Genomic DNA, 144,179 nt, shown 5'->3' on the forward strand with positions numbered 1-144,179 from the left:
AGGAAGAAAACTCTAACATACCACAAGAATAGATAAAACTTGGAGCGCATTGTGCTAAGTGAAATAAGCTGCTCCCGGAAAGACCATGAAGTCCCACTTCCATAACATTTTAAAGGTGGTGAGATTCATAGGTACATACAAGAGAATACAGGGCTTCCAGGGGCTCAGAGAGGAAACATGGGCAACTGGGTGGATATAGTTTTAGTTTTCCAAGATGAGAAAGTTCAGTGGAACACACACCTGTAATCCCACCACCAAGGAGACGGAGGAAGAGGGATTTTTCAAGTTCAAGGTCAACCTGGGTTACATAGACATCACCTCCAAAAAGATAGTTAGAATGGAAAAAAAAAAAAAGCATTCTGGGGAACTGGTGCACAACAATACAAATATGCCCGACAATATTACAGACTTAAAATCGGTTTAGATGGTAAGTGTTAGCTGTTTATTACCGCAAGTAAAAGTACAGTAGAAAGAAACCAGACTCTGTTTCAGATAAGATGGTGTGGACCCATTCTTCCCTGAACCTCCCACGCTTACAACAACCATGAACAAGATGTGATCACAGGAGGACTCTGATGGTAGTGACAGGAGACAAGCTATTTGAGATCCCAGGACTGGAGGAACAACACAGTGACAGAGTACCTCACTGTCTTCCTGCCTGACAGAAGGCGGCCAGGCTCAGCATGGCCTGGCCTGGGCTGGCAGCAGTCAGCAGTCCCAGGAGACCCAGACAGCAGCACCAGGGAAGCTGAGTGGCACTTGCCAGTGGGACCCCGCCACAGCAAACAGGCCAGCTTAGGGACCATGGTCTTCTCCACTGAGCTGAGAAACCTCCACCCTTCCCAGAGAGAGCAGGGACCTGCCGCAAGAACCGGAGTCTGGATGCACTTTCTGTCACCCCCAAGCAAGGGAATCCTGTTCAGCATACACACATCCAGGAAGCCTTTAACTGCCAAGAGGCCTAACCTCAACCCTCAGCTCCTGGACACTTGATGGTCAAGCGAGGGAAGTCCACTCTGCTCTCTCCGGCAGCATCAGCAGGACAGGTCGGGAGCCACCACTCTACCACTTACACGCTAAAATGGCTCTGAAGAAGATCCAGATATTTTTAAAAAATCAGCTCTGTGTGCTCTTATAGGCCTGTTGCCCCAGCACTTGGAAGGTAGAAACAGGAGAATGAAGAGTTCAAGGCTGTCTTTGGCTATGTGGCAAGTTCAAAGTCATCCTGGGTTACATAAGACCCTGTTTCAAAATCCATTTAAAAATTTTTAATAAACAAAAAAAAAAAATCGTACCTCACCCTTCAAAAATTACAAATTGAGTGAGAAAAGACAGTCAAGTGATGCCAACGACAAGTCATCTATTGTCTAAAAAGTGCTATAACATTAATAATAGCCTTTTATGTCATTGGCACTAGGAACGGAGTAACTTCAGGCCCTTGTACATGCTAGACAAGTACTCTGAGCTATCTTTACTGCCCATTTAATTTTATGTTGCCTTTAGAGACAGGGTCTAACTCTATAGCCCAGGCTGTCCTCAAACATACAATCCTCTGTCTCCTAGTGATGAGACTCACAATGCCTACACAAATTATCTTGAAACAAAAATCAGAAAATGCCAGCAAATAAGTAAGACTTATATGATTAAGTACTGACTGGAAAGTATGAGAATTTAATAATCCATCACAACCACCGTAAAAAACAAACAAACAAAACAAAACAAAAAAACTAACTAATAAAAGTACAACCACAGAAAGATTATTTGTGGCCAGGACGCAGTGGCACATGCCTGTAATCCCAGCACTCAGGGAGGCAGAGACAGTTGGATCTTTGTGGTCGGCCTAGTCTACAAAGCAGTTTCAGGACAGGCAAGGCTACACAGAGAAACCCTGTCTTGAAGAAACAAAAAACAAAACAAAAACAGAAGATTATTTGAGTAGACGGAGGATCATCTGTGTAGACAGAGAATCATTTGTGTAGACAGAGGATCATTTGTGTAGATAGTAAGGAAAGCTAACAGAGCACAGGGACAGGGAAGGTAATGACACATCAACAGATTGAGCTGGGTGTGGTGGGAACAGGCCTGCAATCACAGTACTTGGGAAGCTGAGGCAGGGGGGTCACAAGGTAGTGGCCAGCCTGGGCTGCATAATGAGATCCTATGTCAACAGCCACAGAGTTTAAACTACAAAGATAAAATAAACAAAGAACAAAATGAACAGTCTGAAGAAACTTTATATATAGCTCAAAAAGACTATATGTATAAATTTTGTGTATGTATATGTGTCTCTGTGTCCATGGGTAAACACAGGCCAGAAGTGAGTGTGAATTCTACAGAAGCTACAGGCAGTTGTGAGCTGCCCGGAGTAGGTGTGGGATCCAAACTTGAGCGCTCTGGAAGGCAGCAAGTACTCTCAAGCACGGATCCATTGACTCAGCGCCGACAGTATTCTTATAACAGTGCATCAGCAGCGAAACACACACCCAGATGTGTGTGTGAGAGAGGGAAGAAATCTGAATAAGACTGACAGTCAGATCACATCCATGTTAACATTTGGATGTGATATTTTGCAAACTGTTACCATGGGGGAAAATGGGATCAAGGGCTTATAGGATCTGCGTTTCTTTATGTTAATTATCACAGCTACCTGTCTACAACTATCTCAATAAAAGTTTCAGGTTTAGCATGCTCCAGGCCTGTGTGGGATGCTGGGAGTACTGGATCCAGAAGAGGTTTGCTCATGTTCTACTGGAGGCTCTCCTCAGACACCACGCTGAGAACGGGCGATCCTAGCTGCCTGGCCAATATTTGGTTTGTCCCACATACAGAAGGCAAATATTTAGTTTTAATTTTAAATAACATTGGGGAATAATTTACACATGATTAAAGGAGCTCATGGTAAGTGACTACCCAAGAGCTTCGAGAAACGTTGGCCTCATGTAGCTGTAACCACAGTAAAGATGCTGAACTCTCTCGTTATCCCTACAGGATCCCCTGTGCCCCTCCCAATGTCCCTGCTTACTCTTTCACTCCCGCTCACTTCTGACACTGTGTTAGCATTTTTCTATAACGGAATTGAAACAATGCAATAAAGACACTCTGTGCCTGGCTTTTCCCCCTCATCACATTTTTAGTAATTTTGGATGTTGTCACCTGTAGCAGCATTACATTCCTTCACTGATGAATAACAGCCCACTGTCCACCTGTGTTACAAATTTGTTCATTCCCCGTTGGGCGACTGGCAAGTAAAACTGTTATGAGCATTCATATGCAAGTGTTATTGTAGACCCGTATTTTCGATTTCCTTGAGAAAATGCTCGGGAGTGCAGCTGATGGATTATATACACCAAGGATGTGTTTGACAAGTGTCTCAGAGCTATTTCCATGTAGCTCTATCATTTTACACTCCAACAGTCCTCCCTCTCCTTCTCCCTTCCCCTATTCCGACAAGCATGTAATCACATCTCATAGGGTTTGTGTGTTGGTTAACGATGCTGGGAATGGCCTCATATACTTTTGCCCATTATACTTACCACAAAACAACAAGCATCCTTGGGTCAGTGAGATTTCTCCATGGGTCAAGATGCTTGCTGCCAAACCTGACAGCCTGAGTTTGACCCTTGGAACACACATGATAGAAAGAGAGAACCCACTCCTGTAAGTTGTACTCTAAACTCCACATACATGTGGATACACACACACACACACACACACACACACACACACGGATACATAAATTTTTAAAAGAATTCTTTTGGACCTTAAATCATGACTGTTTGTAAATATACAGATCATAAACAGCAGGCAAATGAGTATGAAGATGTTGTAGCTTAACTTTCCCCTTCTCGCTGTGTTTCAGGTTCTATCCAAGAACTCCACCCAACTCAGACCTCTGGGAAGAATTTTGCTCTGATTATATGTAAATGTTGTGATGGTAGTAACAAAATTACTATAATAAAAAAATTACGCACATAGGCATACATATGTATGCATACATTTATTCGTATAATGATTTATTTTCTGAGACAGGATTTCAGTCTTTAGCCCTGGCTGGCCTACAATTCATGATGTGAATCAGGCTGTCTTTAAACTCATGGAAAGCTGCTTGCCTCTGTATGCTGGGGTTTAAAGAGGGTGCCACCACAGCTGGCTTCTGGAATAGTTAAAAGTACTGCCAGACCAGGGTTCATGAGATCCTGCTTCATATATATTATATATTTCAAATAATACATAAACATACATATTATATTATATAATATTATGTTATAATATTATATATATTATATTATATTATATTATATTATATTATATTATATTATATTATATTATATTATATTATATTATATTATATTATATTATATTATATTATATTATATTATATTATATTATATTATATTATATTATATTATATTATATTATATTATATTATATTATATTATATTATTATATTATAATGTTATCCTTTTATTGTGTAGAAAGCTAGTTTTAAAAACCGTTTAGTGACGTGTTGCTGCCCTCTGCTGGAATATCCGTGCATGTGCTCTTGGGGATCTGCTAAGCATCCAAAGCCTGACGTTTTAGTACGGACTAGTGCAGTAATAGTTTTTGTTCTTGGACCTAGAGCTTCAAGGAGTAGCTCAGCCTTTCTACAAGTGGGTTTTTTTTTTTTTCCTGAGGTGTTTAAACTACGTTTTCATAAAAAAACGGGATTGTGTGTCGAGAAGGTACCCGAGTTAGTGGCAGAGTGAGGTACCACAAAAATCAGCAAATGTTATACATGCCACTAGAACCTATTGTGGTCAGGCAGCCGACAGTACCTGATCTAGCTTCCTCTGCCTTTACCTCTGTGTTCCACCAGCTTTCAAGCCTGTGGGTTTCCGTTAGCACACTTGACAGGCTGGAGTGATGGCTTGGCAGTTAGGAGCTCTTAGCTGCTCGCGCAGAGAGCCCACGCTCCGTTCCCCAGCACACACACTGGGTGGCTCACAAAGCTCCTGTAAACTCCAGCTCCAGAGTGTCCTGGCCCCGGCTGGCCTCCACAGGGACCCACACTCACACAGACATATTTTTTTTAAAAATTCAAATACAATATTGTATATGTAATTTATTTGTCTTAACTTTGAAAACTGTAAACTAGAGACTTAGATAACATGGGCAGCAAAGGTTTTCACACGCACAGGCACATGCACACGCATACGCACACACGCATGCGCTCAGGAAGGCTCGCAGGCACGCACGCGGGTACGCACGCTCGTATGCGTAGGAGAATTGTCTGGGCTGTCTAGCAAGTTCCACACCATCCTGAAACGGGGACTGAAAAGAAAACTACCAATGGCAGTGGCTGTGGGGATGGTTGAGGTGAGGGATGGGTGCTCTTGTTTTGCTGTGCTGGAAAAGAAATCCAGGGCCTTAGCACACACAGGGAAGCATTCGTACTTCTGAACAGTGTTCTCTTTCAGCCCTGAAAGTAGTTTTAACTTTTTAAAAAATATCTAACAGCCTCACTTTATAGTTTGTTTGTTTATTTATTTATGTAGTTCATCCATCTATCCATCCATCCATCTATCTATCTATCTATCTATCTATCTATCTATCTATCTATCTATCTATCTATCTATCTATCGTGTTTTGAGACAGGGTTTCTCTGTGTAGCTCTGGCTGTCCTGGAAGTTGGTCTGTAGACCAAGCTGGCCTAGAACTCAAAGAGATCCAAGTGCTGGGATTCTCTACCACCTGGCGGTTTACTTTAATTTAGTGCTTTCAGAAAATTCTAAATTGTGGAAAGGAATATAGTGAGGGCAGGGGAGATCAGCAATAGCCAAGCTTCCTTTAGTAATTTCTCCCCTTTGCTTGGGATTAACCTCGGGATCTTGTAAATGCCAAGTGAGAGTTAGTTCTGTCTCCAGGCCACCACCATTATTATTATTATTATTATTATTATTATTATTATATCCCCTTATCTTTTCCCTTTGAAAATTTCTAGTTGTGGTGTGGCTCAGCCCTAGCACACACCTTTAATCCAAGTGCTTTCTGCTTGAATACTGTAAAAACGGGGTTAAATAAAATCAACCATAGGTTAAGAGGGGGAGCAAGCAACCAGTTGACAGGAAGTGAACATAGAAAAAAAACATAGAGTAAGAGGAAGTCAGGAGGAGAGATGGAGAGTCGGATGGAGAGTCACACAGGAAGTAGAGGGGAGGAACCTTCAGTCTGAGGTTTTTGAGATGGTGTGGAGAAGGTAAGCTCCTTTTGGGATGTAGGATGAGGAGGAAGGTCAGCTGGGTGCTTTGTGTGCCTCTGAGCTGGCAGGTTTTCACTCCAGCATCTGGCTCCAGAGTCTTTATTGGTAAAATCAAACGATTGAGATTTTGTTAAAAACAACACACCTCCAAATACCATAGCAACGGAGATTAAGTTGCAACATGAATTTTGAAAAGGCAAAAACATTCAGTGTCTGCCGATAGAAGAGTGAATTTTTTTTGCCTTTTTTTCTTTTTTTTCAACTTGATACAAGTGAGAAAATGTCTCTGTCAGAGCACACTGTAGGCAAACCGGTAGGGCATTTTCTTAATTAGTGATGGATTGAGGAGGGCCCAGCCCATTGTGGGTGGTGCCATCCTTGAGCTGAAGTCCTGATTTCTGCAAGAAATCAGGCTCAGGGCTAAAGAGATGGCTCAATGGTTAAGAGCACTGGCTTCTCTTCCAGATGGACCTGCGTTCAATTCCCAGCACCTATTATGGCAGCTCACAACTGTTTGTAACTCCAGTTCTAGGGGATCCAACACCCTCACCCACACATACATTCAGGCAAAACACTAATACACATACAATTAAAAAAATAAAAAGTTATTTAAGAAAGAAAGCAGGCTGAGCAAGCCAATAAGCAGCACCCCTTCATGGCCTCTGCATCAGCTCCTGCCTCCAGATTTCTGCCCTGTTTGAGTTCCTGCGCTGACTTCCTTTAATGATGGCCTGTGAGGACTGTGATGTGGATGTGTAAGCCAAGTAAACCCTGTCCTTCCCAACTTGCTTTTGGTCATGGTGTTTTATAACCAGCAATAGTGACCTCGACTAATGCACTTTGTATGTAATTCTACATGGATCTGGCAGGTGTAGCCAACCAACTGATTGGTAAACTTACTCAAAACACTGAGGCTTATTTTGAACTTTTAAAAGTGATTCCATTGTGGGGTTTTCAAGCATTGAGCCTTGTAGATAAAAAAAACATCTGTTGTAATGTTGGCACAGGGCTTGGTATATCTGACTCTAAAGGATCTCTAACATATTTTTGAAATAGTATTATATCTGGTACAATAAATTTTGGAACACAACTTTACAATCTTCAGGGTCTTGCATTGTTTATTGCACTCAGAAGAAACTTACATTACTGTGGCCGTACGGTCTATGACACCAAGCCCATTACGACAGCGAAGAACTAATTTGCACTGATGTGTGACCTTTCCTGTGAACAAACTTTTTTTTTAATTCTCTCATATATTACATTCACACTGCAGTTTCCTTCCTCTTTCCTCTCCCCAAGTCTTTCCACCCCACCTCCTTCTCTCCCCGATCTAACTCCCCTCTCTCCTTCTCCTCAGAAAAGAATAGGCATCTCAGGGACATCAAGCAAATGTGGAATAACAATCTACAGTAAGACCACAGGCATATCACATCGACACTGGAGAAGGCAACACAGTGGAGGAAAAGAATCCCACAAGCAGGGAAAAGACTCAGAGGCAGCCCCCATTCCCACTGTTAGGATTCCCACACGAACACCAAGCTACTCAGCCATAACATATATGCAGGGGACCTAGATCTGTGACCCCCATTGAGTCCTGCACAGTTGATTCCGTGCCGTGGGGAACATCTTTTTATTGTATATAGGGCACTGATAGACCAAAGAAACATTCTACTGAAGTCTAGCCTGATGAACCATTGAGTTTGTTGGGGTTACTGATGGGAACGTGAGTGACTCAAAGACAGCTGCACCATGGAAAAGCCTACCCTGTGTGGGAAAGGAGTGAGGAAAGCTGTTTCCATGGAATTCCCTGCTGGCCTGCAGAGGCAGCTCCTTGGAAGTTTCCTCTCTCTGAGCAATTGCTTAGTGCTTATATAGCCTCAGGGAGGGCTGATGAGTCTTGTAAGATTTCTGAACTTCCTTAGTCTTGGGAGCTTTCTCTCAACAGGAGGTGGTGCTTCTGCTTGGTACATCAAGCTTGAAGAAAGGTAGAGCATGCTACAGAGTCTAACCTGCACCCTTACCAGGAAGATGAATGGTATTTTGTATTTTTTTTCAGCTTTTGCTAAGTAAGGCAAAACTGATTCTTCAAGCATTATTATCATGTATTGCATCCCCAGAGAAAGTCAGATTCTCCAGAGAATTAATTAGTCACCAAATGGCACTAACCACAAATAAAATTCCTCTAGATAAGTAACTAAAAACCTCATTTTCCTCAATTAGAGAAATGTCTGGGTCATGTTTCTATAATTTATGTAAACTGAAACTATAGACCTAACAGCCATCTGACTTAAACTTGGCTAGCTCCCCAAGGACTTCTTAAAAGGAAATTTATCATAATTGTCTATATTTTCAGAACTTTGGGGAATACTAAAACTTCAGGTGATCTATCTAGCTACATGGTTCTTTTCTTTTTTTAAACCTCTTAAAAAAAGTACAGGACTTTGATATTACACCGAGTGAAAAATAAACTGCTAATATAGCTTTTTTTTCACTTGGGCTATTTTGGAAGCAGGCTTTGAGAACCAGGTAGCTTGGCTGGGGATGTAGAGACCCTGGGTTTGGTTCCCAGCACTGTATAACCTGGACAGGGTGACGCATGCCTGTAATCCCAGCAATCAATGCAAAGAAGAGGCGGGAACATCAGAAGTTTAAGGTCATTCTTGGATATATCGCAACTTTGAGGCTCTATCTCAGAAAAAACAAGCCAGCTACAATTTTTTTTAAAAGTTGAAATGGATGTATTTTGGCAAAAAATCTAGAATGTTTTATATTGTTAATTCACTGGATTTTATGTTCCATAGTATGTGTAGAGGAATTTTAATTCAGAACATGGCTGCTCTAGCAAGAGATCACATCCAAAACCTTCTAGGTCTGTGTGATCCAGCTGGAATACAGACATGCCTTTAATTCTAGGAGACAGAGGCAAACAGACCTCTGAGTTCAAGGCCAGCCTGGTACAGACTGAGTTTCAGGTAAAGAAAAGCATAGGTCCATACATGGTGGTACATGCCTTTAATCCCAGCACTCAGGAGGCAGGGACATACATCTCTAAATTCTAGTCAGTGCTGTTCAGGCAGTTTGGTTGAGTCAGTGAGAGGAGAAAGCAGCACAGAGGTAGAGAGACAGAGGAGAGAAAGAGAGAGAGCTAGCGCGATCGAGCGGTTGTTTTTGTTTTTTTATCGGGACAGTTGTACAGAGACAGGTTGCGGAGAGAGAACAAGCTAGACACATTACCAAAGTTAGTATGAGGCCAAGTAGAGCAATTCAGTCAGAAGTGGGGAGAAACAAATTTGAATCAGTACGCTTGGAGAGGAGTTTGAACCAGAACAACTGAATTAAACCAGCCAGCCAGAGCTCAGAAAGAGCTAGAAAGGGTGAGTTTATTCAGCAGTAAATCTCAGAGGCTTAAAACATTCTATGCCTAGATTAGATTGTACAGATGCTAAAAGCTTCCAGGACTGGAACTAGGTTGGCAGAAGGGGTCAGTAAGCCTCGGAGATGACAATTACACCAGCCAAATAAAAGTTACTTTTACAAGTATGTTCTTATTTGGATGTTTTTTGAAACAGGCTCTCACTCTGTAGCTCAAGCTTGCCAGGAACTCACAGTCATTCTCATCTTAGCTGCCTGAGAGCTGACATTATAGGCATAAACTACCATACTTGATTTATAGACATTTTAAAATATTTATTCATTTATTATGTATATAGCATTCTGCCTACATGCCGGAAGAGGGTACCAGATCTCATTATAGATGGCTATGAACTACCATGTGGTTCCTGGGTCTTGAACTCAGAACCTCTGGAAGAGCAGCCAGCCAGCAGAAGCGCTCTTCATCTCTGAACCATCTCTCCTGCCCTTTTTGTTTGCTTGTTTGTTTTGAGGCAGGGTTTCTCTATGTATCCCTGGCTGTCCTAGAAATTGCTATGTAGACCAGGATGGCCTCTGCCTCCTGAGTGTTAGGATTAAAGCTATGTACCACCACAACCAGTTTATAGACTTTTAAAAATAAGATTAATTAAATCTAGTACAAATCATCTCTGTGTGAAAACCAAGAAAAGCCAAACACACCAGTAATAGTACACATGTGTAACCCTAGCATTTCAAAAGCTGAGGCAGGACAATTGCCAACCTGAGCCACATAGGAACAAACAAACAACAACAACACCAGCACGCCCCCAAAAAAACAATCCAACCACTTCAGCAAAAACAGAAATAAATCAACGTAGGAAACACAGCTGGCATTCTTGCAGAGGGTGTAGCTCGCTCACGTGACCTAAGCTCCGGCTGTCTTCCGTGTTGTGTTTGCGTTTTGTTACTGCCATCAGTGAATAGGACAGAGCAGGGGGGTTGTTTCATTTTATTTTGGGAGGATGTAGGAAAATTTTATACTTATCTCTGTGTAATCAACACAAAGTTAAGCAGTAGTGAAGTCAAATATCTTCCTGCATCATCTACCTAAAAAGGTGTTTTATCTACTTATTAGTGGAACCTGTATCTTTTTTTTTTAAGTTTTATTGGTTTAATTTGTACACCACATCTACTTAGACATCTACTCACTCACATGCATTTACACAGTTGTCCCTGGTAGTTTCAGAGTTACGCAATCATCTCTACAATGTTCGTTACTTACTGGCGAAAGCTGACCGAAGAAGTGCAGGCTAGCCATGAGCTCACGGATCTTGTTGCAAAATGCTGAGTACAGGCAAATACCGCTGGGTTCACCTTATATTAGTTTTAGAACATTTTCATGATTCTCCCTCAGCCCCACTCCTTTAATAGCCAGTCTAACTCCTGTATATTTGTTTTTGTTTTTTATCTTCTCTACGGCTTTCCCTCTTGGGGAAGTTTATGTCATGTGACTCTTTGTGACTAGCTTGTTTCACTTAGCATACTGTTCCACACTCTTCCTTTCCTTCTTTCTTTCTTCCTTCCTTTCTTGTTTTTTTTTGTTTTTCTTTTTTTTTCTCTTTCTTTTTGGATTTTCAAGACAGGGTTTCTCTGTGGAGTTCTGGCTGGCCTCAAACTCAGCAACAAGGACCAGCAGCAGCAGGAAAAATTCTCCAGAGCTTTTCTCTTTAGGAGTGAAGCTAAGTGAGGCAAAGTGTTTCTGTCTGTCTATCTATCTACCTATCTTTTCTCTCTCTTCTCTCCCCTCTTTTCCCTTTTTTCTCCCCACCCCCTTCTCCCAATTGTACCATACCGGAATGTTTTTCAGCTGGCAAAAACCAGCACAAGGCACAAGGCAGTTTCCTGTTGACAAGGATCACAAACTGTTTATCAGCTGACAAAGATCATGCCTCTCTCAGAAGGCTGCTCTGAGCTATGGAGAAAACATTCCCACATGCCACATTCGAGACTACAACAAAAACATCCACACAACAACAACCAAAGCTTCCCCTACAGCCTATCCTACCTCATAGGATTACTGTGAAAATTAAATTGCTTATAATATGCAAAGCACTTAGAAAATGCCAGGCAAATTATAGCCTTTATATTAGTTTTATAGTATTGCTTAACAATTACCATAAAACTAATGGGTAGGGATAAAACCTGTGCCTTAACTCCTGGTTCCTCTAGTTAGAAGCCTGGGCCTGGCTTGGCTGGCTGGTGCGCTGAAGGGTCTGGGCTACAGCCAGGTAAGGTTTTACTTCTGCTCCTTCAAGTTTGCATTAGTACAACTCATGGTGACCTGTTTATTGAAAGCCAGTGACTAGCCGTGTGTGAAGGTGCCTACATGTAATCTCGGCATCCAGGGGGTAAGGCTGGAGAACCCAGAGCTCTGAGTGAGCTTAAGCTACACATGGAGATCCTATCTCAAAACAAATAAAACAACAACAACCCCCAAAACAAACAAAAACAGTAAAAAAACAAAACAAAACAAAACAAAACAAAACAAGCAAAGAATAAATACCACAAAAACAGCATCAAGAAAGAAATGATTTTTCTTGCCTTTGGTCTCAAAAAAATGTTTACTCTGTTGACATATATTTTCTCTCTCTCTCTCTCTCTCTCTCTCTCTCTGTGTGTGTGCTTTCCTCAAATGCTCAAATGCTCTCCACCTTTTTTTTTTTTTTTTTTTTTTTTTGAGATAGGGTCTCTGGTTGGCTTCACCAAGCAGGCTAGGCTATCCGACCTGATGACCAACCTATCTCTATTTCCAAAGCATTGTGATTATAAACTCAGGCCAATATGGTCTGCCTTTAAGACAACAACAACAGTAAGACCGCGGCTTCTGAGGGATTGAACTCCGGTCCTAATGCTTGCAATGCACTTGACTGACTGAGCTGTTTACCCAAGCCCTGAAATTCTTTATAAGATCTATAATTCGAGGTTTAGTGTATTGTACAATTAATTATACTCTCGTCAGCAATTCCAGAACATTTTTATCACCAAAACCAAACCCTGTATTTAGTAGCACAATTCCTTCTTCTCTCAAATCCTTGCAAACCACCAAATTTCCTCTGCTATGGTTCACCTCTTCCGTTTACCTCTTCCTGTTTTTGTTTTTTAGAGACAGGTTTCTGTTTACAGCCCTGGTGGTCCTGGAACTCACTCTATTGACCAGGCTGATCTTCAACTCAGAGATCTACCTGCCTCTGCCTCCTGAGTGCTGGGATTAAAAGGTATATGCCACTACACCTGCCTTTTCTGGCCTTTCATGTGAAAATCACACAATAGAAGGCTTTTGTGTCTGGATTTTTAAATTTAACATAACACTGTAATGTTTCACCCATGTTGTAACATGTGTTAGTATTAATAGGTTTTTGAGCTGTTTCCAATTCTATATTATCACAAGTACCACTATAATGGATATCCTCAAACATTAACATTTATAATACGAATAAGTACATTTTTAGCTTAGATTTCTAGAAGTAAAACCTTCTGGGTTTATGCAGCAGTAACCCTGTCACTGCTGGATTACAGCACTGATACTGTGTCGCAGCTGTTGTTTTTGTTGTTGTTGTTGGTGGTGATGTTGGTGTGTGTGTGCACTCTTGAGTCTCCGGTAGCTGCTGCTCTGGCAGTCTTGAAGTCCTGGCTTATGCTTCATCTCAGCGTGTGAAATACATGGTATCATGGTTACGCACCACCATACATGGCTCCTGACCTCCAGTGTACTGAGGTAGCATGGTATAGGGGGAAATGCATGGGCCTTTGGAGACAAATTAGCAAGGTTAGAATCTTGGTTCTGTTGCTTAAATGTAGGTAACAGTAGGAAGCTAAGCACTCTGCCTTAGTTTGCTCATCTGTAAGACAAAGGTACAGTTCTTCTGCACTGACCAGCAGACACGCGCAACACCCTTAGCATGGTGCCTCACAGCTTTCCTCCTCCACCACGACCATCTCTTCATCCTCTCTTGTTAAATGCTGGACCAGAGCCTTCTGTATTCATGCTTATTACTAGGTTGCTGGGTGAGCTTGAGCCGCCGTCATAGTTTTTCCTTTTTAAAACAAGAAGTGGCAGCTGGGGGTGGTGTTGTACTGCTAAGACCTCAACACAGGGGAGGCTGAGAAAGGAGTTCCATTAGTTCAAGGCCAGACTACAAACAAGTTCCATCACAGGCTACACAGAGACCTCAGTTTGTAGAGCACTTAGCTAATTCGAATGAAGCCCTGGGTGCCGTCCCACGCAATGGATAAACTGGGTCTGGTTCGATCCCTAGTACTGCAGAAACTAAAGTGGTAATGTAATAAATTCTTCATAAGAAAGAATATAGACTATTTGTCTGACATATATGTGTGTGTACATCGATATAATATATCGGGGGAGGAGAGAGACACAGGAATTCAGGAAAGACCATTTTACAGAAGGCAGGAAGAGAACTGGGAAGAGATGGAGAGAAGAAGCAGAGGATGGTAGTGAGGGGGAAATAGCAAAATATGATATTTATGTGCGGAAATATAATGAAACCTATTATTTTATACACTAGCTAGAAAAGTAATGAAGTGTAGCATTGAATTAGATACATAGTTATGTCTAAGATTATAAAGGAAGCTGTAGTCCCAATATTTAATTTTGCTTCTTTTTAAAAAAATTATTTTATTTTTTATTTTATTTTTGTTTGCAAATTTATATTTCCACAAGATAGCAAAATCACAATTCTCACCCCCATTTCTTCTTTTAGGATGCTTTCATTGCACACAGATTCCATATCATGAGAAAAGCACCCAGAGAAATTTATTTTTTATTTTAATCACAGGTCATTCACTTGTATCCCACCTATAGCCTGCTCTCTCATTCCCTCCCAATCCCACACTCCCTCATCTCCTCCCTGCCCCCTTCCAAGTCCACTAATAGGGGAGGACCTCCTTCCCTTCCGTCTGACCCTAGCTTATCAGATATCTTCTGCAATGTCCTTATCTGTGGCCTAGCAAGGCTGCTCCTCCCTCGAGGGGAAGGGGGAGATCAATGAGCCAGTCCTTGAGTTAATTTTGTTTCTTGAATTGCTGCTTTCCTATTACTGATGGGTAGAGGCAAGAGAGGACTTAATGCTTTTAACCTGTGCTAGCTCTGGCTTCAGAACTACATGCATGTGGGGTAGTCCCTCTCTCCTCACACACCTACAGACACACACACACACACACACACACACACACACAAATATAAACCTGTGTGTAAATATTCTTTGTACCTTGCTATGGCTTTTCTCTCATGGATGGGACTTAGCAAATTTCTGTTCCCTTCTGTTCCTTATCTAATCTTTGCGCCTCAGCCTAGCTACTCTATAGATGCTAAATAGATCCACATCACAGTAAATTGTAAATCTGACAAAAGTAACTATGTCTGCCTGCGTGCACCAGAGTCATGTCCTTGGTACCTATCAGTGCTTGGCCTCAATAAGCAACTGACAAATATTTCTAATATTGATGATTAGTAGCTTTATTCAGCAGAATTTAAAATTATTATTTATTTTAAGGTGGGTGTTGTGACACTAATGAGGTTAGAGGCAGGAGGATTTAGTAGTTCTAGGACAGCTTGGTGTACATGAAACCCTGTCACAAAACAAAGACAAAAGCCTCATATTATAGAGTATCCCAATTTTTAAACTATAAATTGTAACCGCAAATTCACTATTTTTTTTAAAAAATAAATGTTCACAAGATTGAAGGTCTCACTAGTCTTAGTTTTAAGAAGTCTTTCCTGTCAAACCTTCGTTGTCTATACATAGTCTTTTTCCAAGGAAAGCTGGCTTTGGCTGAGTGGATCATTAAACGAGAGCACCACTATGTAATTATTTCCTACACAATTTTTAATTTGGTAAAGATGAACACCTAGGAAAAGGAAAGCTACTGTATAAGGACTGCAAAGTTTGAGTTTTTGATCTTTTACGTCAGGTAAAGAATGCTCCTTTTCCTAATTTTATTTGTTTGTTTGTTTGCTTGTTTTTGTGGTGCTGCCTGAATGCAAATTCAAAGTCTCTACCATTGGACTTTATTCTCAGCCCTCTTATGTTTTATTTTATTTGAATCAATGTTCTTATTACATAGCCCAGGCTGACCTTGAATTTTTATGGATCATTTTGCCTCTGCCTCTGAGTACTGGGAATAGGTATATGCCACCAAGCTCATCCTCCCCAAAAAAGTTACTTTAAAATAATGTATGAGTAATGTATGAGTTTTTTTCTTCTTCTTTTTTTTTTTTTTTCGAGACAGGGTTTCTCTGCGTAGCCCTGGCTGTCCTGGACTCACTTTGTAGACCAGGCTGGCCTCAAACTCACAGAGACCCGCCTGCCTCTGCCTCCTGAGTGGTGTAAGCTTTTCACTATATCACACGCCCCACCTCCCAATGTCAAACAAAGGCATGCTTATCTGAGATTGTTGGCGGCTCTTGAAAAGCTCTTTAAGAGGCAATCACCTGACAGAGGACGGGGCTCTATTACAGTTTATCATCTTGGCCTAACAATTCCTTCCGCAATATTGAGGTGTTATGGAACAAAGACCTGGGGATCCTGCTGCTGCTGCTTAAGAGATCTTGAGTAAAATGTATCTCGTGTTTCTTCATAAAGTTCATTAAGGCAAAGCTGCTTGATAATTAGGTATCTGGCAGTGTGTAAATAGCTTGGGTGGAATGAGACCTGGCATTACATGTTGGTCTTTGTCACCTCAATCGTGTGTGTGTGTGTGTGTGTGTGTGTGTGTGTGTAATAGGGAAAAAAGCCAAGCAGCAATATCTAAAAGCCACCAGCCTTTCTCCCCTTCTCATTAGGTTGTAAATGATGTGGAAAAATCCCAAATATTGGGTGTTTGCTTATGTTATGCTACAAAGTGGACGACTGGGAAGGCAGAAGGCCTGGAGGTAACAGGAGAGTGTACACATCACCTGCATTAGGCTTAGCACTCGAGGCCATTTTCTCTCTGTTTGTCTTTTTCTTTCTTTCTGGTTTTTCGAGACAGGGTTTCTCTGACAGGTCCTGGTCGTCTTGTACACAGTTTGTAGACCAGGCTGACCTCAAGGAGATCCTCCTGCCTCTGGCTCCCCGAGTGCTGGGATGCCAGGCGTGGGCCACCCGCCAGGCATGGAGGCCAATTTCTTATCTCCTCTCACTGTCAATTTTATTATGTATTTCTAGGCTTTGTGTGTGACAGTGTTTTGCCTGCATGTATGTCAGGGCGCCACTGCCTGGTGCCCACGGAGGTCAGAAAAGGGCGTGGATTCCTTGAACGGACCGGCAGCTGGTCGAGTCGCCATGTGGATGCTGGGAGTGGAACCCCGGTCCTTCGGAAGGGCAGGTCAGAGCCGACTGCCGTGTGCGTCACAGAACCGAGGTCGGCCGGTTTCGGTCCACAGAATTCGAGGGCGAAAAGGCGCTTGCAAAAGGCCCAAGGCAACACCTGGCGTCTGGAAGGCGCCGCGCGGAAGGGGCAGGGCCCAGGAATTCCAAGAGCGGAACCTGCCTCAGGCCCTAGGCCCTCGGCCGCGGCGTCGACGCTCCGGCCGGGCGTGGCAGGCGCCCTTTTGGCGGGCTCAGCGTCGCGGGGCCCCGCCCCCGGCAGGTCCATCTGCATGCGCGGGGGCGGGCCCCGCCTTCCCATTGGTGGAGCCGGCCCGCCGAGGCCCCGCCTCCTCCCGGGCCCGACGCGAGCACGTTGGGCGGCCGGGGCCGGTTGAGGAGCCGCCCGAGTCGGGAGCGGCTCTCTCCGGCGAGAGGCTCGCTCGGGGCCGCGTGGAAGGCGTCCCCGGGGCTGCGGAGGCCCCCGCGGCGGCAGGGCCGGGCGGGCCGCGACGAGCTCGGCCGCGGGGCGCCCGCCGCCCCTCCCCCCGCGCCCGTCGACCTTGTGGGCGGAAGCCTGCCGGAGCCGCCGGCGCCCGCGCGATGGCGACTGCCGCGCAGCCCGAGGCCTCTTCGACGGACGCGAGCCGGCAGAGCCACCGCGGCGGCGGGGACGACGGGATGAAGCCTGCGTTTCCGGAGCGCGAGTCCTCCCCACAAGATGGCGGCGGCGGCGGCGTTGGCGGCGGCCTCTCCGCCGCGGAGCCCCAGGAGACCGCGGCCGCCGGGCCCGCCCGGAGCCACGGGCACGAGCCGCCCCCGCACACCTCCGAGGCGGCCGCCCTGCCCCCCGGCGCCGAGGAGCCGGAGAGGCCCGTTAGGCGGAGTTTTCAGATCCCCAGGAAGAGCAGAGAAAAGAAAGGTGGTGCCTCCCCTCCTCCCGACCCTCCTCTCTCTCTTCTCCCCCTCCACCCTGTCGCTAGGACCGCTCGGTCTCCTCCTCCCGCACCCACCCGAGACACGTACACACGCCCCCGAGTGCCAGCCGCCTCCCCCCCGCCGCCACGCGCCGCTCGGTGCCCGAGGACGGGGTGGAACCTCGCCCCGCTCTCCCCTCCCCCCGCGGAAATTGGAAGTAGCTCAGGTTTGAAGCGCGTCCGTGAGGCTGCAGCGCCCGGAGAGGGAAGATGGTGCCCGGGGCCCCTTCTTGCCAACCCCGAAGGCAGAGAAGCTGACGTGGCCTCCCAAAGATGCTTCTGAGAAGTCGGCTTGTGGAAATAGCCCGTGGCCGTGGATCCTGAGGCGCTCTCCAAGGCCACTGCGTTCAGAGGACAAGCGTTTCTCACTGTGGAAGCTCTTCCGCTGTGTGCGTCTACCTGGAATGTGCTCGATGCCAGCGTCTTCTCTTAGTTAGAGAATCTCCATCAGCATATGCGCCCCATGCACAGCTTTCCATCACACTTCATTTCCATATCGGGTTTTTTTTGTTTTTGTTTTTTGAAGCATTAGCTTAAATAGGTTTCTTCGGCTTAACTCCAAACTTAGTATGGCTTTTGTATTTAAAAGAATGGGAAGGTAGGTTCTTGGTGCGTTAATTTCCCAATGGGAAAAAAGTTCGACTATTGTGACCAAGAATCTCCAACTTGATCTTCAGATTTTTAAAGAGTCTATTCTTAGTTTCCTAACTCAATATAGGAACAGTTAGGTTGGTCGCTTACTTTTTGAAATCTTAGTGCCATATTATAATACATAGTACAGCATTGTTTTTTCTTAGAGTAGGTTTTGACTGTCCAGTAAATTGGAATTTTCTGGATTTGGTTTAAATTTCACCTTTTTGCCTTCGTGTTTTAGTTTTTAATGGCTTATTTCCCAAAGCTGCTTTTTTTTTTTTTTTTTTTTTTTTTTTTTTTTTTGTCATTTGAATCGCTTGAAGATTTAGAATCTTGATTGAAACAGTATGCATCTGGGTAACAACTGAAATTATGAAAGTACAAAGAACGTTTCTATTTGGATGACAAAACCAAGGAAATAGCATGAGAAACCACACAGAGAAGGATGAAGTTGACCTGTGCCCACTGAACTGAATTTTTCTTGAAGTACTCTTTGAGTGAGTTACTGTAATTCTTGAGGATGTAGAGCAAGATAGTGAATTCTCTTGATGTAGTTAAGGTGTGTATGGCTGAGGTACAAGAAAAGTTAAGATACTCATCCCCAGTCGCCAGTTGGTAGATGGGTTGGAAGTACTTTTAAAAAACGATCTGATTATGAGAATAGGGGATTTAATGTTTTCAACCTGTCTCAAGCTATTTTGTTCTGTTGTTTTTTTGGTTTGGTTCTTGAGACAGGGTTTCCCTGTGTAGCCCATAGATCATGCTCGCCCAGAGATCTGCCTGCCTCTGCCTCCTAAGTGATGGGATTATAGGCATGTACCAAGACTGCCCAGTTTATCAAGCTTTTTTGACTGTCTGTTTTAGATTTTAAATGACTATTTAAAAGCCACTAAAAGTGGCTGCGAACAAACCACTTTTAAAACACAACTTTTTTTTAAGGACCAGAAAGCTGACCTAGAATCCTTTAGGATTTGGTTTGAAATATGGTAAAGTGTCATGTGCTTTTTAAATTTCACAAGCCAAATCCCGAAGTTGTTCTAAAATGACTGCTCTTGAATATACTAAAAGTGGCATGGGGAATTAGGGAATATAAACGCAGATGCTTCCTCTGTGGAGTCCAATATATTCCTTGGAGGAAATGCTTGTTTTCCATTTTGCCTCGGGATGTGATTTTTACTTTCAACTGTAAGAGGTTGTAGTCAAGAAAGTATTGTAGATTTTTTTTGTTTACCTAAAATAATTCTTAACATCTAATGGTACACTGGCCAGCAGTTATTCAAATAGTATATAATATGGCTGTACAGAAACTTTAAAAGAATAGAGATAGGATTTCCTTAAATTGCTCATGCGTTGAAATGCTCCTGCCTCAGCCTCCCTATTAGCTGGAATTACAGGTGATAACATGATCTAGTTTGTAATATAGAGCTTTTAAGCAACTATTTTACCAACTCAGATTTTGTCCTGAGTTGGGCGTTTATCTTTGAATTTTAACTTTTTACTATAAAAACATACTGTATCACTGTAGAGCAATTAAAAGAGTGTTTCTGTCTTCCTTTGTTGCAATTCTGAGACAGGCTATTTTATGCAGTCCTGGCTACCCTGGAACACAGAGATCTACCAATCTGCCACACTAGTGCTAGGATTAAAAGTTAAAAGTTAGCATCACGGTGCCCAGCCTGTGGTTGTTTTTTTTTTTTTTTTTTTCCCCCATTTTTCTTAACATCACATAATAGTGAGGTAGGGAACAAGTGATTGGAAGGAAAAAACAAAAAACAAAACAACAACAAACCAAGCAAACAACCAAAACCAAAACACTATAGGTACTGTTAGTTTCCTACCAACATCATTGGAAGGTTTGAAAAATATGTTTAGCATTTGACTTTGTACTAATGGTCATCTGATTTACTAGAATAAGGATATTTTTGTAGCTAGGACTTGAATTTTTTAACATCAGAAGTTTTGTTCATGCATATTCTATTAGACTTGACTGCTTTCTGGTGAAATTTAAAGTTAGGATGTCAATTTTTAAGAACAATTCTTAAATACCATTCAGTATAGTTTGATTTTCAAAGTTCTGCTTGAGACAGGTCTTACTACATGCCCCATGGTGCCATCACAAGTCTCCTAAGTGCAGTGGTTTCACAGCTGTAGGAAATGCCTGGCTCCTCAAAGTTTTTCACTTGATAATAGCACAGTATCTAAATACTGCAGTTTTAGTGGTATCATACTACGGCAAGCAATATTGTACTTGGTAAGTTGTAGACATTGCCCTAAACTTTGTATATAATTTCAAGAATTCTTTATGGTAGGTGTTATGTCCATTTTACAGAAAAACTGAAGTCCTGTGAAGTAACTTGTCCCTTAATTAGTAAATTTGTATAGATTACTTGGAACTACTCAACTATAGCGCGGTTATTCTTAATAGTCTACATTTTATTTTTACTTATTTAGGGAGGTGGGCTTTATTTTGGCTCACAGTTTCGGGGTATAGTCCACCATGGTGAAAAGTCAAAACAGCAGAAGCCTGGCAGTTAATCACATGATCTACGTTTGCAGTCAGGAAGCAGAAGGAAATGAATGCCACTTTCCCCCTCCTGAGGCAGGAGCTACCTATGTATTCCAGGTTGGCCTCAGTTTTAAAATAGATAACTACTTAGATAACTACCTCCTTAGCCTCTTCAGTGATGGATTTATGGACTAACACTTGATAATTTAGAATTTAAAGTAGCTTTTGGCCAGTTGTGAAATTGGAATAGCTTAGCATACATTCACTCTTGGGAAGAATTTTGAGATGGAAAGATTATGTTCATGGTAAATACTGGGAGATTTTATGTTTTGTATTTTAATATTTTTTTTTTCAGAGAAAATACAGACTTCTTAAAAAATCGTGAGATCTCCCAAGAGTGGAAGGGAGTCCCAAGTGGATGAATACCCATATTTTACTTTTTGATAGTGCTTATTGGTTGGACTATTTTCTATAGTATAGAGAGCCACAAAATTGCATTGACCTATGGTTGGATTGCCATGTTTTATTCTACATCTAATATGTCATCAAAAATAAAATTAATAGTTGAATTTTACAGTTTTTCACTCCAAAGTTTTTGGCGTAATAGACTAGTGATACATTTTCTAAAAGATGTTTTAACCTTTAAAAAAACAAAAACAAAAACCAAACAAACATTTGTTTTTTCTTTTTTAAGACCCCGCTAGGAGGGATTTACTTCCTGCCTCCAACTCCCCATTCTCTGGGATTGGACATGCCTCTGCAGTTGTCTTTTTAAGTTATGGTTGTTTTAGTAGTTGGATATGGATGACTGGGTTTTGAAAACTGATTTTTCTCTGCATAGACATAAACCTGGGCAAGAAATTTTATATTTGTACTGGTTCATGTTGACTTTTATTATTTGTTACTGACACACTGTGTTCATTCAACACTGATATTGAGATAAAGCACATGCATGTTTTTGAGACAGGGTTTCTCTGTGTAGATCAGGCTGGCCTCTAACTTATAGAGATCTGCCTGCCTCTTCCTCCCCAAGTGCTGAGATTACAGGCCTGTGACACTGCACCCTGCTGATAAAAAACACATTCTTAAAACATTGTCAGGTAGTAATTTTTTAGATGGAAAAGCCATTTACAAATCAGTTGTAAACAAATAGAGTTATACTGTATTATGTTAATTAATACCAGTAGATCCCTCAGACTTAGAAATCACAGACCAACTTTGGTCACTAGCTGCTTTGCTAATTATTTCCTTTTCTCCCATGTTGTTCAGGCTGGCTTTGCACTTTTTTAATTTATATTTTTTTTATTAGCGAATATATAATAATGGGTAATGGGTTGATTCATTATGACATTTTCATACATGGACATGATGTCATAACCTCATTATTTTGTGCTCCTCTAAACACTTTAATTTTTAAAGATTATATATGTATGGGTGTTTTGTCCACATGTCTGCATCACAAGCCTGCCATCAGAGCCTCTGGAACTGGAGTTAGCACACAGTTGTGAGCTGCTTTGTGGCTGCTGGGAACTAAAGTAAACCAATGTCCTCTGGAAGAGCAGCCAGTGCTCTTAATCACTTGAGCCATCTCTTCAGCCCTTCCACTTAACCAATTTCAGCTAGTGCCCTTCCCAGCTTTTTTTTCCCTTTGGGGGTGGGATGGTTAGGGTTGAGGTTGTTTACAGCATGGGCACCCCCATCTATACCACAGAAAGAGAATCTTCCCACTGCATCAGCTGTTAATGGTATAATGTTCAGAGAGGGATGGAGGTCTGTCATCCCTTCTCAGTAGATCATGCATAGGTAGTTACACCTGTGGAGTTAGTAGCCATGTTTTGTCCATATACACTCCCTGTTACCAACTTGTACATTCTGTGTCCCTTCTTATCCAGTGTTGCTAGACCTTGGCGAGAGTGACACGTCCCATTTATGGTTAGCATTCAGCAGTCATTTATTCTGTTTTTAACAGCTACCCACTACAAAATGAAGCTTCTCTGACCAGAGCCGACAGCAGCTTCTGTAGGCTTGCCTTGAACTCTTGATGCTCCTTTTTCAGCCCCCTAGGTGCCTCAATTACAGATTTATGTTACCACATTGAGCTGGTATTTTTTGTGGTGGTCTTGTGGTTCTGGGATGGAACTCATGATTTCTTGCTTATCGGGCAAATCCTCTACAATTGAGAGATTGAAGTCCATCCATTGACTACTTCGGTTATAATTACTTTTAAATCAGAAAACGTATATTATTGCTTATGTGTTTTGATAGCAGTACTCTTTTTATTTTTAAGTTTAGCATATCAAGTATGTATAACAGGAAGGTTTGCACTGGCACATAGTAAATTGGTCAAGATAATGGAGGAAAATGTTCTTTTGATTAAAGAACAAAGTTGGCTATCTTTTTGACCAATTGCCACTTGCTTAAATGTTAATTCTGTGTGTGGGTGTGTGGGTGTGTGGGTGTGGGTGTGGGAGTAGGGATGAAACCCAGAGCTTCTATGCTTGGCAAGCCCTCAGCCATTGACATCTATCACTAGCCATCTTTGCTTTTTATTTTGACACAGTGTCTCACTTAAGATGTCTAAGCTTGTCATGCAGTCACTGTATATAGCTCATGGTGGCCTGGAATTTGGGATCATTGTATTTCAGCCTCCTGAGTAGTTTGTGATTCACAGGTTTGTGCTACCAGGCCTAGGTGTAAACTTAATTCTTGACTGTGGTTTTCGTATTTTATTATTTATTTATTTATTTTGAGATGGTATCTCCATATGGCTAAAAACTTAGTCCTTCTGCTTCACTCTGCTGTGCTATAATTACAGGTATGTGCTATATGTCTGATCTAAAAATCAGGGATGGGCTGATGCTCTATTTAGGAATCATGACACTTAAATTCTGGTTCTGATTTTTTTTTTTTAACTTGATTTTTGAGACAGGGTCTTGACCTCAAACTCAAAATGTAGCCCAGGTTGGACTTAAATTTGTCATCATTCTCCTTCAGCCTCTGGGATTACAGATAAACACCATTGTACCTGGCTCTAGTTCTGAGTTTTTAGTACCTCTCAGTTTCTTTTTCTGTATTATTTCTAAATGCCCTCCTTGTTGTTTGGTCTCACAAAATATATTTCTAATTAGTTTATCAATAGGGAAACTGTAATATGAAGTTCACTCACTTATCTTTCTGACATGCTTCTAATGGGATTTAAGCAAAATTATTTTTCATAATGTGTGTAATAAATTATTGCTTCTATTCTTAACTTTTGTTTCTGAGACCGTCTCAAGTAGCCTGGATTGGATTGGAACTCTTGATCTTCCTGCCTCTTCTGTAGTTCTAGGTTTATAAGCAGGTGTTACCATTCTTCAATTCCTTTTTACTTTTGTAATCAATGAGTATTAATAATGTCTTTTGGCCCCATTCTTTCTCCATGAAAATATGATTAGAAAAAACTATTTAAAGGACTTTGAAGAAGGGGCCGGAGAGATGGCCCAGCAGTTAATAGTATTTTCTGCTTTTCCAGATGACTGAGTTCAGGTGACTCAGTTAACTCAGTGACTCAGGTGAGTCCAGATGACTGGCAGGTTACAGCTGTAATTCCATATTTTCCTCTTCTGGTCTTCTTGGACACTAGATATGCTTATGGTAGGCAAACAATAATACCCAATACATTAAAATAAATGCAAAATACCCAAATACATTAAAAAAAAAGCCTAAAAGACAAGGGTAGAAAATATGTTAGAAGTCAAATTCTTTTATTTCCTGTGCCTACATGTCTCACGATTTTCTGGTGTGCAGAATAAGGACACAATTTGACTTAACATTAGAGCCCGAGAACTTGAATTTGAGTCCCATCTGCCTTATTTACTAATTTTCTAAGTTTTAGGCCAACATAACTGTTACCTGTCTCAGGTTACTTTGTTTTCTCACTTGTCTCAGTTTTGAGGAGGAGGCATATTGTACTGAAGTGTTTTTGATAACAGATTATTCATATAAAGGTATCAGTATCTAAAACAGTTGGAGACTTAACTACTGGTTAAGAGTCAGTAGTTGTCAGAATCCAGAATATAGTTTATTGGGTAGTGACTTAACTAAGTGAAATGATGGTTCATAGTGAGATAAAATAGGCCATCAGAGAATGTAAGGAGGATGAACTTTATAAATTTCTAAACTGCCATTAGCACACGGGCTTGCAATCTTTAAAAGTAGATAGTGTAATTTTGTTTTTTACAAATGATGGGAAAAATCAGAGAAATAATAATTGTGGTCTAACTAGTGCATCTATTTGAAATATGAAATGCTTAGTACATGGTTATTTATTGCTAGGCCTACGGTAATACAGGTATTTATATTTTTCTGTTTGTTAGATTCGTTTCCTCCTGCTAAAAGATGACTTAGTTACTGTTTACATGACTGTATATTGCTTTGGATGTAATTGGAAATGTTTAGTGCTTTACAAGGAGTTAAATTGTGTTTGACTTGTGTGTCTGTATAATTTATCTTTATATGTGTATGTGTCTGCAATAGTATGGTATATGCATCAGATCCTCTGGAGCTGGAGTTATGTTATAGACAGGTTTAGACTGCCTGACATGGGTGCTTGGAATTAAACTTATGTTCTCTTGCAAGAGCAGTTTTTGCTCTTAACAGCTAAGCTATCTCGCCAATATCCCAATGTTTGACTGATTTTTATTCAGTTATTAGATTGTTTGGAAGTAGTGTTGGCAGCTTAGGGAAAATAATTTCTGTGTAAACTTTAAAATTAAGTAGGAGTTAATGGTAATGTTGAAATATCCTGCATTCCTGTAAAACATTTATACAGATCTATTTCTCTTTTCTGTATTTGAATTTTGTTTGATAATGTTAATATTTGTATGATTTTTTTTTTTTTTTGTTATTTTCTTTTGAGACCTGATCTCCTTTCAGTTCATGTTACTGGCTGTCCTGGTATTTCTTACATAGCCCAGGATGGTTTTGAATTTGTATTAATCCAGCTTCAGCCTTTTGATTGCTGGGATTGTAGGTGTGTATCACCCTAGCAAGAACCTGCTCTACCTTATTTTTTATTTTGTTTTCTGTTCTTGGGACTGAACCCAAACTTTGTGCATGGTAGGGGAAGTGTTTTATCACAAAGTCTTAATTTAAAAATAAACATTTTGGTAGTTGGAGACTATATTCAACATAAAACTTTTTGTTGCTGCTGTGAGAACAGAAGCACAGCCAATGTTTATTCTGATTGTCTGACAATCTTACTGATTTTTGTAATTCTGTCTTGGTTTAGTTGTGACAGGCTCTACTTTTATTAGTAGCCTATGACACTAAATTTTATTAATACTCTGATATGGAAGTAAATTCATACAGTGTAAGTAGTAAATCACTTCTTTGTTCAAAAGCAGATATACACCCCACCCATCAACAGTGTTTGCTGGGATTGGAACTGTGATAGGTGGGCCAGGTGGGCCTGTTACTGTCCTAAGTCATTTTGTGAGGGTTTAGTAACTGAGGAGCGCACATTCATAATACATCTCCTTGTGAGGGTTTAGTGTCTGAGGAGCGTATACTATAATACATCTGGGCCTGTTACTGTCCTAAGTCATCTTGTGAGGGTTTAGTGTTTGAGGATAGGTACACTCATACATCTGGGGGAAAAGAGCTTCTTGTGATCCATGCTTCAACTTTTATTGATTTTTAACCTTTGAAAGCAAAACAAACAAAAAAACCAAAACCAAAAATCTCTTTATATGAACTTTTTTTTAAAAGTAATGGCTGTGTGTTTTTTAACAATTAGATTTACTTGAGACTAGTACTCCTATTTCTACCTACTGGCATATTAGAAAGATGAGATGAACAAGGCAGGTGTAGTTTCTTGTCTTGGAGTTGACAATTTATTATTGGAAAATATCTGAAAATTTGGCTACAGGATATTTTAGTGGTCTTATTTTTATTCTGAGTGCCCTTGTTTGTTTTTTCTTTTTTAGCTTCCTCGTAGTCAGTCTTTTTTTTCCCCCCTTAGTTCTCTTGTGTCCGAAGTGCATTCGGATTCCAGGCTAGCTTGCCCAGGAGCTTTCTGGAACAGTTTTGTCTTTGCCTCCTATTTTATTTATCAGCATCTATCTGGCTTTTTATGTGGTGTTCAGGGATCCAAACTCAGATTATCAGGCTTGCACAGCCAGCTGAGCATCTCATCAGCCACTTTTTTTCTTCAGTTCCATTATTGTAACTATTGACTTTATTCCTCAGAAAGGCTGCTTGCATATGACCAGTCTCAGAGTAGATACACATTGGCTTTTACAACTAGCACACATTGTTATGATAATTGGTAATCAAAACAACTTTTCATTTTTAGAGCTACTATTGTGATATGTTTACCTAGTTGGTTAAAAACTAGACATGTCACCAGGTGTTGGTGTGCACACCTTTAATCCCGTTACACAGGAGGCAGAGGCCAGCCTGGGCTACCCGGAAAAACCCTGTCTTGGACACCCCGCCCCCCACACCCATGGATATGTCATTTGACATTGTATCCTAATAAAAATGGATTGAAAGTATAGTAAAAATAGCATATTTATAGTTAGCTTTCAGGTGGATACATCAAAAGTATGTATAAAGTGGAGAGTAGTGGCACATGCTTATAATCTCAGTACTTGGGAAGCTGAAGCTAGAAGATAACACATTTGAGATCAGCCTAGGCTGCATAGTGAATCAGACTACTAAGGACTTTTTTGGTGATAATTTGTGTCAAAACAAATACACATACAACAGTTTTTTTCAGTGGAACCCAGGAGTTACTTTTAATATTTGTTGACCTTGAAATAATGTCTTGGAAAAAATCTGATGAAGACTATAACTTTCTGTGAACAGTTCTGTCTACAGTGAAAAATAAGCTGTTTTTTTTTTTTTTTAATTTGGGGAAAGTATATATATATGTATTTTTTAATTTGGGAAAAGTTAAGATATATAGGTTTGGTATTTGAAATTTATCTAATGAAAAATTTCATGTATACTTTAGGAATTAGGCCAAATAATTGTTGGCTTTTTTGGTTTGTTTTGAGATGGGCTCTAACTATGTAGCCTGGATGGCTTGAAATTAATCTGTAGACCAAACTTGCCTCAAACTCACAGAGATTGGCATACCTCTGCCTCTTGAATGGTGTGATTAAAGGCATGTTTCACCATGCTTGGTCATTAAACCAAATAGGTTAAATGATGTAGTGTTACAGAAATTTCAGTGTTGGGACTAGAGAGATGGCTCAGCAGTTAAGAGCACTGTCTATTCTTCCAGAGGTCCTGAGTTCAATTCCCAACAACTGTATGGTAGCTCACAACCATTTATAATGGGATCTGATGTCCTCTTCTGACACATGCAGGTAGCACATTCATATATGTAAAATAAATAAATCTTTAAAAAAAATCTTTAATTTTTTTTTTTTTTTATTTCAGTGTCAGAAAGTGGTCTCAGCTGGTAAAAGCTATCCACCTAAGCCTGAGTTTGATTCCTGGAGCTACAGTAGAAAGAGAAAACTGATCTGAAAGTTGTTCTCTGACCTCTATATCTTGGAATGAGTATACCCATGTCCATGTGTGCACACACAAGTTTAAGCCAGGTGTAGTGGTACATGCTTATATTTCCAGTATACTTAGGAGGCTAAAGAAAAGGATTTGTGGTAAGCCTTGGCTGCCCACTGAGAACTTGTGTCAGAGATGGAAAAGAAAATGAAATGGAATGTAGAATGATGAAGACACAAAGGATACAAATTTAATTGTGTCAACTTTGCACACAGCTGCTGCTCTATTCTGCTTAGTACCCTTTTTTTTTCCTGTGTACTGCCTTATAATGTATTTGGCATATAATGGTTATTAGGAGAACTGCAGTTTTCCATTTTACAGTAAGAGAACTGACTTTTACTGCAAAGCCAGTAAATGACAAATCTGGTATTTCAAACTATAACTCTTGCTGTTTCCTAGTATTGGACATTGAACCTAGTTTTTGCAACATGCTAGAAAAGTGTTCTACTTTTTTACTTTTTGTTTTAAAGACAAGTCTCACTAAGTTCAGGCCATCCTTCAGTTTGCTTTGTACTTAGCCATCAAGAAGCTAGGATAAGGAAGTACATACCTTTAAACTCAGCATTTGGAAGCCAGATGCAGATAGATTCTGAGTTCAAGGCCAACCTGGTCTACAGAGTGAGTTTCAGGAGAGCCAGGACTACACAGAGAAACCCTCTCTTGAGGGGATGGGAGACGGGGAGGAGACTTGTGCTGCCTGGCTTGGCTCAAAGCCCTACATCTTAACATTTGGTACTTAAATGTCCTGTTTTATATTGATAATAAAGCTGTTTGAGTACTGTGTCTTACTTTAACTTTATCACTAAAAGTAAACTGTTTTATAGGTACATTGTCTAAAGTTGAATTCTCTTTTTTCTTTTTTTGAGATAGCTTCTTGTCATGAAGTCCTGGCTGGCCTGGACCTTATTCTGTAGACCAGGCTGCCTCAAATGTTTGATTATTCTCTTACTTCTTTTTGCTTATCCTCTTACCTCTGCCTTTCAGGTTTAGGAATTATAGATATAAGCCACTGTGTTGGGTTTATGCTTTCATTTATAATAGCTGCTTGACTACCACAGTCTTAGACATACCTTTTCAGTGCAGTGTAAATAGGAATTGAGACAAATTGAATATGAGAGTGTAAGCAATTTAGATTGCTGTATGTACCATCCCTGAAGTTTTTGAAGTTGTGAGGCCAGATCCTCATTGCTAAGGGGACTAGTTATTGAGTTAAAAAATACTTGTGTGAATTCAAGTGCACACACATCTTGACATGAATATGCAAGTGGGGGCAGAGGACAACTTTTTTTTTCCTATGATCTAACTCTGTCACATCTCCAGCAAGCACCTTTACCTGTTGTGCTGTCTAGTTGGTCTTCAATGAGTTCTAACAACTCTCATGTCAAAAAATAGTCACTTTTGGTGCCTTATGTTCATTTGAAGTTAGACTCAAAAACCCACAAAACCAAAAACCTACACTTAAGACATTTATGATAGAGTAATTTTACAATGTGATTTTTTTTTTCTTTTAGCACTTTTCCAGCCGTTAACTCCAGGCTCTCGAGAATTTGAAGATGTTTTAAATATTCTCCATTCATCTTACCTTGAACCATCCTCAGTAACAAATTTTAAGTATAGACGAGCTTGCTTGATACGTAATGAACTTTTGGAAAAAGAGGTATGTAATTAGCTCCGGAAAGAAACCCTCTTTTTTTCCCCCCTTCCTAGAAATGCTAAGTTTTTAGAAAAGGCAACTTGAAGGGTGAAAATAATTGAAATGATTTTTTGTGGTGCGGGAATTAAACCCATGGCCAGACACGTGCTCAGCAAGTGCTTTGCCCTGACCTGCATCCCCACTCATGGGGATCTCTGTTATTGCTATACTATGTTTATGCTGTGTTAAATTGTGACTAATGTGTTAGTTATACAGAATCCTGAAATTAAGTCATCCACATGTGGACAGCTTACTATAGAGTATTTAATTGTAAGTTCACAATGAAGTGGTTTTTTTTTTTTTAATTCTTACTGAATATGTACAAAAGGCAGCAGTTGACAGTGAGTCCTAATTTCATATGCAAGTTAGATGTTCCTTGAATTTAATATAGGGGAAGGTAGCATGTATAATTATGAGGTAACAGAAATGGAATTTTAGAAAGTTTATTATTGTTTTCTAATGGATGGGAAATATTACGAAGTTTAGTTTTAAGCCAGTTCCTAGAGAAAAATAAAATATTGTAGTTTTGATGTGGTTTCATGCTATAGTAGTATTATTTGTTAATTGGTATGGAAATTTTATCTGAAGTTAAAGTATATGGTTGAGGGAACCTGAATACAAATACAAAAATGGTAGCTCTTCTATAGTTTTAGTAGATACTTATTTTACTCTAAAAATAAACCCAACAGTTTAGATTACTTGACTAGTGTGCAACATATTGTTAGGCATCATTCTGTTCTGAATAGAGGCTGGCCTTGAAGTCAAAGGTATGGATCTTCCTGCTTCAACCTCCACAATGCTGGCTTCAAGTCCCACTGTATCTGGCTTAAATACATTCAACCACCTAATATATTCAGTCCATCATGTTAAGTGGGCATTAAAAAAATGCAAAAAACTCCAATCTTTGAGGAGATTGGGGATATAATAAAATTTTAATAGGAAATTGGATAAAATTGTTAAGTACTAGATACCTTTTTTCTTACTTTTTTTAAAATAGAGATTTATTTATTTATTCACTATGTATACAGAATTCTACCTGCACATGTGCCTGCATGCCAGAAGAGGGCACCAGATCACATTATAAGTGGTTGTGAGCCACCATGCGGTTGCTGGGAATTGAACTCAGGACCTTGGGAAGAGCAGATAGTAGTCTTAACCTCTGAGCCATCTCTTCAGCTCTTCTTATTACTTTTTAAGACAGTTTGTCTGTGTAGCCCTGGCTGTTCTGGAACTCACTTTGTCCAGGCTGTCCTCAAACTCATAGAGTTCTGCTTGCCTCTGCTTCCCAAGGGCTGGGATTGAAGGCCTGTGCCACACCATACCCAGCTTAAGAACTGGATACTTTAAAAAAAAAAAAAAAGAACTGTATACTTTTGACTATTATGTATCAGAAGATAAAATGAGAAAAAATTAAATTGAAGATTGAATAGCAGAAGCATAGGAAGATTTTTATCTTGATAGGTTTGTGCTTTCTTAGAAAATTTCTTTAACCCTGAGCTTAGTGAAACAATCATGCTAAGTACTTACAGATTTACTTTTTTTTAGTTTACAGAAAAAAGAAGAGAACTGAAGTTTGATGGTCGTTTGGATAAGGAACTTTCAGAATCTTACGCATTTCTCATGGTTGATCGATACCAGGTGAGATAATTCTGTTCGCATTTTAAGTCATTAGTTTCACAATTATTCAGCAATACATTGCTAAGTATAAGGTAACTTTTTTCCCCTGTTTTTTCATGAGGGGCGGAGGGGAGTTAGAACGTTGAACTCAAGTTGTAAGTCCTTTTTTAAAACTCACTTATTTTGCATGATTTGAGTTTATTTATGGTTTCTTTACCTATTATCTGTGAGTAAAATAAGTCTCACTTCTTTATTAAGCTCAGTATTTATAAAGTCTGTTTGTTTAGTGAGGTATTCCAGAAGCAGAAAGACATGCATGGTATATACTTATAAGTGGGTATTAGGCATAAATACACTAAAATCTACAGGCCAAAAGAAGCTAAACAACAAGGAAGACCCTAGTGAAGATACTTAATTCTCATTCATAAGGGAAAACGGGATAGATACCAGAAGTGGTCGAAGAGAGGGAACAGGACTGAAGTCTACCACAGATGCCCTCTAAATGATTCCATCCAGAAGGGGATCAAAGCAGATGCAGAGACTCACAGCCAAACTTTGGACTGAGCGCAGAGAATTTTATGGAAGAAGGGGGATATAAAAGGACCCAGAGGGGACAGGAGCCACATGAAAGGACCAACAAAGCCAAAAAAAGTAGGGCCCAGGGGGGACTGTAGACACCAATGGATCAACCAAAGACCATGCAGGCAGGCCCTAGACCCCCTTCTCTGGTATAGCCCATACCTAGCTCAGTCTCCATGTGGCTTGCCTAGTAAGGGGAGAAGAGACACTCTCTGACATGAACTCAGTTGCCTGCTCCTTGATGACTTCTCTCTGGCAGAGGGCTAGGGGCGACCTAGCCAGCCCACAGAGGAAGAGGATTCAGGCAGTCCTGATGGGACCTGATAGGCTAGAGTCAGATAATAGGAGAGGAGGACTTCCCCTATCAGTGGACTAAGAGGGATAGGAGAGGAAGAGATGAGGGAGGGGACTAAAACTGGGATACAAAGTGAATAAATAGTAAATAATAATAATGAAAACATGTTGTAAGTCTTGATGCTAGGTACCTTTACCTACTAAGCATCTTACTAGTCTTTTTTTTAAAGCTTTATCTTTATTTTTAATAAAGTGTGTGGTGTGTGCACATTAGTTCAGGTATGTATTGGATCTCTTGGAGCTAGAATTCCAGGCTGTAGTGAGCTGCCTAACATGGATGCTGGGAAGTCAATATGCGTGCTTCTCTAGAAGAATAGTACCACTGAGCCATCTCTCCAGCCCTTGTCTGTTTTTTTGAGGCAAGGTCTTGCTGTGTATATCAGGTTGTCCTTCTCTGAACTAAGAGCCATCTTGCTGCCAGTCATCTGGAGTTACAGGCATTCACTGTACTGTAATGCTTTTACTAACAAATGAGCAGAAGAAGTAATTCAGAGGGGCAAAGTATATGTTTTGTAATTTCTTTTTTCAAATGTAATCATTGTTTCTCTGATCAGTTCTGTTTTCTTCCCCTGGAACATTAAACATTTTCTTTTATGAAAACAAGATTGTCCTATATAATGCTGATTCTTCGTTCTTGTAGTCATTTTTCTTTATTTAAAAATAGTGGTTAACGTTTTTTTAATATTTGTCTTGGGGCTAGGGAGGTGTTTCAGAGATAGAGAACATTTGTTGCTTTTCAAGGGAACCTGTGTTCAATTCCTAGAAACCATATTGGTCATCTCACAAGTGCCTGTTAACTCCAGCTCCAGAGAATCCATTTGTTCTTCTGGTGTTTGTGGGCACTGCCACACAAATATAAATCGCACCTAAAAATATTAAAAATCTTAAAAATATTTGTGTATAAATAAACACTTTGCTGGTCTTAATTCTCTGTTGTTTGTGAGTGTATCTGCCACAAATAGCATAAAGATGAATTTCTGATAGAAATATCTTAGAACTTTAAGCCAGTTTTACATTAATACTTAACTAGTAAGCTGAAATCTCTGAAATTTTTGTAATGTATAGTTTAGAAGATTATATTTTGAAATTTAACAAATTATTTTTCTTGTTATATGATTTCAAACTGATATGTTTTGTTTACATAGGTTCAAAGCATATGTGAAAAAGGATTGCAGGTGGGCCAATCCAAAATAACTATTCTTGGCAGTCCTTCCATGGGTAATGTTTTTGTTTGTTTTGTTTTTCATTTATACTTACTACTGTTAAGTTGACATTTAAAGTTCTTAATGTAGTCTGCCTCTAGTCAACTAATTAAATCTGTATTTGTTTTTCTTTTATTTTTAAACAAGGAGACTAGTATTAAGTTCTGAAGTGTATCACTGGTTTCATTTCTTTGTTTCTGATTTTGCACACTTCTTTTTGATCAAATGTAATTATTTTCCCCTGAGACAGGGTTTCTCTATGTAGTTGTAGTCTCCTGGCTGTCGTGTCCTGGTCTCACTTTGTAGACCAGGCTGGCCTCGAACTCAGCAGCAGTTTCCTCTGCCTCCCTGAGTGCGGGGATTAAAGGCATGTGCCACCAATCCTGGCTTATCCACTGTCTTAGAGTATTGCTTTTAAAAAATTGTCATACCTCCTATCTCTTTTATTATTGGTTAAATGTTTTTATTTTCTTTAAAAAATTTAAACCTAATTGTTTAAATTGAAATTTTATTTTTCTCTTTCTATTAGGTATCTATCTTTGTAGGTATGCAGATCTCTTACAGTCTAATCCTTTGGAAGCTGGGGCAGTAGGCGATGTTGTTATTTTTAAAATAATGAAGGTAATTTTAACTTTTATTTGTATATATTAAAGACAACATTTGACTTGGATTTTAGCTTTAAGAGCTCATACTTTAGGATTTTGAATTAAAAGTGTATGTGGTAGTATATGAAGATACTCTAGACTCTTAAGAGTTGCTATCTTAAAAGACTCTTAAATGAGTAGCAATTGGCTTGCTATCTTTGTTAGATTATGCAATTTATTAGTTTGTGTGTAGGGGGTTACACATGATATAGGATGCATGTGAGGATTAAGGGAAGACTTGAGGGAGTTAGTTCTTCCTTCCATCTTGTGGATCTTGAGATTCAAACTCAGGTAATCAAGTTTGGTGTTTACATGCTGAGCTATCTTACTGTTCCAGCTGTTTTCCAAAGAAGAGAGTGAAGGAAAAAAAAGAGAGAGAGTAACATGTTGGTAATGTAAGTAGGTGAACAGTTTAATGGCACGTGTATTTCCTCTTTATTATGGCATATATATATATGTTTATATATTTAAAATTAGGTTAAACAGACACTTAAAGTATTTTCTTTATTTTAGGGTAAAATAAAGAGTATTTATGATCCTCTGAGTGTAAAGAGCTTGGAACCTATGTTAAGTAAAAATACTTTGGATCCTACACCAAAGCATGAATGTCATGTGTCTAAAAATGCCAGTAGAATTACATCCCTTTTGGCTTACAGAGCCTATGAGCTTACTCAGGTATGTACTTGGATCCATTTTAATGTGAAAGATGTATTAATGTATATCAGTGTGTCTATAAGTGCTTGCACTTGGAGGCTTGGAGGCTGAAAGAAAAGGGTATCAGATCAGAGCTGGAGTTAGAGGGTACCCACCGGACTCATACAAGGGTACTGGATCCAAACTCTGGTCCTCATGGGCAACAAGCCAGTATTTTGCACCCTGTACCATCTCTGCTATCACCTCATTACATGTTGAAATGCCATTCATGGCTCTAGAAAAATCTTGTTGGTGAATAAAATACCACTTGTTTTTCAAAGTAAAGGTCAAGCCCCTTGACTGTCCTTATTCATATCACTTTGTTCTTCCGATAATGTAGACTATATTTTTAAGCCTTACTAAATATACAGAAACCTATACATAGTTTTGCTCTCTTTGTTTTCTAAAAAAAAAAAAAAAAAAAAGTCGTTTTTGTTTTTTCAGGACAGGGTTTCTCTGTAGCTTTGGCTCTCCTGGACTTGTTTTGTAGACCAGGCTGGCCTCAAACTCACAGTGATCTCCCTGCCTCTGCCTTCCTGAGTGCTGGGATCACTGGTGTGTTCCACCATGCCCAGCTCTAAAAAAATTTTTTTGAGGTAAGGCCTCAGTATGTATCTCAGTATTCTTTATGTAGGTCAGGCTGACTTTGAACTCTCAAAGATCTGCCTGCCTCTGCCTGCCTAATGCTAGTAATACTCAGCTTTTTGTTCATGATGTTTTTTCTGTTTTTTGAGATAAGGTCTCAGTATGTACTCTTGGCCTGTTTGAAGGAAAAAAAAAACTGGTCTACATTGAGAGAACTCTTTTGCCTCAGCCTCTTATGTGCTGGGATTAAAGGCCATCATACTAGGTTACTTTTTGATATAGGGTTTCAGGTAGGTCTGGCCTGGCCTTGTTTCAAAAATTGCTATGCATGGAGGCTGGCTTTGAGCTCCTTCCTGATATTCCTGTTTCTACTGTTTGGCTTTGTTGTTGTTAATATTAGGTCTTATTATAAAGCCTAGGCAGACCTCAAATTCATGATCCTCTTGTCTCAACCTTCTGAGTCTTGGGAAAATCATGTCTAAGAAAGACCATTTTTCTTGCTCTCAGCATTCTTTTGTTGCTTATAGTTTTATCTAGGATTGAGACCTTGTAAAAGTTCCCCTTAATAAGCATGTAAAAGATGTATAAATCTAATGGATTGTATGTGAAAGTAGTGATGTTAACCTACTTTAATATATATTAAAATAATATATTTTAGTCATTATTTCCTCTCCTCAATTCCTGCCAGAACTTTCCCTCCTTAACCACCCAATTGTTTTCTTTCTCAATAAGATGAAATAAATGAGTAAGGCAGAAAGTACCAAACCCAAACAAAATGCGTACAGAAGCATGGTGTCTGTTTTGTGTTGGACAATTGCTGCTGGGCATGGGACCTGCCCTGGAGTATGGCTGACACAGTACATAGTGTTGCTCCATTGGAGAAAGTTGATTTCTCCTTTTTTAGCAGGTATCATTTGCAAATAGTTTCTTTGTTAGATGTGGCAGTTTGTGTCTACTTCCCCTTCTTCATGCTGGGATTTTGTCTGGTTTAAACTTGTGTAGGTCTTATGCATACTGTCACAGTCTCTGTGAGTTCATCATACGTGTATCAGGCCTGTTGTGGTTAGGTGATGCTGTTTCCTTAGAGTCATCTACTGTCTCTGTCTCTTAGAATCTTTTCTCTTCCTCTCGAATAGATCCCTGAGCCTAGGGTTTGATCAAGACATCCTATTTAGGATTGAGTGCCACAAAGTCATTCTCTGCACATTTTCCAGTTGTGGGCCTCTGATAATTAATCTCTCACCTACTGCAAGACGCTTTTTTTGAGAGAGGGTTAAGTATATGCTGATCTATGGCTATAGCAGTATGTCATTAGGAGTCATCTTATTAATGTGTTCATTTAGCAGACAAATAGTAATGAGTTTTCCATTAGGTCCCATGACCTATTTAGTCCTAGATTCTTAGCAGGGATAGGGTTCCATTTTCATGGAGTGTATATTAAAGCCAATAGAAAAATACTTGTTTACTACCATAACATTTGTGCTACTGATGTACTAGCATATCTTGCAGGCAGGTTGCTGTTGTAGGTCACAGAGTTTATACCTGGGCAATACTAATGATTATTTTTCTTCTCTATCAGTGTGCATGAATGTTAGTCAGTAGAGATAAAGCTCTTAGTTGGGTACTACCTTAATTTCTACATTTCTGATGACATGATGTCTTCAGTCAGGTTGTAGAAGGTAACCAGTATCCTTGGCAATAGTCTGTGATGTTTGGATGGTCTGAAGATTTTACTTTGTAGCATAAGCTGTCTAGTGGTGGACATTGTTCTCTTCTATTACATGGTGAACCTAGAAATAAATGCTCTTCAAAAATTTTTTTGGGGCTGGACAGATGGCAAGTCAGTTAAGACTATTGGCTACTCTTCCAGAGGACCTGAATTTGTCAGCAGCACATGGCAGTTCACAAATGTCTTAATTTTAGTTCCAGGGGGTCAGGTGCCCTCTTCTGGCCTCTTCAGGTACCAGGCAGGCAAGTGGTGCTCAGACATATATATAGGTAAATGCTTTTAAACAATAACAAAAATTTTCTGCAGTATTTGTTGAAAAAAGTTTGATGGCTCTTTGTTAAAGTGTCTCAGTGGAGAATACCTATGCGTGGGGATTTTAACAAAAATTGCATTCGTGCAAGACATCAGAAGCTTCCTCAATTCACTATTTTTAGATAATAATTTTGTTGGTAGACTTGAAGTATAGTTAGTTAACTGGGTTCTCTAGAACTTGTAAACCAGAGCTTTAAATCTCAAATGTTTTTTGGAAGAAGTTTGATAGAAACAACATTTTTGAAGTCAGCAATCTCCCAGGGAAAAGGACTTGATTATAGACTCAGACATTCGTTTAAAATAAAAGTCAGTTTTCTGCCAGTCACAAATCCAGCATGATGTCTGTCATGAGCAGGAGAAGGGAAAAGACTTTTGCGTAAAAGATTATCTACTTGGACATTTATATTTGCAGTTTTATTTTGCATATCTCTTTTGTTCATTGTTTGCAGTAGAGTTCCAGTTTGTTCCTTCCTTCCTTCCTTCCTTCCTTCCTTCCTTCCTTCCTTCCTTCCTTCCTTCCTTCCTTCCTTCCTCTTTTCTGCACTAGTAGAAAATGATAATTGATATTGGTTGAAATTTAACCTTTAATATTTTACTTTTCTTTTTTTATCAAGTTGGCATTTCTGGGCTGACCAAGCTTAAGCTCCACTTTAAAGTATTTATATTAGGGAGTTAATTGCACAAGTTGTCAATGCTTCAAAAGTAAACTTCTGGGATACTTTGTTATCTGGTACAGAAAATACACCAAAAGCACACATTTTTATCTTGGCTAAGTGGACAAGCTCAAGGGAAAAAAAAAAAATTCTGCCAGAGCTGCTTAAATGGTGCTAAGTAATTTAATAAAATAAGTATATCTTCTCTATTTCTTGCCTATTTTAAAATGTTAATTTTGGGCTTTTCAATTTTTAGTATTATTTTTATGAATATGGCTTTGATGAACTAAGACGAAGACCAAGACATGTTTGTCCATATGCAGTTGTGTCTTTTATTTACAAAGATGATATACCAACTCCAAAGTTTGTGTCTTCACTGAGGTAAGACAGTTTTACACAGAGAAGCTACCATTACCCTCTTCAACTTTTTTTGATATTAACTAGGAGTTTTTATGTTAATGATAAGTAGGATAGACCATTACTGTGAAAATAGGAACTAAAATTTACTTTGATTTACTTGGTTTTGTGGGGCTTTTTTTTTTTTTCTGTTTAAGATTTAAATGTACTTTAATAAATAGCAGCTTTTAAAAGTAAAGTTTTAACTGGTTGTCTTACATGCCTGCACTCCCAGCACTTGGGACATAAAGGTCAGCCTTGGCTATTCAGTGAATTTGAAGCCATCTTCGCCATATGAGTTCCTCACTTCCCTGAACAAAATTTGTGTTTTTGTCTTAAAAATTGAGTTTCTATAAATCTCTATCCCAAACCAATGAAATATTTCATGGAATGCCTGGACTTTCCTAGTTTTAGGAGTAAGGTGATAATTTTCTTTTTGAATTCATAAACATACTTAAAAGTAACTTTTCATACTGCTGTTTTAAAAAACCATGTATCTTTAAACGTGTATTTTTCAGGATGACCTATTGGCTTTTAAAGTCAAGTGTGCTTGGTAAAGAGTGCTTTGGTTAGTTTATGTTTGTTTGTTTTTGTTTTTGGAGATAAAGTTTAGACTATAGCCCAGGCTGGCCTGGAGTTTTTATTATGAACAGCTCAGATTTCAGATTGAGAAGGTCATGCCTTAGCCTCCTCAGTGCTGGTGTGAGCCACTAAGCCCTACTGATACAGCACTTACTTTTTTTCACATTAAAAAAAAACCAATTCATATAATGCAGAGATGAGTGTTTCTCTGTCAGCTTCATGCTTATGAATGCTGACATACACATTTTCCTATAGCATTTTTTTCCTAAGTGATCTTTAAAGATATACACTTATAAGGCTCATATCCCTGAAACAATGACTATTACATTTTCTTTCTTTCCCTACCTCTCCATCGTTTTGTCTTTGTGTGTGTCTGTCTGTCGGTCTCTTTTGGTACAGAATCTCTCTGTAGCCATAGCTGTCTTGGAGCTTGCTATGCAGACCAGAGTGATCTCAAACTCACAAAGATCCACCTTCCTTTGCCTCCTGAGCATTGGGAATGCCTGGCTCCTTTCCTACTATTTTGAATCCTAGATTGACCCCAAATTGTTTGAAACATCGACAAAACATCCGTTTTCTACTGTGAGTGTGCCATGCGCACTCTCGCCTTGGGACCACACATTTACTCGCTCTTTCTTTCCCGTTACTGCATATCTGTGTCTTACATTTCCTCTAGCCTGTCCTATCCTTGGGTGTTCTCATTTTTTTAATTAAAAAAAAAAAAATTAAACTCTTGTACTTGATCTTTTTCTGTGTGGCTCTTGACACCATCATCATCTAATAAACTGTACTTGTTGATAATTACTTTTCTTCATCATTAGATTGTAAATCCTTTGAAAGAAGGGGGACAGTGTTCTGTTTATAGAATTCTGTTTTAGAATTCTGTTACCTAGAATTGTGTCTGGTAAATCATAACTTAAAAGTTAAATATTTATTAAATGTCTAATGGGTTAATTTACGTAGAGAGATTTTTTTTCCTAATCTTATTTCCAAGATATAGTTTACGGAGGTATTAATAGTCTCAATGTCTGTTTATGAATACTTTTGGAATATAAGTCAGCTCTCATAAATTTTGGCAAATACTGTAATCGACTAGTAAATAGTTCTTTAAGAATACGTTTTTCTTATTTGGGAGAATTTTGTTTTCTTCTGTAGTTCCAGTGTAAATAGCACTTACAGGTGGTGCTTTAGTTCAGTTTAAATTGTTTGCTGCATGTGTGAGGTGATGGGTTCCATTCCCAGCACTGGAGAATACAACAGCAACAACAAAACATAGATAGTATATCAGGGTCCTAAATGTTTATTTTCATGTTGTTTCCAATCAGTAATAATTTTCCTTTCTTTTTAAAAAATTATTTGTAGATCTAACAGCTTTAATGCAGATAGAAACATAGGTAAGAGTCTTATTTTTTTTTTACTTTGATAAGTTGAAAGTATAAACAGTGAAAGATTAAGTTAAGTGTTTCATTTTATTTTCATAATAAAAACATGAAACATAAAGCAGGTGAGGTCATGTTATAATGTAGCATCAGTACTTGGTCATTCAAGCATCTTCTTTTAGAAGATGCTACTGCTTCTGAAGATGGACCAGAATTTCTAACACTTGAATTGAAAAAAAGATAAATTGGGCTTTACAATTGAACGCTTTAAAAGCATTTTATTCACCAGAGGTTTTTGATTTCAATAAAGAAAATTTTAAACTTATTTTTTAATGATAGGAGACATTAACCAGGTTTAATAGAGTCTCCTTCGTGATAGTGACTGTATTGTTTGTTCTGCTTTCTAATGAGGGCACTTAGACAGACTGACCCTTCTTTGAAGTTGGAATGTTTTTTGTTTTTTTTTTTTTGTTAAAGGTAAAAGTGACCTGAAACTAAAATCTTAACAATTTGAACCTTTTCCTGAAGGGCATGTCAGTTACTTCTGTGTTTATTTTATACTTAAAGCCTTATTTCTAGATAATTTTCATTTCTAGTAAATAATACCTTCTGGACTATTGGGCAACTAGACTCTTATTTCTTTTGTTTAGATAAGTTTAACTACACCTTGTGGAAAGGACAACTTTTAAATAAAGGAAAGCTTCTGTGTTATATTTCTTTGAGGTCAGCCACTCGTGCGTTTTTGCCTGTCAAGCTGTAAGTATATTACATTAAAAGAAAATAGTGGGAGGGGCCAGAGAGGATCATAGGGAAGGGGAATAAATGAGAACAAAGGATAATAACATACAAATAATCTTTATCTCATATGCTAACCCAAAAATTAATTTAAAAAATTAAAAAGAAAATAGTAATTGACAGTTAAGGGAACTATCATTTTCTTCTTTAGTTCTTTTTGATTGTCTCTTTTCCAAAAAAAAAACACCTTCTTTAAAATTATCATTCTGATTGGAACTCGTTATATAGTCTAGGCAGGTTATTTGCTTAAGCCTCATGTATGATAGGGTTATAAGTATGCACCACCATTCCTGGCTTGCTTGCTGTCTTTTTCAATTTAAAATTTTACTGTGGTCTGTAAAAACTTAAATATAAATATTAATGTGTTTCTAAAATGGTTTATTTTGTAATTTCAAAAGATAACTGGCAAACAAGCTCAGGTTCTCTGCTTTGAAGATGGCTAGTCAGATGTAGAGTGTACTCTGAGTGGTTTTAAGTTTAAAAGATGAGTTTAAAATATTATTCTACTTAGATTTAGTTAGCAGTTTGTATATAATAGACTTAAAAGTAAACCAGTTTTAGCTATGCATTGTGTTACATACCTGTAATTCCAGCACTTGGGAGGCTCAGGCACAGGATCTTGAGTTCAAAAACTATCTTGGCTGCATAGTTTGTTCTAGATCTCTGTTGCAGACCATAGTGAAATCCTGCTTTAAAACATATAAGGGGTTGTGGTGGTGGTGGTGGTGGTGGTGGTGGTGGTGGTTAAACATTTCTCTGTTGAAAAGAGCTTTGATGTGGTTAAGTTAATGTATTACAATCCGTGCAATATATATTAGAATTAAAAGTTTATTGTTAACATCACAGAAAATGGTATAAATGCTTGAAGATGTAGGTTAGTGGTGGAATGCTTGACTGCCATACAACCCTTGGGTTTGAGCCTCAGCATCTCCAAAGGAAAAGAAAAACTATGCTAGCTCATACTTTGACTGTAAATGACAACTATTCTTTTTTTTTTCTTTCTTTCTTTCTTTCTTTTTTTTTTTTTTTTTTAAGTAAAATTGGCATGTAGGATTAGCTTCTGGTTTAAGGATATACGACTGGCAGTACTGCCAGTTGCTGCTTACCTGTATATAGATACTTGAGTTTCCTGTTTCAGGTCCTCTTTAGGATAAGGTGAGCTATTAATAAATACATATGTTTTCCTGTCAGCTATATTTTATTTTGTTGACTTGGAGGCAAGATTTCAGGTTGCATCTGGTCACAAATTCACTGTGTAGGTGAGCATGTTCTTGAACCTGTAATCCTCCTGCCTTCTCCACCTCCCAAATGTTGGCATTACAGGGATGTGCCACCACACATGATTTATACGGCACTGAACCAGCTGAGCTGTGTTTCCAGCCCCCACCTTAATTAAAGTATATTTTAATGTGTCTGTTAACATTGCTAGAGTTAAAAATATAGGAATGCCAAACATGCTCTTATATTTTCTTTCAGTCCTGAGAAGTTAGATGTTGAAACAGTTATGAGTCTTGATTATTTGAAACAGAAAATTCCGCCTGCATTGTTTTATAAAGACACATACGTGGGTCCCAATGAAGGTAAAGTAATTTCACTTTACTAAAATAAGTAAGAAGCAGATCTGACTTGATATTTTACTGTTTATTTTTTCTTTGTGTCAGTTTTAAAGAATGGGATGTATTGTAGCCTTTATGAAGTTGTAGAAAAGACAAGAATTGGAAGTAACATGGAGTGTTTACTGCAAAAACTGGAGAAAGAAAAACTTGTGAGTGAAAAGTTTTAAATATTCCCATAACCCTTGAAAATAAAAGTTATTTTAATACTTCAATTTATTTTTGCTTTTGGAAGTCCTACAAGATCTTTGTTGGATACTCTCATTTAGTAAATAGTATTTTACTATTGGTATTTTTTTTACTTTGGAGATCAGTTCTTACTGTGTAGTCTTAGCTGGCCGGGAGTTTGTTATATAAAGCAGATATAGTACTCTTCTTTTTATCCATGACAGTAGTCTTTGTATAGTCTCCTTGTATATATGTGTGTGTATATATATTGAATATAAATGTGTGATTATCAAAAATATTTATTGAATACTGAATGAGACAGACTTCTAAACAATGTTATTTAGATGTAGCTTGGTTGAGAGACCGTAGCATTTGTTTCAGAAAGATTTGTTTGTATTTTGTGTGTGTTTGCATGCATGTATGTATGTGCACTGTGTGTACACTAGGTGCCTATGGATGCCAGAGAAAGGTGTCAGATCCTGTGGAGCTAGTTGCAGGTGGTTGTGAACCTCCATGTGGATGCTGAGAATTAAATTCAAATTCTCTGCAAGAGCAGGTGATCCTAACTGCTTGGGCCAGCTCTATGTCTGCCATAGAGAGATTTATTTGTAAATTCAAAAGAACAAGATACTTGGTGAATATTTAAGAGATACAAGAACATTAAACTTTCTGGGAGGAAGTATTAGGGAGCTGTGTCATCCAGTGTCTTTGAGCCTGTATTGGCATGGGGATTTGGATTTTGTCCTGAGAAGAGTGGATTTTGAAGGAGATTTTGAAGTGAGTAGGGATCAGGCCTTGAATATGTACATATATATTATCTTTAAAAAAAAAAAACATTTACCTTGGCTACTACTAATAAATCAAAGATGAGTTGGATAATAGTTCATCAAGGTTTGTATGAGAAATCAAGAATAGAGAGACTGAAAGGGATATTTGTTAGGTAGTATCCAATGTAATAGATGCTGAGAATGCCTAGTGTTGGTAGAGTCAGGTTAGATGTCAGATTGTGATTGGCGAATAAATTTGTGGTGTCAGTATGTATGGCTTTGCTGAAAGAGAAGTGTAAATAATTTATTCACATGATAAAATGTCATCTTGGAGGCTTACTGCCTCCATCTGCTAACCTGGCCTAGTCCTGGAAGCTTCTAGCCTCCATATAATCTAATTAGACCTAGAATGTTTTCAGCTGAAAAAACTGAAAAACAAAAACAAAACAAAAAAAACCCTGCTGAATAAACTCACCCTTTCTTGTCGTGTCTTCTCCCCCCCCCCCCCCCCCAGCTCTGGCTGGCTGGCTTTCAGTTCAGCTGCTCTGGCTCAATTCCTTCAAGGTGACTGATTGAAACTGGCTTCTCTCTGCTTTTCTGAATTGCTCTGCTTTGGCCTCATTTCTTTCTTTTTTTTTTCTATCCATCTCCTCCTCCTCCTTTTTAGGTTTTTTGAGACAGGGTTTCTCTGTGTAGCCTTGGCTGTCCTGGAATTACCAGGAGCAGGAAGAGATCACCATGAATTCAAGGCTACTCTGGGGGCCTACTTAATGAACTCCAGGCCAGCCAGAGTTACATAGCAAGGCCATGTTTCAAAACAGTTTATTTTTCTTAGTAAACGCCACTATTTTTCAAAGTAAATAAAAATTGTCAACCCAGAATTATGTATCTAGCATTCAAAAATTATGGAATATATACTTCTGAATATGGGATGCATACAAAAACCAGCCCTATGGGACTTAAATCTGAACAGACATCAAACTACCATCTGTTCAGATAGATTATAGTTTAATTAAATTAGAAATAATAAAGCAGGTATATCATTTACAAATTAAAATATACATCTCTATATCAATGTAAAAATAACGTGAACATTAAAACCACAGGCAAATGTGGTTATGCACACCTGAAATCCCAGCGCTTAGGAAGGAGATCAAGGCAGAGAAATCAGGGATTCAAGATTAGCTTCAGTGATTTGTTAGGCAGTGGTAGTGGTACACACCTTTAATCCTAGCACTCAGGAGGCAGAGGAAGACGGATCTCTTGAGTTCAAAGCTAGCCTGGTCTACAGAGTGAGTTCCAGGACAGCTACAAAGAAAACCTTGTCCCCCCCCCCCCAAAAAAAAAAAAAGGATTAGCTTTAGTTATAAAGTTTGAGGCCATCCTGAGGTATAAAATGTTTTTCTTTGGGCTTATGCTACAGATAGGACTTACAGGACCTTTGGTTGTCTTAGTGTTATTTCTGAATGTGGACTACTAATACTCCATGGGTGTCTGGATACAGTGGGTCTTTATACTGGTCTGTAAACCATTAACTCTGGGATTTGTATTACATTTGGAGTGAGTGTGATTGATGTTAAAGGCAACTAGCTAGTTTTCCTCAGTGAGCACAATCATTATGCTGTTGTAAAACCTAGGACTAGAGCACAATATTAAGAAAAGGCATATCATGTTTGGAACATTTTGGATCAGAGTATTTAGGTTTGAAATAATTTTACAGGTACATCATTTACATGTATACTGTGAGATATCTATGTCTGTGGCTCTATGATTAATGGTAATTATAAGGCCAGCTTAAGCACCTTTCGAATCATATAGCATGTCACGTAGCAGTATGATGCAGCCTGCCCTGGAGGTGTCCACGAAACCTCCACCTCAGGTGGAAAGGCCACCTCAGCATCTATGTAACTTACAAACCTTAAAACAAAAATCTTACTCTTGGCTTAAGCTCCCTTTATACCTTTACGTTATACCTGGCAACTGATCCATACTAAGTATAATTATTTAAATAAAATGATGGGAGAAGGCCCTCCTAAGGCTCTAGATTATGATCTTTCTGGCTCACTGATCTTTTGGGCTTCCACCCTAATTTTGGTTCATGCTACCAGCCAGCCTAGTAGCCAGCCTTGCTAAATCAGCAAGACACTTATTTTTAAATATATTGAGTTAAAGGGGAGAAGTTACTCCTGGGGATGTTGGCTCACCAGAAGCATCTTGAAACCCAAACACGACACCACTGTACTTTTGAGTGTTTTTGTTAGCGCATTCCTTTTTGTATTTAAATTACAAGTTTATATGCTGACTATTGTTTGTATTGTTAATAGCAGTTCAGGTAGCACAATTTTCACAGTACAGATATCCTTTTCTGGTCAGCTCATTCCTTAATCTAGAAGCTATTTTAGTAGGTCCTAAAATAAATGTTATGATTGGACTGATGTTTTTGTTGTTACTGAAGGAAGTAGTGAAAAGAGTATGTACACTCAAAGATGTTCCTAGCTAAATTGGAATTCTTTCCTTTCTCTCCCTTCCTTCCTCCTTTTCTTCTTTCCTTTTTCTATTTGATCTTTGCATCTCAATATCTATTAAACATTTACTCTACTTTCCCTACTCTATTCTTACCCTTGAGCCAGTCACGAGTACCATAATGTTTGCAAACTGCAAACTGTCCCTCCTGTTATAATTTGCCCTGCCTTAAAATGTTGCCTGTCCTGCAACTTTGTAGTCTTGTCAGTATGCCCATTCTTCAAACTTCACTACACTCTAAATCTTTCTTGGCTGCCTTTTACTAACATAAATGAGCTGTGGTTCTTCTATTTATTTATTTATTTATTTATTTATTTATTTATTTATTTATTTTTTATCAGTTACATTTTATTAACTGTATCCCAGCCATGTCCCGCTCCCTCATTCCCTCCCAGTCCCTCCCTCCCTCCCTCATCTCCACCGTGCCCCTTTCCAAGTCCACTGATAGGGGGGACCTCCTCCCCATTCATCTGATCCTGTTTTATCAGGTATCTTCAGGACTGGCTGCAAAGCCCTCCTCTGTGGCCTAACAGGACTGCTCCTCCCTTCGGGGGTGGGGAGACCAAAGAGCCAGTCATTGAGTTCCTGTTAGAAATAGTCCCTGTTCCCCTCACTTTGGGAAACCAATTGGTTACTGAGCTACCACAGGCTACATCTGAGTGGAGGTTCTAGGTTATATCCATACATGGTCCTTGGTTGAATGTCAGTCTCAGAAAAGACCCTGTGCCCAGATATATTTGGTCCTTGTTGGAGCTCCTATCCTTTCCCCATCAGACTAACTCCCCTTCTTTCTTATGATTCCCTGTACTCTGCCAAAGGTTTGGTCATGAGTCTTTGCTTTGAAAACACTGCTAGTTAGAGTCTTTCAGATGCGCTCAGTAGACTCCTGTCATACGTTCAATGCACATCCCATCTGTCTTTCTAAATGAGGATTGATCATCTTACCCCATGTCCACTCAATTGATTATCTTTTTTAGGTGTATAGATTTCATTATGTTTATCATATCTTATAGATCTATATAAGTGAGTATATCCCATGTTTGTCTTTCTCCTTCTGGGATATTTCACTCAGAATGATCTTTTCTAGATCCCACCATTTGCCTGCAAATTTCATGATTTCCTCCTTTTTGATTGCTGAGTAGTATTCCATTGTATAAAAATACCACAATTTCTGTACCCATTCCAGCGTTGATGGACATCTGGGTTGTTTCCAGGTTCTGGCTATTACAAATAGAGCTGCTATAAACATGATTGAGCAAGTGTCCTTTTTGTGTACTTGAACAAACTTTGGGTATATACCTAGCAGTGGTATAGCTGGGTCTGGAGGAAGCACTATTCCTATTTGTCTTAGAAAGCGCCAGATATCTTTCCAGAGTGGTTGTACCAGTTTACATTCCCACCAGCAGTGGAGGAGGGTTCCCCTTTCTCCACATCCTCTCCAGCATGTGTTATCACTTGAGTTTTTCATCTTGGCCATTCTGATGGGTGTAAGGTGATATCTCAGGGTCGTTTTGATTTGCATTTCCCTGATGGCTAATGAGGATGAGCATTTCTTTAAGTGTTTTTCTGCCATTCGATATTCCTCTGTCGAGAATTCTCTGTTTAGCTCTGTTCCCCATTTTTTAATTGGATTACTTGGTTTGCTGCTTTTCAGCTTCTTTAGTTCTTTGTATATACTGGATATTAGTCCTCTGTCAGATAAAGGGTTAGTGAAGATTCTTTCCCAATCTGTAGGCAGTCGTTTTGTTTTGATGATGGTATCCTTTGCTTTACAGAAACTTTTCAGTTTCATGAGGTCCCATTTATTGATTGTTGCTCTTAGAGCCTGTGCTGTTGGTGTTCTGTTCAGGAAGTTGTCTCCTGTGCCAATGAGTTCTAGGCTGTTCCCCACTTTTTTTTCCAATTGATTTAGGGTATCTGGTTTTATGTTGAGGTCCTTGATCCACTTTGACTTTAGTTTTGTGCAGGGTGATAAATATGGATCTATTTTCATTTTTCTGCATGTAGACATCCAGTTGGTCCAGCACCATTTGTTGAAGATGCTGTCTTTTTTCCATTGAATGGAATTGGCTTCTTTGTCGAATATCGAGTATTCATAGGTGTGTGGATTTAGTTCTGGGTCTTCTATGCGGTTCCATTGATCCTCCTTTCTGTTTCTATGCCAATACCATGCAGTTTTTATTACTGTTGCCCTGTAGTACAGCTTGAGATCAGGAATGGAGATACCTCCAGATGATCTGTTGTCGTACAGGATCGTTTTGGAGATTCTGGGTTTTTTGTTTCTCCATATGAAGCTGAGAATCTTTTTTTCAAGGTCTGTAAAGAATTGAGTTGGTATTTTGATGGGAATTGCATTGAATCTGTAGATTGCTTTTGGCACTATGGCCATTTTCACAATGTTAATCCTACCAATCCATGAGCACGGGAGATCTTTCCATCTTCTGATATCTTCTTCGATTTCTTTCTTCAGAGACTTGAAGTTTTTCTCAAACAGGTCTTTCACTTGCTTGGTTAGAGTCACACCAAGGTACTTTATGTTATTAGTGGCTATTGTGAAGGGTGTTGTTTCCCTAATTTCTTTCTCAGCCTTTTTGTCTTTGGTATACAGGAGGGCTTCTGATTTTTTTGAGTTGATTTTGTATCCTGCCACTTTGCTGAAAGTGTTTATCAGCTGAAGGAGTTCTCTGGTTGAATTTTTGGGGTCGCTCATGTATACTATCATATCATCTGCAAATAGTGACACTTTGACCTCTTCCTTTCCGATTTGTATCCCCTTGATCTCCTTTAGTTGTCTTATTGCTCTGGCTAGGACTTCAAGTACTATGTTGAAGAGATATGGGGACAATGGACAGCCTTGTCTTGTCCCTGATTTCAGTGGGATTGATTTAAGTTTCTCTCCATTGAGTTTGATGTTAGCTATAGGCTTGCTATATATTGCCTTTACTATGTTTAGGTATGTGCCTTGTATCCCTGATCTCTCCAAGACTTTAAACATGAATGGGTGTTGGACTTTGTCAAATGCTTTTTCGGCGTCTAAGGAGATGATCATGTGGTTTTTCTCCTTCAGTTTGTTTATGTGGTGGATTACATTGATGGATTTCCGTATGTTGAACCACCCTTGCATGCCTGGGATGAAGCCTACTTGGTCATGGTGGATGATATCTTTGATGTGTTCTTGGATTCGGTTTGCAAGTATTTTATTAAGTATTTTTGCGTCAATGTTCATAAGAGAGATAGGCCTAAAGTTCTCTTTTTTTGTTGGGTCTTTGTGTGGTTTAGGTATTAAGGTGACTGTGGCTTCATAGAATGAGTTTGGTAGTGTTCCTTCTGTTTCTATTTTGTGGAATAGCTTGAGGAGAATTGGAGTTAGCACTTCTTTGAAGGTCTTGTAGAATTCTGTGCTGAAGCCATCTGGTCCAGGGCTTTTTTTGGAGGGGAGACTGTTAATAACTGCTTCGATTTCCTTGGGAGATATAGGGCTATTCAGTCTTTCTACCTGATCTTGACTTAGTTTTGGTAGATGGAATCTTTCAAGAAAATTATCCATTTCATTCAGATTCTCAAATTTTGTGGCATATAGGCTTTTGTAGTATGACCTAATAATTGTTTGGATTTCCTCATTGTCTGTGGTTATGTCCCCATTTTCATTTCTGATTTTGCTGATCTGGATAGTTTCTCTCTGCTTTTTAGTTAGTTTGGCTAAGGGTTTGTCTATCTTGTTGATTTTCTCAAAGAACCAGCTTTTTGTTTCATTGATTCTTTGGATAGTTTTATTTGTTTCTAGTTGATTGATTTCAGCCCTTAGTTTGATTATTTCCAGCCGTCTGCTCCTCTTGGGTGTATCTGCTTCTTTTTTTTCTAGGGTTTTCAGTTGGGCCATTAAGTTGTTTGTATGTGATGTTACGAATTTCTTCTTGCAGGCACTTAGTGCTATAAATTTTCCTCTGAGCACTGCTTTCAATGTGTCCCATAAATTTGGGTATGTTGTGCCTTCCTTTTCATTGAATTCTAGGAAGTCTTTAATTTCTTTCTTTATTTCTTCCTTAACCCAGCTGTCATTGAGTAGTAAGTTGTTCAGTTTCCATGTGCGTGTCGGCTTTTTGTTGTTTCTGTTGTTGTTGAGGTCGAGCTTTAGTCCATGGTGGTCAGATAGTATACAAGGGATTATTTCAATCCTTTTGTATCTGTTGAGGCTTGCTTTGTGGCCCACTATATGGTCTATTTTGGAAAAGGTTCCATGCGGTGCTGAAAAGAAGGTGTACTCTTTTGAGTTTGGGTGAAATGATCTGTAGACGTCTATTAGGTCCATTCGATTTAGGGATTCTGTGAGTGCTTTTATTTCCCTATTTGGTGTCTGTCTAGTTGATCTGTCCCTTGGTGAGAGTGGAGTGTTGAAGTCGCCCACTATTAAGGTATTAGGATCAATGTATGATTTAAGCTTTAATAATGTTTCATTTATGAATGTCGGTGCTCTTGTATTTGGGGCATAGATATTCAAGATTGTGATGTCCTCTTGGTGGATTTTTCCTTTGATGAGAATATAGTGGCCCTCCTTATCTTTTTTTATTAACTTGGGTTGAAAGTCTATTTTATTAGATATTAGGATGGCTACTCCAGCTTGTTTTCTGGAACCGTTTGCTTGAAAAACAGTTTTCCAGCCCAAAAATATGGAAAGCTTCACGAATTTGCGTGTCATCCTTGCGCAGGGGCCATGCTAATCTTCTCTGTATCGTTCCAATTTTAGTATATGTGCTGCCGAAGCGAGCACGAGCTGTGGTTTTTCATTCTTACTACTCTTTAAATTTTTCTTAAAATACATTTTTTATGCATAAATTTTTTGTGTGTGCATATGCCTGATGCTTAGGGAGGCCAGAAAAAGGCATTGGAACCTTAAGAACAAGTTACAAAAGGCTGTGAGCCTCATTTGTAAGTGAGTAGTCCTTAGTCCTTTACAAAAGAAGCAAGCACCCTTGTTAGAGAGTGGTGCCACATACCTTTAATCCCAGCACTCAGGAGGCAGAGGCATAGGCATAGGCATGTAGATTTCTGAGTTCAAAACAGTCTGGTCTACAGAGTTGAGTTGAGTTCTAGGACAGCCTGAGCTGAACAGAGAAACTCTGTCTGGAAAACCAAAAGGAAAAAAAGAACAAGCAGCAGCAAGTACCCTTAACTGTTGAGTCATCTCTCCTGCTTTGTAAATTTTGGGGGGACTTCTCTGTTCTTTGTAATTGCTATTATTTTGTTTACTTTCTCTATAAAGTTAAGAGACTTATAATCAAGGACCATGCACCGTTTATCTTTCAGGTCATCTCAGGCAGCTAAAATGATGTAACAAATGAAACTTAGTAAATAACTATAAGATAAGATTCTGGCAACATATTTCATTGAACATTATCTTGAATTTTCATAGGCAGTTATTTCAAAGCCTACTTTATACACAATGTCCACCATACTCCCTGGCAATTAATGTCTTTTGCACTGATGAGAAATATTAGAAGTCTATATTTTAGCATCAGTTATTTTTCACAGATAATTATTTCAGGAACATTCTCAGTACATTATAAATACAAGTTTTCACTTGATTGGAATCTTTTTTGAAGTATTTTTGTTTTTTTTATTTATTTTTATTAATTATAGTTTATTCCCTTGGTATCCCACCTGTAGCTCCCTCCCTCTTCCCCTCCCAATCCTACCCTCTCTCCTTCTTCTCCACCTATAACCCTCCCCCAGTTCACTGATAGGGGAGGTCTTTCTCTCCTTCCTTCTGACCCTAGTCTATCAGATCTCATCAGGAATGGCTGCATTGTTCCTCTGTGGCCTGGTAAGGCTGCTCCCCCCTCAGGGGTAGGTGATCAAAGAGCAGGCCATTGATTGAAATCTTAACAGTTTAGTGGTTTTAATGTTACTTGTTTTGCTGTAGTGAAGAATAGCATTATTTTCTTAGAAGAACTGATTATAGTTCTTTATACCTAGTAGAAAGTATTGTGTTTACTTTAAAGTAGAAGTAATAATAAGGTGTATACAACTTCTGTTTCCCCACGCTGCAGGTTCTTGTTAAACCTTTAGGAGACCGAGGATTCCTTTTTCTTCTCTCCTCTTACCAGATGATTTCTCCATATGGTAAGTAGCCTTTCTTTAAGTTTATAATTGAAAAAAATTAGTTTAAAAAAATGTTAATGATTTGCCTTCTTTTCTTTTTTAAGAACATCACACTCTCAAGTCTCGAATGCTACATGCTTTGTTTCTGTTTCAAGAACCTAGATGCCTAATTATCAGTAAGTTTTTTTTTAATGTTGAAGTATAGATAAATTATTGGTAGTTAAGTTATTGAAATCTTTTCAATAGGTTTACATTTAGCAAGATTGCACTTCACTAAGCTTACATTCTATCTTTTCTACATCTTACTTTTGCAAATATTAGAATTTGTGGAATTAGCAATATAAAACATGATTTTGATGTGCACCCCCTCAATTTTTGTTTCGTTGTTTTGGTCTTTTAGTTTTGGTGTCTTGAGACATGGTTTCTCTGTGTAGCTTTGGCTGTCCTGCACTAACTTTTAGATTAGGTTGGCTTCAAACTCAGAGATCTGTCTGCCTCTGCCTCCTTGTATGCCACCTCTCCCAGCTCCCCCTTTTATTTTTGTGTACGCTATGAGGTTTTTTGTTGTTGTGCTTTTTTGTTTTGTTTTGGTTTTTGTTTTTTGGTGCTTTCATTAATGAAATTTTATAATTGTTTTAGTGCTATGGCTCATTAAGAGTTTTAGGTGACAGATTTTTCTTTAATTCATTTGTGCATTCAAGTTTTATTGATTTTTAAAGTGTCATATGCCACATTAAACATTAGGCCTTTCAAAGTTAATGAGAATTTGGGATATTTATGGTAGAGAAGATTTTGCTGTTTGCCTTTTTAAACAACAAACTTGAATACTATATTAAGGAATCTCCACTAATGGGCTTACTTCTGAATTAAGCCTGGATTTTTCAGTTATGCCTATTCAGTGCATGGATATGTGCTTATGGGAAAATGAGTTTAAAAAAAGTTATTTTATGAATAAAAGGAGTGACATTGTTGTCATTTGCAGACTGAAACTGATTAGAAACTCAAATCTGGCTTTTCCCCACCACTTATTACAATTTCTTTGCCACCATTTGTGTTGACTGTGAGTGAAGGAAGTGAAAATTGTTAGTGAAGGGATTTCTTTCCATTAAGAATCTGTTTCCCTTTTCATTTGTTTTAGTTCCTGGCCCATTTTAAGCAGAATCGTACCACTTGTCAGTTTGCTGCACTGTGTATATATATCAGAAGACGTTCACTGGCTCAGCATAAATGTGCAAATGTTGTTATACTTCAGTAGTATGCAGATTTGCACTTGATAAGTTTCCTTATTGCTAATATGGTTTCCTTTTTTGTTTATTTTAGCACAAAAAGGTGTAACGAGTACAGCACAACAGGAGAGGCAAGAGAACCTACCAGATGTATTAAAAATGACTCAGTTTTTACAGTATGCTTTGATTCAATGTAGAAAAGAATTCAAAAATATAAATACTATAAATTTTCATTCTGTTGTTGAAAAGTATGTAAGTGAATTTTTTAATCGAGGTTTTGGTTCAGGTAAGCGAGAGTTTTTCATGTTTTCATATGATTCGAGATTAGATGATAGAAAATTCCTATACTCAGCACCAAGAAACAAATCCCATATTGATGACTGCTTACATACCTACATTTTTCAGCCAGAAAGGTATCAGTTACCTATTTTTAAATTAAAGGAGTTATTTGAAGAAAATCGAAAACGTCAGCAATTTAGTCCACTTTCAGATTATGAAGGTCAAGAAGAGGAACTGAATGGTTCAAAAATGAAATTTAGAAAACGGAATAACTCAAGGGGTGAACCTACTGAACCTGGACAGCAGAAGTCATCTCATTCTTTGGACTATGATAAGGATAGAGTCAAAGAATTGATTAATTTAATTCAGTGTACGAAAAAAAATGTGGGAGGGGACCCAGATATGGAAGATATGAAAAGCAAAAATGTCCTGAAGAGGAAGCTTGAAGATCTGCCTGAAAATATGAGAAAATTTGCCAAAACCAGTAATTCATCTGAAAATTACCATCTATATGAAGGTAAAGTAACACACTGCTTTTATCATAATAGCCAAAATATATAACTCTGGTTCTGTCACAGTAGGTAGGCCGCTGCAGGGGCTTTACATTTTCTGCTGTTACCTGCTCTCCAGCTTACTTTTTGCCAGTGCTAACATTCACTTTTGTAGTCTGCTGACTTTCTTCATTCCATTCATATGCTCCTTTTGCTGTTTGCTTGTGGTGGTTTCCTTTCTCAACAGGCTGTTTTTGAAGTGTGTGTTAGGGCTTAATTTTTCATTGTACAATCCAAGAAAACCAACCATTCTGAATTGTTACCTTTCCACCACCAAAATGGGTTCTGAATCCAAATACAAAGACCTACTTTGATTTTGTATATTTCATGTTTCCTGAATTTCTTCTATTGCCTTCCCAGGGTAACAGACTTAATGATCATTGATTTCTTTTGAGGTATTTGGTTGGTCATGAACTTTGTGGTCCAGCTAGTTACTTTATCATAAGTGATGACCACAGATCATCAAGCAGCTAAAGAGTAAAAAAGTTGTCTCTTGTTTTAGTAAAGAGAATTATGTTAAAATACAATCATGGTCATTCATTTGTGTGTATATAGTCACTGTCACAGTGAGATGGCAGAATGGCAGCAGAGACTATGTATGGCCCATGATGTTTAAAATATATACAGTCCTGATCTTGTAGAGAAAACATGTACCCTGGTATTTCATATTTCTCCATTGTTTAAGTTGTACTAATATTAAAGTGTATGCAACACTTTTAATCAGAACTTGAAGTTAGCTCCTACACTTTTATATTTTATTTTCACAGAGAGATGTTTCTTGTATTATTTTAGGCTATTGCCTAATGAATGAACTCTTTGGAGTTTTGAAATTAGATTTCTTAGATTCAGTCAGACAATTACTATTTTGTTGCTTTGTTGTATCTTTTTCAGTTGATGGAAATGAGAGATTCTTATAGTGTGTTTAAGTGTTGGAAGTAAGGTAAATATTTGGACAGTGTTTTAACATTTTTTTTTATTATTTTTTATTTTTTTTATCAGTTACATTTTATTAACTCTGTATCCCAGCCATGTCCCGATCCCTCATTCCTTCCCAGTCCCTCCCTCCCTCCCTCATCTCCACCGTGCCCCTTTCCAAGTCCACTGATAGGGGGGACCTCCTCCCCATTCATCTGATCCTGTTTTATCAGGTATCTTCAGGACTGGCTGCAAAGCCCTCCTCTGTGGCCTAACAGGACTGCTCCTCCTTTGGGGGGTGGGGAGGCCAAAGAGCCAGTCATTGAGTTCCTGTTAGAAATAGTCCTTGTTCCCCTCACTTTGGGAAACCAATTGGTTACTGAGCTACCACAGGCTACATCTGAGTGGAGGTTCTAGGTTATATCCATACATGGTCCTTGGTTGAATGTCAGTCTCAGAAAAGACCCTGTGCCCAGATATATTTGGTCCTTGTGGAGCTCCTATCCTTTCCCCATCAGCCTGTAGTCCCAGCTACTCGGGAGGCTGAGACAGGAGGATCACTTGAGTCCAGGAGTTCTGGGCTGTAGTGCGCTATGCCGATCGGGTGTCCGCACTAAGTTCGGCATCAATATGGTGGCCTCCCGGGAGCGGGGGACCACCAGGTTGCCTAAGGAGGGGTGAACCGGCCCAGGTTGGAAACGGAGCAGGTCAAAACTCCCGTGCTGATTAGTGTTTTAACATTTTTATACTGGTTAGTTCAGAAGCATGGAAAAGGGAGGATTGGGTTTTTTCATTTAGTTTTTTTGTTTTATGCTCAGAAATCTTTGATGTATTAATTCACATTTTGTGCTGTTCTTCCTATGGTGATGACAGGTCTCAGTATTCTTCCATTGCTTATTGGGCAATTTTGCTTCTCTTCTTTTCAAATCTGCTTAGTCTCTGATTAGGTTAAACAGATTAATGTGCTTGGTGTATTATTTACTTTTATGCTCTGATTGAACCAAAAGCTTTGTTCATGCTAGATAAGCACTCACCTACTGAACTACATCTCCAATTCACTCATTTCCTTAGGGTAGGAATGAGTTAAACTTGTCCTTTTTCCTTGGTTTCCCAAGTAACAGAAATAGGGATGTGCCACCAGATGTAGAGCCTTAACTTTTATTCTTGAGTTATCCATTGTGGTAGTCATTACATGTATATCTTTAATTAAAGTGAAATAAAGATATATTTCACCAGCTATGCAACTGTATTAGATCATACTGATAGGGCACTGCAATGTCAGTTATTGCAGAAAATTATATTTGATAGTGATGTTGTCTTATGTAACTTTCAAGGCTTTTTCTTTCTTGATATCTCTTTACTTTCAGTGTCTATGTCTTATCTCTTGTGCGCGCTTCCTGGTTTTTAAATTTCCTTGATTCATTTCAGAATCCTCTCTGTATTGTTTTGTTAACTTAAGATGAATTTCATCTTAAAGGCTTTGTTTCAGACTAAACAGGGTCTGGCCATGCTTATTGTTCTTCCATGTGCTCCTCAAATTCTCAGAAACAGTTACAGTAAAGGGAACACGTAATTGTAATATCAAAGCCTGAAATATTGTAGTTCCTACTAGTAAATGTCTTTCAAGTGACTTTTAAGTTATATTTGATTTTTAAAATATATTAAATTTTGGTTATACTGACTTTTAAAATATTAAAGATGACTGTTCTTTCTTTTTCTCAGAAAATCCACAGTCCATTGGCTTACTTGGACATGATCCTAACTTGACCCTGCAGCAGGAGGATACGTGTAACACTGGAGACATCCATAAGCTTTATAATTGGCTATCAGAAGCACTAGCAAATGCGCGACACTCAGATGCATTCCTGACAGATACAGTCAACAAGGCCTTAGGGTTGAGTAGCAGTGGTAGCTATGAAGAGCTAAAGCAAAAGTGTGAAAACAAGTTGAACCCTGCTTTAGATAAGAAAGACTGTGAGCAGCCTGCTTGTACAAAAATTGAAAATGTGCATTTTAAGGGTGCTCCGAGCCCGTTGCTAGAAGTTGATGCAGCTCCTGTAAAGTATCCTACTCTCCTTTCTACCAGTGAGGTAGGCGCTGACCATAAGCAACATTTAAGAGTAAACATGTCTTTCTGGTTTATCTGAGTTTGCTTTTGTATGTGTCCTCAAGAGAGTGTAAATACATTTTATGGAGTGGCTTTTCTTTTCTGAAAGAACTAAGATACACTCCTGAGTAAAAGTTTGTGTGTATATGGGGGTGATTCTAAGCTGTTCTTGTTGATAAAAAGTAAATGCTGAAGCAATTGTTTTCTGTATGTTTATGTGCTTTATATAATCTAAAGTTTACATATTATGATAAAACTAGGGCTAGATTGTCAAATTGGCATAGCAGGAGTTAATTTCATACTGTTTCGTAATGAAACGAGTACTTGAAACTGTTTTAAACCCAAGTGAGGCAGATGAAGCAACTGAATTTAGTAACATAGTGTCATAAATTAGGTGTTCTATATTGTGCAAATACAAATGAGTAGCCTTTGGGATTATCTCTGATGTGATCTCAGTTTTGCTTATTAAGGAATCCTGTTAAGTGTGTATGGTTTGTGAGTAGTAGACAAGTGACTTCCTGCATTAATGCTTTTCCTAGAAGAATATCGAAATCAGTGAGAGATAATATCAAGGGCTTATAGATATTTTTTTGTGTGTGCATCTTTGATTAGCTGTCATATATGCTTCTCGCAGCCTTTATGTATATAGTTTTGGGATATTTGTTTTATTTATTATTTATATAGCTTCTCGCAGCCTTTATGTATATAGTTTTGGGATATTTGTTTTATTTATTATTTATATAGCATTCTGCCTGCATGTGCACTTGTTCACCAGAAGAGCGCACCAGATTTCACTCTAGATGGTTATGAGACACCGTGTGGTTGCTGGGAATTGAGATCAGGACTTTTGGAAGAAAAGCCAGTGCTCTTACCCTCTGACCCATTTCTTTAGTCCCAGGATATTTATTTTAAGGAGATGGCGGTAGGACGTTTATGTGGAAGGCATTGAGATATTAACCTGCTTTCAGTATGTTTAACAAGAGTGTGTACTGAACATGGCGTGCTGTCTGTTGTTTTAACTATGTTTTATTCCTACTTGTGTAAGTATTACCTGTTATTGGTATTGTTAAATTAGAATAATAAGAGTTGAATATTTGGCATATTTAAAATTTAAATTTAAAATATAAAAGTGTACCTACTAAAGTCATAACTTTAAATCAACACCAGTTTTGCATGTGTGGTGTGTGTATTACGTGTTTTTAAAGATTTATTTATTTACTTTATTCGTGTGAATGTCTTCCCTGTATGTTTGTGTATGTAGCACATACAGCCCTGGTACCCTCAAGAGCAGTAGAGGTATCAGATCTCTTGGAAGAAGTAGAGTTAAATACGTTGTGAGCTGCTGTATGGGTGCTAGGAATTGAACCCTGGTCCTCTTCAAGAGTATTCAGTGTTCTTTATTGCTGAGCCATATCTCCAGTTCTAACATATCTTTTTATGAAAACATTCTAACTTTTAATTTTGTGTACATGTGTAAAGGACAAAGGCTAACTTTTGAAAGTTTGTTTTCTTTCAATTGTGTGGATTCTGAAGAGAGCTACCTCAGGCTTGGTGGCAAGTGCCTTTACCAACTAAACCATCTTGCCAGTCTCTGGACAACCTTTAAAGACAATATATACTGTTTACTTTGTTTATCTATTGAGAAGAGGTATGTGTTTATGACAGGGTATTACTCTGAACCTGTGGCTGGCCTGTAATTCACTATATAAACCTGGTTGTCCTCATGCTTTTGATCTTACTGCCTGAACCTGATTATAAGCAAGTACTGCCATTCCTGGCCATGACAGTGTATTTTAAATTTGAAGCTAAAGTATTATAACTTTACCATGTTGGTTTTACTCATTTGTAATATTTAGACTGAGGTTTGTGCATCTGCTTTGAGGAAGTAGTAGTCTTGACATTAAAATTAAATGTATGTACTTCTGTTTTTAGGATCCAAATTTAATTGTCAATAATTTTGAAGAGTGCAGTCTCTGTTCCACTGTTTCCATTGAGCATGGATTTCTTAGACAGCCTTCTAAGTCAAATGATGATGAAGAGACAGAAATACATTGGAAATTGATTCCAATTACAGGTAAGGGCTAATATATTCCCTCAGCCATAGGTTTGCTTCCTTTTCCCTAGGGACCAGTTTCTTGAGTTGCATCCTTTTCTAGATTCCAGTCTTCCAGAGGTATATCTTACCTGGCTCTGCCATGAGTCTTTATTTTGAGCATTGTATTTATTACTATTCTTGATTGATATCAGCAAGTATCTGTAAAAGGGCCCATTAATACAGGGATTTAGGGTATAATTACTCTTACTGTGGAGTTCAGTGTGCTTTTTATCAATTGAAACTGTTGATAGAAACTGAACTGGAAACGTAGTTGTTGATGAAATGGTGCTCTTTGGTTAGCCATTACTTTTCAACTTAACTAACCTAAACTTCACTACAACAAGCTGTCTGTCATCTAGCAAATGGTCATGTTGAGGCTTATCTGTGTGAAGGAAATTTGATTTCCTAATGATTCTGGAGTACAGCCTGACATGACCAAATGCAAATACCTCATAAAAGCTTATTGAGTCACTGGTGTTTGACAGTTACTGAGAGATTGTCATTTGTAATATAGCTTGTCCATGAACACACTACATGCTCTTAAATACCTAATTTTTTTATTCATCTCTGTTGCTAAATATGTTTGGAATTGTTTTCTGGGCACATCTCTTCTATTCCTATACCTTTGTTTAGCCTTTGGAAGGAAATAAAAAAAAATGACTTCTGCTGAAAAGTAGACTGTCTTGTGGCCAACAATCTATCAGACCTATAGGAATTCTGAGAACTTCTAAAACTTGATGAGTTTCAGTGGGCTTCAGCACTGTTCTCCACTTCGTACCTTACCAAGAAGGCAAGGGACCCCAGACCTAATGCTAGAGAGGAGACTGATACTCTTTTATGAAATGGAGGCAAAGTGAAACATTGAAATAAAATAGAAAAGTAGTTTGTAGGTGGTGATTATTTTAACCTTTCTTCATTCAGACACTTTCATAATTGCTATTGAGTTATTTAGAGAATATAGGTGTTGATTTTTCCATCACTTGATTGGAGAGGGAAATGACTTCCATTTCCAAATGACTTTTCAAGAATGTTTAGGCAAAAGAAGGAATAGTCCTTTGTTAGCATTTGTGGTTATCTGAAAGGTGCCTAATAGGCGTCACTGGTATCTGAAGAGAGTCAACAAATCTAATGGATGCTTTCCTCAGGAGGAAATGCAAGAAGCCCAGAAGACCAGCATGGGAGACATGGTGAGAAACAAGCACCAGGTGAGAAGGCTCGCTTTGCTTTTCTTCCCAAGTGCCCTTCAGAATTGCTGCTTGCATTCTGAGTCTTCATCAGTGGGGCAGGGTGTACTTTGTGCTCTGTACAGAGAAGTCTAGGCAGTCCCTCTTTTTAAACTATCTTTTTGAGTGTATGAGATATTTTTGTAACAAATATAGTTTGTGTTCTAGACTATCTAATTGGGTGATTTAGGAAAATGAAAATGTTTTCTTGATGTTTTTCTTCAGGTATTCTGTAAGAACTATTTATTTTAAAATACCAGAAGGTAAAAACCATTTTTTTTTCCCCTTTTCATACTCTGTTCATAGTCTTGAAATTTTTTGGCTTACTTTTTAAGTATAAAGCTAACTTCTGCAGGTGGTTTAGGAGACTGGAAAACTATTTTCACAAACAGAAATACTACTGATTAAACAATATGCAGGAAATGCATAGAAGATAGTCTCCCATGTCTGACTGGGCTCAGTCAAACTCAGCTTCTCTGCATATGGTCTTGGGCGTTATTTTCTTGCCTGAGTTTGATTGTGCTATTTTTTAATGTTTTCATTTGTTTTACAACCTTACTCTTTAAGAAATCTTGTGGGTCTTTTTGTTGTTTTAATTTAAGAGGAAAGGTAGGTGACTTTTTTACTATTGGAGAAGTCTGAAGGTTTTTTTTTAGTTAAGAAGTAAAGCTAAATGGCTTTCTTAGTAAATCTTTCTTAGTAAATTAACCCTTCTCATAATTTTCTTGAGGAATATCTTTATCTCCGAGGAAAAATGATTTATTTTTTTTTAAAAAACACATGATGTAATAAAGTACATCATGTACTTTTGTGTACAGCTCAGTAAGGTTCACACATTTATAACCATGTGACTGCTAACCAAGTCAAGATGTAGAGCAGTTCCAGCATCCTCGCTTGTCTTCTATATTTTCCTGGGCCATGATTTCTCCATTCACAACAGGTGGCCACCAAGTTCATGTTCTTTACCATATTTTTAATTTTGTCTTGATATATTGAATTCAGTCATGCCTGTTTGTTGTTCTTTCATTCAACTTTATGTCAAGGTTTCGTCTCTGTTGTGTATTGTCAGTAATTCTTTTTAGGAGAAATAGTTACCTTGTTTGAACTTCCTAATGTTCTATACACATACACCTTTCTTTTCCTTGAGATTTTGTATTCAAAATTGAAAGATCTAAATGTTGTTACTATCTGAGAAATAATGCATTTTCTTCACGTTAAAAGTCAAATGGCTGGTACTTGGTTGTCGGTTGGTAAAACAGGCACTATCGATATTGACATCTGTTAAATCATCTATTAATGAAGATGTGCTTTTTAAAAAGTGTTGATCTTAAAATCATATGTAGTAATTTGTGCAAAATAAATTAACTGGTATTTATTCACAATTTAAATAAAGAGATTTATCTGGCTTATAAGTGATGTGTGGGTGTGTATTAAGTGTGAGGAGTATATTTGCATATGTAGATATGAATAAATATATATGGAGGCCAGAGTAGAACATTGGTTTCCTCTGTTGCCGTTTGCCTTACTGCTTTGAGACAGGCTTCACTGAACCAGAAGCTTGCCCTTTCAGCCAGGCTGTTTTGCTAACAAGTTTCTGAGGTCTACCTCTCTCAACCTCACAATGTTACAGTCACGTGCATCCATACCTGGCTTTTTACCTATATAGAGATTTGAACAGTCTTCCTCTAGAATTAGCATCATCATTGAAACAGGGTTTCCCCAGTGTAGCCCTTTCTGTAGACCAGTCTGGCCTCAAACTCAAGAGATTTGCCTGCCTCTGCCTCTAGTGCTGGGGTTAAAGGTTGGCTTCATTCTTGGCTTGCCCCTAGAAATTTTTAATATGGAAAACTCCATATGGGGATTTAAGTTAAATTTAATTTTTTTTAAAAGCTGTTTAAAATCCTTGTCCATTCCCCCCCCCCCCCCAGTGGTATGATGGTTCAAACCTAGCTTATTATAAACATCTGTTAAAGATATAAACTATATTATCAAAATAAATGTATTGAAGACTACCTGTATTTTAAGAACTTTTATTGTTTTAATCAAAATAGTTGCTCTCAGTTATCTAGAACTCAGGCTGCTGGGGCAGGAAGATTCATGAGTTCAAAGCCACCCTGACCTTGTTTCATAAAAACAAAAGAGAATGGGGGTTAAAAAAAGCAAAAAATTATTAATTATGTTACCTTTGCCCTCAGTAGGTCAGTCATTGTTACAGGTTTGTTATATACTCATCTATATATTTTGTATGTATTTTAAACTACATATTAAACGTAAATTTAGGGATAAAACATTCAGTATTCCTCAGTCTTAAAGAACTTGAACTTTATATTTCATACCGATTTAGTTGTTGACAAATTGAATGTTTGCTTTCTTTCTTGTTTTGACCTTTTTACCTGTTGTTCTTATTATATAAATGTTTTTGCAGTAATTGAATGCAGTGGTCATGACACTGAAAAAAGTGAGTGTCGGGAAAATAAAATGGAATTTTTTATAGAAAGAATGCACAGCGACATCTGAGCGTAAACTTGAATTTACAAATTTAGTGTAGGTACTATAGTTGTGAAAATTTATAAATGGATTTTCTAATTTACAGTCACCATCACCATTTTCTATTACTATAGTAGTGGTATGTTAGGGAATCATGCTGGCTTTCGAAAATTTTTCATTTTTTAGTCCTAAAATTGTGTGATAGTTTTTTAGGCAAAAATACTGATTTTATTTAAAAAAAATATTACATCATTATAAATTAATGTTACATATATTTTTCTCTTATATGTAAAAACAGACTTGAGGTGCGTATATTTGAATTTAAGATTTGTGGAGAAGCCGGGCATGGTGGTTCACACCATTAATCCCAGCACTTGGGAGGCAGAGGCAGGTGGATCTGTGTGAGTTTGAGGCCAGCCTGATCTACAAAGCAAGTCCAGGACAGCCAGGGCTTGATACACAGAGAAATTTCTGTCTTGAAAAACAAAAACAAAAACAAACAAAAAGATTGTGGAGAAAACAACAGTATATAGATAGTATAGATATTATAGAGTAACATTATATATAAAAAACAGTATGTATATACTATCTACTAACAGTGTAGGTATTATAGTTTGAGTCAATTATCACAAGTCAAAAGTTGTAGTCCCATTAGCATTGTATTACACAAAAAAGACCTCGTAATCCAAAATGTTGTCCTATTTCTTTGGAATTATTTACAAATTAAATGAAAATACCAGGAGAGCATTATCAAAGACACTACTCGATACAGCTATGAAGTGTGTTCAATTCTTATTTTGTTGAGTCTTTCTTTCCTGACAGAAAGAGTCTAATATGGTGTAGGAAATCCATTAACAACCTTCACGTGAGAACCAGCCTCAATTTTTTTAAGCTCTTAAGTGCTATACTATTTCTATTGGGCCTTCTTCCAGTTGCCTTCTCTTCTATTCTTGTCACTTGGCCATGAAATACAATATTATAAAAGTCTGTTAACAGCAGATGTACCAGATGGTTAGGAAAGCAGAAATAGAGAAGTGACTTAACAGTTGTTTATGCCAAACAGGCACTTTAAAAAAAAAAATCCTTTTCCAAAGAGACACTTTTGAGCACTAGGAAAGAAACCAAAGAAACTGTTGAGTGTTGTTACTGTGTCTACTAAAATCCAAAGCCTAGCCTATAAGTACAGCAGATAGGAGATAGGGTTCACACAGTTTTGGAGGTTTTTAATTTACTTTGTAATGCATATTTTAAAATATATACCTGTGCTGATATATTTTTAACTGAGTGTTTGTTTTTTGATGTTACATATTTGGATTGTCTTATAATAATAAACTCTTCTTACATAGGAATGAAATCACCAGGAGAACAACTGGTGTGTCTACCACCATCGGAGGCTTTTCCTAATGATCCCCGGTTAATAAATAGAGAAAGAAGTTCTGATTACCAGTTTCCATCCTCTCCGTTTACAGACACTGTAAAGGGCACCACTGAGGAGGACCTGTTAACAGGTCAGGTGATAACAGTGGAAGAACAGTGTGTGCCTGCAGCAGAGCCTCCTACAGTGAGCGAAACAACAGAGAATACAGTGTTAGGAGAGTTCCATCTCTTTTCTAGAAAGATAGAAGAGATTTTAAAGCAAAAGAATGTTTCATATATTAGTACAATTTCCACACCTATCTTTTCAGCGCAAGAAAAGATGAATCGCCTTTCTGAGTTCATATATTCTAAGACTTCTAAAGCTGGTGTACAGGAATTTGTAGATGGTTTGCATGAAAAACTAAATACTATTATTATTAAAGCATCGGCTAAGCGTGGAATTTTGCCTCCAGTAAGCCCAAACCATTCTTATGCTTCAGCAGCATTGAGTACTCTGGGAAAGCGTGTTGTATCAATTTCCTCAAGTGACTTCAACAATAAAGACCTTTTCGAGCCACTCTGTTCTGAACCTTTAAATGGTAACAGATCTAATGAACAGCTTTCATCTTCAGTTGAAGTAGAAATGAACCAACCACGCCACTGCAAAGAGTTAATGTTGACTTCTGACCACACTGTCCCTGGTGATACTGCCCTGGAACTCGCAGAAAAAGAAAGAACAAAATCACCTAGTGATATAACGATTTCTGCACAACCAGCTCTGTCAAATTTTATAAGCCAGTTAGAACCTGAGGTATTTAATAGTTTGGTTAAAATCATGAAAGATGTCCAGAAAAATACTGTGAAATTTTACATTCATGAAGAAGAGGAGAGTGTGCTTTGCAAAGAAATAAAGGTAACTAATGAGAGGGTAATTATAGCGCTATATGAACTCAAAGGTCTAAACTCTGTAAAATTGAGTTTTAAAGGTGGCCATAATACATTTTCTGAATTCAGGAATTCATAATTGAACAAAATAGGAGTGCATTGAACTAAACATAGATCTCAATATGGAAGTTAGGATCTTTTTTGTTGAATTTTTAAGTGTTAGTATATGTAACTATATAAGGGCCTGGAGCTATAGCTCAATAGTAGGATACTTGTGTAGCATGTGCTAAGCACTGAGTTTGCTCCCAACTGTCATGGGGATAGGAAGAAACCTCTGGCCATTCTGCAATTGTTTCTGAGATTGAAAAACAAAAAACAACTTTTAAGTTTTTATTATTATTTGGGGAGGGGTACTGTGGTACATGTATGGAGGTCCTAGGACAATTTGTGAGAATCAGGTCTCGTATTACTGTGTGGCCTGAGGGTAAGACTCGAATAGTTAGGCTTGGCAGCAGGTACCTTTACCTGCTGAGCCATCCTGCCAGCCTTTGATTTAGAGATTTTTTTTTTTAAAAGATTTTTATTTATTGTGTTTTGCCTGCATGTACACCTGCATGCCAGAAGAGGGCACAAGATCTCATTACAAATGATTGTGAGCTACCATGTGGTTGCTGGGAATTGAACTCAAGACCTCTGGAAGAGCAGGCAGTGCTCTTAACCTCTGAGCCATCTCTCCAGCCCTGATTTAGAGATTTTAAATACAGCTTGCTTACTTGGTTTTAATGAGAAGGAAAATTACAGAGAGGTATTTCAAGTTCTGATGTTCATTTCATATGAGGTTTTATTAGTCAAATGGAAACAGCTGTCCAGAAATGGTAAAATGATACGTTTGTTTGTCATTTCTTGATATCCTGACTATGTCAAAGCTTTGTTTTGTTTCGTTTTTTTCTTTTTTTCTTTTTTTTTGAGACAGGCTTTCTATGCAGGCTTGGCTGTCTTGGACTCACATAGTAGACCGGCTGGCCTCGAACTTAGATATCCACCTGCCTCTGCCCCCCTGAGTGTTAGAATTACAGGTGTGTGCCAGTGCACCTGGCTCTATGTCAAAGCTCTTAATGATCAAAACACTTTACGGTTCTGAAAGACTCACAGAACTCTAGAATACCATTTCAAGGTATTTGATCTTGGGTTTTTGAAGTAGCTGCTTGTTCTCATGAGTTTCTGCATGTTTTGTTAAAGGAAGCAGAGGGAAACAGTATTGATAACATGCTTAATCCCGTTATCTTTTATAAGGGGTCTTACATTAATTTGTTTGTGGTGTCTCAATTAATACACAAAGAAGATTGGAACGGAAAAGAATATATAGCACTATTGTGCTTTCCTTATGTTTTCTTAGGAAGATGAAGAGACTTGGTTGCATTTTTGTCCTGTGAGTGTAGAGCTTCTTAACTTTCCTCCACACTACAGAAGCACATTTCTAACACAGAACTCGTGTTGGTGTAGAGCTAGGCAAGAGTTGAGCTGAACGCTGTTCCTAATGTGTTCAGTGTAATTGGATTTTTAAACACTCATGTGACATCTTTAATGAAGAGATAAAGACAATTTTCTATGGATGGTGCTTTGAATTACAGCATCTTATTATTTACATTTATTATCATTTATATAGAGTAAGAGACTACCTCTTACAAATCTCATAAAAAATAAGATTGGAATATTTTTTGTTATTTTAAGCAGGGTTTCACCATGTCTGTCCTGGAACTCATATATAGACCAGGCTGGTCTCACACTTAGAAATCCACCTGACTCTGCTGAGTGCTGTTCCTTGCCGGACACTTTTAACTCAGTATCCACTGGAAGTTTTCTTGCAAAAGTGTTAGGGTAAAAGATTATTAATAACTATTTAAATGTTTAAGTGTTTCTGAAATCAAACTGTTTAGTCACTATGTCACCTAATCAGTGGTATCCAGAATAATTTAAAATTTGAAGTTTCTTAATGTAAAGAGATCACAGTCCCCAGCAGTCCTGTCAGATAATTTACCTTTTCATTAATAAACTAAGGTAAATCTGAAATGAATTGAAGGCAAAATCATTGTGGAAAAGTTTGCTTCACATTAGAATTGTACAAAAATGTTGACCATTTGTCAAGAAAGCTAGGTTTTGATACCAGCTCGGCTACTGTTAAGAAAGTTAATCTCCAACAGTTTGCTTCAGGGCTCAGGGTTCCAGCAGGAAGCAAAGTACAAGGGAACTCTTCAAGGGTTTACTTGTGAAAGGTAGTACTCCATTGCCAGCATGGAGAGAAATGCTAGGTGGTTAAGGGTGCTGTGTTTGAAGACGTAAATTTGGCAGAAATAGCAAAATTAGTATGTAAATACCATTGCTCATATTAAAAATATCACATGAATTCTTTTTGGATTAAATGATCTTCAGTCACACATGCGCCCTGAAACAAGTATTTCTGGTAATACTGTTTGAAATAGCTTAACAGCCAGCCCAAGGGACAGAAAGGGGAGAAAAGGAAGTGACTAAAACCAGGTCCTGAGTTTACCACAGTGGAGGTCAGTGGGCCAAGAATCGGTACTGACCTATTGTTTCAACAGCAATTTAACTTTATTATCCTTTCTAACACTGTGAAAATGTGTGTTCAAACTCTAAGAATGGATATGATGAGCTCTCTGGTCTTCTTAACGGAAAGTTCTTAGTGTTCTTGGTAAAGCTTATTAGCTTTTATTGCATTTCTTGTGTTAAATTGATGTTTGCTAGAAAGTTTGTTAATTTTGACTTAGTTTTTTTTTTTTTTTCTTTGGCAGGAATATCTTACCAAATTAGGCAATACAGAATGTCATCCAGATCAGTTTTTGGAAAGAAGATCAAACTTGGATAAACTACTGATTATTATTCAAAATGAAGACATTGCAGGTTTTATTCACAAGGTAGATTAAGTCCAGTTCACTACTTTGTTTTCTAAAACTACCCCCATTGTTAAGTCTTATTCTGAGAACAAAGATTTTGTTTTTAAATTAAAGATAAAACCTGGCTGGAGATGTCTCAAAGCTTAAGAGCATGGGGTGTTCTTCCAAAGGTCCTGAGTTCAATTCCCAGCAACATGGTGGCTCATAACCATCTGAAATGAGATCTGGTGCCCTCTTCTGGCATGCAAGTGTACATGCAGGCAGAACACTATATACATAATAAATAAATCTTAAAAAAATAGATAAAACCTAAGTACCAGTCCAGGAGCCAACGTGAGAGGACTGTATATTTGCAAAACTTTTAAGTTGGCTGTGTGTTAGGAATCTTCCCTGTCATTCAGATTAGTTAAGATGTGCTGGATACGTAAATATTGAGAGGAGGGGTGTTCTGCTATCTCTTCATACTGTTACCTATCTTTGAGTGTTCAGACAACTTGGACATTTGAATGTCCTTTTTTGCCATGAGTCCCCATTCACGTTGGAGTTGGAGGTATACTCTCGTGATCTTTGGAGCCGCCTCAAATAGACCTTTCTTACTGTTATTATTGCACCACAGGCTGTCTTCCCGCCCCATCTTTTTGAGATGGTCCAACTCTGTAGCCTAGGCTGGCCTCCTAATTTTCCTTTTATAGCTAAAGTGGCAGGATGACAGATACATACCTGGCTCCTACTTTTGAATTCTGTTTACAGGCTAGAGATAATTAGCATTTTATCCATGTTGTATATTCAGCATAATGTAAACTTTTCTCTTACTGTTATAGTCGTAAATGTTGGTTTATAATATTGGGAAGTAATACTTAAAATATTGTGTGAACCTCCAGTATTGAACCATACTGTATTTTTTAAACTTTATTCTTAGGTAGTTCTATACTTAAATACTTATTAGTTTATTTATCCATCTATTTCTGGTTTTGTTTGGTATTTAACAGGTACCCGGCTTGGTGACTTTAAAGAAGCTCCCATGTGTTAGTTTTGCTGGTGTTGATAGCCTGGATGATGTTAAAAATCATACATACAATGAGTTATTTGTATCTGGTGGCTTTATTGTGTCTGATGAATCAATTCTAAATCCAGAGGTTGTCACAATTGGTAAGAATGGGTTGTTTAGCATGTGATTCCTGGGGTATGGTTGCCCTAGGTTTTCATGGAAGATTAAAACTAAGGGATTAAAAATATATTATCTACTTATTGTTCTACTTATGGTATATTTCTATATTTTCCTGAGCTTTTGCCACCTCAAATTTTTTCTCTTCAGTTTTTATATATAAATGCTTTTATGTAAGTCTGGTCTGTACTGTACTGCAATACTTGGATTCTTCTGGTGGTGGTATTGTTACTGGGTTGTTTGTAGGTATTATATTAGAGTTTTAAGGATAAAAGGAGTTCTCTTTCCTCTCAGAGTACGATGAATATATGATACGTGGCATAGACTGTTTAATACTGATTTTAAAAACTGAATTTCATTGTCTCTAAACAGAGAGCCTTAAAATTTTTTTGACATTCCTTGAAGAACTTAGTACTCCAGAAGGGAAATGGCAATGGAAAATCCACTGTAAATTCCAGAAGAAACTAAAGGAACTGGGCAGGTAAGAAAATATTGAATAATTGTTGATTTTTAACATTGAATTAACAACTTTTTTCCTTTTTCTGGATTTATGGATTATAAAATTTTCACATAATCAACAGACAATAAATGGATGTAGGTACTGAATTATTCCATTCTCCTTAAGGAAGAAGTGGTATTCTTACTGACAATTTGGTGAAATTATTATAGTATATATAGTTAGAATTGCTTGTGGATCTGCATAATCACAAGGATCAGAAATTTTTCTTCTTTTGTTTGTTTGTTTGTTTTTTTTTTTCAAGACAGGGTTTCCCTGTGTAGCCTTGGTTGACCTGGATTCGCTTTGTAGACTATGCTGGCCTCGAAGTCACAGCAGTCTGCCTGCTTCTGCCTCCCAGAGTGCTGGGATTACAGGCATGTGCTACCATGCCTGGCTTCTACTTTTGTGGTGCTAGATTGGAAACACACTGTGAGCTACATTTCAAGCCTATATATATATATATATATATATATATATATATATATATATATATATATATATATATTCATTGACTCCTTGATAATATTATACACATGTACAATGTATTTTGGTTATATCCATTCTTCAACCAGTTTTTCCCAGTCCCTCCCCCTTTACCACATCCAGGATCATGTCCTCTATTTATCATTGGAGCATAGGCGTCCTATCAAAGCCAACACTCAAGTGAAGAAAATTGATATTTCCTACCAGACCCCCTATCAGCTGCCAGTATTTCCTTAGCTAGGGATGGAGCCTCATAAGCATCTTTCCCACCCACACTGGATATTTGAATGGCTTAATTTTGTGTAAGTTTTGGGTAGGCAGCCCTAGTTGTTGTACATTCTTGAGTCCAACAGCCCAAAAGACAGTTTTTCCAACAGCATTCCACATCATCTGGCTCTTAGGATATTTCTGCTCCCTATTTTATATAGGTCTCCAAGCCTTGGGGAGAAGAGAAGGATCGTGATATAGATGACATCTATTTATTTATTTATTTATTTTTAAAGATTTATTTATTTTATTATGTATACAACGTTCTGCCTGCATGTACACCTGAAAGCCAGAAGAGGGCACCAGATCACATTATAGATGGTTGTGAGCCATCATGTGGTTGCTTGGAATTGAACTCGGAGCCTCTGGAGGAGCAAGCAGTGTTCTTAACCGCTGAGCCATCTCTCCAGCCCTATATGACATACTTAAAGCCATTAAAAAACAACAACAACAACAACAACAAAAAAAACTGATCTGTATCTGCCATCTAAATCAGACCATTCCCAATTCAGTACTTTAACTTACCAAATAGTCGAGTTTAATTAGAATCTCAGCCTGACAAGATAAAAACTGCTGACTTATATATGTTTGAGTGATTTCTAATATGTTTGGAAATTGCTTCCTTGGAGTACTAGTTACTTAGAAATCTGTACAAACAGTATGGTAAGTTTGACATGCTGTATCTTGTTAGTAGGGTGTCTTTATAACGTAATTAACTACATTAGAGGATTTTTCTCAGCTAGACTTTCCTAAATGTAAGGCATAGAATATTATTTTTGTATGTGGAGTATGTAACCTCTGCATGCAGAGGCCAATGCAAGATGTTCTCACCTTCTGTACCTTAACTGACTGGTTTTGCCAGGGGATTCTCAGGAACTGCCAGTCTTAGTCCCCCATGCTGTGACTGTAGAAACATCCAGCTGTGTGGGTGTTGGGGATGTAAATCAGGTCCTCATTTTGGCAGAGCAAGCGCTCTTTCTCACTAAGCTATTTTTCAGTTCCTCATTTCTATTTGTAAATTAATTCCCCCCCCCCAAGATGGACCTTTTGCTGTGTAACGCCAGCCAGTCTGCTATCTACTTTGTAGGAACATCAAATTCATAGGCAATTTCTCTGCCTCTGCCTCTGCCTCCAAGGTGCTGGGATTACAGGTGTACATCACCAAAACTGGTTTTATGTAACAGGTCTTTTCATTGCCGTTAACACCTATTGACATTCTTTGACTGTCTTCAGAAAATTCAGGGTTAAATAATTTCATTGTTCAGCTATGTGCAGTAGTTATACCTTTTTTTCATACAGTCTTACTGTATAATTCAGAATGGCTCCAAAATCTTCCATACTCAGCCCTTGAATGCTGACAAAAAAAAAAAAAAAGAGTATAACACAACACCTAGTTAAGACTGTACTTTTTAGACTTAATTCATCTTGACTTCACATATATAATGTAGAACATATCACTGAAACCCAAAGGTATATTTTTCCTAGGCTTAGTAATGTGACCCTCATCTTTCTTTAACTACAGCTAATAGACTCTACCAGATTTTATCTTGAATTATTACAAATAGCCTAAATGCTCTATGTTGTGTTAGGAAGAGTTATACTCTTTTTGTCCATGAGACAGTGTAGCCTAGGCTATCTACCTCCTGAAGTCCTGTAATTATAGACCTATGGCACTGCACCCAACCTTTTTATTCTTTTATGCCCTTAATTTAAAATTAATAAAATTAAGAATGATTTATTTAGTGAATAAAATTACTTATTCAGATGTTAGTGTAACTGAATTACAGGACACTCCTCCTCAAAAAGCTAGCTTATCTGAATCACAATTCCCATTTTCCCTCCTAACCAGCATTCTTATATCAAACAGGAAGCTTAACAGCTTGTAATGGTTACTAGTTTCCTCAGCGGAGTTCTTTTAATTAACTGAAGTGTAAATTTCTATACTGAATTTCAAAATACCAGTGTTCAAATACTGAACTCTGCTTAATCTCACAGAATGAACACTAAAGCTCTGAGTCTGCTGACTCTTTTGAATGTCTATCAGAAGAAACATCTGGTTGAGATTTTGTCTTATCACAGTTGTGATTCACAAAGTCGAAATGCTCCAGAAATGGACTGCCTTATCAGGCTTCAGGCTCAGAACATACAGCAGCGACACGTAGTCTTTCTAACAGGTACGAGCATGCTAGGGTGGGTGTTACATCACAATTCTGACTATGTGGTGGAAAAGATTTTGTTGGGAGCAGGTATAAGTTTATGTACATTTTCTTTTTTTTAACTTAGAGAAGAATATCAAGATGGTTTCCAGTTATACAGATAATGGAATTGTAGTTGCAACTGCTGAAGACTTTATGCAAAACTTTAAAAGTCTTGTGGGCTATCACAACTCAGTCACAGAAGAAAATCTTCCGCTGCTTGGTGCTAATGAGAATCTTGAGTCACAGTCAGGTAACTTTTTAGTAGTTTTCATTTTCTTTAGGTGAGGCAGAATGAGGAATGGTTTTGTTTATCCAATAATGAAATGTTTATTTGAAACCATTTACCTCAGTGTCAACAACAGACTTTGTTGTACAAGATCTGCTCATTTATTATACCCTAGTCAGTTTAAGTTGTTCGTTCTATATAGGATATATATTCGCTCGTTTGTACTGTGGACAGCACATATTTAGATGACTTTTCCCTCTGAGGTATATTAAACTTTATTGCCTGCTGTTTGCTGTCCGTTTTTCTTAAGAAATCCAAATAGAGGGTTTGTTGGGCTGTGAAAGGTCTTTAAGTAATATATGCTAGTTTAATTTCAAGGTAGTGACAATATCTTACCTTTAGTCTTCTGTGAGATGGCCTCTGCTTGGTTCCAGACTTTAAAATAAAAGCTATTCTTAAATTATTTTTGGTGAAAAGCAGAGGTGACAGTATTAAGTAGCACTAATCAGTTTAGTAAAGTCAATGCAGCTACATGTCAGAAGTTTTATTTTATATTTGTCTTATGAAATACTGAATTACCGTATAACTTTAGATGCTGTTTTGACATTAACCCCTTTGGAGCTGGGAGTTGGGATTTCCCAACATTAAACGTGAACACATTTCGCAGAAGCTTTTAGCATCGGATTATCTGGACACTCACACCTAGTGTGAGTGTTGTGACTAAGTGAACTTGTGGCAGAAGACCAAGCTTTAAGGGATTGTGGACTTTGCAGATCCTGACGCACTATATTGTGTGAGTGGTGTATAATTGTAAAAACTAAACAAATTGTATATTTCAATAGAGGAGGGCTTTTTGTTTTTTAAATGTAGCTCTTTTAGAAAACGATGAAAAGGATGAAGAGGATATGTCTCTGGATTCAGGGGATGATATCTCACATATAGAAGTATTCAGCAGTTTTCATTCAGAAATATTGGCGAGAGAGACCAAAGGATCAAGTGGAACAGATCAAAAAAAGAATATTCAAATTGAATTGCAGTCATCTCTTGACATGCAAAACAGTTTATTAGAAGATAAGACTTACCAAATTGATTGTGAAGAGAAAGCTCCTATTGATAGAATATGCGCTGAAGGAGAAAACAGCAGTTCAGCACAACAAGATTCGTATAGCAACTTTCAGGCTTCCCAAAATCAATCAGAAATGTCCCATAAATGTAGTCATTTTAATGTTCTCACTCATCAGACGTTTCTGGGAACACCATATGCCCTTTCACCAACTCAGTCTCAAGAAAATGAAAATTACTTTTTATCTGCTTACAAAAACTTGGAGAGAGAGAAATCTCCACTAAGTTAAGGATGTGTTCAAAGAGAAATTACAGTAACTCAAAAAAATAGGTTATTGTGGACTTTTTTTCAGTTTCTTAAAAGTGAATTGATGATTTATAAACAAGTTTCTTGGCCTTTCTGAAATGGTTTTTTTTTTTTCCTTTCCCATGTAAATCATGATGGCCTGTAACATTTGAAGCATCTGAGAATTGAAATAAATATATTTTTTGGACATATTGTAATCAGATTATCTCATGTTGGCACCTGTCAGTTTCACATTTGTTACCTGTACTTGGGCTTCAAATTAAAGTGTGTTTTATATGTAAATTTTGATGTTTTTAAAAGAACAGTAAATAGTAATGACTTTAATGTCAGATGATAATTAATTTTGCTGAAATGTCAACTATTTATTTTGATTAAAGCTTTTATATAGTGTTTTTACGTATGTATATGCCAGCAGTGTAAATATTTATAAGATTTTGGCTCAGTACCTCAAGCTATATCTAACAGTGCAAGTAGCATTTTCTTAATCTTTAGGCTTAGCTATGGAAAAATTTATTTCACTTAAATTTTGGTCAACCTTTTGAAATCTTTGATAAATACTGTTTTGTATGATCCTTTAGTGTTTTGTTTTGTTTTGTTTTTTTATAAAATTGGCATCTGTTTTCAATGGTATTGGAGAACTTGGAGCAGATCGTTGAGGTGGTCTTAATTAGAACTAGTTAGGCACTTTAATACTATACTAAATCTTCATATAAAGTATATGGTGGAGATAGATCTTAACCTCTCATAACTCATATCTCTTGCCTATTACTAATGCTAACTTCAACATTGTGAAAACTGACATCTCCATTTTAATATGATGAAAATAAAATTTGTAGGAAAGGTAAACCAGAATTCTAAAATGAATTTGTGTTGTTTCAGTAAGAGTATTTCAGTGTGTTAATAGTACTTCTCATGCCCTAAAACAACTTCACAGAACAAATGAGCAACATAGTTAAGTCTAAAGGAACACTGTTAACAGGTCAGGAGTCTCCAGATCTGCTATGGTAAGTAGAACATACTTTGACCTCCTAATATGCCAGAGACCAGTTGTTTTTTGTTTTGTTTTTTTTAACTATAAGCTGTTTTATTGTATTTTTTAAAAATACACCATTTTACTACATAACGTAAAGTTGTTCATTGGGTGCTTGAAAATGCAGCTGCGTGGTGAGCATATTTAAAACGAAGAACTAAAATTATCTTCTTGGTTTGCAGTTAAGGGTATGAGATTCGTTTCCAACTCCTTTTGTTTCTGGAGAAGACCCTGCAATCACATTGATATTTTAGTGAAGGTATACATAGCCAACCTAAATATTTTTTCTATTTTATATTTCTCTTAATCTATGATAGAGAAAAATTATTGAGCTCAGGATAAAACTGTTATTGGACATAGCTCAAGTTTCAACTTTTTAAGTAATTCTTGTAGTAAACCTTCTCATTTGGGTATTGTCTAGAGTAATTTCTACTATAAAACCAGAGATAATTTCTTTTATTTTACCACTCTCAAGTGCTCTTAACATCATGAGAAGACACAGTGAGAGTCTTAACATTCCCAGTGTTTATCTTTGCTCTGCTGAAATTGTGTAAGGGTTATGGTGAAATGAAATGTGAACACCACATTCCTTTTTCTTGCTCCTTTGTGTCAGTTACCCAGGCTGAGTCATGAGCTCAAGCCAGCTTGTAAGTAGATGTAGCACTTAAAGGGCACAATTTAAATGGTCTGAGCAGGGGTGGTTTTCCAGCTTTAGGAAGGGTGATAAAGAATAAGGAACACACAAGCCAAATTTACCCCAAATACAGTGTAATAGGCCCCTGCCAGGTTTCAGCACATTACCAGGTCTTATTTTTGCCTGTGTAAAAGGTAGTTAAAAAAGCTTATGCAAAAATCACAGGAATGTGTGTTAGGAGGGAAGTGTGGTAAACAGTTACATGTATAATTTCATTCTTTGAACAGATCTGTTCTGTTCTGAACTTTAAAAACAACCAGGGACCATTCATGGAGATAACCTAGAATCCCCGCACAGATGTAGCCCATGGTAGTTCAGTGTCCCAAGTGGGTCTGGGTTCCATAGTAATGGAGACAGGGACTGTCTCTGACATGAACTGATTGGCCTACTTTTTGACCACCTCCCCCTGAGAGGGGAGCAGCCTTACCAGGCCACAGAGAAAGACAATGCAGCCACTCCTGATGAGACCTGACAGACTAGGATCAGAAGGAAGGGGAGGAGGACCTCCCCTATCAGTGGACTGGAGGAGGGGCATTGATGAAAAAGGGGGAGGGAAGGGTGAGATTGGGAGGGAGGGAGCTACAGGTGGGATACAAAGTGAATAAACTGTAATTTAATAAAAATAAAAAATTATAAGAAAATTAAAGAATGGACCATATTGGTTAAAATTTATTAAAGCGTAATTGTTTCCTTTGTTCATTTTAGCACTTTATTGTGTTTTGATGTTTAAATGTACATATTTTTAAATAAAAGTTGTCTTACTATCGGAACTGTCTCAGGACTTTAATTCTCAGTACTACTTTATATAGCCTAGACTGGGATCCTGTTTCCCAAAATGTTGAGATGATACATGTGAAAAATGGTAGTATGAGAGCAAACTTTTGATTTCTGTCCAAGGTTAATATATGGGAATTGAAAAAAACATTGTAAACTGGGATGCAAACATTGCCACTATACAAAGAGAACAAACATTTAAACAGTTACCTGTCTTAGTTCTGAAAGTCCCTTAAGGATAGCTTGCTGTCGATCCCTGTTTTTCACCAATTTAGGATTAAGAAGTGGGTCCCTGATTTGGTCAGAGTCAAACAGCTCTTGTTCTTGGTCAGAATCTGAAGGACAGATAAGTTTTTTACAATAGTCAAGTAAATTACTAGTAGTTAGCTATAGTGTATTAAAGCATAGATAACACCAAAGCAAATTTAGGGTTGGGAGTTCAATTTTGTTTGTTTGAAAGTTATGGAGTACTGCTGCCTATGGAGGCCAAAGGCCTTGAATCCAGAGTAGATGCTGGGAATCAAATTCCGAAAGAGCAATAGGCATCTCTCTAGCCCTTCACCTTGAACTTACTTACCATGAGATTTTTGGTATTGGATGTCCTGGGTTGAAGGCCTAGACAAGGGTGCATCTGGATCAAGGTAATAAATCTCATTTGTTCGAACGTAGGGAATAAAATGAGATGGCTCAGACACCTCATCTGATAATTTGGTATGACCATCTCCTAAAGTCTCTTTTTCATAGTCACTGTTTTTTAGTTGTAAATGTAAAGTCTGAGTTTGCTCAGTTCGACTTTTTACTGCTGGTGATAGCGGAAACCTAGTAAACAAACAAACAAATTTTAATAAGAAATTTTACGTTTAAAACTGGAGTCATAGATGGTTCTGAAGCCACCATGTGGGTGCTGGGAACTGAACCCAGGTCCTCTGGAAGAAAAACCAGTGCTCTTAGCTGCTGAGCTACCTCTCTGGTCCCTGGAAACTGTGTGTTTTAAATACATCTAATCATATTACAGTTCACTCAAGATGTGCCTGGTCTACCTTAAGGAATACTATAAATAGCAGTTTGAGGTCTATAACTTTTTATAAACCAGGACAATAGAATGGTTTATTTTAAGTTCTACTAAAGGAGATACACACAGACATACATACTTCAGTGTGGGTGTGGTGGGGGTGTTAAAAAGATTCTAAGAGTTGTCAATGTTGGGTGGTTCAACCTTTTCTCTTTAAATGATTTACCATAAAGTACTGCCTGTGCTATCTGAACTATAATTACTATTATAGATCGAGTGTAAGACGTCTAAAACCAGGTGGTTTATGCACAAAGATAAAGAATAAAAAAAATATTTTTTTTTTTTTTTTTAGTTAGTTTGTTTGTTTTTTAACTGTTTTTGCCAATGCATTTCCCTGTCTGATTTATCCAGCTGAATTCAGCCTATTCCAGTATTGACAGACATGGAAAAGCCAAACCAGTTTAGGTGCAGCCCAGCTTAAAAAAACACTATAGTAAAGCCATACCTCTATTACTTCCTTAATCTGTATATGGATCTGTCACCTGGATTTTGAATGGGTATTTTGTATCCTACAAAAGCAATGCTGTGCAGCTAAGGAAGTAATACACATACCTTTCTTTACTAACTGAAGGAGTTTTCAGAGGTTCTTCTACCTAAAAGATGGATATAGTACAAGCAAAACTGGAGTAAGTAGCATTTTCACACATTCCCAAATCCTTCTAAAACATGACTTGTGTGTGTGTGTGCATGCATATGAACAGTGTGTGCGCGACTTATAGGAGTTGCTTCTGTTTCTAGAAACAGGTCTCATACGTGGGTCATTTGCTCTGTGGTGGGCATGTTCACTAGCTAAGCCATCTCAGCTTCTCAGACACGCTCAAATAATCTTTCTACATGGACAATATGTGAGCTTTATTGTAATAAAATGGTATTCCAGTTAACTCACAAAAACTATATAGAATTACTTTAAGGAAGGGTAAGGAAGGGACTAAAAAACTCTTGACCAGCCCAAAACTATTGCAGTGAACTAAGTTAGGATGATCATTCTGGAGCTTTGGTTAGGGTTTTTTGTTTTGTTGTTGCATTGTTTTTGAGACAAGGTCTCTAGAACTTCCTGTGTAGACCTGGCTGGCTTCAAACTCCCTAGCTGCCTCCTGAGTGCTGGGATTAAAGATATGCCACCACACCTAGCTCTGTTTGGGGTTTTACATTTTTTTTACCACATTGTTATTTGTCAGTGACAAATCTTTCAGGATTTTTTTTTTTTTTTTTGGCCTACGTTTTATCATTCCATCACCTATTTCTTGATCAAGAAAATTCTAAATTTTTATACTAAAATATTTGAGTGCTGATATAACGTAGGACCCTCATAAGTGGAAGCCTGATGTTTTGTTTTCCCTTTCTGAGTTGGTTACCCTAATACACTTTCCAAATCCATCAATTTCCATACAAATTTGATGATTTCATTTGCTTTTTTTTTGTTTTTTGTTTTTGTTTTGTTTGTTTGCTCAAATCAAGGTAGATTTCAATTTTCTTTACATATATATGTATGCTATTTTCATATGCATTTGAGTATAGAAACCATCTACATAAAGTTTTTTGGCTTTTGGGGCTACACAGTCTGATGCAGCTACTCAGCTCAGGTGCTATATATATAGCACAGTCAGTTCATTTAACATGCATGGCTGTCTTCCTCTGATGCGTGACATAATTTTCTATAGCATACTTTAGATGAACCTTGGCCTTCTGAAAACATGGATTTTGGGTAACTACTTTGAATTCAGAAACATGTAGCATACTCAGCAATGAAAAAAAACCCTTACCTTTCTGATTAGATGCAACCTGGTCTCTGACTCAGTTTCTCGACGAGATGAAGCAGGAACTTCTGGTGAAGTGCCTCTATTTTGGGAGAGGTTCTCAGGATTGTTTCTCTCTACTAAGTGAAGCAGTTCCATCTGCCTTCTTACCTTTTTTTCTTCTTTCTCCTTCTGGAGATGTACAGGGTACTTGGCTGATGCAGGAACATACCTTTTGAGAGGCTTATTTATATTCCAAGCAGGCTTGTTAGAACATTTCTTCATGAGTTTTGTTTGTTTCTCTGTTCTTCTAGACTTATTATTTTGTTCATTATACCAGCTGTTTTCTTTGTCTAAATTAGTGCCTTTATCCATACTTAGTTCTTGCTCGTCTTGTTTAATGCTAATCTGGCCACTTAATTCTGCAGAAATCTCAGGAGAAGAAAAGTTTCTAATGCCCCTTTCTGTTACCGATCCACAGTGTGGTAGAGCATCGTTGAAAATTCCTAAATTTATGTCATCTAAATAAAAATTCCAAATGATTAATTTTAAAAACATAAGATAAAAATAAATGAACGTTTCTAATTACTTTTCTCAGATACTTAGTGATTTACTATTTATTTGGGGTAGTGGGGCATGCCACATTGTGCATGACGGAGTCAAAGGACATTTTTGGAAAGTTGGTTCCTTCTGTCATGTGGGCTCCAAGGATGGAACTCAGACCTCGGCCTTGGTGGCAATCATTTTTACCTTCTATGCCATTCCTCCTTCCCTAAGAACTTAACCCTCAAAAATGAAACTATACCCATTAAAGAAGCGCTAATTACCCCTTTAAAAGAGGCTCGTAACCACTACTCTGCTTTGATGTTCTATACAGTGACCATCCCAAGGAGCCCATATAAACAGCCCTGTGCTACACACCTGTCATCCCAGCAGTGAGGAAGCAGAGGCAAGAGGACTGGAACAAGTTCAGCGTCAGCCTTGTCTGCCAAGTTACGGGACGCAAGTTCCAGGCCAGCCCAGACACCATATCAAAAAAGAAATAATTTTAAAAGTGATAGACTGGCTTACTCAACTAGCATAAAGTTCTCAGTTTATAACCATGTTAGGTACACATCAGAATTTCCTTACGCTAATTCCACAATTAGGTATGCCTAATTTTGTTCATCTGAATAGCCACTTAAGTTGGAAGCAACCTAAGTAATGCTGCAATGAACCCGTATTTCAGGAAGACCTAGGTTTTTGTTCTAATTATTTAGGTTTGGATGGAATTTTATTAAATTTTTTTTTGAGCAATTGCTATACTGTTTTCTATAGCAGGTACATTTTAGGTTACCACTAACAAGGCATTTCACAGTGGGGAGAGTGGTGCACGCCTGTAATCCCAGCACTTGGGGAGGCAGAGGCAGGCAGATCTCTGTGGGTTCGAAGCCAGCCTGGTCTACAAAGTGAGTCCAGGACAGCCAAGGCTACACAGAGACCCTGTTTAAAAAAATGTGTGTGTGTTGTGTGTGTGTGTGTGTGTATATATATATATATATATATATATATATATATATATATGCACGACTGGCAGAAAATAGTGATGTGCTTTTTTTTGTTTATTTATGATTTATACAGTATTCTACCTGCATATGAGCCAGCAGGCCAGAAGAGGGCACCAGATTTCATTATAGATGTTTATGACCCACCAAGTGGTTGCTGGGAATTGAACTCAGAACAACCAGTGTTCTTAACCTCTGATGCATTTATGGCTGTTCCAGCCAGGAGAGGGCTCTTGAGCCTCAGGACATTAAAAAAAAAAAAAAAAAAAATATATATATATATATATATATATATGTATATATATTTGAGAGAAATATCTTAGATGATTCTTTGTTTTTTGTTTTTGTTTTTTCCCTTTTTTGGAATAGGGTTTCTCTGTGTAGCCTTGGCTGTCCTGGACTTGCTTTGTTGACCAGGCTGGCCTCCACTCACAGATCCACCTGCCTCTACCTCCCTGAGTGCTGGGATTACAGGCCTGTGCTACCATGCCAGGCTATTTTGGAAGATTGTTGTTGTTTTCCTTTTTTTTTTTTCTCTTGGAAGATTCTTAAGGGACCCTTCCCAGCAATACAAAAAATAATGCTGTAGGAGACTGACCAGCAGACCCGCTGTCTGCAAGCTGTGCAGAGCTCCAGGTAAGTGGACACCAGTTTTCAGGGTGGGTTTTTTGTTGTTGTTGATGCAACTGCTTTTGAGTTATCCCTGATCCTCAACAGTGATCCCTAACCCGCATCCCTGTTAGTAAACCCAATAAGATTGGCACCAATGGAATATTAGTTTAATTGTTCCTCTGGTCTCTTGGGCTTCCTTTGTGGGGTGAGATATGTTGCATCTCCCCAGAAAAGTCTATCGTAAAACCATGTTAGGTGGATATTCTGAGTTTGAACCTATCCATCTCCAGAGTGGCTTGGGCAATGTGATCTCTTGGCTTAGTATTAGAAGTTACTATAGGATTATAAGGAGCCATAAATACATCCTTACAGGAAAGGGCACCGATACCTAGTTTTAAATGGAAAAAGATAAAGTGACCTCACAGAACTGAGAAAACAAAGCAGGGTTTCCTGGGATGAAAAGTTAAAAGATTCTAGGGAGCTTGCCTCAAAAATCTCCAAACCCAGGGGCCAAAGAACTGGCTCTGCAGTTATGAGTAGTACTGCCCTTCAAGTCAGGTTCCCAGCGCCTCCCACCTAGAACTCCAGCTCAAGGAAATTTGGCACCCTCTTCTGGTCTCCACTACATTCATTTACACAAGCCCACCCACCCTAGACATATACACCAAGTTAAAAATAAAATTCTTTAAAAAAGGGCTCAGAAGTATCCTATGCGGAAATTGCTTTGTTTAAGATTTAAAACCATCACATGAAGATGTGCAATATCAGTCCCTGGGATAATGCAGATCAGAATCCAAGTGTTGGCAAGGACATGGAAAGATCAAAACACCTCTACACTACTGATTAGATGGGTGCTGTAGATGACTGTTCAGCAGCCCCCCAAAATGCTTAATGCATCTATCACATAACTCAGAAATTCTAATTCCTGTCTCTTAAAAGAATGGAAAATTTCTAACTTCACAGTGGCACTATTTACAATAGTACTAAGTCAAGAAACCAAAATGTCATAGACTTATAGGTGAAATCCAGTATAACTCACAGTGTACTCTAAGGAATAAATGGAATTTTATTACAACATCTACAACATGGATAAACCCATGTATATCATGCTGAAAATCAGGGTAAGCCAGACATAACCACTTAAAACATAATTCCAGTTACATGAAAAGTATACAACAGGCAAATATTCTAAGAGAAAATGAACTGGAGAATGAGAAGAATTTGTGAATTACTCGTTGAGTACTATGGTCAGTTCCAATGTACATACACTAAAACTGGAATGAGATTATCATGGCCTTGTCAAGGATGGCATACAAATTGGTTAAATGTTCCATATTTTTAAAAAGCATCTTCCATAGGAAATAAATTTGGATAACTGAAAAGGTTTTAAAATTGTTATGGTAACTGCACAAGTATGAGTGTTAAAGAACACAAAACAGAGCTGGGCATGGTGAGGCATGCCTTTATTAGTGGAATTTAGAAGACAGAGGCAGGGGAATTTCTGAGAGTTCCAGGCCAGCCTGGTCTACAGAGTGAGTTTCCTATGCACTAAAATAGTGTCCCTTAAATGGGTAAGATTTGGAATGGACATTTAGCTCAGTGGTACAGTGCTTTCCTAGAATGTGTAAGGCCTTCATTCCCTGAACTACGAAAGAAAAGATGGGGAAGGACTTAAATTTTTATGTCATGTGAGTTATATCTCAAAATAAATCCAAAACTAAAAAGCAAAAGATCCCTTTATTTTGTTAAAAACCTCAAATTTCTGAGCTAGAGACAAAGCTCAGTTGGGTAAAACACTTGCTTAGCATATACTACATCTTGGGTTCAGTTCCTAGTACCACATAAAAGGGGCATGGTGCTACATGGCTTTTATCCCAGTGTTCATCAGGTGGAGGCAGAAGATTAGTTCTTGGTCACCCTTGACTTCAAGAGACCTTGTCACAAATGCAAAATAAAAACCCCTCAGATGTCCTAATTTTAAATGTGAAACAGAACTTAATGAAACACTTTAGATGAATACCTGTCTGCACGCCAGTGTCCTTCTTGGGAGAGGCTGTGGAAGTGGCAGCTGCACTTGTTTCGTCAGCAGCCTCCTCAGTGTCGCTTCTTGAACTGGAAATGTTAGTGGATGCCTTATAATCCACATGTGCTGCGTCAAACGGCAATGAGAAACAGACCTTAAAATGTCATGTCAGAGTACCAATGTGGCGGCTAGGGACAGCTGAGTGACAGTGTTTGCCTAGCATACAAGGCCTTGGGTTTGAGCCCTTGCACCTTAAGTACAGCTGAAGTCTTTGACTTAATCACCACAAACTGTAGCAAAATTTAGAAAGGCTAGACTTTATTGTGTAGCCTAAACTTATTACTAAAAGTTACCTGTATTCTTAGCACTTACTGAATTTAAAAATCTAAGAATGAATATTAAAGCACATATTTTTACCTATGTCAGGATACTGTGAAATTTTCTGTGAAAAAGATATTCAAAGTGTAAATGTTTTCAGGACAGCTTTTTTAAATAAAGATGGCTTAGGTGAAAAGTTAAGTTTCTTTAAAAATATTTAGTTCTGATTAGTCACTTACCACCAAGATTTTTAATCAGCCTGGATGCATCATGTCCTTTCTGAGTCAGTTCTCGGATCCTCTGCTCCTGTTTTAGTCTCTGTGCCAACTCCTGAGCTCGCTGCATTGTGTGGAATAGCTCATTTGTCTTCAGAGTCATGATTTCCTATCAAGATTAACATGCACAGCAAAACAATTACCAAGTGCACGCACTGAAGTGACTTCCCATTCAGCATTTCATATCAGATGCTGGTCTAGATATTAGTTGGAGAACAGTCAACAGGGCAAAGTTCTTGTCTTTTAAGAGAATAAAATTCTAAAACACTTTTAATTTTTTTGGTCTTGCTTTGAGACAGGGTCTCACTGTGTAGACTAGGCTGCCCTTGAACTCCCAAATGCTGGATTACAGGTGTGCATCAGCACCATGTCCAGCTGCATCAGCCTACTTACTGAAACTGGACTGCAGATCATATGTCCCCTTTCCACATCCAACTTCTGAAGGGTACCAAGTGAAAACTGGCAAGGAAATGCAGACTTTGTATTTTTAAAACTGACAACTGAATTATCACTGGATGATCTTCTCAGACACAGCTCCTGGACTACTCTACCTTCTTTGTCTGAATCAGTAATGGAGAGTTCTGCTAGACAGCAAGACATCAACTCTTTGAAAAGGCTATTACTGAGCCCAAAGGAAGCCTCTAACACTTCTGATGATGGAATTTCATCAGCAATTCCAACCAATCATTACTCTTTTTCGTATCAAGAATCATTATTACTTTAGATTTATTTAGGAGGGTGAGGAGGAGGTAATGGTTGTATCACAGTGTGTATGTGAAGGTCAGAAGTCAACTTTTACAGTCCTCTCCTGGAACATGGGATCCAGGCACTGGTGGCCAAAAGCCCTTACCTGCTGAGCCAAACTGCAGGCCCAATACTTACAATTATTTGTAGGTTATCTGTACCTTCTATCCAGATCACAGTGAAGCATTGGTGCTGCATTCACCTTGACCACCTCCCATTAACAGGCCAAGCACACAGTATCTAAGATCTGGACCATGTGAAGATTATGACCTTGGCAAACCTAATGTCTCCAAATGTAGCTACACAATTCAGATTGCAGACAGACCTCAGCCTCTTCATTACTTCCACTATCAATACCTACTTCTTTCTGTTTCTGCTTAAGAATGTCCTCTTCATACTGCCTCTGCATCTCTTCCCGTTCCCGTGCTAAGCGCCGCTCCTCTTCCTGCTCTTCTTTCTTTCTTTGTTCTTCTTCGAGCCGCTTCTTCCTGCGGTTCTCTTCTACCTGAGCCATGATTGCTTTCTAGTCATCAATAATTACAAGTTACGGTCACAAATAGAACCTCATGCATCATTACTTTTGATGATGAGAATATAATTTATCAGTTATACACACAGCAAGGTTGGGGGAGAACTGTGCTTCCTTAGCATGCGTATTGCAAAAATAATCAGCTAAAGAAATAACCTCAGTACTCAGAATGCTGACTGATAAATGGGAGATGCTCTCAGCTTTCACTGAGTTTGAGAAAAAAAAAATTAAGTTGCCCAGATCACTCACACAAAATGTTTACAAAGAATTTCTGGGCACAGTGCTGCATGCTGAATGCCTGCCTGTGTTGAATACAGCTACTTGCCAAATACCTGTCTGTGGCTCCTGCTACTCAGAAGACTTTTAGGTAAGAAAATGTTTGAGCCACATCTGAGCAACATGGTGAGAGTTCATTTTTACACATGAACACATAACCCACACAGACATTTTTCAGAGGAGAACCACCAAAAAGTTACTCAGACATTAAGTCCCTCTAATGTCAGCCTGAAAGAAGTTTTAATCTCAGCCTTATATTACTACTAGATTGCTTAGTCAGAAGTCTACTTTGATTTTTTTTTTAATGTGTTTTCTTTCAAAGACCTGAAAAGAACTCTGAGGAACTAGCCAGCACTTAATGATAGTACAATGACAGTACCACACACTCATGTAAAGTCTCCACCAGAAGGCAGGCAGCATGGTAATAACACTGTTTGGTCCTCAGCCCAGACTTAACTCTAATCTGATGGCAGCTGTGTTAGGAGACTGGATTTACAGCAGGATATAACTGGACTCAAGGTAAAAATTTTTATCAGAATTTCTAGCTGGGTGTGGTGATATATGCCTATAATTCTGGGATCTGGGAGGTGGAGACAAAGCTCAAAAATTTGACACCAGCTTTGGCTACATAGTAAGTTCAAAACCAGCCTAAAATACATTAAAGCTTATCTCAGGAAAAAAAAAATTAATTTTCATTTACTTAGGTATATGTTGGCCACCACCATGACTTACTAAGAAAAAGAATGTTTTACAATATGAGGCATACTATGGAAACAACAATTTTACAGTGTAATACCTGATGTTCTAATTGTTTCTGTCGGCGTCTTTCCCGTTCCTCAATCTGTGCTGGGTCCAAGAGTGCAGTCATAGAACGGAGAAAGCTGTAATGATATATACATTTGTTACTCAAAACTCCCAAAAGGTTAACCAGTTTTCTGCTGGATCTACACCTGCTAATCATTTCTATTTCAAAGAAAAATGCCAAACTGAACCTAACTGGACATAGTGACAGTCCTATTCAAACATACTTTCTTAAAGGAATCAACACTAAAAAATACTTACTTTGTTTTCTGACCATGTGACACAGCCATATCCATGACAGCTTTGGCTCTTTGTTCTTCTTCTGAAGGCTCCACCTGGATTCTAGGTGGAGGTGTATATACACTGTTGAGATCAGCCAGTTCCTGAGTGTCAGGAGACACACAAAACGACTCCAAGTGTTGGTGTGTTAACTGAGAGGATAGTCGAGACTGAGAACCAGGATGACTCTTTAATGAATCGAAATGCATTGCCCATCTGTCATCTTCCTCGCCCTAACAGTGACAAATAGGAAATGCTTAGAACTTTTTCAACTATTCCCATACAAAATTATAAACGACAAACACAGTCTAAAAAGTCACCATTGATGCGCTGCAAGCTGCTCAGTGGCTAAGTGCAGTGGTTGTTCTTTTAGGAAGAGACCTGGGATCAGTTCCTAGCACCCACATGGCAGCAGGCAACTGCCGGTTAGTTTAGTTCCAGGAATCCCACGCCCTCTTCTAGCCTTGGGCACTGCACACATGTGGTGCAGATGAATGTGCTTAAAAAAAAAATCCATTAGTATATGCATCATAAAGACTAACAAAATTGTATTTTTTTGTTCCTGTGTAATGAGATAACTTTGTAATTTTTAGATGCATTTCTAAAGTTTTAAAAAGCTATGTAAAACCAAACTAAATACATTCAGTGAAAATTTTCATAAGGATAAATGTATAATTTACCAAATAAATTTAGAATGTTTAAGTTTATGTGAGTAAAGACTTAGAATTTTATTTCCTTTAATGCTATAAACTTCCTGAGATAACTCTGAATATAACATTTTTTTTCCTCTGTTTTCCTTTGCTGGTCATCTTCTACTTGTTTACTCAATTCTGCACTCCATCTTCTCTGCTGCTCCTGTTTGATGCCTCTGCAAGAGGACTCCAGCAGCCCTGATTCCTGAACAAGTCAGTAACCAACTGAAGTCAGGCCTCTACAGTGTCAAGCTTACCAAATTACTCAGACAGCTCTAACCTACGAAGGCATCTATCCCTAGGAAAAGCAGTGCTGTTGAGGAAAGAATCTGACCTTACTACTAAGCAGACAATCTGACCCTCAGAATTGTGTTATATATACTGGTGGAGGGTGTAGGACACAGTACACAGAAATAAAATGTTTAATTGATTCTTCACTTAACGTGGTCTATATAAATACAATTTTGGGAAAGAATACACTGTTGACTGCATAGATCTTCCAAGAATAAAAACAGCGAAACAAGTAAACACCCAACTTCACAGGTACTTGCTCACCAATGTTCATAATAGCTGAGAAATGGTCTTTGACTGATGGAGAATGAAATGTGGTACACAGACACAAATGAAATACTATTCAGCTGTAAAAAAAGGAAAGGAAAGGAAAGAAAGAGGAAAATAAGGAAAGGAAAGGAAAGAGGGAAGAAAAGAAGGAAGGAAAAGGAACAGAGCAGAACCTTGAATCATAAAATGTACAGGTAAATGGATGGACTAGAAAATACTATACTGTGAGGTAACCCGGACACAGAAAGAGAAATGCTGACTGTTCTCTCTCATCTGTGGTTCCTAGCTCCAAATATTTAGGTATAGATATATAACTTAGAGCAGTAATTCTCAACCTGTGAGTTCTGACACCTACAGGAGTTACATGTCAAATATCTTGCATATCAGATATTTATGTTATGGTTCACAATAGTAGCAACAAAATAGTTTCATGGTTGGGGTCATCACAAGAGGAACTACATTAAAGGCTCACAGAATTAGAAAGGTTGAGAACCAATGACCTAGAGAAACTAGGAAAGTAAACAGGACTGTGGGGGTGGGGTGAGGAATACTCTATGGAGAGGAATGGCAAGTAATAAGGGAAAATGAGGTTGGGAACCTCAACTGGGGAGGAAGGAGGAGGAAACATAATATGGATGCTTAAATGTGATAGGGATTTATTACTTAATAATGAATATTATGTTATTTTATATTTACTTAAAATTACATCTAAGCATATGTACATACAAATGTATATCGTTTAAATGAAGTTATACAGTTGAGGTCATAGAACCCCCAACAAGAAGAACCTTAGATTATCTAATAAAACTACTAGTACCAAGAATGAGAACCTCCTTTCAAGGTGCAGGTGAGTAGAGTTCAAGCCATCTCTCAAAACAACATAGGGTATTTCTACTTGGTTGCATCCCAGAAGTTAAAGGTAAGTCCATATTGCTGAAGACACCACACCCTTGGAGGATTTAAACTGGAACTGATCCGAAAGCATAATATATAAGGTGCTAAAGAGGAAGCAACCAATAGTCCTACTTAGCTGTGATGCCCCAACAATGACCAGCACAGCAAAATATTCCTAAAGGTACAATAATGGCACTTTTATCTTGGTGGTAACCAACAACTGTATAATTGGACTTATGGTCCACTTAACAGGAAGAAATCATGCTTGTTACTGTAAACCTAGTCAACTACATATGGCTAATGAGATCATGGATGTTAGAGAATCTACAACTACCACTTTACTAAACCAATACGTAGTTCCTAATTGTATTCTAAATACTTACGCTTATACCCACAGGTAAGTGTAGAACTCACCTCATCAAATCTCATCAAAGTAGCAGCAGCAGTGGAAAATCATTACAGAAAGACACAATTTGTCAAAGGTCGAAGTGATAAATCTACAATACAACACCCACATCTGTGGCTCAGGGAACATCACAGAAGAGGAGGTGGAAAGATAAGAGCCAGAGGAGTAGGAAAAAAAAAAAGTATGTTGTGTGCCTTCCAGCTATGACAGGGAAGCTATACCCATGAAATCTCAACATTGCTGCCTAAAGAAGACAAAAACAGTTGACATCCCAACCAAGAGGGCAAATGTCTAGGCTCCACCCATAGGTGAAAACTTATAAGCCAAAGGGGTAAAATTAGCCTTCCCCAGGAATGAGACCCCCAGTTATTTAATACCAAGTGGTTAGTCCTAGAAACATGTACATGCAGGTAACAGTAAACTGACTCAGCAGATTGTATTTATATTTTTGTTTATATATGTGTGTAACAACAATACACACACACACACACATATATAAATATGTATATACGTGTGTAAAAACAATGGTTGAAGAGAAAGCTGTGAACTTGCTAAGGGGCAATACAGGAGAGGGGAATTATGTAATTATATTTACGTTTTTACTTTCAATTTAAAATTACATAAAGCCTCTGAAACCAAATGACTCAAAAGTTTAGCATACAGTTCAAAGTCTTAGTTTTACAAACATGCTTGCTTACCATACTAGGAGTTATAGCTACTCAGAATCTCTCGCCAAATTAAAAATATATATCCTAGATATAAGTCTTCCATCCAGATAGATAATTTAAGAGCACTTTTTTTTTTTTTTAAATCAAGTCATCACTTGTTTCTTCTGTGTGGGGGAGGCAGGGAGCAGAGGTCACGCAGAACTGTTGCTTACTTCTTGGGAGCCATCCAGCTTACTTTCGTACACAGGCTTTCTCACTAGGACCTAAGGCAAGCTGAGCTGATGACCAGCAAGACCAGTAAGCCCAGGGATCTGCATGTCTCCTCTTCCCCAGTAGTGGACTGCACCACCACTCATGGCCTCCTAACTGTGCTATCTTCCCAGCCTCATCATTTTGCTTTGTAGATCATCTTTTTAATGCTGTTAGGGACTTTTTAAATATTAATATTAATCTGGCCTTTTGCTATTGTTGTTTTGAGACAGGGCTTCTCTGTGTAGCCCTGGCTGTCCTGGAACTAGCTCTGTAGAGCAGGCTGGCTCAAACTTATATTCACCTGCCTCTGCCTCCCGAGTGCTGGGATTAAAGGCATGTGGTGCCATCACACAGCTTGACCCAACTTTTTTATTAAGCTTATGAGTATCAATAGCCTGTGAATATTAAGAGTAGCTTATATTCCTTGGATAAACCCAACTCTCCAAATTATTCTTTATAAGTTTTCTAATTTTCTATTTAAGTTTTAATATAAAAATATTTTGTTAGTCTTGGTTATCAGGCTCACTACTCTAAACATCACACCGAAAACCTTCCTATTTTAAGTACATCTTGGCTTGGAGTTTACTTTGCTGGGTTCCCTTCAATCCCTTCTTCATGGTTTGCCATAAGGGCTTACTACATGGCAGCCAAGGCTAGCCTCAAACTTATGATTCCCTGACCTAGGCTTCCTGAGTACGGACATCCAAATTCTCTAATATGCTAGCATAAGGTTTTAAGATTTTTATTATTTTTGTTTGTTTTTATGTGCATTGGTGTTTTGCTGCATGTATGTCTGGGTGAGTGTGTCACCCACTCACCCAGTTACACACATACACAGTTGTGAGTTACACAGTTGTGAACTGCCATGTGAGTTCTGAAATTGAACCTGGGTCCTCTGGAAAAGCATTCAGTGCTCTTAACCACGAAGCTATCTCTCCAGCCCTGATTTTTACTATTTTAAATTACATGTATTAAATGCAGCTACATGCATGGGTGAAGGTTCCCAGAGTCCAAAACAGAATGTCAGGTGCCCTGGAGCTCGGGTTACAGGCATTCATGAAATACATGGATGCTGGGAACTGAACTCAGTCCTCTATAAGAACAGCCTGCACTCTTAACCACTGAGCTCTCTTCAGCAGCAGTTGTTCCAGATGGCCTCTTATGTTTTTTTTTAAAGTGTTCATAAACTGTTCCTTTAAAATTCATGCTAGTCTTTTGAGGAGCTTACATGTTGTACTAGACAGCATTATGTCAACTTCTTGACACAAGCTAGAGTCATCAGAAAGGAGGAAACCTCAATTAAGGAAATGCCTCCATAAGATCCAGCTGTAGGGCATTTTCTTAGTTAAGTGATTGATGTAGGAGGGCCCAACTCATTATGGGTGGTGCCAACCCTGAGCTGGTGGTCCTGGGTGCTATAAGAAAGCAGGCTGAGCAAGCCAGTTAACAGCACTCCTCCATTGCCTCTGCTTCAGCTCCTTGCCTCCAGGTTCCTGCCCTGCTTGAGGTCCTGTTCCAACTTCCTTCAATGAATAGCAGTGTGTAAATATAAGAAGAATACAGGCTGGAGAGATGGCTCAGGGGTTAAGAACACTGGCTGTTCTTCCAAAGGACCTGAGTTCAATTCCCAGCAACCACATGGTGGCTCATAACTCTCTATAGTGAGATCTGATGCCTTCTTCTGGTGTGCAGGTACACATGCAGGCAGAATGCTGCATAAATAATAAATAAATGAATCTTAAAAAAAATAAGTGTAAAAAGAATAAACTCTTTCCTCCCCAACATTTTGGTCATGGTGTTTTGTTTCATCATAGCAATTGAGACCTTAAATAAGTCACATATTAATGACTTTTTAATAACTTGTGTCTTTATTTATTCCCAGGGTACAAGTTGACCTTGGTGCCCAGTGAGATGGCTCAGCAAGGACATTTGCCTAGCATGATGAATTTAGTCCCGAATGCACTGACTCTTGAATGTTTTCTACTGACCTCCACACAGGCTGGGGTGTGTTTGTGCAGTAAAACAGTAGGATACATAATAAAGTCAGATAGTACAATAAAATATTTCTCCAAGGGCTGAAGATGTACCCCTAGCCTAGCATGTACAAAAAGGAAAGGCAACAACAAAAACTTCCCCCAAAGCCTATCACATTCACAATGCATAAAGCCTCTGCTCAGCACCCTTTTTTCTTGCTTATCATTTTTTTTTGGGGTTTTGCGTTTTAGTTTTCAGACTTCCACTTACTGAGCCACAGATACAAGCCCTTGACAGTAACTGTGGGTAAGTCTGGACTGTTGAGAATTGGTCTAGTGCTGTGTATTCTAATGCTAATCACTGGCCCCACGATCTGGTTGCTGCCCAGATCTTGAGGTCTCACTACACCAGTCTTTGTTGTGTAAACCTTTGCTCTACTAATTTAAAGTTGATTGGTTAATAAAGTTGCTGTAACTGGGCAGAAGAGGAGGAGCTAAGCTTCCTAAGCTTGGGGTCTCGGGAGCACAAACTGGGATGACAGAGAGGAAGAGAAGATGTAGCAGGAGGAGAGAAAGCCAAAGAGAAGGGGCAGTATGGACCATGAGCACATGGCCTTGAGGGCTAGCCTGATAGAACAGAAGCAGCCCAGACAGGAACAAATTAGGCAAGTAACATGGGGTGTGTGGCTGGGAAATAACAAAATAGCTTAGAGGGTTGATACCCCTACCCAGTTACTGTGATTTAAAGCTTTCATAAATCCAAGAGGCTTCTGTCTCAATTATATGGGAACTAGGTGGGGTAGAGAAGCCCTCAAGAGTCTAAAACCCACTCCACAAGCCCTAAAGAGTATAAAATCGCCATATGAATGCTGGACAGTTAGGGGGCCTGTCCATAAACCAGCATGTGAGGTCAATCCCCAGAAATTCTGTCTTAAAATATAAGATGAAGAGTGATCTAGGGAGACACCAGAAGTCCCTCTCTGGCTTCCACATGTACAACTTGAAAATATATAGATGTACAAGCAAACCACACACATGCCAAAAAAAAAAAAGACTGAAAAGTAAAAATATATATAATAATTGGCAATTAAAAAGGAGAGATTCTTGAATCATTTCTTTGAGGCAAATAAGTTATACAGAAATCAAGGACTAAGAGGTTTAAATATCCAAAGTACTCATAGGTAGGACTTAACATCTAATGACTGGACATCTCTAAGTAGCCATTCATCAGCCTAGAAGGCAATAACCTGACAAGGAACCTGTGACAGAATGTCTGAAAAAAAGAGCAGGAGGGAGACAGGGACAAAGGCAGGGAAAGGAAGGAAAAAAAAACAAAGCATGTCCTTATCTAAAATAAAACATCAATAAAGACCTAAAGTCCCAGAAGCACTACCTACCTAAAGGATACTGGGGTGTCAACATTTATGGATGATATGATAAGTCTATGATAGGTATCAAAAGTCAGTGGTGGAGTTCTGTGCTTTTTCAAATCCATAATAGTGTAATAGGAATACATTCTAAAAGGGCATTGTGCCCTCTTTTTGACTATCAGACTACTCAAACAATGGGTCTCCCCAAATGAACCCTCTACTGGAGGAGGAGGCTGGAGCCCAGAGAGAGCCAGAGGAAGAAGTATCAGCTAGAGAAATGCCTATCCCTTGGCAGACTGCTCTTCAGACTGACACAATTGTGAGGGACCACCTTGGCCAGAAGTCTAGTTATGCCTACCTCACCTTAATCTGCACTTTTCTACCAAGTTAAGACCCTGCAGATGGATCTGGAGAGATGATGGATCTCTGTCCCTCTTCCCAATGTGGCAAAGTGAGCGAGTCTCCTCTTCTGCTTTTAGCATTAGTTTGGCTCTTCTAATGAGCTTTCCGAGAACAGCCGACCAAACCTGCCTTGTTGAGGCACAGGCTGCAACTCTAAGTCACTAACAACAGAGCTGAACACACGGCCCAGCAAGAGGTATCTGCAGCCAGCCAAACCTGAAGACCTGTGCTAAATGCCCAGGATCCACATGCTGGAAGAAGAGAGCTGCCTGAAAGTCCTCTAAAGCCTCCACTCGGAGTGGTATACTCATGCCCACATGCATACACATACACTTAGCACACAAATAAATGATAAAATGTAAACAAGCAACACCACTCTGTTATAGGAGATTAGAGGTGGTGGCTTTGGTCCCAACATTTAACCTAGTAATACAGCAAGGCAACTTATAAATCCAAGGGGAAGTTTAGAAAACTAGTTTGTACGATGAGTAAATTAAGTACATGTCAAACCTAAGAAAAGTATAGGGTTGTTTTTTGTTTGTTTGTTTGTTTTGTTTTGTTTTTAATCAATAAGCATTAAAAATAAAATTTATACTGGTGGTCATGATGACATATGCCTGGAATCCTAGCACAAAGCAGCTGAGGCAGGAGGATTGCCCCAAGTTTGAGGCCAGCCAAATTCCTGCCTCAGAAACAAAAACAAAACCAAAAAACAAAAGAACAAAGTATGTCCTATAAGTTGAACACTATTTCACATGTTAAAAATTGTAATAAAGGCCAGCCATGATGGTACATGTCTTTAATCCCAGCACTTGGGAGGTAGAGACAGATGGATCTCTGTGAGTTTAAGGCCAACCTTTTCTACACAGTGAATTCCAGGACAGCCATAGCTACCTAGTCAGACCCTGTCTTGAAAAAAAAGATGTTTTTTGCTAGGATGTACAAACACACAACAAGAATGCTTGAATGAACTTGATATACTAACCTTAGATTGATCAAGGACTTGAAGTTTCTCACATTCCATTTCAGATTTTTTCCAAGGATTATTACATCTTTGAGAAGCTTCTTTTTCTTTCTTCTTTAAAGCAACCTGTTCATCTGTAAATAATGTGGTTTTTAAAAAAATATACAAAAACTGTAAGAAAAAAAAAGAATCATGTAAACAAATCATAACCTTCTGAAAAAGTACAAACTAAAACACAGAGGTAGTCACCTCTTTTCTGTTTGAGAGGAGATGCCTAACAAGGCAGAAAGAAACTTTGAAGGATATGGTATAAAAGAAAACACTGAATCAGAACCAAACTTAAGTCTTTTTATTTATCAGTCATGTGAAACAGTTTCTCGCAGTATACTTTGTTGTGCTAACCACTCTGCAGCTCTACCTTCCTATGTTATTACTAACAGACTTACCAGGTACATAGCCAAACTTCAGGGTCAACCTCAAGCTCAACCACTTTCTACCTAGGTAACAGACAAACTGCTATTTTGCCTCCTAGCCTTTATTCTTCCATAAAATGTAGTAATAGTATTGCCTACTTCCGAGTAGGGTTTACCACAAAGTAAGGATGTTAGTCATTTCTCACTAACTGTTGGAAGTGGAAAAAAAAAAAAAAAAAAAAAAAAAAGCTAAAGCTATAGGCTAGTGAGATGGCTGAGTAAAGGCGCTTGCCACTAAGTCTAACAACTTAAATTCAATTCTAAGACCCACATAGTTGAAGAGAAGTGACCCTTAGAAATTGTTCTCTGACCCAGACATATACAAGCTACACATAATTTTAATTTTTCTAAAAAGTAAAGCTCCTAGGTACCATAATACACACACACACACACATACAATTTTTTAATAAAGCCATACCTCAAGCCATAGGATTTCTATAACAGAAAAACTTAAACAGAAAGGGTTTAGGAGTATTTGCAGTGCTCCATAAGGATACTAGTGACATGCTGCTCTTGGTGCACACTGCATAGTACCAAAGACAGAGGGCAATGGGAAACTCCAAAGCTGCTTGGTTTACAGAGAACTACATATGGTAAATGTTATCAGACAAGAAGACAATACACTGAAAGGTAGTATCCACAATACCAATATGCCACAAGCCAGCAAAACTATGATAAAAGTACAAAAATTACCTAGATCTTTTCTCCACTGGGCTCTTTTTGCTTCCAACAAACCTTTATCACGTTCCCTTTCCCCCAGAGTACTGAATATGTCAGCTGGTTTCCATCCATTGTCTCTAAGATAAAATACAAACACATAAAAATCCAGGAACCTTATCACTGTTTCTATGTGACTGACTGCATAAATATTCAGTAATAAGTGTTTAAATGGCCAAGTCTTCAGAGAATTCCCATGCAATGGACAAGCAACTACATATTCTACAGATATACCCCAGAAACACATGAGTCACCTACATGGCAACTTTCTGCTCACACTGTTGAAATGCCTCTTGAGCTCTACTGAAGACATGCTCATTTTCACTTGACGAGGGTGAAGCAGCCTCCGCTTTTTGCAGTATTCCTGTAACACTCACATCCTTTGGCTGACCAGGCATACCGATTAAATGTAAACTATCTTGACCTAGGAAATAAAATGCATATTTTAAAATAAAGGCAAGTCCTAGGCAAGCCTACGATACAGAGACCTTGCTTCAAAAAAATAAATAAATAAAAATAGGCAAGTACAGAGCTGCAGACCTTTAGGCCTAGCATTCAAGAAGCAGAGGCAAACCAATCTCTGTGATTCAGCCTGGGCTACACAGTGAGACCCAGTCTCAAACAACAATAAACTCTTAAAACAGTCCTTGAAATATCTGCCAAAAACAAACAAACAAAAATCCAGAAGCTCCGGTATAGCGGTACATACCTGCAAACCTGGCACTCAGCAGGTAGAGGCAGGAGGACCAGCAGTTAAAGGTCGGCCTAGGCTACGTGAGGGCATTTCAAAAGTGAAAAAGAAAACAAGAGTGTAACTTGGTCAATAAGAGGGCCTGCCTTGCAGAAACAGAGCCTTCGGTTTGACCCAGTACCACATAAACCAGCAAGCACACAGTGCAAACCTATGGCCTCAAAGGCATTTGGGAGGTAGGGACAGGAGTTCAAGACCATCCTGAAAACAGTATCTGCAGTAGCAGCAGCAAACTGATATACTTTTTGTTTTGAGACAGGTTACTGTGTTGACTGAGGCTAGCCTGGCCTACATGAGACCTTATTGTAAATAGATAAATAAATCAAAAGCAAAGAGAGAAACTTGGGCCCAGAGATTAAACAGCTGACTCATGGCCACAGCCATACAACTTTTAGCATCAAACAAAAAAGAAAGCACTGGGCAGTGGAGGTGCCTTTAATCCCAGCACTCAGGAGACAGAGGATGAGGGAGCTCTGAGTTCAAGGCCAGACTGGTCTACAGAGTGAGTTCCAAGACAGCCAGCGATTGTCTCCTATGCCCAACCAGTAAGTAATTCCATCCCTAGCAATGTGTAAACAAGCAAGGTCATGCATGCCTGTCTTAGCACTCAGGAGGTAGACACAGAAAGACAGTTCAGTCATCAGCGATGGACTGTGTATGAAGCCAGCCTGCTTACATGAGGTCTGTTCGACAAACCAAAACCAAATCCTCCATTCACTCTTGTCAAAATACTTTATATTTAGGACTTAACTGATAATATTTAAAAATATATATTATTTGTTACTATATAAATAACTATATCATAATATAAATCACAATACACACAAGGCAAATGCAAATAGTTTAATAAAGACCCAGGACCTTGTTTTTCTTATTTACCTGTGGAAGTTTCCTGTGAACTATGTGCCCCAGCTACCATAACTAAACCAAGTGCTTTATTAGAAGGTTCGTATTTTACCTTCAACATTGTGATTCCTCCTGAATGTGTTACTTCTCTTAAAGAGGAAGGAGTACATAAAATGTACGTAACCTCAGGGTTGAGTAAAACATCTTAACAGTATTGATGTGAGCTCTCACTTTACCTAATAGTGAGATATAATCCCGAGCAACAATTCCAGACTACAGAAAGCCAACTTCCTTTATTTTACAAATAACACAGACTGGGAGAAGGAGCTCCACTGTGAACACGTGGGGCACACGGAACTTGCCTGGCCCCACGCTAGCTGTGTGGTCCTTTTGTGCTCACTGCCAGTTCTTCTTTCATCTCACTGTATTTACTAAAATTTTGGTTATTTCGAGTACTTTCATAGTCACAATTCCTTAGCTCAAAGCTGAAATTAGGTTTTTAAAACATAACCTTGATTGGTGAAACAGAAAGCCTAAAATACTATTTCTATGGATAAATCTGTGATTTACACTGGTGAAAGAAAGGTACAGCCACGGGACAAGAATGGAGGCACAGGTAATACAAACAGCAGCCAGAACAGTGCATTTCTGTCACTCCAGTCTTCACAGAAGCTTATCTTTTGAACACTTGCATGCAACCCTTGCTCACCTCAGGTTTGTGGTGCTCCTCCTGCCTTGGTCTGCTGAGTCCAGGTCTGAAACCCATATCTGGGATATTCTAACTGCCAAGCTATCTCTCCAGCCCCCAAACCAGATATTGTAAGATTACTTTAAGGCCAGGAATCATGGCACATGCCTTTGGTCCCAGCACTCAGGAGGTAGAGGTATGTGGATCTCTGTGAGTTCAAGGGAATCTTGGTCTATGCACAGAGTTACAGGACAGCCATAGCTATATAGAAATCCTGTTTCAAAAATTAAAAAAAGAATATTTTGAGCATTACTTTCTTATTTTTTTTGAGACAGGATTTCTTTATGTAGCCTTGGCAGACCAGGCTGTCCTTGAACTCACAGCGATCCGCCTGCTTTTGCCTCCCTGAGTGTGTACCATTACAACCAGCTGAGCATTAATTTTAAAATATGGCAAAAGTATAAATCAGTTTTATATATTTTATACATAAGGAAAAGACTGTGAACAATCACTTAATATTACTGCACGTTAAATTAGATTTTAAGAGGCACAGTTACAAAAAAAGCCAATGAATCTGAAATTCTAAAGTACATATTAGGCAAATTAATAGTTAATAAAGTTTAAGGAAAATCTTACTTGTTTCTTCTTCCTTTCCATTTTCAGACAGGGACAGAGATCCGTTTCCTGGGTTTACACTCATCATCAAAATCTGTCGTAGCTGGTCTTGGGTTAGACATACCAAACTGCTGTTCATGTTTTCGGGCGTAGTATGCTTTCTGCAAGGCTTCTGTTTAGCCACTAGACAAGCATCTGTGCTGTTTATAATCTTCTGTACATTAGAGGTTGTGGGCAAAATCTCCTTTTGGAAATGAAGACAGTCTTTTTCTGCATACTGCTTACTTAAATCCTTACTGGGTGAAAATGTTGATCTACTTTTTTCAGGTTTTGCCTGTGAAGTATTTGAACTAAATCTCTTCTTTTGAAAAAGGTTTTCATTCCCAGTGTAAGTATTTTGAGTTGATTTTAGAATGTGTCCAGTTTGTTTTGCTCTTAAAGGACATTTTGCAATCTTGATCTTATTTCCCATCTGTTAAAACAAAATTTTATTCTTTACGACAGTGCATGAAAGAAAACTCACATGACCATTTTGTCTGGAGACAGTATTGCTATGTAGCCTAGGCTGGCCTGGCTCCTCCCATCTCTTCTGAGATGACACTATGAAACTCTATATCCAGCTAACGATCATCATTTTTTAAATATGTTTTTTAAATTTAAGATTTATTTATTTATACAATGTTCTGCCTGACAGAAGAGGGCACCAGATCTCATTATAGATGGTTATGAGCCACCACGTGGTTGCCAGGAATTGAACTCTTAATCCCTGCGCCATCTCTCCAGCTCCAACAATCATCGTTTTTAAAATCTGTGATAGATCAGGCCTCTAAACTTCTCATTTTGCTCAATCAGATACTACAGCCATAAGATGCTGTTCACCTTTGTAGACTTTCTCCTGAAAGATTCAACAGTGAGAAATGATTTCAATTCCAGATAGTGAGGGCTACAAATAAGGCCGTATGTGCTAGGTCATCTCCACTCCACGTCAGCTTTGCACTGGGTGCCTCCAAGTTATCAGTCCTTACTCCCTGACTATCTTAGCTACTTGGGTCACCCTCTCTCTAATACCAGTCCTGTGCTCATTCCTGCTGTGTTCACATCCACACAGGTCATTCTTCTACCCTCCTGGCCATTCACTTCCTCACACTCTCCTCCAGATGGCCTCAGTCCCCCTCCCCACCATCATGATACTGTAAAGTCCCTGTTAGGACCCGCAATTTCAAGCTCTAGATGGACCACCACCTCCTGTTCTCCAGCTCACTCCTGCCCACATTCAACTCTGCCTGCTGCTCACCTGTGCTGGGACCTATCATCTGCTCGTGCTAACCCCCACTTGTTCTCATTTCCCTTCCTAACAATCGTAAGTATCATCACCAGCTAGATTCATTTCTTTTTCATTCTTTACTCTGCAGTCCGTCTCACATACTAAGTAAACCCAACTCTAGAAAAGTCCAATTCTTATAGCCTGTAAGCAGCAATGGAGAAACTATGGTCACTGCTTTCATTTACACTTGTAACCAAGAATATCCAGTAGGCTACCCAGCAGTCCTACATTTACCAAATCCATAACCCTCTCACCGTTAGTAATCACTCATCCTCCTCATGCACAAAAGCCCTCATATTCCCCCTATCCTATTCTCAGTTGAAGATTTAACAATTTAATTGAAAATCTTATACCTACGTATTTAAAAGCTGACTCTAAGAGTCTGTCCCTGAGCTGGGGAGATGTCACAGTGGCCAAGAGTGTGTTCATAAAGAAAACCAAAGTGGACCCACGTTTGGTTCCCAGCACCCAGGTCAGGCAGCTCACAATTGCCAGCAACTGCAACTCAAGGAGATCAAATGCTCCTGGCCTCTGAGGTTTCATGTGCACAGACCTACACGCCAAAACACAGGTCCATATATGACTAAAAATAATCTTAAAAAGAAGTCTGTCATCAATTCTCTACTAACTTCTGTGCTCAAACTACTGGTCCTTTCTACTTACATACAATTTATAAGGTCTTCATTTTAAATTTTAGTTTACATGTACAGGTGTTTTGCCTGCATGTATGTATATAACGTGTATAGTGCTGAGAAGTCCTGTAGTAGAGGAAGCCTGATGGGCACCACCTTCTGGATCCCCTTCTCAAGATTCCCAGAGACCAGAGTGCTGGGAATTGAACCCAGGTCCTCTGGACGAGCATTCAGTGTGTCTAACTACTAAGCCATCTCTCTCCACCTCCCATAAATCTCACTTGGGGACAAGGCACTGATGGATGATCAATTGATCTCTCCCACTTCCTGACAATCTTCACTTTCTCCTAAAAAACTTTCTCTTCAGCTGGTTCAAAAGTACCTGAATACAACCATGCTATTATTTTACTATCAAGAAAATATTTAACCTCAAGCCAGGGCTGGTGAAACAGGCCTGCAGGCCCAGCTCTTCTGGAAGCTGAGCCAGGATGTTGCAAATGCAAGGCTAGTGTGGGCAGCTTAGTGATATTCTGTTGTAATAAAAAGTAAAAAGTAAGCAGAGGGTTCTGGGTATTAGAACCCAGTATTAGAGGACTTGCCTAGCATGAGTTGGGCCTTGAATTCTATCCCCAACACCAACACAACATCATCCTTTGGCTTTCATTTTGTCTTCTCCTAAGACTCCTTCCAACCAGATGCTTACCCGTACACCACCACTGCTCCAGGTCCCCAGTAATATCTATACTGCTAAATATAGTCACTAGTTCCCAATTTTTCTTACTTGACCTATGAGCTGCACCTGAAGCAGCTGACTACTCTCTACACCTTCTCTATTGCACCTCCACAACTCTGTAATTTGATTCTTCTGACCTACTATGTGTGTGTGTCTGTGTACACACACGTCTCTCAATCCAAGTATGTATCATCATACTTTCTCTTAATCATTCTCTTCACTACCCATCCTTCTGACTATTGAAGATGAAGTGCCTACAGGCACAAGCTCATGTGTATGGGTGAGCATGTGTGTCCACGTGGAGGTGAGAGGACAATTTCAGGTACTGTTTTGCAGAAAATGTCTATCTTTACCCCACAGGACAGGGTCTCAATATGCAGTCCTGGTTAACCTAGAACTGATTTGTAGACCAAGGTGGCCTCAGACTCACAGAGATTTGCCTGCCTCTGTCTCCTGAGTCCTGGGATTAATCATGTGCACTAGCATGCCCGCTTCCACCTTGTTTTTGAGTCACGATAGCTCACTGGCCTGGAATTTCCAAGTAGGCTGTTGGATGACCAATAAACCAAGTCTACCATTTCTGCCTTTCCAGTGGCACCTGGCTTCTTCACCTGGGTTCTGGGGATGGAAGCAGAGTTCTCATGTTCTTGCAGCAAGCGCTGTACTAAGCTGCCTTCCTGGCCCAGCCCCATGGATTTCCGTAGATACTTCAAAGCCTGCCTCTCTTTTGCTCAGAATAACATCTCCCATCTCAGTTACCCATAACAAAAACTTTGCAGTTATATTTGACTCCTCTTGCATATACTCTATATTTTTTAATGTTTTAGGTTTTGTGTGTGTAAGCATTCTGCCTGTACATATATATGCACCCTGTGTACCTGGTGCCAGCAGTAATGAACCACTATGTGGGCACTGGAAAGTGAACCCGAGTCCTCTCCAAGAGTATCAAGTGCTCTGAAATGCTGAACCATGTATGTCTCTAGCCTTGTAGATACCATCTGTCAAATGCTATTTGCTGGATCCTGAATCTGACCACACCCTAGCATCACTCCTTACTCCTTTGCCCTAGGGTACTAGCTCTCACGTGAACTGCTATCCTCACTTCCATCCTTGCTTCCCGGTCTATTCTCAACACACTGATTTACAACACGTAATTCAAATCATGTTTTTAATCCTTAAAAGCCTCCCATGGCCTCTGCTTATGCTTGGAGGCAGCACTGAATTTCTCACTGTAATCTACTCTTGCCTCTTCTGCCTCCATACCTATTTAGAGCTAACTTTATTTTCATTGACTGCTTGGTTTTCGAGACAGGGTTTCTCTGTGTAGCCTTGGCTGTCCTAAACTCATTTTGTAGACTAGGCTGAATTCACAGCAATCTGCTTGCCTCTGCGTACCTGAGTGCTGGGATTACAGGTGTGCACCACCATGCCTGGCTCTTTTTAGTATTTTTTTTTTAACTTATTATCATTTGTGGGAATTGTTTCTCTCCTTCCACTGTAAGGGCTTTGCGAATCAGACTTGGAGGGAAACACTTCTGCCAGCTGAACTATCTCGCCTGCCCTTGACCTCATTTTCTATCTTACATCTTACAAATACATGAGCTTTTTAGATGTTCCTCAACCTCAACAAGACTGCAGCACTGGTCAGTCTCTCTTGTTACAACACTATAACTTCAGGTTCTGTGCAGCGCCTCCCCTCACTGGCTTCCGACCATCGCTCGAGGACCTTCCCTCGGGCCTATTCTACCCTCTGGCAGTTCTTACTCCTCCCCAGTGCTGCTAGGCTCCTTATGTCACCTTGTCTCTCCCCTCATTTTTCTCCACAGCACCTTTGTCTTATATTAACTTACTTTTCTTAGTTCTTTCCATTCCATACCATCCTAACGTAAACTCCACAGAACAGACTTGTTTTATTTGTTCACCTCTCTATCCCCTGTACCTATAACATTAGTTCAACAGGATGGGTGTTAAATACATTTTGATTGAACGTCTTTAACTATGCCTCATATGCCACTGAATTCATCATTGCTTCCAAATTAGCCTCCTTTTCAAAAATACTCACATTTCTATGACACCACTGTTTTATTCTCAAACAGCAACCATGAGATCATATTTGACTCTCTTCCTTCAAGGTCTCCCTTAGCTAATTAACATATATATAGCATATACGTTTTGAAATATCTTCGTTATGTATACAAAGACAAGTCTAAATTTGGGTTTTCATTGCTAAATTATATCTTGTCTATCCCATCTATCCATCATTTAAACTACTTGCTTTTTCTATGCTTAACATTATGAAAAAATGTTAGGAATACAAGAAAATTATTAAGAAAAAAATCCTTGCTGTCAAACAGTAGATTAGATACCCTGAGACCTTTCATCACTTAAACTTTCCCTTTCTTGCAATAAGTTGCAAAGCAGACAACCATCCTGGCTCTTTGATTAAGCTCCTTTTGTTACTTTCTAAAAACACCTCCAGCCACCACCCACAGGATTTCTTTATTACCCTTATCTCCTCACCCTGTTTATTCCTGGCTTTAGTATTTTTGTGTATGTATGTGTGTGTATATATAGCGTGTGTGTGTGTGTGTGTGTGTGTGTGTGTGTGTGTGCGTGCCTGAGTATATGTTTATGCACTATATGTGTGCTGGGCCCACTGAGGTCAGAAAAGTATTAGATCCTGTGGAACTGGAGTTACAGATGGTTAGGTGCTGCCATGCTACAGGAATAGCCAGTGTTCTTTGCCTCTGAGCCATCTCTCCAGCTGCTGGCTTCAGGGTTAGATTATATCAGCCTCTGGGGGTACTTTTTACATCCCTGGAGCTTTTTCAATATAACTACCAAAATGACAGGTGACAAGTTAAATATGTACCATAAGTTAGATGAGGCAGAGATGACATTTTCCTCATATAACAGGTGTTAACGTATTTCCAAGTTACCCTGCACAGTTGCACAAGAAGAGGTTGTAAGAGCCTCCAATATTTCAAGAAAATTGAGAACACAAGATTTTACATCCTCATTTTTAGACTTAAGTCATTTTAGAGCTAGTCACAGTGGCACACACCTGTAATCCCAGCAGTCAAGAGGCTGAGGCAGGTGGATCTCTGTGAGTTTGAGGCCAGCCTGGCTTACATACCAAGTTCCAGAACAGATAGGACTATATAGAGACACTGTCTCAAACAAAACAAAACAAACAAACAAAAACCCAAAACAAGTATTTTAGTTTTTCAAAAGTCACTTTATCAAATTATCAACATACTGCACATGATCCAAAAAGGCGACCCACGCCTCCCACCTCAGCTCATCTCCAGCCACCGTCGTTCTCCAATTCTTGCTGTCTTGACTCTTGAGCCTTTGGTGTGTCACAGTTCATCACCTTAGTTCTCTAAGCATATTATCGCATTCAATCTGCTAAGTGTGGCACACTCAGGAACAGACATTAAAAGCCACTTCTGGACCCTTTCCTCCCTTGGAACCACCATGTAAGTGCAGTGTCTGACCAGGTGCTCCCTACACAGTTGTGAATGACAAGTAGCTGGTTGTCCCGTTATAATAATATGTCCTACAGAGCTATAAAGAAAACTTAGATTATGGCTACTTCCCTTATCAAAATTCCTATACTGAGCTGAGCTTGGTAGTGCGTACCTGTAATCCCAGCACTGGGAGGCTGAGGAAGGGAGACAATGGAGTTCTAGGCTGGCCTGACTTCCACAGTGAAATTACATCTTTTAAAAAGTCTTTAATGGATTCCCCTCTAGTAAGTCACACCATTTTCAAGGTCCTTGAGCATAAGTGCAAACTCCACCTAAACACATCTCCAAGGTACACCAGTTTTTACAATCAACTTGTTTTTCCTGACTTGGCACTTTGTAATATTTCCTGTAAGCCTGGAATATACTTCTCTACTTCTTTAACTAGAAACTAGCTCCCACATCTCTAAGCTTCTAATTACACAGACACATGATGGATGAGCTGTCTCTTCATTTCCTACAGGCAAGAGTCAGTCTCCAGTGTTGTCTCCTTCTAGGTATCTCTAGAGCGCCTCTAAGTCTTTCATTATAGTCACACATGACCCATGCTCTTTTAGGAAACAAGCGTGGTGGATCTTTCTCTTTCCCTTTTCTGAAGCAGACAAATAAAGCGAAGTGGAGCTCTAGGCCATGGTGGAGCTTCACAGTTGCTGAAAGTCTCTGCTGGACACAAACCTACCAACTGGAGTAAAATAACTAGGCTTATTCCACCATGTTCCTGTTGTGCCATGTCAAGGCACAATTGGTCCAACTTTAAACAGCACCTATAGCTCAATGCCAAAGAGGACTAATGAAAGGAGGCAACATTAGAAAGAAAGAAAGAAAAAAAAAAGGTCAGACTTTCCTATACAGATTCAGTTATGTTCAGGTTACTGAGCAAGAAAAGCAACCTGGCCCCAATCACTCCCATGAGCTTCCTGGACGAAAGGATGTCACAAAACACCTTTTTGTAGTATGCTGCTCTCTTACCAAGTTCATCAATACTTCTTACACTATAAAGATGACGTTCAGGTTAGGGAGCTAACCCAGTGATTAAAGTGTTTGCCATGAAATCATGAGGACCAGTATCTGGATGCTCAGAGCACACATTAATACATAAATGCTGGGTACTTATCAAGGCCCATCTGTAACTCCAACAGTTAAAAAGCAAAGACAGGGAATCCTCTGGAGAGAGCAGCCTAGCTTGACCAGCTGTCCCAGCAAGTTCCAGGTCCAACTGAGAGACCATGCCTCAATAAACAGAACCAAAGAAAATATGCATTTTATATATGGAGACAGGTAAGATCAAAATCACTTGGCTTACCTTCACAGAAACTTTTGATTTATGCTCTACAAAAGAAAATAAAATTACTAAACTAGAAAGCCAAAACATATTAAGGCAGAGACAAAAGAAAATGTTAAGCACTAATTAAGCTGTTAGGGTAAAAATACTATCTCAGAAGCATTAACTGTAAGCCCCCCTGAATACTCCACCTTTACAACATGGTGGTTCAAGCAGTACCTCCCACTTGATTTTTATTTCCATTATAAACAGAGGGTGGTGGGCAGCAAGCAAATAACTCGATGGAGAAGACTGAAAACCACACTGAGTTCAAATTCAAACACTAACAGGTAATAGTAAGACCTCAGCAACTGGTTATACTGTATAAATTTAACTTTCTTCCACGACAGCTTGTTTACATGCAAAGTACATAATTACCTGAACCTGCATTACTTATTAGGCAACAAGGTATGCTAACATCAAAAATATACTACACATGAAATACATGTCACGAACCAAAACTGACAGCAGAGATCACTGTCACAATCTTACTTTACTTGGATAAATGTCAATTTGAAGACATAAGGGAAAATGCTTTGTCGAGCGCCATTTAGCTATATTACAAGCAAAATGGCTATTAAACTACTACATATGCTACATACAAACTTAAACATTTTAGACTTCCAATAATACATCGTACCATAGGGAGACAGTATTAGCTTGGTTTTTCCATCCAGTAATTCGGTTTCAAGCTTTAAACCATCTCTGCAATATAAAAGAAAATTGTTTTGACAGTTTCAATTAAACAGTTTAACTAAATAGCAACCAGAACTAGTTATATGAACCTTGAACGTGAACCCATACCTTTGAATGTATCTAGGAATCATGTGGCCATCTAAGCCAGGTTTTTTGATTTGTTTCTTTTAAGTCATATAGCCCAGGCTGAATTAAACTCACTTTGTAGGCCAGGCTGGCTTTGAATTCCTGATCCTCCTGTCTGAATCCCCCTCAAAGCAGTCTTTACATGTCAAAAGCACCAGCATAAAGAAACGGGAAACACTACCAGCAAAACGCATGTTGTCTATTAGAGTCATCAAAGCTCTACTGATGGGATGGATTCCACACAGCATTTCATTGTTTAACGGAGGTGGGCTTATGGGTCAATGGACAATATGAGGACGACCTTAGAGAAAATAGACCAAGAAGTTAAGGGCGAGCAGGGAGACTAGCAACGCTAAACTCAGCGTTGCCTTGGTGGAGGAAATCAAAATGCCTCCGTCTGTTAGAGAAGACAACCTGGGATAAGTAGCTCGTCCACTGCAGGACGACGACCAGCTCCTGTATCCGTTAGCGGGCGACGTCGGAGGGTACTCAAGTTGGAGAACCCCCACTCCGCCGCCCTAGCACCTCGCCCTCTCGGGCGCCGGGCCCCCCCGACCGCCACAGCCCGCACGGGGCCCGGAGCCCCGTCCGCCTCTCCCGCACGCCTCGCGCCGGCCAGAGCCCAGCCCCGCGCCCAGGGAGCCCCCGCCGGCTTACCCCAGGTTCATGGCCCCGCCGCCCGCCCGCCGCTCCCCGGACCACCGCTGCACCCGGTGGCCGCCGCTGCTCAACAAACTCTGCGCCGATTGGATGCCGGGGCCCAGCCCAGCCAATCAGAGCGGCGCGTGCTGGTGGGTGCGTCAGCTGGTGTCGGCCTTCCCCGAGCGGCTCGGCACAGCGTCCGGCTCAGGAGCCGCCTTGGCTCGGACGGAGGTCTGCAAATTCGCAGGAGCAACAGCTGTAACCGTCCTGTTTCATATTGGAGATCTATCTTAGCACAAAAAGACTCGAGGGACTGGGGCGCGTTTGTGTCTGGTCTTTTCCTGTGTCTGCATCCATGTCAAGCCTTCTTTGAGTGCTGGCGCAACCTGTCCGTTCATCGATGGTGCTGTCCCGGGGCAGTAAGAGGCAAACGGGTCTGCCTAGGTCGCTGACCAGAGCCCAGGCCACTAATTCGTGTGAGCAACCCCTGCTGCTGCTCTAAGACTCAGTCACTTGCTGCTCCTCCAGAGGCGCGGAGTTTGGATCCCAGCACGCAAATCAGGTGGTGACGACACTCGCAGCTATGCCAACCCTGGTATCTCACGGTCTGTGGAGCCCTCACACATCTTTAAAAATAAAACAAGATTTAAAAAAAAAAAAATCTGTCAGTTTGAGGCCAGTCTGGTCTACAGAGTGAGTTCCGGGACAGGCAGGACCCTGCCTCAAAATCACACCGCTAACCGGGCGTGGTAGCACACACCTTTAATCCCAACCCTCAAGGAGGCAGACAGGTGGACCACTGTGAGTCCGAGGCCAGCCTGGTCTAGAGACTAAGTTCCAGGACAGCTAGGACTACATAGAGAAACCCTGTCTCAAAACCATTATTGCTCCCCCCCCCAAAAAAAAAAAAACAAATAAAAATAAACAAATAAATGCCACTTCCTCGAGGAAGCCTCCGGGGCTAAGAGTAACTAGGCAAGGTCTACCTTCCTCCTCCTAGGATGCCAACCACGAGACAATGTGGTCAGGGTTTACTTACAGTGTTAACAGAGGAAGCTGCATAAACTACTCAGACACTGATCTCAGATATGGATGGTTTATTGAACGCAACACCCCAAGACTGACCATGGCCAGGGACACAGTGGACTAGGGTCCAAACTGTGACATTATCTTTCAAAGTTAACTTATAAAGACAATAACTTTTGGCTTACGAGGGTGTGTGTGTGGGGGGGGACACGACACAGTGGAACAGGGTGTCACCTCTGACTCAAGTTATTTTTGCTAACTAGACAAGCGGTTCTAGCTGACCTGTAATTTAATTGGTCCCAAATGGAGTTTCTAGGTAAGGCCAGCTGCGTTTACGGGTGGGTGATTTCTGGGAGCAGCAAGGCTACCCAGTGTGCTGAACAGAAGCACAGTTGTTGGTCAACCTTGCACAGAGAGCTTTTCCCTACGTCAGCAACAAGCTGAGATGATGTCACTGGTAGGCCTTAAACAAAAAAAACGACAGTTATGTTACCCAAAAGGAGCTGGCCTCAATAACAGAGCCTGGGTGACCGGGAAGTAGCTACACCTGAAGGTCTTCACCTGGCAAGGAGGATGCCTGCCCCATGGCTTTGCATACTTGGGCACCTGCTCCTCAGAGCCCACGTGAAATTACAGCAGCATTGCATATGACTGGCTGAGAGGAGTGGCTGGACCCTCAGGGGAGGGTCCCATGAACCTCCCTACCCATTCCTTCTGTTACCAAGTGCTATCTTATGCCTGTCTAAACACACAGATGATGGTGGTCGTTGGTCTTGGGGTATAGTCCTGTGCCGTAGAAATCCTCCTGAAAGACTAGGAGACTCCCTATCATGTGACACAAACATTTGGGGACCCTGTACTAAACTGAACTTCAGAGGAACAGTTGATGTCTTGCACATTTCTGTAACCACAGCTGCTGACACTTAGGAGGTGGAGGAAGGAGGTCTGCCATAGTTTGAGGCCAACCTAGGTGCCACAGGGCAATCTTTCTTTAGAAAACCAAACAGCAGCCAGACATGGAAATACATACCTGCAATCCTAGCACTCAGGAGTCTAAGACAGAAGACTAAAGAATTCCAGGCCAGCATCTCCTACATGAGACCCTATTTCAGAAAAGGGTCTGGAGAAAAAGAAATGAGTGAACAAAAATAAAACAACAGATGAAGGAAGAATGACAGGAGGACACAGTTATATATACATTTGACTACGTTGTTTACTCTTAGCTGGTTGTGGTGGTCCATGTCTTTAAGCCTCAGAAGGCTAAGGTAGGGACAATTCTGTGAGTTCAAGGCCACCATGGTATAAATAGTGAATTCCAGGTCAGCAAGAGCTACATAGTAAAGCCACTGTCTAGGAAAAAAAAATTAAAGGGATACTTTTTTAACTTATGCATAAAAGGGCTAAAATCAGCTGGTTAGTAGTTATTTTCTGGGCGTTGAAGTGGTATGAATTTCAAAGTGTTACTTTTTTCTTTGAGTCTGTGTGGTATACAGACATGCAAGGTGTGTGTTCCTATGTGTGCTCAAGTGGGTGCACACACACGTGTGAGGCCAGAGGTTGATGTGTGTGCATGTGGGTTCAGTTTCTCCCCGCTTTCTATATCAGTTCAGGGTCTCTCACTTGGACCCAGAATTTGCTAATTCAGCTAGTCTATCTGGCCAGCTTGTCCTACCCCACCTCTGCTGGCGGGGGGGGGGGGAAGGGGAGGTGAGGCTCTGCAAACACTAGGGCCGATAGAGTGTCAGTTTACGTAAGGCAAGAAGAAAGTCCAGTTCAGCACGACTAAGCAGCCCCTATTGCTGCGAACTTCAAGAGTCTGACACTCGGTGGTTCGTTTCGGACATGTTTAAGCACAGCAGAATTTGGGGGGAAAGTTTCCTCATAACAAATAACTCAATCCTGTGTGTACAACAAAGCTTAAGACACGATTTCATCAAGACTCTAGCAAAGTACAAGTAACATCTTCCATAAGGACAGGTTCTATAGCTAAACGAAGAAGCAAGAAGCAGGCTCAGGGTAAACCGTGCTCATGAGTCTGGGGGAGGATAGCAGTATAGATTGACTGACATAAACAGAGTTTGGGAAGCTAGTGTAGCCTGGCCATACAGACAGCACAGGACGCCAGGCTGGTAACCGCATCCATTTCCAGGCTTCTGGGCAGAAAATGGGTTATCCACCTCTCTTTCCGGAGGGGCAGTCCTGTGTGTTTACTATCCCTGGTTTCCCTAGTACCTATCTGTGATTACAAGGACCTGTGTCTCCTACACTCTCCCTCCCTAGCATAGGAATTACTGGTGGGACACCATACCCACACATACAAATATAAACTCCACTCCCAACACTTAGGCAGCAGGTACTTTCCCTACTGAGTAATCTTTCCTGCCCCCCTAAGATTATTGTTTTGGAAAAAATAAAAGCCAATCAAGAATTGCACATTAGGCTGGAGAGATGGCTCAGAGGTTGGTTGTTCTTCCAGAGGTCCTGAGTTCAATTCCCAGTAACATGGCTCATAACCATCTATAATGAGATCTGATGCCCTCTTCCGGTGTGCAGGTGCACATGCAGATAGAATATTGTATATATAATAAATAAATCTTTTAAAAAATTACACATAATCTCTTTTCCTTTTGTTTTCTCTTTACCTCCTTTCTTTTTTCTTTCTTGTACTTTTAAAAAAAGATTTCTCTATTTTCTGTGTGTAAGTGTTTTACTTGCATGTATGTTTGTGTACCATGTGTGCCTGGTGCCCACAAAAGTCAGAAGAGGGTTTCGGATCTCCTGGGACTGGAGTTTCAGGTGCTTGTGAACCTCCATGTGATGTGGAACATGAACCCTGGCCCACTGCAAGAACAACAAGTGCTCGTAACCACTGAACCATCTCCCAGCCCTTAATGTATTAGTATTTTTTATGTGTATGGGGGTTTTATCCCCATGAATATCTGTGTACCACATGGATGACTGGTGCCAGCAGAGGTCAAGGGAGGGTGTCAGGTTCTAGTTATATCGCACAATCATTTAACATTTGTTCTTTTGTGTCTGGTTTCTCTCACTAACATTATGCCTCCAGCCAGAGCTTACCCTGGTTGTAGTCTGCATAAAAACATAATACCTTTTGTGACGTGAGGGAAAATGCTGGGGATTTAACCCTGGGCAAGCTAGAAGGGAATCTTTATTTTTGTTTTATGGTATTCTGTACTTCTGTTATTTTTTTATTCCTCTATCCTACAGACGTGTGCTTTCCTGAAGTAAGCCCCCCGCTGCTAGAACTTCATTTCTCTTTATGACTGGCATTCTTATCATATACGCATGTTGGTGCACATTTGATGGTTATTGTGAATGTTGCAGTAAACCTTAATGTACGATCATCCTGCAGTCCCTGTTTGCAATTCCTTTAGCATACATCTGCCATGGAGCAGGGTCAGTGCTGGGGGTTGGTCTGGTGCTATGTATACAAATGCTAAATTCTGGGCCCCACGGTCTGGTTGTAGTCCTGATGAATGCATTCTCACGTACAGCGAATGATGCTGTGTAAACTTTGCTCACCAATATTTTTTGCTTGGTTAAATAAAAGAGGCTAGATAGCCTGTAAATGGGCAGAAGAGAGAAGTAGGTGGAGCTTTGGTTCTAGACTTGGGGTCTCAGATAGAGACCATGAGGCTAGGAGGAGGAGAAGAAAGGAGGAGAGAGAAAGAAAGGAGAGAGAGGATGTAGCTTGATAGCGTAGATCCAGCCTAAAGATGACAAAGATGGGCAAGCACCTTGGGGAGTGCAGCTGGGAGGTAGACCGATTAACTTAGAAAATAAGTTTAAAGCACACTGTCCAGTTATTGTGCTTATGGCTGTTTAAATAAATCAGTATGTCTTTGTCTCAGTTGTTGGGAAACCAGCAAGGTCACAGAAAACCCTCTAGAATTTAAAAAATATTCAACAACAGGTCAGTTTACAATTCTATGGTTAGCTTTTAGACCATACTGTAAACTATTTCTACAACTATCACCCCATTTTACATTTTACCCTACCAGCAATATGTGAAGGTTCTGACCTCTCTACATCTTTCCTCTCACTGTCTTTCCTTGTTTGTTTCTTGTCTTCTTAATAGGTTCCTTGGTTTTCAAAGTTCCTGTTGCTTCTTTGTTTTGGGCATTCTTATCTATCTCCCTTCCCTGTCCCCTGCTCCTTTTTGAGAGGAGGCTTTGCTCTCTAGCATAAGATGGCCTTGAATTCACAGTAATCTTCCTGTCTCAGCTTCCTCCTGAGTGATAGGACTATAGGTGTAAACCACTATACCTGACTCCTCGGTGTTTCTTGGTTTTGTTTTTGTTTGTTTATTTCTTAAGTGGGGACTAGAGTTTTGAATTGCCCCCTTCATCATTGTGTGGACCCTCTCTTAGCATGCAACAGTGGCCTACAAGCTCCCTTGACCTCTATCTGGAAATAGTTAAAGGGGTTTGCTGTGTACAATGACCAGCAATCTAGATTTACCTCATTCCTCAGGGCATCCCTCATCTCATGCTCCCATCCTCTAGCTCTTAGGATACTGAAGCAGTTCGACAGTAATCCAAGGTGACATTTTGCAGCTCACTGTGCATCCTCTTGTCGGGTTGTCCCATTATCCTTCTGGCCAGGTGGGAAGAATTAAGATGGCGGCCGCCCACCTCTGCATTTTAAATATTTATTGTCCTCTTTGCAACTAGTAAATAATCTACATTCTAATTGGCACTATGCAAACATTCTGGTCCCTACCTAGCACTTAATAAGGATTTTTTATTTTGTGTGTTCTGTGTTTTATCTTCATCTCTTATGTGTTCATGTTCCTGTAAGGCTGCCTGTTCACAGAGGGCAAGAAACGTTTTGAAAAGGCTGGAGAAGCCTCAGTGATTGGTGGTCAGTCTTGATCATTAACTTGACTAGAATCACCTAGAAGGCAAGTGTCTAGGTGTAGCTGTGGGAGTTTCTAGACTGAATTAGTTGAAGAAGAGGGTCCACCCTAAGTATTGGCAGAATTGTTCCTTCAGCTAGGATTACCAACGCAGCTACCACCCAGGCCAAGATCTGCAGCTTTGAGTTGGCTCACCCCAACATCCTCCCCATGCCTGAACATGGTAAGGGGCCATTCCTGCAGATCCAAAGCTGCAGGACCTCCATGACACAGGACAACAGGATATCCAAAAGGAGTCCCAGTGAGGAGCCAGCATTGAGAGTACAGCAGAAGCCAGAGGCCTTGAACCAGACCAATTGCAATGAGCATTTGCAAGAAAAGATGTGTGGACAAAAGGGAACACTGTGGGACACACTTGGACACACTACAGCTTCCACAACAATATGCTTTGCTTTTGTTTTTATTTTATTTTTGGTTTTTGAGACAGGGTTTATCTATGCAGCCTTGGCTGTCCTGGACTCGCTTTGTAGACCAAGCTAGCCTCGAACTCTGAGAGATCCACCTGTCTCTGACTCCCTAAGTGCTGGGAGTACAGGCGTGCGCCGCCTTTATTTGGAAGGCCGAAAGGGCAAAGGGTAGACATGAAGGGATGGGGAGATGAGTGAGGTAGACGATATGAAATTCACAAAGAATCAATAAAACGTTAAAAAAGAGAAAAGTAAAACAGCAAGAGATTTTAAGATGGGATGTTTACAAGGATGTAAAATGACAGAATGTTCTAAGGGGAGGAGAAATGCTTCATTTTTCAAGAAAGGTCCTGAGATAGGAAGTAAACAGTAAGAAATAGCATCGGGAAGTCCCTGAAACTGACCAGGATCACTAGTCACCTCCCTGCTCAAAAGTATATAAATTCTAGACTGCTGAGAATCACTCTCAGACAAGCCAAAGAAGACTCCCAGCCAAGCCCAGGAAGAAGCCTGGAAAAAGCAGAGGCCAGGTGGACTGCATAGATGAAACAAAGACCAGAGGGGCTGCTTGAAAGAGGCTTAGACCTGCTAGTTACCTGAAAGGGACACTGAAAGCTTCGAGCTACTAGAACATGTGCAGTCTGCTCCAGCCTCTGTGAGCTGTCACCCACACTGGGGTGAGCTTTGCTGATGCAGCTGTCTTTGAGTCATTTCTGCTCCTGCTGCAGTTGCCTCTCACCCATATTCCTGTAAATATCCCTAATAGAACTCATTGCTTACACACACACACTACAAATAGCAGCCCTGTTTTGAGCTGATCTGATTTGTATTTCCTTAAAGCATTAATGGGAGAGGAAGACTCTTCCCAAGTGTGGAAAGCGTCTTCTAGGGGTGGCTCTGATGTAAAGTGGTCTGAGGAAAAAGCAGGCTCATGTATCAGCTGTTAAAACCTTCCCGGGCAAAGGATGGTAGCTCATGCCTGTAATCTCAGCCCTTGAACAGGAGAATTTCTAGTTCAGGGCCTCCTGGTAGTACACTGAGATCCTGCTCCTCAAACCAACCACTAATTATACAGCAATACATTAGCAGTTGTAACTACCCTCCATCAGAAGCCACTAAAAACCTCTTACAGTGGTCCTCACCTGTGGATCACGACCCCTTTGGGTGGGGTGTGAGGGTTGAACCACCCTTTCACAGGGGTCACCTAAGACCACTAGAAAACACAAATATTTACACTGCAATTCATAACAGTAGCAAAGTTACAGTTAAGAAGTATCAATGAAAATAATGTTAGGATTGGAGGTCACCACAACATGAGGAACTGTGTTAAATGGTCCAAGCATTAGGAAGGTTGAGAACCACTGTGTTGGAGTTGGAGAGATGGTTCAGAGGTTAAGAGCACTGGCTGTTCTTCCAGAGGTCCTGAGTTCAGTTCCCAGCAACCATACGGTGGCTCACAACCATCTATAATGAGATCTGGTGCCCTCTTCTGGCATGTAGGCACGTACGCAGGCAGAAATAAATCTTAAAAAAAAAAATTAGTTCAAGGTCTGATTAGCCTCATTTTCAAGACAGCGTTGTTTTGGTGGTACAAAAATGATAAATGTGACATCCAGGAGGGGAAAAATCCTTGGGGTAGGGATTGGTAACAATAAGATCAGAGAGAAAAATTCAGAAAGCATCAGCAGAACTACACTGTTTTGTAAAGATGATGACATTTTTCTTTATTTTTTTGTGGTTTCCAAATTTATCATATTTGGAAAACCACACATAAGTCCTCCCCGTCCTTCTCATACACGTTGAGATATAACTGCGTACGTGTTTCTCCAGAGTTCACACCTCACAAAGCAAAGCCCTGCAGCCTTCTCCCATGGGTTTCTCATTCCTCTGGAGCTATTGACGTGGGCGATTTTGAAACTGATCTCCACACAACACAGCAGATGGCAGTATAGGCCCAACTTCCTATAAGAAAATGCCATATGGAAACTTTCACAGATCAAACTTATTTTAGCTGAAGAGTTGTGGTTTCACACGGTTAGTGTAGAAAATTGAAAACGATAGAGAATCGTGACTCCACTCCTGGGGCTCTGGAGGTCATTCCTTAACTAAGTTAAACTCATTTTTACAAGCGCTTCATTCATAAAGCACACCTTAATTCTTTTTTTGCCTTTTTAAAATATTTGATTTTTAAGCTAACACAAAGTCATGGGCCTCATTATGGCATTTTTCATACAAGTATGCTGTTCTTGAAAAGATATTTTGTAAAAACATTTTGTTTTACGTGCATGAGTTTCTGCCTCACCCACACGCTCCTTGCACACATACGCCTACCCTATGCCTGGCTGGTACCAGAGGAGAGCATCAGATCCCTGGGACTGGGACTTTCAGAAGCCTGTGAGCTGCCATGTGAATGCTGGGATCTGAACCAAGGTCCTCTGGAAGAGCAGCCAATACGGCTAAGCGCTGAGCTGCGTCTTCAGCCCCACACATATGTACTGCCTTTTGTTCCTAATTCATGCCCCTGCCCACTGCCTTGCACTAACCGATTCTTTTTTATTTTCTTCACATTTATTTATTTTGGAAGTGGACACAGAGCGTGGACAGAAGTCAGAGGATACGGATGGGAGTCAGGTCTCACTTCTACCCTATGCATCCTAGGATTTGAGCTCACTATGCAAGTCTGGCTGTCCGGGAACTCGCTCCGTAGACTTGAACTCACAGAGATCCCCCTGTTTCTGCCTCCCCAGTCCTGGGATTAAAGCAGTACACTACACACCACCTCTTGACAAGAATTTTTAAAAAGTCATCCTTATGCAAACCCTCTGCTTTGAAAACCCAGAACACTGTTTTTGAGACATCAGAGAAAGAACCAGAGAACTGCATGGGAAAACTGGTTGCCTTTTATTCCTCCATGGTCCTTGGTGATGGCTGTGGTGGAGACGGGGGTTCACACAGGCCTGCAAGCAGCAGCGGTTACACATACCCAGAGCAAGGAGAAACAGTGGCTTGGCTCTGAATTAACTAACTTCTCCATCTAGAGAGCTTCCAGGCTGTAACAGACGAGCATCTTTCTCTGGTGCACTGTCTCCGCAAGACAGAAATGACAGTACTCTGCTCCCATAGCGGCATCTGGTTGGTTTTTTAAAGTATTTTAGACAATCTATTACATTTATTTATTTATTTGTATGAATGTGAGCATGTGCGTACCGCACAGCAAGTGGGGTGGTGGTGGGGGGCGGAGGACAAGGGAGTCGGATCTCTCCATCCACAATTTGGACCAATAGAACTCCAACACTTCGTTTTGGTCGCAAGCCCTTTACCCGCTGAACCACCTTGAAAGCCGCTGGCTTTCTTTCATTCTCTCACCTCACCCCTTAAGACAGAGCATCCTGTGGCCCAGACCCTGGGCAAGTCTCAGGATCCTCCTCTGCGCGGGGACTGCTGAGATTATGAACCCTCTGCTAGGCGGGAACAGCAGTGACCTCACACCAGCCTGCCAAGGGCAAGTCGCGGTGACTGCTGCAGACCCTGACACCGGAGATTCCCCACGCTCTGCACGTGGATGCCATGTTTCCAGAGTATTTGCTCTGTGTCTCCCTACTCCTCTACCGCCCACCCTGTTCCCCTGTAAGGAAACCGTCTGCTTCCCTTACACGACTAAGACCCATTAAAAGCCCTCTCTGCTTAAACAGACCCGCACCCCACCTCCTGATCCTCAGCAAATATTGCTGTATGGTACCTGTTGTTTTAAATTAAAAAAAAAAAAAAAAAAAAAATCCAGCCGTTCAATTTTACCAATGAGGTCTCAGGAGCCGGGGTGAAAACCTACTAGTTCAGAGAGGCAGAGAAAGCAGCCAGCTGACCTTCCTCCTCAGCAGATGTCCCCGAAGGAAAAAGCCGTGTCTGCTCTGCTCTGGGAAGGGCTCAGAGAACTCAGAACCCCAGCGCCACAAGACAGGCACCTTAGAAATATTTGGTAATGGGCCACTTTCCGAAGGGCCTCCGAAGCGTTGAATAGAACAGTTTTCAGTCTATCAGGGAGACTCATGACGGTTTAACTTTTTATTTTACACTCCATGAAGGCAACACGCATACTCTTGATAGCTCCATTAAACTTTTGAAGGCATGGGATACACCACAGCAAGAATTATCTAGCTTTATTTTTGAGGATATCATTGGAGCAGAACAAAGAATTTGATCGTGATATTCTCGAATACAGACTAAAACAAAACTGTTTAACCGGCAGTTGAGATGGTTCAGAGGGTCCAAGCAACACTTGTGCCCAAGCCTGCTCTCCTGAGTCCCATCCCCGGTACTCACAAGGTAGAAGAATGGATTTCAGCAAGTTATGTGTGACCTCTACACATGTACTGGGGTCCCAGAAAACACACACACACACACACACACACACACACACACACACACTAAGTTTATTCTTTAAAAAATTAACCCTTTGCAGTTCTACAAGTCTATCCAGTCGTTCAAAAGATTAATTCAGTGTTATGAGCAGAATTAGAAAACAAAATAACTTACATATTTATTTTTGAAAATTCTGTAAATGAAATAATAGTCTATAATTGTTGAGAAAAAATTAAAACCTGACTGTATGTCCTAGTTTGTGCCCATCTAACAGATAATGAAACTGAGACTTAGGGAGGTTAAATAGGCTTGTGTAGGCTAGAGGATGAGCAAGAGTAGAGCCAAAGCATTTTACTACCTTTGACGTCTAAATTCTTTCTGCACTGAAGCCAAAGATCTTGGTCCTTAAAAGATTAAGGGAGCTCCTCGAGCTGTCGGGCTGTTGAGGGCTGCCGTGCATTGTCTCCTGCTATGGACAGAAGGGCACGTTTTTTATCGTACGGACTTCCTTCCGAGTGAGCGAGAAGAGAGCGTAAGCACAAAGACACAAAGAAGTGTAAAAACGCTGTAAGAGGGCCTCACCAAGTCTTGCTCATAGCATTGCCAGAGACAGGAGGAGCGACTCTATTGAGAGGAGGGAAAGCCAGAAAACATGCAGACAAGCACTTGATTCAGAGGCCACTTGGTGGACAAGGATGGAGGACATTCTGAGTAGAAGGAAGGTGTGTGCGAAGATGGACAACGGAACCGTCAGGACACTGCAGGGCTGGTGTTAGACAGAAAGCTGACATGGACCCCTCCCTAGTGAACAGCTTTGGACCCCAGCTCTCCTTTCCCTGGTAACAATAATTTTAAAAATGAAAAAAAAATATTAGTACTAATCTCCTTACGATTTAAAATACCAGCTGGGTGTGGTGGCAAAGGCCTGTAATCCCAGCACCCACGGAGGCAGAAGCAGGTGGCTCTCTATAAATTTGAGGCCGGTCTACAAAGCAAGTCCAGGACAACCAAGGCAGAGAATCTCTGTCTTGAAAAACCAAAAGAAAAAAAAAAAAAGAAAAAAGACACAAAAGGGAGGAAGGAAGAGGCTGCATGGCATTGGCAAAGCTCCCGGAGGGAAATCTACTTCTTTCTGGTAAAGCATAGCTATTTTATAGATTTTCATATTTTTCTTTAATTTCATCTGTGTGTGTACATGTGTATACACATGTGTGTGTGTGAACAGCTTTGGATGTCATTCCTAAGTCACTTTATCAGTCAGGGTTCTCTAGAGGAACATAACTAATATATTTCCACATACGTCCTACATATATGGGATTTTTTAGAGTGGTTTAGTCCAGCAATGGCTGTCTGACAACTAAAAATCCAGGAGTTATTCAATCCATGATGCTAGGTGTCTCAGTTGGTCTTCAGCAGATGTCGGAATCCTGAAGAGGTGAGATCTAGTGGAGGAACAGACTTGCCTGCAGGAGTGAGAGCAATAAGGGAAAGGGCCTCTTTGTCCATTTCCTTTATATAGGCTGCCAGCAGGAGGCACGGCCCAGATTAAAGGTGGGTCTTCCCACTAAAGGCTCTGGATCAAAGGTCGGTCTTCTCACTTCAGATGATTCAATTGAGAAAAATCCCTCATAGGTGTACCCAGAGCATGGGTTTTAGTTAATTCCAGATGTGGTCAAGTTGACAACCAAGATTAGCCATCACAGGCACTGTCCAACTTCTATTTCTTTTTCTCCCCGGCCTGGACTTACCAATAGGCTGGCTGGCCTGTGGGCCTAGGATGCTCCTGCCTATATTCCCCAGGGCTGGATCACGGGCGTGCACCACCGCGCCCAGCTTTTCAACTGTGGGTTCTGAGGATTAATCCCAGGCCTTCATGCTTGTACTGCAGACAACCTGTCAAGTGATCTATCTCCCCAGCCTTAGTTCTTCTAGTTCATGTATTACAGCAGTTTGTTTTTTTAAAAGTGTGTGTGGGGGACTGAATGGTACCTCTGACCTTGGGTGTTCTAACCTGCCCAAAAGATTAAGTGATTATAAAGATGTTGCGGGCCAGGCATGCTGGCACACACCTTTAATCTCAGCTCTCGGGAGGCAGAGGCAGGAGGATCTCTGTGAGTTGGAGGCCAGCCTGGTTTACAGAGTGAGTTTCAGAAAAGCCAGGGCTACACAGAGAAACCCTGACTCAAAAAATAAACAAAAACCCCAAAACAAAAAAACAAAAAAGAAACTTAAAAGATGTAGTACAAGTGAGATTTTTATCAAAAAATCTGTAGATTGTTATTGGAAAGTATTGTTGACTCACAAACAAACATCTTTCACTTCAAACAGAATAAGACAGTTTATTCTGTGGTCAAATATGTGTGACGTTGGCCCAGGAATACAAATTCAGGTCACTCCAAATATCTCATCCCAAGGTGATATATGGTAACATTTCTGTTACGTTTTTAAAGCAGCAGAATGAAGTACCTCCTAAGTCAAGACACTTTCAAATACATCGGTGGAAGCATGAAGAAGAGTGGGGTCAGGGGCCCCCTTCCTCAGGCCTCAGGTGTTGACTGATGATGAACTCAGACTTTGGGTTGGTCCAAACTAGGTGCCTGTACCTTCCCAAATAATTTACCCAACAGCAAAGGCTGTGAGATCACATAAGGAGGTGGGCTGTTGAGGGGGTTAACGAGAGCCCCAGATGAGTTTGGCTCCCAACTGTGGCCAGCTTTCCACAACCAGTAAACCAGCCCAGGAGAATGCTTGACACAGGTGCTGCCTTTTCTGGGAAATTGAGTCCACACTGCTGTGAATCATGACTTTCAGACAGAAAACTATAATTCAAAGTAGGCCTAAGTATTCTCTGTGGAGAAAATTTCATGGAATTAGCATAAGCTGCAAGAACCAAGGTAGATGTTTGCATATCTCTATGTGTAATCATTAATTATGACACCTTAAAAACTGTTACAGTTAAATATTTATCTTACATAAAATTTTACTTGAGTTTTACAAATTCTATAAAACATTATTAACTATAAGGTAGAATAGATGTGGAAATATAGATAAAAATTTGTGTGTGTATACATATAAGATATATATTATATCTATCTATATAATTCCCTCACTCCAGTGTTTGGGATTGAACCCCAGGCTGAGTGTTAAGCCAACTGCTCCCCCACTGCACTGTATCTCAGCCATAATTGCTTATGTGTTGTATTTTGTTAATGTACAAAATAATGGGTTTCACTGTGACATTTTCAAGTAGGCATATCATACTTTAATCATACTCTTTCTCCCTATTACCTTCCCCTTATCCCTCCCTCCCTCTGGTTTCCTTCTTTCACCAGAGTTCTTAGGGTCAGAATCTGGGCCCTAACAACCCAGGCCTGGCCACCAGGTTCTAGTGAAACCCCATTCCCTCCCTGAGATCCATCTTTGAGGTTCAGAAATGAGGTTAGGTTTAAGTAGAAGCAAGAAGTATGCTTAAGTAGGCAGTCTGAGCTGTGTGAAGGCTCTTTTCAGGAGACAAGTCTCTGGCTTGCTGTATACTTTAGCTTTTTCTTTCTCCCAGCAAGAGATTCCAGAGACATTCCAGTTTCCTGAGGTCCATTGTTTTAAATCTGATAGCTGAAGGGAGGGCCACAAATGTCTCTCAGCCTGTGTGTCTGAGTCTCTGCCTGCAGTGTTACCCTTCTCCCAAATTTCCCCTGGTGCTTCTCTCACATTTCCCCTGGTGCTTTTATAGAGAGATACTGGCACTATTTAGAAGCATTTCTCACCCAGGTGAGGTAGCCTGCACCTGTAATCTCACTTTGGAAGCTCACGCAGGAGGACTGTTGCTTGTTTGAGGGGCAACTTGGGGTTAGTTAGCAATACCATCTCAAAAGTAAATAATAAAACCAAGAAAGATTTCTCATGCCCAAATGTCAATTTTACCTAACTTCTAATGCATAAAGCATTTGTAATATTAGTGCAAAGCTTAGCCATCCATCCCATTGAGGGCCAGAGAGATGTCTCAGTGACTGAAAGCTGTAAAAGCTATTGCAGGGGATCCACGTTTGGTTCCCATCACCATGTCGGGAGGCTCACAACTGTCTGTAACCATAACTCCAGGGAAAGCACACGCTGGCTTCTGGCTTCCAGCATGTAGCATGTACATGACAGCCATGTACCCTTACACAGACATAAATGTATAGACATGATGAAATAGAAAAATACATATTAAAAAAGTAAAATAAATATTACTTTGGGCCTTATTTGTAAGTTCATAGGATTTGGGGAGAGTCGTTTTGAAGAGTAATCTTCCCCACTGCTCACTTTTAAAGCCTTTTTATCCATCTGAAGTGTTCCCTCTGGCCTAGGGATGTCGTTCAGTGGCTCAACTCTTGCCTAGCTTGCAGAACATTCTAGTTTTGATCCCAGCACTGACTGGACTGAAAGTAGGCATAGAGGAAAGGAGAGAAGGGGAGAGAGACAGTAAAAGGGAAGGAAGGAGGGAGAGAGGGGGAGAGAGAAAGAGCTTTAAAATATATGTGATTTGCTTTTGGAACAACCATAACCTGGAAAATAAGGAGTATTGTGTATAAAGTCTACAACACAATGTCTCTTGGTGGCACGAATCTTGGTGGTACACACCTTTATTCTCAGCACTTAGGAAGCAGGGACAGGTGTACCTCCATGAGTTAAGGTCAGCCTGGTAGGCCTAGCAATTTTCAGACTAGCTAGAGCTATATCTAGTGAGATCTGGACACTATGCCACTTGTCAATAAAAGAGGAGTGCTAAAGAGATGGTTGAACAGTTAAGAGTGCTGACTGCTGTTGCAAAGGGCCTGAGTTCATGTCCCAGCACCCATGTCAGCTCGCTTAGGACCTCCTGTAAATATAGCCCCAGGAAACCGCATGTATTCAGAGGGTACCTACACTCATTACCTGCCCAGAGACATACACCAAAGGGCTAATGACATAAAAGCCTGTGCACATGAAAGCCTCCACTGCACAGAGAGATGCTGCCCTTCATCACTCTCATTAAAGGACCTTCTGTACCAGTCAGGCTACTTTTCCTTTTCTTTTCCTATAGCCTCAGTCAATCTTGATCTAACACATGAGGTTAAAAATAGTAAATCATGCATAATCCACTCACCGGTCCCAGCCCCAGGCAACCCTTGATCTCTGTCTCCACAGAGAAGGGTTTGATCTCATTTAATCCAACTGTACAAAAGCAGAATGTGGGAGGAATATCTTCCTGGCCCACAACAGATGCTCAGTGAAAGGGAGCACCTAGTTTATACTATGAAGAAGGGGTTGTTGAATGTATCCTAGTGACTTTTAAACTTTTCCTCCCTTCTCATGTCAATGTGAAAATTACTGTACCCTCACGAGTTGTATAGGGAAGTAGGACATTCTAATTCTGATCTTCCGAACATCTTGTTCAAATCCTGAAAAGTTTTCCCTTCCAAACTGTCATCGCATCAACCATCTCTTTCTGTGGCGTAAACTCCATCCACGCTGTAAAGCAGAAAATTTCCAAGTTTTCACAAGACCGTTTGGGTTTGCTGGTTGGCACTGGACTCATAGCAATCCTCCTTCTGTAGCCTCCCAAATGCTGGAATTATAGGCATCAGCCACCCAGCCTGGCTTAAATATCCTCTTGCTTGGGATATACCTTTTACTTAAGAATTTGATGTCACTTACTGTTTAAATGTTTGGTTTTTTTAGGTTTATTTATTTAGTTTTATGTGTATGAATGTTTTATCTACATGTACGTGTACCATGCACAAATAGTAGCATCACAGGCCAAAAGAGGGCATTGGGTCCCCTGGAACTGGAGCTACTGATGGCTGCGAGTCACCATGTGGGTGTTTGGAATTAAACCAGGGTGCTCTGTAGGAGCAGTCAGTGTTCTTAAATGCTGAGTCTCGTTAAACATTGGGAGTATGTGCCACAGAACAAAAGCAGTCAGAGGACATCTTGAAGTTGGTTCACTTCTTCTTCCAAACGGGTGCAGGGCTGGAACTGATGAAGTCATCATTCTGGGTGGCAGGCATCCTGTCTTAGGGTTTCTACTGCTGTCCAGAGACACCGTGACCACAGTAACTCTTACAAAGGAAAACATTTAATTGGGGCTGGCTCACAGTTCCAGAGGTTTGGTCCATTATTGTCGTGTAAGAAGCATGGCAGCATGCAGGCAGACATGGTGCTGGAGAAGGAGCTGAGAGTTCTACATCCGGATCCGCAGGCTGCAGAAGGAGACCGAACCACACTGCGCATAGCTTGAGCCTGAGACCTCAGAGACCAGCCCCACAGTGACACACTTCCTCCAACGAGGCCACACCTGCTAATAGTGCCACTCTCCACGGGCTAAGCATTCAAACACGCGAGTATGGGAGCCACTCGTGCTCAAACCACTACACACCCTCTCCCACTGAGCCAGCCAGCCAGCTCGACATTTATTTTAAGATTTATTTATTTATATCAAGAGTACATAGTTTACCATCTAGCCATTTATATAATTTTCTCTGTGTGTTATAGAATCACGTTGAGGAACTGAAACTGCTATTGATGAACTGAACATTTTATGGCAGAGGGTCTTCCTATCCATGAATAGGAAATAAGGTTTCATTTGAATCTTGTTTTACAAATGTATTAAATATTTTTTCTTCATAAAGATGCATACATTTGCTGGATTTGCTTTTAAGTGCATCATGGTTTTTGGCTTTACAGATGCTATTTTCACAGTGGCATCTGCTTGTATATTATCTTCCTTAAAACAATATTAGGTGATTAGCCAGGCACAGTGCTGCACACCTGTGATCCCAGGACTCTGGGAGGCAGAGGCAGGCGGTTCTCTCTGAGTCTGAGGCCAGCCTGGTCTACAAAGTGAGGACTACACAGAGAAACCCTGTCTTAAAAACCCAAAACCGAAACCAAACCAAACAACAACAACAAATTAGGTGATTGTTACTGGTGTCTGCTTATTAGACTTATAAGTTATATATTATAATCCTATGAATTTCAATGATTCGTCAATGATCGTGTGCGGGTGTCCACAGCTGCCGTGAGTTTTGTCATGTTCGGTAGACAGCATTTCACAGCACTCCTCTCATCTTCCAGCTTTTGTACTCTTTGATGCCTCTTCTGTAATGTTTGCTGATCCTTGCTGGAGAGGGAGGGTGATACGGATGTTCCATGTATGGATGAGCACTTAAAGTTACTTTCTCGCAGCACTTGGAGCAGTTACAGATTTCTACATTAACCACTAACTACTACAAAAAGGAGCTTCTCTATCTATGCTTGCAAGTCTTTAAGTTTTTTGTTTTGTTTTGGTTTTGGTTTTTTGAAACAGGGTTTCTGTGTGTAGCCTTGGCTGGCCAGGGTCCTGGACTCACTTTGTAGGCCAGATTGGCCTCAGATTCACAGAGATCTGCCTGCCTCTGCCTCCCCAAGTGCTGGAATTACGGGCATGCACCACCATACCCAGCTCTTAAACCCCTAGTGACATACTTCCTCCAGCAAAGCTATACCTCCTAAGCCTGTCCAAACAGGCCCACCAACTGGATACCAAGTATTCATTCAAACTACCACTCTATGCCACTATTGTACCAGTGGGCGTATCTTGCCTAGCATGTTGATATTTTAGCACTAGTGGTCCAACGTTAGGTAAGATAATCCTCAGTGTTCTACATAACATATTCTAGCACTATGCAGTCTAGCCAGCGAGGAGAAAGTTTTTCAGGTTAGTTCGAGATTGTTTATTTTATCTCCTGAGTGTGTGGTCTCTTCATCAATAGAGGCATATCATCTAGCTATGCAGGAAACCATGAACAAGAGCAATAGCTATGTTGTCTGGGGCACTTCTGGAGCCTCTATGACCATAACTCAGAGAAATACAACCCATGCCTGGCACTGAAGTTTTCATTGAAAAATTCACCTCTTCTGGGAAAGTATTGTTCACTTATGCATGGGAGCTCAAACTCCTTTTTTTCCCCCAACAAATTGGTGGGATTTCCTAAAGCTTCTTTATGCATCCCTAGTTTGGGTTAATCCAATTGCCCCATTATCACTTCCCCACCTCCACTTAAACCTTTAACTTTGTTCTGTATTTCTCATCTTGCTCTTTCAAACCTTAAGTGGTCTATTGTCCTCTCTTATTTTACTTTTTTACTTAGATCACACGGTTGCAAGTTTCTACATAGCTTTACCAGACACACTTTGCTTTGGCTAACCGTTCTCCTGTCTCCTCTTTTTCTCAACCTTACCCTACCATCCGCTTGAATCTGTCTGTCTTTATTCCCCAACCTTGCCTTCATTTTATCTACGTTACTATCCCCGCCTCCCTTAGTGTCCTCCCTTTCTCTAAGTCTCTAGGAAGGATCACAGATTTAATGATAGATTGTCAGTACGGGGAGGACAAGTGTCATTACTGTTTTCACAGGGATGCTCAGTATTTCACCATTATGGAGGATAATTTCCAGAGATGTATTGTATTTATCACCTTGAGTTTTAAAAAAAAGCTCATTTTCCTTTAGACAGTGATGAAAATTTTTGTTATGCTAATTTTATCACTGTTTTTCCAATCTATTGGGTTATTTTTTTTACTTTTAATCTATAAATTTCATAAGTATACGAATACATTTTCTAACGTTAGAGCAATTTATATTTTCATATAAACATTTTGGGCATAATGAATATGCATAATATCCAGAATATATCACCATTCTCTACTTATGACTTTTCTTCTTTTAGTGTACATTATAATAATGGGCTTGGAGTTTTCCTTTCTTGTATTATTCTAATCTTGTTTACATATTGAGGTTATATGAATTTTATAAAATTATTTATTTTGTTTTTACTGCTGTGACAAACATGACCAAAAGAAACTTGGAGAGGAAAGAGTTTATTTGGCTTACACATCCTGATCACAGTTCATCACTGAGGAAAGCCAAAGGCAGAATTCAGGCAGAACCTGGAGGCGTGAACTAAAACAGAGACCATGGCAGAATGCTGCTTAATGGCTTGCTAAGTGTGCTTCCTACCCACCCAGGGCTGGCATTGCCTATAATGGGCTGGGCCTTCCCACATCTCATCAATCATTAATCTGTGGAATAAAATATTCCACAGACAATCCTATAAACCAATCTGATGGAGATAATTCTTCAACTGAGGTTCCTGGTAGTGAGAATTTTTGGTCTCTTTAAAAACACAGAAATGTCATGGGAATATGGTTTTGTTTTATGCCAGGTGTGGGATATGGAGCTGCTTCAGACTGTCCGCAACAGTCGACTCTGATTTGTGCTCTAGCAGGGGTGTGATGTGGCCAGCTGCAGATAGTTTCTGCCAGTGTGTGATGTTTGGAGTTCTAGGGACCCTTGAGAGTGTTTTTAAATGCAAGAGCCACTGAGAGTGGCTGCTGGGCAGTTGTTGGCTGTTGTTGCATGGTTTGTGGTTTGATGCTGTTTGTTAAGTAGACATGTGCAAAGACTTGAGAAGAAGATATTAAATATCCTGATTGCGAAGATCAACTTTGCCCCACGGAACTTGAAGCCTCTACTCAGCAGGAAATGGTCTAACAATAACAATGCTCTTTTTCCCTCTATTTTTCTTTCTCTCCCAGTTAGTGTTCAGGGGTTGGAAAGGTAGAATAAGGGTGGCAAAGGGTGGACTATAGTAAGGAACCCGCAAAGTAGCAAACACTGGCCTTTTCCGAAGTTACCTGAGGCTTGTGTCAAACTGACAAACAATTAACCACCACAGAGCCTTAATTTCCCTTTGTAAAGTCCCAGTGGGAGGGGACACCAACCCACTCATAAAACCTTCCACCCAAAAATGTGTCCTCTCTACAAGAAGTGCAGGGATAAAGGTGGAGCAGAGATTGAGGGAATGGCCAACCAATGACTGGCCCAATTTGAGACCCAAACCCACCCCTTGGGAGAGAGCCAACCCCTGACACTATTAATGAAACTCTGCTATACTTACAGATAGGAGCCTAGCATAACTGTCTTCTGAGAGGCTTCATCCAGCAGCTGATGGAAACAAACACAGAGACCCACAGCCAAACAATAGGTGAAGCTGGGGAGTCTTGTGGAAGAGGGGGCAGGAAGGATTAAGGCAGCCAGAAGGTTCAAGGACTCCAAAAACAAAACAAAACAAAAACAAAAACAAAAACAAAACCCTACAGAGTAAACTAACCTAGGCCCATGGGGGCTCAAAGAGACTGAACCACCAACCAAAGAGTATGCATGGGGTCAGTACAGTCACCACCTTGGAGGAGAACAAGAAGGCTTAGCTGGCAGTGACGGCCCATGATGTAGACCCCACTGGGCTGGTGGTTTTCCTACCTGCCCTGTGTGGAAAGATGGGTGTCCCCTACTGCAGCATCAAGGGGAAGGCCAGGCTGGGCGGCTGGTCCACAGGAAGACCTGCTCCACTGTCGTCTTCACACAGGTTAACTCGGAAGACAAGGCTGCTCTGGCCAAGATGGTGGAAGCTATTAGGACCAATTACAACGACAGATAGGATGAGGTCTGCCGCCATTGGGAGGCGATGTCCTGGGTTTCCTAAATCTGTAGCTCGACTTGTTAAGCTGGAAAAGGCAAAAGAACTCGCTGCTAAGCTGGGTTAAATATACACTGCTAAGTTTTCTGTACATAAATATAATCACAAAACTCTCTAAAAGAGGATATATAAATACAAAATTAGTTGTTTTTGGAAAATTTTGACACATGTATCTTTATTTTACTTATATCCTCCAAAGTCAAGTGTAAAGGCAGAGACATGGAGAGGCAGACAATTCCAAAGCTGAATAATAAGTCAGGATGAAAATAATTAGCGTTAACAATTCTGCCTTCCTGCGGTGTGCGCAATGTGCAGCTAACGAGAGAGAAAGGAAAGTAATTATGAACTGTGAGACTCAGCTCTGCTTGTGCAGATAGGGAAGGCGAAAATAAAAAAAAAACTCCAAACCTCCATTGAAAGAAAGAAAATCCTTCTGTACAGAAGACAAACTAGAGCTGATTGCCTCCTCGATCTAGGAGGCATCCATAAGCAGACTGATGCTCTCTGGCACTCCTTAGAAGGCTGTGTTGCCATAGACACACGCTAGTACCCAAGTTCCCTTCTCTTCATACATCTCACAAAAGGAGTGTTGATTGAGAGCAGACACATTCATGGAAAAAAAAGAGTGTATGCGTAAAAGGGAAAGGAAAATTAGAATGTGAGTTTCTTCCCTTCCTGACCTTGCTCCTCCAGATCTTTCTCAGCCAATGAGAGGAGTAGCTTGCTGAATGGCGCGTATGTACGTCCTGTCACTCATTCTTTGCTCATTCAAAAATTTTTTCACCTCTTGGTCACAGAAGCAAAGTGAGTAATAGAATATGGAACAGTATGCGCATTCTTTTTCAAGGATGGAGTGAATGTGCTTTAATGCTGTGCTACTATTTGAATTTTTATAGAATGTTGAACCAGTTTTAGAAATTGCTCATTTTCATTTATTAAAACATTAAAAATAATTTTAAGGGAGGGGGCGGAGCCAAGATGGCGACTAGCACACACAGTTTCTGAGCGGTGGGATACCTGATCTTCTGAGTTGGAGAATGGAAGGACCCCCAACCCAGGAAAACCACAGCGAGGCTTTCTGAACACCAGAGAACATCGCAGGAGGTGAAAACTTTGGCCTCCGGTCACCCGGAGACTTGCTTGGGGAAGGAGAGAAACGATCCTTTGTTCTTGCGGCACTCCCTTCCCCCAGACCTCCTTCCTCCTCTGCACAGTGGCACAGCGGACTCATCTTTCTCAGCGCAGACCTAACTGCCTGGGGTATACAGCCTCTGAGACGGAGCCCCAAGCACTTTAGCGGCAGACAAAAGCCAGCAGTACGTGCCCCGAAGTCCCAGATTCGCGCAGTGGCTGCACCATCCTCCCAGGGCGCGAATCTGCTAGACACCATACTAGCTCCGCAGGATCGCCATCACTGACGGTACGGCCCGCCCAATCCCACAGTGACAGAGAATACGCTATATACTCACCAAAACCAGGCAGAAACGTCATACAACCTGGACACACCAGGCGCTGGGCCTCCCAAGCTTGGAGAGCACAACGAAGAGATCCCAGGACTTCCCAGAAAGCTTTGGGACTAGCAACCCAGTCTCCAGTTACAGCGGGACGTGGCAGCGGAGCAGCACTGAACTGACGGGGCACCACAGCCCTCCAGTTTAAGACTAACCAGGGCCAAACCAGAGAACAGAGAGCCTGGTTACCCCATCCCTGCTGAAGTGACCACCCTGAAATCTCCAGCTGCAGCAAGACCTCAGAACCTGGCAGTGACAGCAGCACAGAACTGGCGGAACACATCAAAGAAGCAGGGCCAAACCAGAGAGCAGAGAGCCCCGGATACCACGATCTCGGCCAAGAGACCTGCCTGTAAGTGAGTGCATCCTTGAGAATCTGCAGTTCCCCAGATCCTGGGTCCTTCTAAATCAGAAGCCAGGCATCGAACCCCCCTCCCACCCACATACCCACTTTGGGAAACAGAGGGGCACTAGGGACATTGAAGTTCCTGCCCTGTGGGCCTGATTGAGGAGCTAAGACAGTTAATGCCAGAAATTGCGCTGCGATCATCATTAGCGCCTGCGACATATACAGTGCAGAGCCCCTCCCACACACTCAAGGGTTCAACATTAGCCATCACTCTGTCCCTCGAGAAACTCATCCACGCACACTTACACACACAGACACACACACGCTTGCATTTGCCCCGTTTGCGCCTGCGTACTTTCCTCCCACAGGTACAGCTAGTCCTCAGCACACGCTGAGAGTGCTCAGCTTCCTGAAGAACTCTCCAGACACCAGAGACAGACAGCACCAGTCTGATCTGCAGAATCCAAAAACAAACAGGGAAGGTTTCAGATAAGCCAATGGCCAGAGGTAGGCGAAAGAACACTTCCAACATAAATCAGGACATCATGACTTCACCAGCAAACCCCAAAATTGATGGATACACCAATTTAGCAGAAGCACAGGAAAATGATTTTAAAGCCATGCTTGCCCAATTATTTGAGGCTCATAAGGAGGAAATGAACAAGTCTTTCAAAGAGATGGCCAGTCAATTGGAGGCAAAGAAAGAAGAAATAGACAATATCCTTAAAGAAACACAGGCAAACATAGCCAAACAAATAGATACACAAGTAGAGGAAAAATTAGTGGCATATAAGAAGGAAATGAAAAAAGAAATAGAGGCCATCGTAGAGAGACAGGAATCCAAATTCAAACACATGAAAGAAATGGTGCAAGGCATGAAAACAGAATTAGAATCAATAAAGAAAACACAAAATGAGAAAACCCTTGAGCTGGAGAACTTGGAGAAAAGATCAGGAACCACAAAAGTAAGCATCACCAACAGAATACAAGAGATGGAAGAGAGAATCTCTGGAGCTGAAGACACACTTGCAGAAATGGATACTTCTCTCAAAGAAAAAGTAAAATCAGAAAAGTTCCAATCACAAAATATCCAAGAAATCAAGGATGCTATGAAAAGACAAAATCTAAGAATAATAGGAATTCATGAAAAAGAAGACTCCAGACTCCAAGGTCCAGAAAATATTTTCAAGAAAATCATAGAAGAAAATTTTCCCAACTTAAAGAAAGAGATGTCCATAAATATACAAGAGGCCTACAGAACTCCAAATAGACTAGACCAGAAAAGAAACACATCACGTCACATCATAGTCAAAACACTAAATCTACAAACAAAGAAAAGATATTAAAAGCAGCAAGGGAAAAAGGCCAAGTAACATATGAAGGTAGACCTATCAGAATCACACCGGACTTCTCATCAGAAACTATGAAAGCCAGAAGGGCCTGGGCAAGTATCATGGAGACTCTAAGAGATCACAAATGTCAACCCAGACTACTATACCCTGCAAAGCTTTCAATCAACATAGATGGAGAAAACAAAATATTCCATGACAAAACTAAATTTATACAATATCTACACAGCAAACCATCCCTACAGAAGATACTAGAAGGAAAACTCCAATCCAATGAAAACAAATTCACCCAAGAAAACAGGGCATACAGATAATGTCCCAACAAAAATGAAAAGAAAGCAATGAAACAGGGTTAGATCATCGACTCCATTACAAAAGGAACTAACATGCATTGGTCACTATTATCTATCAATATCAATGGACTCAACTCACCAATAAAAAGACACAGGCTAACAGAATGGTTAAGGAAACAGGATCCAACATTCTGTTGCATCCAAGAAACACACCTATGCAACAAAGACAAACACTACCTCAGAGTAAAGGGCTGGAAAACTGTTTTTCAAGCAAATGGTTCCAGAAAACAAGCTGGAGTAGCTATCCTAATATCTAATAAAATAGACTTTCAACCCAAGTTAATCAAAAAAGATAAGGAGGGCCACTATATTCTCATCAAAGGAAAAATCCACCAAGAGGACATCACAATCTTGAATATCTATGCCCCAAATACAAGAGCACCGACATTCGTAAATGAAACATTATTAAAGCTTAAATCATACATTGATCCTAATACCTTAATAGTGGGAGACTTCAACACTTCACTCTCACCAAGGGACAGATCAACTAGACAGACACCAAATAGGGAAATAAAAGCACTCACAGAATCCCTAAATCGAATGGACCTAATAGACGTCTACAGATCATTTCACCCAAACTCAAAAGAGTACACCTTCTTTTCAGCACCGCATGGAACCTTTTCCAAAATAGACCATATAGTGGGCCACAAAGCAAGCCTCAACAGATACAAAAGGATTGAAATAATCCCTTGTATACTATCTGACCACCATGGACTAAAGCTCGACCTCAACAACAACAGAAACAACAAAAAGCCGACACGCACATGGAAACTGAACAACTTACTACTCAATGACAGCTGGGTTAAGGAAGAAATAAAGAAAGAAATTAAAGACTTCCTAGAATTCAATGAAAAGGAAGGCACAACATACCCAAATTTATGGGACACATTGAAAGCAGTGCTCAGAGGAAAATTTATAGTACTAAATGCCTGCAAGAAGAAATTCGTAACATCACATACAAACAACTTAATGGCCCAACTGAAAACCCTAGAAAAAAAAGAAGCAGATACACCCAAGAGGAGCAGACGGCTGGAAATAATCAAACTAAGGGCTGAAATCAATCAACTAGAAACAAATAAAACTATCCAAAGAATCAATGAAACAAAAAGCTGGTTCTTTGAGAAAATCAACAAGATAGACAAACCCTTAGCCAAACTAACTAAAAAGCAGAGAGAAACTATCCAGATCAGCAAAATCAGAAATGAAAATGGAGACATAACCATAGACATTGAGGAAATCCAAACAATTATTAGGTCATACTACAAAAGCCTATATGCCACAAAATTTGAGAATCTAAATGAAATGGATAATTTTCTTGAAAGATTCCATCTACCAAAACTAAGTCAAGATCAGGTAGAAAGACTGAATAGCCCTATATCTCCCAAGGAAATCGAAGCAGTCATTAACAGTCTCCCCTCCAAAAAAAGCCCTGGACCAGATGGCTTCAGCGCAGAATTCTACAAGACCTTCAAAGAAGTGCTAACTCCAATTCTCCTCAAGCTATTCCACAAAATAGAAACAGAAGGAACACTACCAAACTCATTCTATGAAGCCACAGTCACCTTAATACCTAAACCACACAAAGACCCAACAAAAAAAGAGAACTTTAGGCCTATCTCTCTTATGAACATTGACGCAAAAATACTCAATAAAATACTTGCAAACCGAATCCAAGAACACATCAAAGATATCATCCACCATGACCAAGTAGGCTTCATCCCAGGCATGCAAGGGTGGTTCAACATACGGAAATCCATCAATGTGATCCACTACATAAACAAACTGAAGGAGAAAAACCACATGATCATCTCCTTAGACGCCGAAAAAGCATTTGACAAAGTCCAACACCCATTCATGTTTAAAGTCTTGGAGAGATCAGGGATACAAGGCACATACCTAAACATAGTAAAGGCAATATATAGCAAGCCTATAGCTAACATCAAACTCAATGGAGAGAAACTTAAATCAATCCCACTGAAATCAGGGACAAGACAAGGCTGTCCATTGTCCCCATATCTCTTCAACATAGTACTTGAAGTCCTAGCCAGAGCAATAAGACAACTAAAGGAGATCAAGGGGATACAAATCGGAAAGGAAGAGGTCAAAGTGTCACTATTTGCAGATGATATGATAGTATACATGAGCAACCCCAAAAATTCAACCAGAGAACTCCTTCAGCTGATAAACACCTTCAGCAAAGTGGCAGGATACAAAATCAACTCAAAAAAATCAGAAGCCCTCCTATATACCAAAGACAAAAAGGCTGAGAAAGAAATTAGGGAAACAACACCCTTCACAATAGCCACTAATAACATAAAGTACCTTGGTGTGACTCTAACCAAGCAAGTGAAAGACCTGTTTGAGAAAAACTTCAAGTCTCTGAAGAAAGAAATCGAAGAAGATATCAGAAGATGGAAAGATCTCCCGTGCTCAAGGATTGGTAGGATTAACATTGTGAAAATGGCCATACTGCCAAAAGCAATCTACAGATTCAATGCAATTCCCATCAAAATACCAACTCAATTCTTTACAGACCTTGAAAAAAAGATTCTCAGCTTCATATGGAGAAACAAAAAACCCAGAATCTCCAAAACGATCCTGTACGACAACAGATCATCTGGAGGTATCTCCATTCCTGATCTCAAGCTGTACTACAGGGCAACAGTAATAAAAACTGCATGGTATTGGCATAGAAACAGAAAGGAGGATCAATGGAACCGCATAGAAGACCCAGAAATAAATCCACACTCCTATGAATACTCGATATTTGACAAAGAAGCCAATTCCATTCAATGGAAAAAAGACAGCATCTTCAACAAATGGTGCTGGACCAACTGGATGTCTACATGCAGAAAAATGAAAATAGATCCCTATTTATCACCCTGCACAAAACTAAAGTCAAAGTGGATCAAGGACCTCAACATAAAACCAGATACCCCAAATCAATTGGAAAAAAAAGTGGGGAACAGCCTAGAACTCATTGGCACAGGAGATAACTTCCTGAACAGAACACCAACAGCACAGGCTCTAAGAGCAACAATCATTAAATGGGACCTCATGAAACTGAAAAGTTTCTGTAAAGCAAAGGATACCGTCATCAAAACAAAACGACTGCCTACAGATTGGGAAAGAATCTTCACTAACCCTTTATCTGACAGAGGACTAATATCCAGTATATACAAAGAACTAAAGACGCTGAAAAGCAGCAATCCAAGTAATCCGATTAAAAAATGGGGAACAGAGCTAAACAGAGAATTCTCGACAGAGGAATGTCGAATGGCAGAAAAACACTTAAAGAAATGCTCATCCTCATTAGCCATCAGGGAAATGCAAATCAAAACGACCCTGAGATATCACCTTACACCCATCAGAATGGCCAAGATGAAAAACTCAAGTGACAACACATGCTGGAGAGGTTGTGGAGAAATGGAAACCCTCCTCCAATGGAAATACTCCTCCTGGTGGGAATGTAAACTTGTACAACCACTCTGGAAATCAATCTGGCACTTTCACAGACAATTAGGAATAGTGCTTCCTCCAGACCCAGCTATATCACTGCTAGGTATATACCCAAAGTTTGTTCAAGTACACAAAAAGGACACTTGCTCAACCATGTTTATAGCAGCTCTATTTGTAATAGCCAGAACCTGGAAACAACCCAGATGTCTATCAACGGTGGAATGGGTACAGAAATTGTGGTATTTTTATACAATGGAATACTACTCAGCAATCAAAAAGGAGGAAATCATGAAATTTGCAGGCAAATGGTGGGATCTAGAAAAGATCATTCTGAGTGAAATATCCCAGAAGGAGAAAGACAAACATGGGATATACTCACTTATATAGACCTATAAGATATGATAAACATAATGAAATCTATACACCTAAAAAAGATAATCAATTGAGCGGACATGGGGTAAGATGATCAATCCTCATTTAGAAAGACAGATGGGATGTGCATTGAACGTATGACAGGAGTCTACTGAGCGCATCTGAAAGACTAACTAGCAGTGTTTTCAAAGCAAAGACTCATGACCAAACCTTTGGCAGAGTACAGGGAATCATAAGAAAGAAGGGGAGTTAGTCTGATGGGGAAAGGATAGGAGCTCCACAAGGACCAAATATATCTGGGCACAGGGTCTTTTCTGAGACTGACATTCAACCAAGGACCATGTATGGATATAACCTAGAACCTCCACTCAGATGTAGCCTGTGGTAGCTCAGTAACCAATTGGTTTCCCAAAGTGAGGGGAACAGGGACTATTTCTAACAGGAACTCAATGACTGGCTCTTTGGTCTCCCCACCCCCGAAGGGAGGAGCAGTCCTGTTAGGCCACAGAGGAGGGCTTTGCAGCCAGTCCTGAAGATACCTGATAAAACAGGATCAGATGAATGGGGAGGAGGTCCCCCCTATCAGTGGACTTGGAAAGGGCACGGTGGAGATGAGGGAGGGAGGAAGGGACTGGGAGGGAATGAGGGATCGGGACACGGCTGGGATACAGAGTTAATAAAATGTAACTGATAAAAAATAAAAAATAAAAAAATAAATAAATAAAAAATAATTTTAAGTTAGTATACAAGAATGCGCTTCTCATTGTTGGCTCTCACTTGGCTCCGCCTCACCTCCTTTCTCACCACTGCTTGCTGCTGTCCCTCCTCCCTTGAGGTGGACCTTCCCCTCTGCTTTCATTTTCACACGCATCACATTCCTCTCTTTTTCTCTCTTCTGGTCTCCTTAGAAATTGCTTGTAATAGGCTGAACTGTTTTCCCCCAAAGCTCGCACGTTGAAACTCTATCTGACCAGTACCTCAGAATGTGACCACGTTTGAGTGACAAGAACTTTCACAGAGGTGATCAAGTGAAAAGGAAGGTGTTGGGTTGATTGCAGTCCAACCAACTGGTGTCCTTATTAGAAGAGAAGATTGAAACCCAAGAGCCTCCAGAGAGGAATGTGCCGTTTGCAAGGCAGGACACGTGTCTCAAGAGAACCAAAGCTACCAACACCTTGACCTTGGGCTTTTGGTCTCCAGGAGGTTTTAAACTTCTTTTTAAGCCACCCAAACCCTGGTATTTTGTGATGAAAGCCCCAAAAAACAGTTAGGCAGAGGAGGAAATCAATGAGACGCATCCTTAAAGATACTTCAGTTTCATCTCCATCCCTGATCTCAAGCTGTACTATAGAGCAACAATACTAAAAACTGCATGGTACTAGCATAGAAACAGACTGGTGGATCAATGGAATCGAATAGAAGAACCCGAAATAAACCCACACACTTATGGACACCTGATCTTTGACAAAGATGCCAAAACCATACAATGGAAAAAAGATAGCATCTTCAACAAATGGTGCTGGTCTAACTGGATGTCTACATGTAAAAAAATGCAAATAGATCCATACTTATCATCCTGCACAAAACCAAAGTCCATGTCGATCAAAGACACACTAAACCTGTTAGAAGAAAAAGTGGAGAAGAGCCTTGAACTCTCTGGCACAGGAGACAACTTCCTGAAAAGAACACCAACAGCACAGGCTCTAAGAGCAACAATCAATAAATGGGACCTCATGAAAATGAAAAGCTTCTGTAAAGCAAAGGACATTGTTGTCAGAACAAAATGACAGCCTACAGATTGGGAAAGGATTGTCACCAACCCTCTATCTGACAGAGGGCTAATATCCAAAATATATAAAGAACTCAAAAAGTTAAAAAGCAACAAATCAAGCAATTCAATTAAAAATGGTGTACGAAGCTAAACAGAGAATTCTCTGCAGAGGAATATCGAATGGCAGGGAAACACTTAAAGAAATGCTCAACATCCTTAGTCATCAGGGAAATGCAAATCAAAACGACCCTGAGATTTCACCTTACACCCATCAGAATGGCCAAGATCAAAAACTCAAGAGACAACACATGCTAGAGAGGATGTGGAGAAAGGGGAACCCTCCTCCACTGCTGGTGGGAATATAAACTTGTACAACCACTCTGGAAATCAATCTGGCACTTTCTCAGACAATTAGGAATAGTGCTTCCTCAAGATCCAGCTATACCACTCCTAGGTATATATCCAAAATATGCTCAAGTACACAACAAGGACATTTGTTCAACCATGTTTGTAGCAGCTTTATTTGTAATAGCCAGAGCTGGAAACAACTCAGATGCCTCTCAACTGAGGAATGGATACAGATATTGTGGTACATCTACTCAATAGAATATTACTCAGCAATAAAAAACAAGGAAATCATGAAATCTGCAGGCAAATGGGGGGGCCTGGAAAAGATCATCCTGAGTGAGGTATCCCAGAAGCAGAAAGACACACACGGTATATACTCACTGATAAGTGGATATTAGACATGTAATATAAGATAAACCTACTAAAATCTGCACACCTAAAGAAACTAATCAAGAAGGAGGACTCTGGCTAAAATGCTCAATTCCCATTCAGAAAGGCAAAGAGGATGTCATCAGAAGAAGGAGAAAACAGGGAACAGGACAGGAGCCTGCCACAGAGGGCCCCTGAAAGGCTCTATCCTACAGCGTATCAAAGCAGATGCTGAGACTTATGGTCAACCTTTGGGCAGAGTACAGGGAATCTTGTGAAATAGTAAGATCAGGAGAGGACAGGAGCCCCACAAAGAGAGCAACAGAACCAAAAAATCTGAACACAGGGGTCTTTTCTGAGACTGATCCTCCAACCAAGGACCATGCATGGAGATAACCTAGAACCCCTGTACAGATGTAGCCCATGGCAGTTCAGTGTCTAAGTGGGTTCCATAGTAATGGGAACAGGGACTGTCTCTGACATGAACTGATTGGCCTGCTCTTTGACCACCTCCCCCTGAGAGGGGAGCAGCCTTACCAGGCCACAGAGGAAGACAATGCAGCCACTCCTGATGAGACCTGATAGACTAGGATCAGAAGGAAGGGGAGGAAACCTCCCTTATCAGTGGACTTGGGGAGGGGCATGGGTGGAGAAGGGTGAGGGAGAGTAAGATTGAGAGGGGAGGAGGGAGGGAGCTACAGGGGGGATACAAAGTAAATAAATTGTAATTAATAAAAATTAAAATAAAAAAAGATACTTCAGTTTCATAAGCCACAGATTGAGGCTTTCAGAAAGGGAGTCTTCACAGAAACTGAAAAACAAAGATTGACATTTAACTATAAATAATACTCAGAGTCACTCTGTGAATGGCGTCCACTAGCCTGGAAAAACAGCTCCAAACGAACCAAACACTCAACGGAATTACATTATGCAGAAGCCTGGAAGAGATGAAGGGTGTTTGCAAGTTAATATGTTATAAACAGTTCTAAATTTCTTTTCTGGGCCTTTTTCCAGAAGAAATTATTTAATTTGGGATTCATTTTTGCATTTGTATAATGTTTAATAAAGTATATTTTAAAACAGTAAATTTATAGGATGGTTTCCTTAAGGTGCTTCTTTTTTATTTTGTATTTTAATTGTGTAATTTATCGATGTGAAATTCTTGTCACATAAATGAGCCAGTTTAGGGCGGACAACTCAGTGGCAGTAATTACATTCACCATATTGGTCAGCCAATGCCTCACTTCCATTACAAAACCTTCGTGTTTCTCCCGAGGAAAAGCCTTAACCTTGCAGCAGTTTCTGACCCCTGGTATCTTCTTTTTGCCCCCAGCACCAATCATTCTATGTTCTCTCTACACATTCACTTGAATACTTCATGTAAACTGCTTGTCCTCTGGCAACGGCCTTATTCTGCAACATAGTATTTTCAGGATTCATTCATGTTACAATATCTACTAGTACTTTGGCCCACTTTTGGCTGAATAGTGTTCCACTGTGTGTACATGCCACACATTCTTGATACATCTTATATTGAAAATAGATTCTTTTCTCACACACTATCCTCATCACAGTTTCCCCTTCCTCTAATCCTCTAATTCCTCCATCCAGATCTATGTCTGCTCTGTCTATCATTAGAAAACAAACAGGCTTCTAAGGGATAATAATAAAATGATAAAATAAAATATAACACAAAACAAAAACTAACTCTTCAGAGTTGGACAAAACAAATAAACAGAAAAAGCTCAAAAAAAGGTACAAGAATCAGAGACTCACTTATTCCCAATTTTTTATATAGGCACTTAGAGCTTTGAACTTGCCTCTTAGAACTGCCTTCATTGTGACTCATAAATTTGGGTATGATGTGTAGTTATTTTCATTCAATTCTAGAAAGTCTTTAATTTCTTTCTTGACCCATTTTTATGTAGTAGTGAGTTATTCAGTTTCCATGAGCTTGTAAGCATTCTGTTGTTGATATCCTATCTATGGTAGACAGATAGTATACAAGGTGTTATTTCATTTTTAAAAAATATTTGTTGAGACTTGCTTTGTGCCAAGTATGTGATCAGTTTTGGAGAAAGTTCTGTGAGTGTTGAGAAGAAGGCATAGTCTTTTGCATGGGGTGAAATGCTCTGTAAATATCTGTTAGGTCCGCTTGCTTTATAACATCACTTAGTTCCAGCAGTTTTCTGTTTAGTTTTTGTTGGGATTGCTGTTGAAAATATAATGGTGTTGGGCTAATAATTGTTTGTTGTGGCAGTATTATCTAACCTGCGATCACAGTCAGATAAAGACCAGACACTCGTTAGATTTTATAATTGCTTTTCTTTTTTAAAGAAATTGCTATTCTTTTTTTAAAGATTATTTATGTATTATGTGGTATACAATGTTCTGACTGCATGTACACCTGCATGCCAGAAGAGGGCACCAGATCTCATTGCAGATGGCCGTGAGCCACTGTGTGGTTGCTGGGAATTGAACTCAGGACCTTTGGAAGAGCAGCCAGTGCTCTCTACCTCTGAGCCATCTCTCCACCTTATAATTGCCTTAAAACATTTTGGGCTGGGCAAAAAGTTCCACCTACACTATTTCAACACCCTCCCCTATCCACCTCCCAGCTTCCATCCAATGCCGTCTGCCTAACCATTCCTATCTGGCCTAGCTTTCATCTGTAATTCCATAAACACTTGCTTATTTTTCATCTGCATCATTCCTTTCCACGCCACTTTTGGAGTCTTTCCTCCCAGCCCCCGTGGTTCTTTTTCCATGGTAACCCATTGTGGCTTCCTCCTCTCTCCTCTGTGTCTGTCTCTCTACTTCCCGTGATTCTCCTGTCCCCAATTCCTGAGAACCTTAGCTGTGCCCACTGCCTTCTGCCCTTCCCAGGTGTAGGCCTTCTAGTCAACCAATAAGGGATAATTTCTTAGGCAAGGTTAAAGAGCAATACTTAGGATACATGACAGTTTGCTTGTAAACAGTAAGAATCTTGGGCGGGGGCAAGCAATTAACGAATACAAAGCACCAGGCCATATTCGAACACTGGATGATCTATCTTTTGGTGGGAGTTGGGTATTGAAGTCTCCCACTATCACTGTGTGAGGGTTAATATCTGTTTTAAGCTGTAATAGTGTTTCTTTCATGAGCTTGGGTGCCCTTGTGTTCAGTGCCTAGATGTTAAGAATGGAAATGTCTTCTTGGTGGATTTTTCCTTTGGTGAGTACACAGTGTCCTTTTCTATCTCTTCTGATTAGTTTTGGCTTGACGTTTATTTTGTCAGATACTAAAATAACACCACCACCTTGTTTCTTAGGTCCATTTGCTTAGAATATCTTTTTCCACAGGGAACAGCCTACCACAGAGGGACTCTGAAAGACTCTACCCTGCAGGGTATCAAAGCAGAGGCTGAGACTCATAGCCAAACTTTGGGCAGAGTGCAGGGAATCTTATGAAAGAAGGGAGAGATAGAAAGACCTGGAGGGAACAGGAGCTCCACAAGGAAAGCAAAACAAACAAACAAACAAACAAACAAACAAAACAATCTGGGCACAAGGGTGCTTTCTGAGATTGGTACTACAAACAAGGACCATTCATGGAGATAACCTAGAACCCCTGCACAGATGTAGCCCATGGCAGCTCAGTGTCCAAGCACGTTCCCTAGTAATGGGAACAGGGGCTGTCTCTGACATGAACTGATTGGCCTGCTCTTTGATCACCTCTCCCTGAGGGGGGTGCAGCCTTGCCAGGCCACAGAAGAAGACAACGCAGCCACTCCTGATGAGAACTGATAGACTATGAT

At 39.8% G+C, this 144,179-nt stretch overlaps 2 protein-coding genes and 1 non-coding gene across 8 annotated transcripts; 1 reads left to right on the top strand and 2 right to left on the bottom strand.

Annotated features, from left to right (window-relative positions):
- The first annotated feature begins 17,429 nt into the window (after positions 1-17,429).
- Tasor (transcription activation suppressor) lies at positions 17,430-77,746 on the top strand. Of its 2 annotated transcripts, none has more exons than XM_021662413.2 (24): positions 17,430-17,878; positions 30,138-30,283; positions 31,865-31,957; positions 34,015-34,087; positions 34,601-34,692; positions 35,229-35,390; positions 38,944-39,068; positions 41,028-41,059; positions 41,695-41,800; positions 43,316-43,419; positions 43,501-43,604; positions 52,958-53,030; positions 53,114-53,185; positions 54,330-55,031; positions 57,703-58,070; positions 60,020-60,161; positions 61,328-61,387; positions 65,239-66,161; positions 68,944-69,066; positions 70,035-70,194; positions 70,583-70,691; positions 73,455-73,633; positions 73,743-73,907; positions 74,754-77,746. In XM_021662413.2, the coding sequence occupies exons 1-24, from the start codon at positions 17,560-17,562 to the stop codon at positions 75,233-75,235; spliced, it is 4,914 nt and encodes a 1,637-aa protein (XP_021518088.1). In that variant the 5' UTR covers positions 17,430-17,559; the 3' UTR covers positions 75,236-77,746. The 2 variants fall into 2 exon arrangements, with proteins under 2 accessions (XP_021518088.1, XP_021518089.1); XM_021662414.2 differs by having other exon boundaries at positions 74,476-74,893.
- LOC132656740 (U6 spliceosomal RNA) lies at positions 51,572-51,678 on the bottom strand. The gene has a single exon (XR_009594431.1). It is a non-coding gene; the product is annotated as a U6 spliceosomal RNA (small nuclear RNA).
- On the bottom strand, positions 76,300-109,345 carry Ccdc66 (coiled-coil domain containing 66). Of its 5 annotated transcripts, none has more exons than XM_021662416.2 (17): positions 109,251-109,345; positions 108,412-108,476; positions 107,754-107,779; positions 100,253-100,703; positions 97,590-97,755; positions 97,308-97,411; positions 96,163-96,275; positions 87,942-88,192; positions 87,676-87,760; positions 86,436-86,597; positions 85,295-85,439; positions 84,735-84,863; positions 80,586-81,079; positions 79,375-79,415; positions 78,328-78,569; positions 77,961-78,085; positions 76,300-76,513 (listed from the first exon to the last, which is right to left on the bottom strand). In XM_021662416.2, the coding sequence occupies exons 1-17, from the start codon at positions 109,259-109,261 to the stop codon at positions 76,427-76,429; spliced, it is 2,697 nt and encodes an 898-aa protein (XP_021518091.1). In that variant the 5' UTR covers positions 109,262-109,345; the 3' UTR covers positions 76,300-76,426. The 5 variants fall into 5 exon arrangements, with proteins under 5 accessions (XP_021518091.1, XP_060246751.1, XP_060246750.1 ...); XM_060390768.1 differs by lacking the exon at positions 109,251-109,345 and adding an exon at positions 108,775-109,050; XM_060390767.1 differs by lacking the exon at positions 107,754-107,779 and having other exon boundaries at positions 109,251-109,306.
- Between the last annotated feature and the right edge of the window lie 34,834 nt (positions 109,346-144,179).

The sequence above is a fragment of the Meriones unguiculatus genome, chromosome 9 (genome assembly GCF_030254825.1).
Source record: "Meriones unguiculatus strain TT.TT164.6M chromosome 9, Bangor_MerUng_6.1, whole genome shotgun sequence".
Classification (NCBI taxonomy): Eukaryota; Metazoa; Chordata; class Mammalia; order Rodentia; family Muridae; genus Meriones; species Meriones unguiculatus.

What these genes read in the sequence shown, in the direction of transcription:
- Tasor (XM_021662413.2), top strand. Translation starts at nt 17,560, where the DNA reads ATGGCGACTGCCGCGCAGCCCGAGGCCTCTTCGACGGACGCGAGCCGG. An exon ending in TTATTTTTAAAATAATGAAG is followed by an intron (nt 34,693 to 35,228) that starts GTAATTTTAACT and finishes TCTTTATTTTAG; the next exon opens with GGTAAAATAAAGAGTATTTA. An exon ending in AAACTAAAGGAACTGGGCAG is followed by an intron (nt 70,692 to 73,454) that starts GTAAGAAAATAT and finishes TTAATCTCACAG; the next exon opens with AATGAACACTAAAGCTCTGA.
- Ccdc66 (XM_021662416.2), bottom strand. An exon ending in CCAGTGGAGAAAAGATCTAG is followed by an intron (nt 96,276 to 97,307) that starts GTAATTTTTGTA and finishes CATTATTTACAG; the next exon opens with ATGAACAGGTTGCTTTAAAG. An exon ending in TTAAGCAGAAACAGAAAGAA is followed by an intron (nt 85,440 to 86,435) that starts GTAGGTATTGAT and finishes TAATCTTGATAG; the next exon opens with GAAATCATGACTCTGAAGAC.